General features: G+C 47.2%; 3 protein-coding genes and 3 pseudogenes across 3 annotated transcripts; 5 read left to right on the top strand and 1 right to left on the bottom strand.

Moving 5' to 3' along the window:
- Window positions 1-2,918: 2,918 nt before the first annotated feature.
- Window positions 2,919-7,822, bottom strand: LOC109785473 (cell division control protein 48 homolog C). The gene is made up of 10 exons (XM_020344072.4): window positions 6,860-7,822; window positions 5,321-5,934; window positions 4,993-5,145; window positions 4,623-4,739; window positions 4,432-4,536; window positions 4,149-4,214; window positions 3,973-4,037; window positions 3,689-3,890; window positions 3,331-3,480; window positions 2,919-3,223 (listed from the first exon to the last, which is right to left on the bottom strand). Exons 1-10 carry the CDS (start codon window positions 7,695-7,697, stop codon window positions 3,176-3,178), a joined length of 2,358 nt encoding a protein of 785 aa, XP_020199661.1. The 5' UTR covers window positions 7,698-7,822; the 3' UTR covers window positions 2,919-3,175.
- Window positions 7,823-15,213: 7,391 nt separating this feature from the next.
- Window positions 15,214-16,565, top strand: LOC109785487 (F-box/kelch-repeat protein At3g17530-like; annotated as a pseudogene).
- Window positions 16,566-39,105: 22,540 nt separating this feature from the next.
- Window positions 39,106-66,706, top strand: LOC141026632 (uncharacterized; annotated as a pseudogene).
- Window positions 66,707-74,712: 8,006 nt separating this feature from the next.
- LOC109785462 (wall-associated receptor kinase 1) lies at window positions 74,713-81,742 on the top strand. Its single transcript, XM_020344066.4, has 4 exons — window positions 74,713-74,986; window positions 75,978-77,054; window positions 77,146-77,331; window positions 80,368-81,742. Exons 1-4 carry the CDS (start codon window positions 74,941-74,943, stop codon window positions 81,414-81,416), a joined length of 2,358 nt encoding a protein of 785 aa, XP_020199655.1. The 5' UTR covers window positions 74,713-74,940; the 3' UTR covers window positions 81,417-81,742.
- A 1,776-nt stretch (window positions 81,743-83,518) lies between these two features.
- LOC109785463 (4-hydroxyphenylacetaldehyde oxime monooxygenase-like) lies at window positions 83,519-85,660 on the top strand (annotated as a pseudogene).
- Window positions 85,661-87,731: 2,071 nt separating this feature from the next.
- On the top strand, window positions 87,732-100,596 carry LOC109785488 (putative F-box/kelch-repeat protein At4g22430). Its single transcript, XM_020344089.1, has 4 exons — window positions 87,732-87,759; window positions 88,061-88,766; window positions 91,271-92,108; window positions 100,261-100,596. Exons 1-4 carry the CDS (start codon window positions 87,732-87,734, stop codon window positions 100,594-100,596), a joined length of 1,908 nt encoding a protein of 635 aa, XP_020199678.1.
- The last annotated feature ends 43,583 nt before the right edge of the window (window positions 100,597-144,179 follow it).

The following is a 144,179-nucleotide window of genomic DNA, read 5'->3' as shown; positions in this document are numbered from 1 at the left end:
CATCTTCTCGTGGTCTCGAGAAGCTTCAAGGGTCTCTTATCACCAGAAAACAATCTCCAAAGAGTTTCGTAGCATTTTTTTCTTCGTTTGATATTAATATTCTGCAAAAAAAGCAAAAAATAGCAACTGACACTGGACACTAAGTTTATGGGTTAGTTCCAAAAAATATATAAAGTTGCTTGTAAATGTATATAAAACATCCAAGATTGATAATATAACAACATGAAATAATTAAAATTCAATGACATGGGACTTAGATGTGCTTTGATTATTATACATCCGGATGTGCTTTAGCAAAACCGTCTCTTTTGAGATGCTCTAATTTTGTTGGAGATCATCTCAACTGAGTGAACGTCATTGTCGGGCGTAGTTGTAGCTGAGCGAACAGAGCCTTGCTCTTCCTCGCCAACACCGCCTTCTTGCTCGGCCATTATCTCAGCTGAGCGAACTTCATCATCGTCGGCAGCTGAGCGAACTTGGTGGTCGCGAGGCGAGTCGCCTCGCGGGGTAGTAATACACGCAGCAAGTATTTTAATTTCAAGTGACTTAGGAAAATACTCGGTGTTCGTACATCAATGGCAGTGAGTGCGAACTACTGAAATCAAACTGGAATCGGACGGCTAGCGACCCTTACCTAATTTACGAGGAGCAGGAATTCACGCACAGAGGCTTGATCTTTGATGCCACCTTTTCAACCCAAAATCTAAAAAGTGGCCGCGCGTTATTTGGTGTTTCCAAGCGCCGCTCTACCACACACATGCATGTGTATTTATTTTTGTCTCGTAGTGCATGTGGGTGCTGGCATTAAATGTGTTCACATTAGTCTCATCAATTAGAGAAAACAGATCTACGTACTTTTATTTCGGGATTTTAAATTCTTTTAAAGCCATATCTTTTAAACCACACGTCGGAATTCAGTTCCGTTTTCACCGTTGGATTCATCGCGACGGGATCTTTAAAACTAGATCCTGCATGGATATGTTTCGATAAAAAAAATTTGATGCCAATTTTGGTGCTATATGGTGCAACTAAAATACTCCATTGTGCAACTTTAGTACTACATGGTGCAACTTTTTTTAAGATCAATTGGCTTGTAATTTAGTCTAGTTATACACACATTGATGTTTAGTTGGCTTATAATGTAGTCTAGTTTGCACACACATTGATGTTTAGCTGCCAGAAGGACTAGTTGCACACGCATATGCTTAGTTGGCTTGTAATTTAGTCTAGTTGCACACATATTAATGTTTAGTTGGCAGGACACTAGTTGCACACACATATGTGCAATTGGCGCGACAATGTAGTCTAGTTGCACACACATTGATATTTAGTTGACAGGACTAGTTACACACATATACACTCAGTTGGCGCGGCAATGTAGTCTAGTTGCACACACATTAACGTTTAGTTGGCAGGACTATTGGCACACATATGCTCAGTTGGCGCGGGAATGTGGTCTAGTTGCACACACATTGATGTTTAGTTGGCAGAAGGATTATTGGCACACACATATGCTCAGTTGGCACAGCATGTAGTCTAGTTGCACACATATTGATGTTGAGTTGGCAGGAAAACTAGTTCGTCGAAACATCCCCATGCGGGATCTACTTTTGAAGAGCACGTCGCGAGGGTTTCAACGGTGAAAACGGATCTGAATTTTGACACGCGGTTTAAAAGATATGTCTTTTATAATTTTGAAAACCAAAAATTAATGCACAAAAGACGAATGTGGGAAACATTAATGTATCGGTATGCAAGTGCTAGACAACGGTGGGATGGATGGCCGTTTTCTTCGTTTCCTTTTTCTAAACGTGAAAGGGACAGGTACTTACCTTATTTGACCGACCGCTGGATCGCCCTACTAGGCAGCCGGCCACCCAGTAGACGCGCCCCCTTTTCAATGCATCGATTACATCAAACTACACCAAAGAAAGACCTAGCAATATGATACGTCCATTGCCAACCAACATGTGATTGTATAATTAGGCCACTTCCCATGCATAGATGCTTAGATAAGATGCTAAGTGTATTAAAAAGTTTGGCAACTAATGTTCATAATGCATAGGTGCTTTATTTGTTGGTGTTAAGCTTCCCTCATTTAATGCTTTAGCAATTAAACTATTTCATTCATTGATGGATTTCTTTCGTTTAATTGTTTTTGCCTAGGTTCAAGTGTTTGGCAGGTTCTTTTTTGGGTCATAAACTCATATCTCTCATTTTTATTACCTTGCCACGTCAGATTTTTTATCTACATTGCAGCCTTAGCACATGTACAAAATGGAGCATTGTGAAGGGCCTTAAAGCATGGTTAATAATATAGCCAGCTGCTGACTACATAAACATGCCATGTCATCAAGAGTTAACAATATTAATTACTCATACAATAGAGTTGGCTATAAGCCCATAACTTTTTTTCACTTTCTATCTATCTCTTTCTTCTAGAGCGTGTAGAGAGTCTGGCTCTTGCATGAGAGCCCACTCCTTTATTTTTATTTTGTCTCTCTTCTTCACATAGACAAAAATGTCATGTAAGCAAGCTTATAGCCCACTATTATACTTGCTCTTAGGAGGATATCTGTATCCTTAGCCCACGAAGGTTCGTATTTATTCTAAATTTATTTCAAGATTTCCGGCGATGCACGTTCAGTTAGAGAAGACGTTTTCATAGACTACAAGACGCCTACAATGATTTTGTAAAATCTCAAGATTATATGTTGGCTCAGTCTCTCAAAGAGCTCATAAAGATAAGGTGTGTGCGTGTTCATAAGGTTGGATGTATACACGTATATATGAGCACTTGCGCCTATATTAAAAAAATGATACGCCCATTCTTCACTGCGCCATCCAAAAAATGCCCCCAGCCTTGCATCCATCTCCAATGGACGGAAGAATCGTGCATTGGTCGAAAATGTTCGCAGTTCACAGAAAGCTCCTCAATTATTCTTCGATTTGCATTTTGCAACATTACAAAGGGGGTCGCTACCAGTCGAAGCCCGTACAACAAAGCATAACGAGTTCATATTTTCCAGACACCGAAAACAAGTTCCTCACTACCAAAATTGTATAGCTTTAGTGTAGAGTCGCCCACGCAATCTCTACACTAAGCTATCATATGAGCGAAAACAAAAAAGCAAAACTGCAGTATGGTCCTCGTAAGCACAATGACGATGGCGGATCAGTTGGCCGAATATTTCTTTGACAGCGCGTCGAAGTGTTTCCTTTGCTGCAACCAAGAACAGCAGGAGATGTAAAGCCGGTGATATGACAGTATTATATATACCAGTGAAGTACTATCGTAAGATCGACCTGTTGTCGGCATTTTTACCGTACCTGTTCAGATACCGAGGGCTTTACTTTAGAGAGAGCATGCTCAAAGTGCCGCAGTTTAATCTTATTAGTCAAGTCAGTACTCATTGACGAGTCCCCTTTCGCCAGGAATTCGCACCTCTCCTCCAATGCTGCCATGGCTGCTTCGTTCACCTGAACCAAGGAAGGCATGCTCAAGCAGGTTAGTTCAACTTTGCACTGCACCTTCCTAAATCAGATGCTTGGTATGCAAAGATGCAAACAGATGGACACTTCTATTGATCCAGATATTCAGATGCTTGATAAGCAGGCAAGCAAACAGTAATGCAGCTTTCACAAACTCAAACAGCAGGGGAACTCAAGGAAAAATCAGAAAGCTCACCAGTGATGCCAGGTCGGCACCAGTGAGATTATTGCACTCCTCTCGACGTGCAATTGCGTTCAAATCAACATCTACCGAAAGAGTTTTCTTTTCAGTATGTGCTTTCAATATCGCAACCCGCTCATCAGCACCAGGTAAAGGTACAAAGTGTTTCTTCCCAAATCTGCCAGGCCGTAGGACAGCCTCATCTATAACATCAATTCTGCACCAGAAATAAAGCAGTGGTATCAACCTCCCACTCAGGTATAAGCATGTAGAAAGAAGCAATCAGTAGCTGACAGTACCTGTTCGTAGCTCCAATGACATAAACACCATGACGCTGATCAGCACCATCGAGTTCAACAAGTAACTGCAAGCAGAGCATTTTAGTTTTTGATTAACGCAGAACAAAAATAAAAGGAAAGTAAGTGTTAGAGAATATCTGTATTGCAAACACAGCTGACCAAGACAGTGTTCAAACCTGGTTTAGGAGACGTTCAACAACCCATCCTCCCTCTTTCCCTCTTTTTGTTGTCAGAGCATCTATCTGCCAAATCAAATGGAACAAACACTTCACTTGAGCACGGTATAATTGGAAAAGCATTTTACACCCAACAGGTACAAGTTGCTTGACTACTTGCTGCAAGTTGCTTGACTACTTGCTGCAAGTTGCTACCAAGTATTCATAATTGTTCTAAGCAACTACCCAGTATTCCTCAAAAGAATAAATACACAATAGGCAAACAGCTAAACAAAAAAAATACCTCGTCAAAAAATAGGATGCATGGGGAGTTAATCCTTGCACGGGTGAATATCTTCCTTACTTCTGATTCACTCTCCCCAACATACTTGTTCAGTAGCTCAGGCCCCTAAAGTTCCAGAAAAAGGGAACATCTTAGCAGTCTATACACAATAGAAATTAGTGAAGTAGAAATACGGAAATGTAATCAATTACCTTAATGTGAATAAAATTTGCCCCTGCATCATGTGCAACTGCTTTTGCTATTAGTGTTTTCCCACAGCCTGGAGGTCCAAACAGCAAAAACCCAGCTTGCATGTTCACTCCGAAATCCTTGAAAGGCAGACAACAGGAGAACATGAAGACCAAATTAAGTATTTCTAGGAAACAAAAATTAAGCATTTAAAGCACTCATGAAGTGCTACAACTTATAAAATCCAAATAAGAACCACAGATGTCTATGAACTACCTTCAGTACGAATTCTGAAGTGCCTTAAACTTTCTGCCAATTACTATGATAACCAATTGACCAGAAAACACGTAACAGACAGAAGAAAGTAGTGTAGAACGCAGCCCATGTGATTACCTTATAAACTTCAGGGTGCTTGATACAACGAACAATGCACCGGTCAAATTCTTTCTTTAACGAATCAAGACCTCCAACATCCTCCCATGTGACGTCAGGCACAGAAGAAAATCCTTCCCTTCTCAATGATGGTTGAACCATTGTGGCCGCTTCCTTCAGGGATTGAAGTGAGAAAGTGTCAAAGATGGAACACACTACTAAAAGCTAATAGCAGAGGAGGACAAAAGGACAGGAACATGGCAGACAACAGACAATGAAAACGATATAGTGTATGATCAGACAGCAGGTGGTTAATAGAAGAAAGATAAAATGACCCCATAGGGCTTACCTCAAAGTCATCCATAGTGATACATAGGCTGTCCATCTCACCTTCACTCCAGGGATGTCGCCACCAGTCCTGCTTGTTGTTTACATCACCCCCACCACTCTGTTTTTTTCTTTCAACAATTATTCTCTTCATTGCCAGATTCCCTGCTTTATCCACCAACGCCTTCAAGTCTGCGCCAACAAATCCTGGGGTAGCCCTTGCTATCTTGAACAGGTCAAATTGGTCTTTCTCCAGTGTTAGGTTCTGAGTAAGCATCTTCAAAATCTGTTTCCGTCCAATCTCATCTGGAACACCAAGAGATATTTCTCGATCAAACCTCCCTGGTCTCCGAAGCGCTTGGTCAACAGCATGAGGCCTATTGGTAGCTCCAATGACAATGACATAGCCAGGCTTCTTTTCAGATGATTGTGAGTCCAACTCACCACCATCCGATCCAACATTCTGGTGGAATTCATCCATGCATGTCATTAACTGTGTAACTATCCGTCGCTCCATTTCACGTTGCAAATTCTCCCTCTTGGATGCAATTGCGTCTATCTCATCTATAAATACAATTGAGGGAGCAGTTCTGTACGCCTTCTTAAACAAGACTCTGATATTTTCCTCAGATGCTCCTGCACAAGTACAAGGACTATGAGGCGAACTTCTAAATTGGTCTGACAGATAAAATCTATCTAGTAGCAGAACTGAATATATAACTATTGAAGACAAATGAGAAACAACTTAGAACAGTGGATGTATGAACTCCTTAAGTGTAAATTTCACACTCAGATCATGAAGCAGTATTGTTATTACTTCACTAGTACTTGGGTAGTGGATGGTTGCAAATTATACCCTATTGATATGCACACACACAAGAAAATCCTCACTTCTCAGGAGAGCATCAAAGCACCTCTGAAGAATTATCTTTACTTAATCCTGACGGGTGGGAAGATGGATCATCACCATGTATCTAAACCTTGCAGTCTTGCACTACCTCTTTAAGTACAATGCTTTGATGAACACTATATATTTCTTGAGAAATATCTGTCCAACTATTGGCAAATGGCAATGCATAAAGCAAAGCTTGGTCAGGTGCTTCACCTCCACAACTTTTTTCCTTCTGAGGGAGCTTCACTACCACAACTAAGTTCAATCATTCAAAGCAGCAAAAACCAATTTCACAATAGAACAAAAGATATCTAACTGAATTAAGGATCAATCGCACACAATACTAACTCGGTCGCTAGCTATTCATGAGTCAGCAGTTTCAATTTCTAGGTGGAATACACTGAGGAGCTTGCATTACACAATACTGACATCTATAGAGTTCATCAGTTCGCACGCACATTGCCCAAGGATGGGGCTTTGGTGGTATTCTGCAAGTTGAACCCCATGAGAAACATTTCCAAAATCATCACTCCTTAAAAATACTGTTGCATTTCACTTGTTTCAAGCATGATACATGATGGGTAAATATCAAATTAATTTTCATATGCATACACAAAGGTTCAGAACTTCTGCAAATTATAGTGCAAGGAATCAAATCAGATAGCATACCAGAGACACCAGATACGACTTCCGGCGCCGATATCTTGTAGAATGGCACGCCAGTCTCGTTGGCAATTGCGTGGGCGAGCGTGGTCTTCCCGCAGCCCGGCGGCCCGTGCAGCAGAATCCCTGCCACAGGCCGAACCCCGAGCCGCAGCGGCAGCTCCGGGTGGCACAGGGGAACCACAACCTCCATCATCAGCTCGTCAATCACGGACTCCATCCCCCCGAGGTCAGAAAACCTGGGCCCCTTGGCCCCTCCGCCGCCGCCTCCTTCGCTGGCCCCTGCCTCCTGCTTGGGGTCGCCAGCGCCGCCACCATCGGTCGTGACGCGCCGGCGGGGCTTCTCCGAGTTGAGCTCGATCTCGAGCTGCTGGCTGGCGGCCGCGGCGGCGACCGCGGCGGGCTCCTTCCTGGGCGTGAGGGAGGCGTAGCGCGTGCGGAGCATGGCCTTGGTGACGTCGAAGGCGGGGGGAGGCGAGGGGGCGCGGGCGTCGTCGTCGTGCTCGGAGTAGGAGGTGGAGGAGGAGGCGGTGGCGTGGGCGTCGTGGCGCCGGCGGCGGGAGGAGGGGGAGGACGCGCGGGAGTCCATCTCGGAGCCGGATTCGTCACCGTCGGCGCCGGGGGCGGGGGCGAGGGGGACGGTGAGGAGGGCGCGGCGGACGGCGGCCACGAGGGGCGCGTGCTGCTTGCGGCGCAGGTCCGGGTGGCGGGAGCGGAGCGCGGCGGCGACGTCGTCGGCGCAGCAGCCCGGCACGGCGAGCCCGGCCTCGGATATGACCCGCCGGAGGTAGGACTCGAAGGAGTTGGACCGCACCGCCCGGAAGTTGCGCGGGCGCTTCGCCATCGGCGGCGGCGGCGGCTAGGGTTTGGGATGGGGAGGCTCGGGTGGTCTGGCTGGCGCGGCGAAGGGGGAGGAGGAGACGGAGCTGTGATGTCCAAGGGAGAATATCATCAAAAGCCCCATCCCTTTTCGCAAAATACCACTGTGGACCTTTTTGTACTTGATTGAGAACTTCTTTGTGGCACAGGGACTCGGAAGCAAGAATGGCGCAACTTTTTATTTTAATTTTTTTTATGTGGTGACATGTTAACTAGGGCTCCTTTGATTCAAGCAAATTGTGCAGGATTTTTGGACGATTGAAATCTTTAGGAATTTTGCCTACGTTGGTCCTTGATTCATATGATTATATTCCATAGGGATTTTTCCTATGGGATCTTTTGTGCTGCAATTTGTAGGAAATCTAACATCCACTCCAGCCTCCTTTCACCATTCCTTTGTTTTTCATGTGGCATCAAACACTCCTTGATAATCCTATAGAATTTAAGTGGATATGCCATTCCAATGCTTTCTCGAATTCATCGAGCCAATGTGCTCCTAAAAAATAGCACAAAAAAAGTAGGAGTGTCACTCCAGTGATTACTACAGCACAAGACGTCGAGTGAGTTATTTGCAGTTTGAACCTCCCCCTCTTCTACTCCTTCGTTTCAAATTAATTAGAGTTATATGTTCGTCATAAGTCAATTATGTTTAAGTTTGACCAAGTATATGAAAAATGTGCTACGATTTATATAACACCAAATACATACAGTACAAAAATATATTTTATAAAATACTCCCTCTGTCCCAAAATAAGTGACTCAACTTTGTACTAGCTTTAGTACGGACGCGGATTTGGTGAACATGGTGCGCGCGCACCCTTTACGAATAGTAAATTCAAAAAAATGCTAGAAAAATCAAAAAAATCTGAATTTATTTTTTAAATATAAATAGTCAACCGGTATACTCGCATATGAAGTTTCACGAAGAAATCACATCTGTGGTAATCTGAGCAAAAATGACAAAATTGAAGCTAATCGAAGCTATATTAAAAAAACACTGTTTAATGAATAGTATAACCGCATTTGTATTTTCTTCACTAAGAATACCATGGGTGTTAATACATCATGAAACTTCACACGTGAGTAGAATGATCGACTAAGATTCATACCGCGAAATTTCAGATTTTTTTATATTTTTTCTAGTATTTTTTTATGAATTTACTATTCACATGGGTGCGCGCGCACCCATGTTCATCTTTGTATTTTCGCTTTAGTACAAGTTAGTATAAAGTTGAGTCACTTATTTTGGGGCGGAGGAGGGAGTATCACACAAGATGATTTTGGTATCTTAGATGTTATTTTCTATAGACTTGCTTGTATTTTAAAAAGTTTTGGCTTTCTGTGAAGTGCGCCTAAGGCCCAGTTTTTTTTGCCAGAATCCGACACCTACCCAATTTCTCCCAGAATCTTTGAGCCCCATTTGTTTTACAATCCTATCTAATTAGACCCTAACTAGATAGGATTGTAAAACAAATAGGACTCAAAGATTCTGGGAGAAGCTGGGTAGGGGTCGGATTCTGGGAGAATCCTCAGATTCTGGCAAAAGAACCGGGCTTTAATTTCTTTGGAATGGAGACAGTACCTTCTAAAATCTCATTTACAACATGGAACGCTCGTACTCAACCGACTGATTACTCATGCGCGTCGGCCGTTTTTGCGGCCATCCAATCCGGATTTAATTGTAGAGTGTGCATTGCAGCATGGGACATGTAGCAAACACATGAAGCCCAAGATGGTGCTTGTTGCGGTATGACTAGGTGCCCTGTGGTGCCCGCACACCATCTGGCATTCCCAATATTATCTCCAGCAAGGAAACACTCGTCCTCACATTTCATCCCGGGAGCAAACCCATAATCTCGATTTATCCATCTCGCTTGCGCGCGAAGAGAGAAATGCTTCCACACTCGTCAATCTAGCTCCTCCAAAAGGTTGGCGGCTATTACTTTCTGACATGGCGCAGTGTTGTGAGTGGGTGGCGCCACAATGGCGACCGGTGACGCTGCAGGAAATCCATCCGGTGATGTAACAATAGTTTTAGCGGCTTTTTCTAAGAGACGAGAATGTAAATAGAAAACATCCTCTGGGAAAGCCTCATGGGGCCTGGTGGGTGGCAGCGCTTCTTCAAGGGCACCAGAGTAGCTGTGATGGAGAACAACAGTGGTGCATGCCCAAAGTCTACGTGCTCGGCCCTTTCCCTTTGTTGTTGCACGAGGAGTCACCCACGTCACGCTCGACCATCATCCTAAGTCTGTGGAAGGAGCAGGAGGAGTGTCCAGACTCGACACCCACCCGATGCTGCCAAAGGGCGACGGTGTGTTGGAACGGCAGGTCTTTGAGATCAACTATTCCCTGCTTTAACTTCGCCTTTTAATTTGACTGAATATCTACTTACACTCTTCAAGATTGTTCCCGTGAATTTCTTTAAAACCTATTTGCGCACCCAGTTAGATCATACAGTTGTTAATGTATGGAGTTTTTTTAGAGCCAGCGTTTACTCCGGGGAATACTCTGTATATTGTTCAATCTCGGTGTAGGTCCAATTTCTCGGAAACAGTTTCAGTCAATGCTGGGCCCAAACACCTTAAACTTAGTAAGTAGCGTTCTTCCTTTGTGAAATCTCATACCATTGACGATGTATTGCGCTGCGTGTTGGTTAAGATGAAGAGGCTGGTTTTTTGACTCCCACACCATTCGTGTCAGCTCACTTCTCTCGAGATCTGAACAACTGACTGCCACATAGGAGTATGTGATTTGTACTAACTAGCAAACATGAACAGTAATCGAGCGACCGCATAGAGCACTGTTCGCTTGAGATTCCTCTGACACTGGCCGCGTTCTAGGGCTTCTAGCCATCTGCACCCGTGACGCCAGTGAATAGACAGGAAAGCTAACCATCATCACGTGGGCGCAGTGATGAGAATAAAGCTTTACCATAGTCTTTTTTTCTGAAAGGAACACAGACTACGCAGTCAAACTCGAATAGAAAAACCTAAACGTGAAAGAACAGTGACAGAAAAGTACTTGTCTCTCTCCACTTTCTCTCTCTTAATACTGCTCTCTCTCTCTCTACTCACTACGCTCTATCCTTGTTCCTCTCTCACTCAGATTCGTTCCCTCTCTCTTCTCCCCTTTCTCTCTCTACCTTCACATGTGACCAGTACAGTTACCTGTGTGTCAGCCTGTCACTCATGTCGGGATAGGTTCACAGTCCTGTACCTAATGCATGCCTAGTACTGCTGGATAACCATACTGCCGCTGCAAATTGCCTGCGATACGATAGACCTGGCGCAAATCTCATCAACGCTCAAGGGACAGATAACCGGGGGTCGGGACCCCGGGTGCTACCACGCCTTTCCTTAAGATGAAGCAAGGAGAAAACCATTGACAATGTGTTGTGTTTCATGTTTCGGTCAATTTGTTGGATAACTGTACACGTATGTGTTTTCTCAAGCCCACTGATTTCAGCCTCTTTGTTTTCTTCAAGCCTGGTGAGTAATTAATTGGTTGACTGAACATACTATCTGAGAAGGGATAAGGGAAGAAACCTCAACTATTCCCCTTAGTTCATGTTATCTCTACAATTTACTATTGTATATGTAGTGCTACCTTAATTAAATTCTGGCAACTAAGCTCATGTTGTGCTTAAGAATAAATGCGATAATAATGGAAATGCAGGTGAAAAGTTCAGGGATATTCTTTAAAGTGCATATTATGTGGCTTCGGAGGTGCCGAAGGAGAGATATGGAGCCGATGATGCATATGGAGTGCTGGAGTTATAATCTACATTCTGCTCTCTCATGTTCCTCCTTTCTGGGCAGCAGGGCAGGTGCGTTTTCTGGCTGGTTATGTCGATCAATTTTGGGGCTGTGCTGGATGCAGAGCCTGGCAGATGAATATAATTATCCTACATGAACCCTCCGTGTCTCCTTTTCTCCCTTGGTTTTAATTATCTGAGAGTGAGGAAGTTATATTTGATTTGTTTTTCAAGGTTCTATCCGTTTCTCATTTGATCCCTGGCGATCAATTTCTAACGGGGATAAAGAATTACAACAAGCGGGAGAATTAGACATATCTCTGTTACATGAGTAGAGAATGCGAACGCATATGCTGATTGGGGAAGGTCAACATGGTTCAGTTAGCATAATAAGCTCTGATGGACACAAGTTTTCATGAACTGAATTGATTGAATGCCCTTAGCAAATTCTCATTAGAATTACCTCTTCTTACAAGGATAAGAAACTTAAGTGTTCTTCATTTGTTTTGTGCATATCCTCCTGTCAAGCATAAATTTCATTGTATCCAAGGAGATATCTTCTCGCAAAAAAGGAGATATCTAATGCTGAAAACATGGGACTCAAAATGTATAGAGTCGGAGACACTGCTAAACTGTCATTTACGGGTGTCTACCAAATTCACTATCAGCCACTATAGTAGGACCAGCGGTATGTTGAAATTTATTTTGGTTTTATTAGTCCATCTAGAGATGCTATGCTCAGCTCTAGATTTGACACTTGCGATATCCAATTACACTCCCATCGCTTGTATGTTGCTGGAAGATGCTCACAATTCTGGTTGGGAACATTAACCTTTCTCTTAGAGACCATATTTGAAACGGTACTCTGTCTACTAGTATATGCTAAGCTGTGTACAGATGTATAGATATCTGATTTTCTTCATTCTGCATTAGGTTGGGAGGATGTAGACTAAGAGCTATATGATGATTGAACAGAAGATAATGTGGAAGACATGAGAACTTTTAGCGTGCTACAGTATAAAAATAATCGAATGTGCTCCCTTTTTTTGGTTTTAGGATGCTATATAAAAATGGTCGAATAAGCTTGCAAAAAGGCAGCATGCTATTTCTCAGTATGATTCTAAAGATAAATATGGCTATCTGATTGTAAAGAGCAAGAGAACAAAATAATACATTTGTCGATGGGTCTAATTGAACTATAAATTATTGCCTATATATTGGGACCAAGCTGAGCAGGCCATCAACAACCTATTCTTGCTTATCTTTGTTTTCTTTGTATTTGTATTATTAATCTTGGTTTCAACTGCGTGTTGAGTGCAATCTTTATACGATCAGCTTTTTATTGAAGGTTGCATTTGATGGTTTATTGGTTCTTCTGTGTTTCTAATTAACTTTATTAATTTTTAGGGTGGAAGAGCTTTTGAATTTAGATGGTAGTTGGAGGAGTGGGCCAGGTACTTAGCAAAAGCTTTAGCTGCTTCTTTTAGAACAGAGATGGAGCATGGGTGACCGACAAGATCCAACACAGAACATGAAGTAGTGTGATTAAGTCCAACCAGGAATAAAATGCTAGAGAGGGGGACCAGCCAAAGGGTGAATATCTTGTGCACAGGGTCCTTTTGTTGGCATCCTTATGTTTTGTGAGGAAACATCTGGAGCAATAAATATGGTTACATTCTTAATTTTTTTGAAAAGAATCTAAAAATATACGACTTAGATGAGATGGGCCATATTTGCAAGATGGAACACCAGTGTCACAAATTTGAAGTTAAATTCATAACATAGTTCAAGAAAAATATTACACAACATTAGTTGGGTTTAAATTTGGCCCATTACCACTGTCGATACTATTTTTCTTTTTCGAGTTGGGTCTCAAAAGGTACTTAATTTTTGTGACAATAGGTTCATTTTATGCCTGTCTGTGGACCTTCTCTCATTTTGTTTGAGATGTTTTTAGGTACAAACCGATGTCGCGTGCACTAAAAACCTGTTGCACTATATATTTACCAATGGTCACAGTTTGCTGTCCAAAATAAACAAATTACCAATGGCCGCAGTTAACAATTTTTTTTGAGAAAAACGTCAGCACTTTATTAATCAAGCAACATAATTACAAAGAGTCTCTCGGATACATTCCGGAGTAGAAGTGAAAACACAAAGACCATTACAGCTCAAAGATGACTTAGCTAAATTATGAGCTAAAACATTAGACTGCTGACGAATAAACTTGACCCGAGAAAAAGAATATTCGACATGCCATCTTTGATCTCCGAGACCACAACACCAACGAGTGAACGATCGCGAACATGGGAATTGATTCTCTTCACCAAAGAGAGGCAATCGGAGGCGAATATCACCGAATCACATCCCATCTCACATGCAAGGTAAACTGCTCGCTGAAGGGCACATGCCTCAGGTAATTCAGGTTCAGGGCTTCCATAGTTGGTCTGTACATGCAATAACAAATTGTCCATCAGAGTTGAGAGCAACCACACCTGCACCAAACTTACTTAGCTCAGAGAAGATCGCAGCATCACACACGAATAATACAGAACCCGGTGGCGGCAGAGACCAAGAAGTACTTGAGGCAATGCTCTCACGCCTATGCACAAGATCCGGTTTGTATAGATGCCGAAAGATCAAATCAACACATGCTTTTATCTTAAAAACTGTACGGACATGATGTGGCCTCATCTTCATTGTTTCGAACAGAGTTCCGCTCTTCCCAAATATGCCATATAGTAACAGCCATGACCGTAGCCTGCTGATCCGAGGAACGAGAAAGGAAATCAAACATCCACTGCTTTGGCGAAGAAAAGTTGGACTGCCATAGCTTAATATCAAAGGATTGATTCACTTGCGGCTAGATCTCATAAGCAAAAGGGCAAAACAACAACGAGTGCTCGATTCCTTCCGTCCTCCCACAGAAACAACATAGGTTAGAAGTTGGCACATGACGACGTTGGAGTTGAATACCTGATGGAAGACAATCGTGAGCAAGCCTCCAAAGGACCACCTTCATCTTATTTGGAGCCTTGATAGACCAAATAGATTTCCAACTTTTCATAATAGTCATGCCATCCGATGCCATTCCACGTCCAGGCACACTATGCCGCAGTTAACAATTTGGGCCTAATACTTGACATGAACTTAAACAATTTGCAGTGTTTTTTGGGCTGATTGTTGCTACGAAGAATGGAATGATCATGCTATTGATAAAGAACACTCTCGGAAGTTGGATCTCTCATTTTGTGTTATTATGATTGCTGAAATTAATAGGCACATTACAAGGAATTGACGGGGTTTTTGTACCTTGTAATAGTGACACGCATGGACGTGTGAAGTTGAGTGATATTGATACTATTTAATAATGGACGCTATAAGTTCTTTGGTGGCGAGCGATTTTCAGAAAAAAGGCGAAGAGAGTTCGAATTTGTCGCTGTTTGATGAAACGTGCTTAACACGTATTTCTGAATTAAAATAACAATTTGATAAACCTGTATATTTCTATTATTTCATAGCAATGCACGGTCATCCGGCTTTTGCCCGTAGCAATGCACGGCCAAGCGCCGCCGGCGGCGTCCCCATCAACCGTCGCCGACGTCGCCCTAAACCCAGGTACCCATCACCGATCACCACCCGGGTCGATTTTTCCCAGCCAGATCGATAATTTCCTCTCTCCATCTGCAGTCGTCGTGATCCCGGTGTCGCCTGCCTACGCCCTCCCATGGAGGAGGAGAAGGAGGGGACCTTCGAGAAGAAGACCAAGCCGAGGCTGAGCAACCATCCCGGGCGATGGCAGCCAGCCTGCTCACCGACGACCTCATCCTGGAGATCCTCTCCCGCCTCCCCGCCAGATCCCTCCACCAATTCAAGTGCGTCTCCGTGCCCTGGCGCCACCTCATCACCGACCCCACCAACCGCAGGAAGCTGCCCCAGGCCCTCGCCGGCTTCCTCTACATGGCCGTCAGCAACAATCGTCGGATCCACCACCACTTCGCCAGCGTCTATGGTGCCGTGGCACCGTTCGACCCTTCCATCCCTTACCTGCACCCTAACAAGGACGAGAGTATCACCCAGGTGGACGCCTGCAATGGCCTCCTTCTCTACCGTCGCTACAAGAAGAACAAGGTGAGCCCTTTGAAAGAGGATGATTTCCGCTTTGTCGTGTGCAATCCGGTCACGGGGAGGTGGCTGGAGCTGCCCCCACAGCCGCTGTCGACGGCGAACAGAAATGCCGCAGGCCTGGCTTTTGATCCGGCGGTCTCGTCCCGCTTCCATGTTCTTCATTTCGAGAAGACCATCCCAGAAGCTTACATCACAGGAGTGAGCATCTACTCGTCGCGGACGGGGGCCTGGAGTCAGAGGGACTGTGGGATGGTTGAGAAAGTTAAGCTGTTCTTTGACAGGACTTGTGTCTTTGTGGGCGGTACGATGTATCTGAGTGGCAGCCTGTACTTCAACAACAATTATGTGCTGGTGGCGGTGGACATGGAGGGGAAAGTGTGGAAAACCATCCGCTTGCCATACAGCCTAAGATTTGGTATGATTGGATCGTCGCAGGGGTGCTTACACTATGCTGTAGCTTCTGCCAATGATAGCAATAAAATCTTGGTTTCTGATGGCGCTCTGGTGCCTCAAGGATCGCGATAGTAAAGGATTGGTCCTGAAGCACATTGCCAGAATTGATAGGCTCATGAGCATGACTGGGCTGGAGTTCAGAGTGGTTCAGATTCATCCTGACTGCGACACCATTTTCCTGCTTTCATCCGGGGGTGATACTTTGGCATCGTATGATATGCGACATCATAAAGTTGGCTGTATCCTCGATCTTGAGAAGAAAAATACACAACGATTTCTGCCCTATGCTCCCCTGTTCTCAGAGTCATTAGCAGATGCAGATGGGCAGTAGTGTTACCTTCAGACCACGCTTGTGCTTCCTCCAAGAATTGGCTCTTCTGTTGGCTGAACTACTATTTGTCTGCATACTTCGGAATGTACTTGAATAATGGTGCTCAATTTGCTGGTGCTTACACTCCTGTTAGCTGGATTTTCAGGTCAGAGCAATGCCTGGTAAACCTACAGATTATGCATGTAAATAACAGTGGACAAGCACAAAGATAACATGTTGGCGGTAGCAAGAAATCAATAGCTGATGGGTTAGGTTGATTCAATTTGCTGCAGTGCATTAATCATGAGTCTTCCTGAATGTGATACTCCTGTTCATTGTGTGTCAGATGGTTTCCTTTTAGCTAGGTGTCATTCAGTTGTGTATGCCAATATGTTCACATCGTGCATTATATATATTATTCGATATCACTGATTGGAGCAGTATCCATCACCCATACATACCATCTCTCCCTGCCAGAGTCATATATACCAGAGGCGTCCTAGACCAAATTCAATTGTTTTTGCATGTGGAATGCGTGAGGTGTAGGATTAATGAAACATCCCCGATCCCATGGTTTGCTCTGTTGTTTTGGTCGCATTCCATGATGCTTACGAGAGAAAACAATCAGTGATGCTTGGTTTGTCAGAATTTTTTCCCGGCCTACAAGATGCTCAATTCAAATTCAGAAGTGGTTATTGGAGTACTTATACAGGCAACCACCATAGCCATGATTTTCCATTGGCTGATCACTCTGGCAGCTCTTTTGTTTAGATGATGTGTGCGGCTTTGGTACCCTTCTGGTAGATAACCATATCTTTTCCAATGCAGTATATGTGTGCTCTTGTTTGTAGACTAAACTTAGAAGTTGTTCCACCCTGCTGATGCTCTCTGCAAAAATAATCTGCTCCATGCAACCTGACTGATATTGCTAGCTAATTCAACCGATGGCACTGCAGAAATCGACGAGTGTCAACTCCGGGAACGGTATTCTGAACTGTGAAGTCAGTATCCTTGCTCGAGTGGCGGGATCTGCAATGTTGAATATATGTGTATGTGTATATTGTGTCTTGAGCCCATCTCCTAGTTTATCTGTATAGCTGAGGTTGTGGCCCTCCTCTGTACTCATATATACGTGCCTGCTGCAGAGGGATAACCTTATATATATATATATATATATATATATATATATATATATATATATATATATATATATATATATAGGTGCCCAGGCTCCTTGCCTTTCCACCGTTCGATTGCATTTAGATGTGTGCTATTGCAACGGGTATGTGTATTAATGCATTAATCGCTAATTGGATACCATAAATAAGGCTCATGCACACCATGCATGGGAACAATTGAAAAAGGAAAGAGAATAACATGCATGGCGACGTTGCATATTTGGAGTCATTAATAGAAATAGGAGAGAGAAATCAGAAATAAATGCCTCATGATTTGTGTACATTCATGTTCTTAGGTATATGGAATTTTTTTTCGTGCGTGTATTAATAGGAGGTATATGGTACCGTTATGTGGGACGTATTTTTTCAATACTATCTAATTTAAACAAAATGGTAGTGATGTGTTTAAGGAGAATAATTCATAGTTCACATATTAGACCAAATATCTCATGCATATCCATAAATTTCACATACCCACGGTTGTCTCGTGGCTGAAACATTTCCGCTTTTATTATCAGATACCTATTAGAAAACCATCGTATAAAAATGCAATGCGTTTTTTGTCACTTTAGAAAAGCATTCCAAGGAATCGAATACCCACAAATATTTTAAAATATTGTGGGTATGTCATATCCAATGCATTTTACATTATAAAAGTAAATAAGTGTGACATATTTAAAATATATAAAGAACAGTTGCCATATTTAAAATATATAAAAAATGATATAACAAGAAAACTAGCAAAACTATCGACATGCCTAGAAATTATTAAACAACACAATAAATAAAAAATGATATGACCATCAGTTCTTTATACACAGTAGAGAGTATGTGATACATACGATGAATATATCATACAAAAATGGCTATCTAGTAATTAGGATATAACGTCCATTTTTTGCGGGAATAGAATATAACGTCCATACAAAAACTTGCGACTCAATGTAAATATTTTAAGAATTGAAGGTATCATATACCCACAGATGTTTAAGACATTTAAGAAAATTACAGGTATTATATACCCACAGTATGAGACCAGACGTATGTAGGTATTTTTTTTCATCGAGCCCAACATCATGTATATCTCCATCAGTTCTTCATAGATAGTGGAGAGTATGTCACACCTACGTATATCCTTTGAGCCCAATGTACCATGTATCTCCATCAGTTCTCCATACGTATGCCCTTTGATTTTGTATATTTCTTTGGTATATCATTTCCATCTACCGTACCTTGGTTATATCAAGCATGTCGTCTCTATTAAGGTATATATTTTTATTTTGGACAGAATCAAAGGACGATCATGCATGCAAGGGAAGTTATGGATGGATGTATTGTTTGGAAACAAATGCATGCGTGCTAGTATCACATATGGAAAATCTTGCATGCAAAATTTAATGAGTTTGAATCCGCGAGGCATTAATGAAAAACCAGCTAGGTGCCATATTTAAACTCATTAAATTTTGCATCAATACTATCTAATTTAATGAGTTTGAATCCACGAGGCATTAATGAAAAACCTTTGACGAGTGTCACCCTCGGCGAAAGCCACCCGGTGTACACCTTTTCGGCAAACAGGATTTTGCCGAGAGCCAGAACACGGGCACTTGGCAAAGACTTTGCCGAGAGCCAAACAGTACCACTCGGCAAAGTAAAGTAGCTAATGGATAGCAGACGGTGCCGGCGGTTCCTAACATGTGGGACCAGGCGAACATGCCGAGGGCCATCTTTGCCGAGAGCCACTCTCGGCAAAGCCACCCAGTAGGTTCCTGACACGTGTCAGCTCCTGACATGTGGGACCAGGCGAACATGCCGAGGGCCATCTTTGCCGAGAGCCACTCTCGGCAAAGCCACCCAGTAGGTTCCTGACACGTGTCAGCTCCTGACATGTGGGACCAGGCGAACATGCCGAGGGCCATCTTTGCCGAGAGCCACTCTCGGCAAAGACACCCAGTAGCTGGCTGACACGTGTCAGCTCCTGACATGTGGGACCAGGCGAACATGCCGAGAGCCATCTTTGCCGAGAGCCGCTCTCGGCAAAGCCACCCACTAGGAGGCTGACACGTGTCAGCTCCTGACATGTGGGACCAGGCGAACATGCCGAGGGCCAACTTTGCCGAGAGCCACTCTCGGCAAAGCCACCCAGTAGGAAGCTGACACATGTCACCTCCTGACATGTGGGACCACGAGAGCAGGTCGAGGGCCAACTTTGCCGAGAGCCACTCTCGGCAAAACCACCCAGTAGGTGGCTGACACGTGTCAGCTCCTGACATGTGGGACCAGGCGAACAGGCCGAGGGCCTTCTTTGCCGAGAGCCACTCTCGGTAAAGTTGTCAGGGGCACCACAGGTTATTACCTTTACCGAGAGGCCTCTCGGTAAAGGTGTCAGGTTCTACTGGTTGGTACATGTTTACCGAGAGGCCTCTCGGTAAAGGGTGCATTATGGTCCAGTTTCACAGTTATTACTGAGAGCCACCCTCGGTAATGGTGTGCCCAGGAGCCTTTTTTCCTGTTTCTGTTTCTTTCCTGCAGCGAAACATATACAGCAGCATCATATAGTTCATCACACATAGAACATGTCACATATAGGCATCATTGAACAAAAGAAGCAATGATTCAGAAAAGCATTCCACATAAAAGCAATAGTGCATAAAAGGTGAAATAGTAGTGAAGACACTCGACTACCACAAGTTTACAAGTCTCAAGATGCAAGAGTTCTCAACATACAAGGAACAATTTCAAACATAACATAACATGAAGTTCACGCGATTTTGGAGATCGGAGTGATAACATCAACATTAGAAGGCATCATTCCGTTTGCTGCCCCAACTCCATCAACCGGAGTGATAACATCAATATTAGAAGGCATCATTCCCTTTGGTGCCCCAACTCCACCAACTTGAGGTGGAACTACCGGAACATTGTTCGACCCTTGTGATGGGTTGAGCTGTGATGGATTGACCCAATAGTGAGATGAATGCATATGGTAATGCCGAAAATGGTGATAGAAATAGTTTGAACGGAACTCACAATGTTCCACTCTGGCGTCGGTGGCATCTCTGGCACTGGTTGGCCTTGCATGGAATAAAGATTGGCCACCATATGTTGTAAAGACTTCACTAGATCATCTTGTGCCTTCAGCTTGGCCCGGTTTTCATCTCGTTCTTTCTCGGTGTCAATCAGTCGTGTCTACAATATGGCAATGCAAATGTCATTCATGTTGAAATGCAAATATGCAGGACCATGAAGGATCAATGAAGAAGCACTGACCTGAATATCCTCAATAATGCTCACGGAATGTGGTACGTGACGCTCTACGGTAGGAGTAGAGCCAGTACTCATAGCACGGAGCGTGTTGATTCTCGGAAGGGAGGAGGTTATGACAGAATCGAGGTGAACCGCCATCCGGCCATTCGGTCTACCGCCTGCCGCGGCAATGGCCACAAGAGGGTCAAACAGTAGCACGTGAGGATCAGCGTCAGGCCCGTGCGTCTCCTTCAATTTTTTGGTGTAGTTCTCTCCATCTGACCGGGCTTTAGAGCTGATCCAGTCCCTCTCCGGGTGGAGAGGGTCCTTGTCCTTGTCGTCTTTGGTACGTTTGATGGTCCATGCCTCAAAGTAAGTGATATCCTTGCCAGTGTCTTCTTTCTGCAAAAGAAAGCGATCCAAACAATCAAGGGAATGCTCACAAATGAAAGAGAACATGATGAAAAGGATGTGGTTGCCTACATGTTTTGAGACGACACATGGGATGGTGAGGTTGCCTTGACGGTGTCCTCGACCCCCCATCAACTTACGCCGTTCAGATATTACTTTGTGTTCATCCTGCCACCCTGGATCTGTCCACCGTTCGACGATCTTCTCCCAGCACGGACGTTTGTCAGCGCACCACCGAGGAATCACCTGTAAATTAAACAAATACATCTTAGTAAGGATTCTAATTTTGCGGTAATGTAGGGAATAGCAAGCATCCATCGTCACTTGCCTTGAAGTAATTGTCCCGTGAAAGATGCGTCCCTCGAGCCTCCTGTTTGGAAATCCTATGGTTGAGATAGTCCGCGTGATACTTGACCACTAACCGGACGCGCTCCTCATAGTGCATGTCGTGGACTAGTTTCTTGGCAATATTCTCGACCACCACATTTGCACGATCCTTCTGACCCTCAACGCATGTATAGAAATCCAACAAACATGCATACATGTGAGAAGGGTTAAATCATGACTATGGCAAATTTAAACCTTTTGGTATTGACATTTAGGTGTTTGAAAGGACTTACCCAGAAATCGTTGACCACTCGCATGGCTCTGTTATCATAAACCCTCTGACGCATATCCAGGAAATCCGGTGCAAGTTTGTAGTGATCCCATGACCAAGCTGGCTCAATGATACCATTCGGCAAAGTGACCAGTCCAGGATAATTTAACCTACAAAGACCCCCAATGATGCCACTCGGCGACCGTGGCAGACGCCTCTCACCACCTTTTACTAAGCTTCTGCATTTCGAAGAGTGAAGTCATATTATATGTGAGGAAATGACAAAAGGTACAATTTATATGGAATGAGTCGAGATAACCACTTACTTCTCTCCCATTGGTTTAATCAACACGTCTCTATGCACATATGGACATCTTGGAAGCTTTGAAGGACCACGCAGCCACACTTTCCCTCCGGAAGTAGTGCTGATAGTCGAACCGCTCTGTTGCGAACCGCTCACCTCGTGGTGCTCTGTCACCCGTGAGGGTCCATCCACACCCTCAGAAACCTGACGAACAACCAGCCTCCTCTCGGCGGCGTCGTCCTCCACCACCTCCTCCTCCTCATCCTCCACCACCTCCTCCTCCTCATCCTCCACCACCTCCTCCGCAAAATCCTCCTCGTCCTCCTCCTCACACGCCTCATCCCCATCCTCTGTTTCCTCCTCCTGAGCACGGTGAAGCACTGCATCAGAGGGTCGAGGACAAGAAAGAGGTGCTCTACTCTGGGCTGCTTTACGTACTCCTCCTCCTGCCTCACATACTCCCCCTCCTCGTCCGCGTCCTCGTCTGCCTCCTCCTCCTGCCTCACCTACTCCCCCTCCTCGTCCACCTCCTCGTCCGCCTCCTCCTCCTGCCTCACCTACCCCCCTCCTCGTCCGCCTCCTCCTCCTGCCTCACCTACTCCCCCCTCGTTCGCCTCCTCCTCCTGCCTCACCTACTCCCCCTCCTCATCCGCCTCCTCCTCCTGCCTCACCTACTCCCCCTCCTCGTCCGCCTCCTCCTGCCTCACCTACTCCCCCTCCTCGTCCGCCTCCTCCTCCCGCCTCACCTACTCCCCCTCCTCGTCCGCCTCCTCGTTCGCCTCCTCCTCCTGCCTCACCTACTCCCCCTCCTTGTCCGCCTCCTACTCCTCCCCCGCGTGGTACTCGACCTTGTTTCGCACGTTTTGCCGGACGGGTGTCTAGACCCGCCAATCCTTTGGCCTTCTTGGCGGTTTTGGCAACCGATGAAGGAGCGGCCACCGCTTTCACCAGTCGAGCAGGTTGATCATTATACAGATCATTCACTTTTTTCAAACTTTCCTTTGGAATCTTCTTGCTACCTGTCATGTTTCAATCACCTGATACGAAGAAGAACAAACCAGTTAGTACAGATGATACAACTTGATGTAAATACAATAAATATATCACATATGAAGAATAAATGGAATTGTCACAATAATACATATAGTTGTTACACACACAAATACATAGAGTTGTTGCACACACGAATACATAGAGTTGTTGCACACACGAATACATAGAGTTGTCACACACACGAATACATAGAATTGTGACACACATACATAGAGTTCTCACACGATTACATGGAGTTGTTAGAAATAAGGGTCAATATTAGGTGCAACATTTGGACCAGGGCTTTCATCATCGCTATCACGCCCGTTCATACATTCATCCTCGAAGTCTTCAGGGGGGCCCTCATCCTCATCTAGCCCCATGTGCCATCGCATAAGTAATGCCAAATCTCGAGGGTCAGAAACATCCTCGTATTCGTCCTCTGCATTATCTACTTCCATGTCATCCATGGCCTCATGTTCCATAGCATCATGTTCGTGATGCATGCCATCATCTTCCTTTGCATCATCTTCGTCTTCGTCAGTGTCTGCTTCTTGAAAGAACTCTCCCTCATATGTGTTAGGGTTTATATGGTAATCGTCCTTGTTTGGGGTAGGTACCTTGATACGCGGGGGTACCTTGTACACGACATCCCACTTCAAGAGATCGATATATTCCGTAGATGTGCACGCGTATGGGAGAAAAAACACTTGTGTAGCTTGTTGAGCCATAATATAGACATCATTTCCTGCATATTTCGATGCTCGTTCAACTTCGACAAAGCCAATACTAGGGGTTCATCTCACTTTCTCAAGATTGAGCCAGCTGCATCTGAATACGATGGGTTTCACTCCTTGTAAACCACAATACTGCAACTCATAAATTTCTTCGATGGTTCCATAGTAGTGACATCCATCTGTCCCTAGACAATAGACTGCACTATTTATTGACCTTCCGTTGGGCCTCTCACGCGTGTGTTTATCAGTGTGGAAGCGATACCCATTGATGTCGTAAGCCTTAAATGACTTGGCCTCATATTCAAAACCTTTGGCTACTTCTCTCACTTTGGCGTCCATATCAACCTCCTGATATGCCTACAAGATTAATAGGAGATTGTCTGGTTCATTAGTGGAAGCATTACAGGCAAGTAAGATCAACTTGAAGTAACATAAAGTTAGAAAAGTTACTTTTCCTGAGAACCAAGAAATGAAACCGCCATCAGCATTGGTATCTTCAAGAAGGTCTGCTGATTCTTCGTCGCTAGGAGGCCGTGGTAGCTTCCAGAATTCGTTCTGGAATTCCCTAGCAGGAAGAATTCGAGTTAGAACTCAAGACTAGTGAGTAGTTGTCAATAAAGGTGTTCTACACTTACTTTATGTACGGTTGCACTTCTTCCATGTTGGTCAAGACATAGATCATAATAGTCGACCACTCAGTAGGTGAAAAGTTCTTGGGCTTCGGTCCACTTGCTTTGCCACCTTGGCCTTCAAAGAGGCTAAGGTCGGAAACATTACTGGTGGGTTCTTCATTGTAACGAGGAGCTGGATTTAACCTAGTCTGAATACTGTCATGATAGTACTTTGTTGTGGTCGTGGCCACCTCCTCGTTCAGGTATGCCTCGGCTATGGAGGCTTCAATGCGGGCTTTATTCTTACATTTCCCACGAAGATGCTTGAACTCCCGTTCAGGTGCATACTGCCATCGGAACTGCACAAGTCCTCCCATTCTAGCCTCATACGCGAGATGTAAGATCATATGTTGCATCGGATTAAAGAAACCTGGCGGAAATATCATCTCTAACTTGCATAGCAACTCAGGTGCTTGTTCCTCCAACTTTGCAACCACTTCATAATCTAGTTCTTTGGCACAAAGCTGACGAAAGAAGTAGCTCAACTCCGCCAGCACTCGCCAAATATCCTCTCTGACATACCCTCGAATCATCACAGGCATTATCCGCTCAAGCCATACATGGTAGTCATGACTCTTGAGGGCTCCTATTCGCTTTGTAGCCACATTCACTCCCCTCATGATATTAGCTGCATATCCATCAGGGAAGTACAAGTTGTTCACAATCCATTGGAGAATTTCCTTCCTTTGGGGCATTGAAGGGGTGAAAGGGGCTGGTGGCTTCTTCCAAGAATTACCTTTGCACGAGGCACCAAATTTAATTTTGACCTGTTGCATAGTTTGGCTTGATCGATCCTAGCCTGAATGTTATCCTTTGACTTCTCGGTGTCGAGGAGCGTGCCGAGTAAGGCCTCCGCAATATTCTTTTCAGTGTGCATTACATCAATGTTGTGTGGAAGTAGAAGATCTTTAAAGTAAGGGAGCCTCCATAAGCTTGGAATGTGAGTCCACTGGTGTGTCTCTCCATATCCCACAAAACCTTTCCCATCGAGCTTTTCCTCGAGAGCATCTAACTCATCCTTAAGCTGGGCACCGGTCATAATAGGTGGTGGCGGGTCATCAACAATAACACCTTTTTGGAAGTGCATAGCGTCTTGCCTGTATGGGTGATCAAGACGAAGGAACTGCCGATGTTGGTCAAAGCATACATACTTGTGACCCTTAGCCAGCCAAATGAAAGTCACACGCTGTCGACACACTGGGCAAGGCCACTTCCCCTTTACACACCAACCACAAAATATCGCACGTGCTGGTAGGTCATGTAGCGATGTGTGGTACCAGATATGCATATTGAAGTGCTTCTTTGAAACGGCATCGTATGTCCGGACCCCGTTGTTCCAAGCAACAAGTAAGTCGTCCACCAATGGCTCCATATACACACTCATATGCTTCCCAGGATAGTTAGGACCTGGAATTATCAACGTCAGGAACATTTGATGTCGTTGCATGCAAAAGCCAGGGGGCAGATTCAGGGGGATAACATATACTGGCCAACAACTGTATATGGCAGCCATCAAACCATATGGATTGAACCCATCGGTTGTTATCCCAACAGCTACACTCTTCCAGTCATCTATTTTCTTATGAATTTCAACAAATTTCTTCCATGCTTCACCATCCCATGGATGTTGCATCTTTTTTGTATTGTACATCTTCCCTTCGGCGGCCCATCTCATATATTGGGCAGTTTCCTCGGTCATATAAAGCCTCTGGATCCTTTCTGTGAATGAAAGATATCGAAGGATATTGACGGCAATTGTGAGCTGCCTCTTGCTACCATCATCATCTATTACCTCAATATACCTAGAGGATTCGCACTTGACACAATAATTCGTATCTCTATGTTCATTTCTAAATAACATGCATCCGTTTGGACAAGCATGTATTTGCTCATACGGCATCTTAAGTGAACCGAGGATTTTGTTCGACTCGTACATGTTCTTTGGCAATATATTTTCTTTAGGCAATAGGCTAGCAATAACTGACAATAACTCATTGAAGCAAATTATGCTCATGTTATGGTTTGCCTTCAGGGCCATTAGGCGTGCAATGCCATCTAGTTGAGTAACCTCTGTATGGGCGTGAAGGGGTTTTTGTGCCGCAAACAAAGCTGCATGATACTCTTCAGGGCTTTCCGGCAGCTCCTCGGAGTTCGGGTCCTCCTGCGGATCCGCACGGCGGATGTCATCTAACAGGTTTTCAATCCGAGTATCATATTCGCCGGTGCGTTGTCGCACCACCTCCGCCCTGGACTGTTCTATCTCACCGTGAAAGATCCACCGGTAATAGCCTGGCGAAAACCCATATTTGCCTAAGTGTTTACTCATAGTAATCTTATCTCTTTCAGTCTGGTTATCACACTCCGTGCATGGGCACCAAATTCCACGAACTGGCGTTTCTCCAGCAAATACTAATTCCAGGAAATCATTGGTCTTCGACCTCCACTCAGGGGTCATACCCTCCATGCTGGGATGTCCGGTGTACATCCACTCACGTTCTTCCATCCTCTGATATAAAGTGAAACACACACATAATTTTTTGATGTAACAAGTGGTTCCATCAAGTTTTACGACATGCACTGAGCTATGTAATAGGTAAAGATAGGTCCTAATCCCACCCGAGAATGTGTAGGCTGGGTCCGCTTTCATGACGTACTCCGACCCGAGGCAAAATTTCGGTAGGACCTCCCCGCTGTTCTCCAAATACACGTCTCGGCAATAAGCCAGGAGGATGTGTATCTAGAGAACAACAAGGAGACACTGTCGAAATTCTGTCTCGGATCTAAGTACATCATGAAAACGACCCGCCTACACATCCTCGGGTTGTCCATGGAAAACACGGACAATTCGAAAGAGTTGAGGTTATAAATATGCAAAGACTTGCATATTTATAGATACAACCCTTCCGAACGGGAGACACCTAGGTTACGCGACTATTTAGGTGATCTACAAATAATGAAAACCTACACATGAACGGGAAGAGATTACCCTTGAAGCGTGCAACGGAATTCACTCTCTCTATTGTCAAAATAGATGCATGTCCTGCATGAAAGAATGAAGTTGTGTCAATCATATGTCAAACACACAAACATCAATAACACTCACTCACACACCCCCCACACACAAACACACACATCACACACTTACTCGCACATGCACACACACACATCAATAGCACCCACACACACACTCACATACACCATTCATTATATATGCACATATATACACACCTAAATATAAAAAACCCATTCATTATATATGCACACATACACGAACATCACTCACTGACACACACACATACAAAGCACACACTCACACACATTATTCACTATGCATATATATACACCTTTTGTTGTAATGGAGAGGGGGAAACCCCTTTTATTTCAAAAAAAAACGAGATTGAGTAGGGGCTCACCAACAGGGCAGGGGGGCGGCGGGGGAGGTGGATGCCGGACGAGGTAGAGCTCAGTGGAGGGGATGCTGCGCCGGTGGTGCTCGGTGAAGCTTGGCCGAGATGGTGGCGGTGGACGAGCTCGGTGGAGGTGGCGGTGGGGGGGGGGCTCGGTGGATGTGGAGGGGTCGGGGGAGGCACTCCCGGTGGCAGCGGCGGCAGAGCTCGCCGGATGGGGAGGCGGCACTAAGGGGCGGCGGCGGACAGAGGGGGCGGGGGCGAGAGAAACAGAGAGAGAAGAGAGGAGTGAGAGCGCGCGAGGGGGGAAATTTTGCATAAGTCCCCGCGGGAAACATTTCCAAGAGCCAACTTTTAACGACACTCGGTAAAAGTCTTAACCTAGATCTCGGGGGCTTTTCCGAGAGCCGCACCGACAGAATTTACCGAGGGTCGTCCAGCAGCACTCGGCAATGGCCGCATTTTCCGAGAGGAACTCTCGGTAAAGCATCCTTCTTGTGCATTCTCCATAATATGTATTATACTTTTTTTTGTTTTCTTCCATGCTTGGCAAACAACCTTAGCACATCATAATTACCATCTTGTGTTTTCTTTTTCAAATGATGGGCCTCGCCCGGTTCTAGAGACCGGCGCCCCTCCGGTGGCCCCGACAGTCTTGGGCGTTGATCGGCACCGAGAGGGTGTAGTCCATGGTGAATAACTGCTTCTCTGTGTTAGTGCATGTCATCGCAAGATGACAGACCAAGTCTAGGCCAATGCCACAGCAAGATCCCATCCGTGTAGACCAAGGCTACTACTGTGTCATCGCCGTCCGTGAGGGGGGCCACACCCCGGAGACGCGTGCTGCCTCTTCGAACATGCCACCACACCGTATGGCATGTATGAGGGCCCGGTGCGATGCTCCAGTGGCATTGCTACCCCCCAGGGCCCCCGTCCCGCCTAACCCTGTAGCGCTTGACCATAGGATCTAGCCTTTTGACTTTGCACGGACGGGCTTTGACCAGTGGAACTCTCCACCCGGTTGTGTTAGGTCAGCCCATCGGAACACTTTGGAGCAACATCCGGGCCAAAGCCACAGCAAGACCCCATCCGTGTAGACCCGACGCGTCCGTTTCCCCCCTCCAGGTGCCGGCGGCGGCGCCGTCCATGAGGGGTGGCACACCCCGGAGACGCGGGCCGGACGTTTGCAACCGCCACAACACTTCCAGACATGTGACAGACCGCCTACGCAAGATTTGGCGGCATGTGCTAGCCCCCGGAGGCCGCCGGCCACAGTCGTAGACACGCGAAGAGCAATCCGCGGAGAGGGAAGTTTATCAGATACTTCCCCATCACCAAAAATTATGAAAAATTACCATCAGTCCTATAGCACATGTGCCCACGTCGTGTAAAAACCTCATGATTTTATCGCGCTCGGAGTATTTAATAATATTCACACCGCATCGCTACCGCAGAACGTCTACTACTGTGTCATCGCCGTCCGTGAGGGGGGCCACACCCCGGAGATGCATGCCGCCTCTTCGGACATGCCACCACACTGTACGACATGTATGAGGGCCCGGTGCGATGCTCCGGTGGTATTGCTACCCCCCCAGGGCCCCCGTCCCGCCTAACCCTGTAGCGTTTGACCACGGGATCTAGCCCTTTGACTTTGCACGGACGGGCTTTGACCAGTGGAACTCTCCACCCGGTTGTGTTAGGTCAGCCCATCGGAACACTTTGGAGCAACATCCGGGCCAAAGCCACAGCAAGACCCCATCCGTGTAGACCCGACGCGTCCGTTTCCCCCCTCCAGGTGCCGGCGGTGGCGCCGTCCGTGAGGGGGGGCACACCCCGGAGACGCGGGCCGGGCGTTTGCAACGGCCACAACACTTCCAGACTTGTGAGAGACCGCCTACGCAAGATTTGGCGGCATGTGCTAGCCCCCGGAGGCCGCCGGCCACAGTTGTAGACACGCGAAGAGCAATCCGCGGAGAGGGAAGTTTATCAGATACTTCCCCATCACCAAAAATTATGAAAAATTACCATCAGTCCTATAGCACATGTGCCCACGTCGTGTAAAAAACTCATGATTTTATCGCGCTCCGAGTATTTAATAATATTCACGCCGCATCGTTACCGCAGAACGTCTACTACTGTGTCATCGCCGTCCGTGAGGGGGGCCACACCCCGGAGACGCATGCCGCCTCTTCGGACATGCCACCACACCGTACGACATGTATGAGGGCCTGGTGCGATGCTCCGGTGGCATTGCTACCCCCCCAGGGCCCCCGTCCCGCCTAACCCTGTAGCATTTGACCACGGGATCTAGCCCTTTGACTTTGCACGGACGGGCTTTGACCAGTGGAACTCTCCACCCGGTTGTGTTAGGTCAGCCCATCGGAACACTTTGGAGCAACATCCGGGCCAAAGCCATAGCAAGACCCCATCCGTGTAGACCCGACGCGTCCGTTTCCCCCCTCCAGGTGCCGGCGGCGGCGCCGTCCATGAGGGGTGGCACACCCCGGACACGCGGGCCGGGCGTTTGCAACCGCCACAACACTTTCGGACTTGTGACAGACCGCCTACGCAAGATTTGGCGGCATGTGCTAGCCCCCGGAGGCCGCCGGCCACAGTCCTAGACACGCGAAGAGCAATCAGCGGAGAGGGAAGTTTATCAGATACTTCTCCATCACCAAAAATTATGAAAAATTACCATCAGTCCAATAGCACATGTCCCCACGTCGTGTAAAAAACTCATGATTTTATCGCGCTCTGAGTATTTAATAATATTCACGCCGCATCGTTACCGCAGAACGTCTACTACTGTGTCATCGCTGTCCGTGAGGGAGGCCACACCCCGGAGACGTGTGCCGCCTCTTTGGACATGCCACCACACCGTACGGCATGTATGAGGGCCCGGTGCGATGCTCCAGTGGCATTGCTACGCCCCAGGGCCCCCGTCCCGCCTAACCCTGTAGCGTTTGACCACGGGATCTAGCCCTTTGACTTTGCACGGACGGGCTTTGACCAGTGGAACTCTCCACCCGGTTGTGTTAGGTCAGCCCATCGGAACACTTTGGAGCAACATCCGGGCCAAATCCACAGCAAGACCCCATCCGTGTAGACCCGACGCGTCCGTTTCCCCCCTCCAGGTGCCGGCGGTGGCGCCGTCCGTGAGGGGGGGCACACCCCGGAGACGCGGGCCGGGCGTTTGCAACGGCCACAACACTTCCAGACTTGTGAGAGGCCGCCTACGCAAGATTTGGCGGCATGTGCTAGCGCCTGGAGGCCGCCGGCCACAGTCGTAGACACGCGAAGAGCAATCCGCAGAGAGGGAAGTTTATCAGATACTTCTCCATCAGCAAAAATTATGAAAAATTACCATCGGTCCTATAGCACATGTGCCCACGTCGTGTAAAAAACAGATGATTTTATCGCGCTCCGAGTATTTAATAATATTCACGCCGCATCGTTACCGCAGAACGTCTACTACTGTGTCATCGCCATCCGTGAGGGGGGCCACACCCCGGAGACGCGTGCCACCTCTTCGGACATGCCACCACACCGTACGACATGTATGAGGGCCCGGTGCGATGCTCCGGTGGCATTGCTACCCTCCCAGGGCCCCCGTCCCGCCTAACCCTGTAGCGTTTGACCAGTGGAACTCTCCACCCGGTTGTGTTAGGTCAGCCATCGGAACACTTTGGAGCAACATCTGGGCCAAAGCCACGGCAAGACCCCATCCGTGTAGACCCGACGCGTCCATTTCCCCCCTCCAGGTGCCGGCGGCGGCGCCGCCCGTGAGGGGGGACACCCCGAAGACGCGGGCCGGGCGTTTGCAACCGCCACAACACTTCCAGACTTGTGAGAGACCGCCTACGCAAGATTTGGCGGCATGTGCTAGCCCCCGGAGGCCGCCGGCCACAGTCGTAGACACGCGAAGAGCAATCCGCGGAGAGGGAAGTTTATCAGATACTTCTCCATCACCAAAAATAATGAAAAATTACCATCAGTCCTATAGCACATGTGCCCACGTCGTGTAAAAAACACGTGATTTTATCGCGCTCCGAGTATTTATTAATATTCACGCCGCATCGTTACCGCAGAACGTCTACTACTGTGTCATCGCCGTCCGTGAGGGGGGCCACACCCCGGAGACGCATGCCGCCTCTTCGGACATGCCACCACACCGTACGGCATGTATGAGGGCCCGGTGCGATGCTCTGGTGGCATTGCTACCCCCCTAGGGCCCCCGTCCCGCCTAACCCTGTAGCGTTTGACCACGGGATCTAGCCCTTTGACTTTGCACGGACGGGCTTTGACCAGTGGAACTCTCCACCCGGTTGTGTTAGGTCAGCCCATCGGAACACATTGGAGCAACATCCGGGCCAAAGCCACAGCAAGACCCCATCCGTGTAGACCCGACGCGTCCGTTTCCCCCCTCCAGGTGCCGGCGGCGGCGCCGTCTGTGAGGGTGGGCACACCCCGGAGACACTGGCCGGGCGTTTGCAACCGCCACAACACTTCCAGACATGTGAGAGACCGCCTACGCAAGATTTGGCGGCATGTGCTAGCCCCCGGAGGCCGCCGGCCACAGTCGTAGACATGCGAAGAGCAATCCGCGGAGAGGGAAGTTTATCAGATACTTCTTCATCACCAAAAATTATGAAAATTACCATCAGTCCTATAGCACATGTGCCCACGTCGTGTAAAAAACTCATGATTTTATCGCGCTCCGAGTATTTAATAATATTCACGCCGCATCGTTACCGCAGAACGTCTACTTCTGTGTCATCGCCATCCGAGGGGGGGGGGCACACCCTGGAGACGCGTGCCGCCTCTTCGGACATGCCACCACACCGTACGACATGTATGAGGGCCCGGTGTGATGCTCCAGTGGCATTGCTACCCCCACGGTCAACAACTGCTTCTTCTCATGTTTTTAACTTTACACTCTTTAAAGTTGAGTTTTGAAAAAAATCATCAAAAGTCATGGAATTTATAAACTTTGGTCGTAAAATCATATGAAATATGAGATACAGAAAAGAGAGTGCAAAACAAAGACAAAAAGAGAAGGGAAAAATATTAGAGCAGTACTTACCGAGGGTCGACTATCGGCCCTCGGGAATGTCTACGTTTTCCGAGCGTGACTCTCGGTAAAGCATCTAACCTAGATCTAGGGGGACGTATTTTCCGAGAGCTTCTCTCGGTAAATCATCTAACCTAGATCTAGAGTTGATTTCTTTTCCGAGGGCCGCACCGACGAGCACTCGGCAAATGTGACGTCGACTACTTAAGCATATTTCCCCCTGTTGTTTCTTCTCTCAGCTCCCCACCGACCGGCGCCCCTCCTCCTCTGCTCCCCACCGACCGGCGCCCCTCCACCGACCGGTGCCCCCTCCACCGCCGCCCCCACACCACACCGAGCTCCTCCCTCCGATGAGCCCCCCCTCCTCCTCTCCATGTGTGTATAGATGGATGGATTGATAGATGGATGCATAGATAGATGGATGGATTGATAGATGGATGCATAGATAGATGGATGGATTGATAGATGGATGCATAGATAGATGGATGGATTGATAGATGGATGCATAGATAGATGGATGGATTGATAGATGGGTGCATAGATAGATGGATGGATTGATAGATGGATGGATGCCATGTAGATACATTTTTTTTTCAAAAGAAAAATGTAGATAATTGTTGATAATGTTGTATGCATGGATGCTATGTGCGGATGTGACCGATGAGATACGTGAGATAGTGTCGATGAGAGTTGTTCTTGGAGGAAGAAAAAACAACTTTTGAGCGATGACGGTTGATTTGTGTGAGCTCCTCATGTTATATCTTGATAACGCGCGAGGGGCTCACCCAGCTCAACCATCATCAAAAGTTGAAATACCCGTGAGAGAGTGTCCACCATATATACCACCACCAGCGAGAGTGTCCATCGTATATACGTGAGAGAGTGTTGATGAGAGTTGTTCTTGGAGGAAGAAAAATCAACTTTTGAGCGATGACGGTTGATCTGTGTGAGCTCCTCATGTTATATCTTGATAACGCACGAGGGGCTCACCCAGCTCAACCTCACCGAAAGTTGAAATACCCGTGAGAGAGTGTCCACCATATATACCACCACCAGCGAGAGTGTCCACCGTATATACGCGAGAGAGTGTCATTGAGAGTTTTTCTTGGAGGAAGAAAATCGACTTTTGATGATGGCGGTCGATCTACGTGAGCTCTTCATGTTATATCTTTCATGTTTGATTCTTATGTTATTTTCCATTGTGTGATGAAAGGTGTTAGCATCAATCGATTTTTTGGCTATGGCCTCCTCCAACGACGAAGCTTCCATTAGGGTCGACTCCACGGACACGAAGAAGAGCTCGGAGGACTGCTTGGAGGAACTCCTTGAGAAGAACCCACAGCTGATCCTAATGAAGTTTTTTGTGGATCTGGACAAGAAGAATCCCCCAGCTAAGGAGGGCAAGGATCCACCACGCAAGGATCCGTTGAGTCCACCGACCATCATTCCAGACGATGCTTGGTCCTCCACTATGGGGGATGCCCCCACGTGCTCTGACTCGACGATCACTGGTTTCACCGACTACACCTCGGAGTAGTCACCCAGATAGTTTGACGTTGATTTAGTGGTATAGTTATGTACCTGCTGATATGGACTTGGATGGCCACTTGCGATGCTTTTGATTGTATGAGTGATGAATGCTTATGTTGATTATGTATGATGTGCCTTATTTCTTTTTCTTTTGTAGATGAAGTGGTATGTGGTGTACAGAGGACGATGTCCAGGAGTCTACAATTCATGGTCGGAATGCAATGAACAAATACTTCATTATGAAGGCAACTCCTTCGCCTCATTCAACAACAGAGAGATGGCAGAGTATCATTACAATCAGTATTTGCTTAAGCAAAAGAGAAAAATAGAATTACGCAATGGTGCAAGCCAGACACGGCTTAGCTGGTTCAGTGGGTTGAAGAACTTCATAATTCTCTTTCAGTTTGTCATAATTGTGGTGTTGCTTTTTATCATATGGTGCATGCATGCAGACCACTTTGTTGTTTAATTAGTAAGTAGGCACTTGTACTAAAGAGCTACTTTGTGATTTGAAATGAAGCTTGTGTGAACTATTTATGGATTAATGCTTATGTGAGTTTGTTGTTAACCTGTGTGACTTGAAATGCAAGTTTGAGTATTGTATAAACGTTTTTGCTGCACCAACTCGAGCAAAAAACAGTATGAACAGAACTGGGAACAAAATTTTACCGAGGGCGACACTCAGCAAAGAGGCATGCGCTGGGAGCTGAAGGCACTTGGCTGTTGCAGTTATGCCGAGAGGACTCTCGGTAGAGCAGTGGTTACTGAGGGTCGACTCTAGGCTCTCGGTAAATTAGCAGGTGCCGAGAGTAGCTCTCGGTAATGATAAGGGCACCATCAAAGTTTAGTCCCACCTCGCCTGGAGACAAACAACAAAATCTATTTAAATAGTGGGATAGTCCACATGCAGTAAGCTTCGGTATCCATGACACTCTTGTTAAGGAGATGGACTATCACTTTAAATGTTCACCTGTCTCGAGCAGAGAACATTCAAAGTGATAGGCCTTCTTCTTAATGGTGGATGCCGGTGTTTTTTTATTAATGGTGTCGGAACGTGTCCGTTTTGTGCAGGAAGTGCTGGTCATGTTGCTCCGGTGGCCCCGGCGGTCTAGGGCGTTGTTCGGCACCTAGAGGGGGTAGGCCACGGGGAATAACTGCTTCTTCGTGTTAGTGCATGTCATCGCGAGATGACAGGCCAAGTCTAGGCCCGTTGTGGTTTGTGAGGCATCTGCCACGTCAAGGACGTGCGTTGCTTATTCAAATAGCACACCACCCCTGCATGCATATGCATGGGCCACGCGCATGTAGGGGTGCCCTCCCCCCCCTCGGGCGGTCTCCATATCGAGCACCCATCCGGTGGCCCCGGCGGTCTAGGGCGTTGTTCGGCACCTAGAGTGGGTAGGCCACGGGGAATAACTGCTTCTTCGTGTTAGTGCATGTCATCGCGAGATGACAGACCAAGTCTAGGCCCGTTCTGTCACGGGATCGCCCACCGAAGACTCTGTCTCGGGGACGAACGCAGCCGGTCCTCGACGTTCCCGCCCGTGTGTGTGGTTTGTGAGGCACGTGCCACGTCAAGGACGTGCGTTGCTTATTCAAATAGCACACCACCCCTGCATGCATATGCATGATCCACGCGCATGTAGGGGTGCCCTCCCCCCTCGGGCGGTCTCCATATCGAGCACCCATCCGGTGGCCCCGGCGGTCTAGAGCGTTATTCGGCACCGAGAGGGTGTAGTCCACGGCGAATAACTGCTTCTCCGTGTTAGTGCATGTCATCGCGAGTTGATAGACCGAGTCTAGGCTCGTTCTATCACGGGATCTCCCACCGAAGATTCTGTCTCGGGGACGGACGCAGCCGGTCCTCGACGTTCCCGCCCGTGTGTGTGGTTTGTGAGGCACGTGTCACGTCAAGGACGTGCGTTGCTTATTCAAATAGCACACCACCCCTGCAGGCATATGCATGGGCCACACACATGTAGGGGTGCCCTCCCCCCCGGGCGGTCTCTATATCGAGCACCCATCTGGTGGCCCCGGTGGTCTAGGGCATTATTCGACACCGAGAGGGTGTATCCAAGTGGAAGCTTCTACCTCACGACAAGGAGAACGAAGAGTTGATACGGAAGCATCCACGAGTGGGACACATCAAGATGAAGAAAACGAGGAAGTACACCAAGATGAACCTCATCAACCTCCTTCTCCACCACGACAAGAGAACGACGACGTCAACAATGAAGAAGTCCATGGTCAACAACTGCTTCTTCTCATGTTTTTTTACTTTACACTCTTTAAAGTTGAGTTTTGAACAAATCTAACCCAAAAAGCATATATATATCTATGAGTGCATCAAAAGTCTTTTATCGAAAAAATTCATCAAAAGTCATGGCATTTTCAAATTTTGGTCGTAAAAACATATGAAATATCAGATACAAAAAAGATACTGCCAAACAAAAACATAAAGAGAAGGAAAACAAAAAATTAGAGCAGTTGTTACCGAGGGTCGATTATCGGCTCTCGGTAATGGCCACTTTTTCCGAGAGTCACTCTCGGTAAAGCATCTAACCTAGATCTTAATCGTTCCCCTTTCTTTCTATCTTCATTCTTCTCCTCTCTGTTCCCTGCGCCACCGCCGCCGCCGCCGCCGAAATCGCCACCGCCGCCCTCAACCACCACCAACTGCCACCGCCACCCCTCCTCCACCGCCCCCAACTGCAGCCACCGCCGCCCCTCCTCCCCCACCACCAACTGCGGCCACCGCCCCCTCTCTGTTCCCCGCGCCACCACCGCCGCCGCCGCCAAAATCAGCGCCGCCACCCCTCCTCCACCGCCCCAACTACAGCCACCGCCACCCCTCCTCCACCACCACCAACTGCGGCCACCGCCCCCAAATGTCGTCGCCACCATGCTTCATGGCCGGCGGCCGGCGCGGCGGTTCTTCGATGCGGCCCGAGGACGGCCGTCACAGCGGAGCTCCTCGGGTAGCGCGGCAGCTGGAGATGCCCTCAGGTTAGTACAAAACCGGCCCCTCCTCCCTCTCTCGTCTTTGTATCTTGTCCTCCTCCGCCTTTGAGAGTCGTGGTGGCAGGGGCATCCTCTTTCTCAGGCCATTAGTGAATGTTACATGCAGGTATAGGGCGATTCTAGTAGTGAATGTTAGATGCTTGCTTGTGTAACCATTAAGGAATCATACATTATTTGGTTTCAAAGTCGAACCATGGATAAATTGCTTGCTTGTGTAACGAAGTTTGGAATAGACCACAACGATTAAGCATTGTAGCTTTCAGCCATATATCCAAATCATGGGGTCCTTCTAAGAGTACTTGAAAGTCCATGGTGCCATAATCCACATATGTTGAGTGAACTTTAATCTCCGCCTATCATCAAGAATAATGAAATACATGTTGTTATTGTGTCGGGATTTAGATGAGCATGTTGCGAACTCTATATCCAAGTCAGATTTGATAAGATCTAAAGAGTGGGAATCATATATGAATTATGCTTGTTGGCATATATTACATCCAGTTAAAATGAAGCTTGAATAAACCATGGAGTATGCTTCAATACTTTTTATTTACCATTTTGGTTGTGCTTATACTCTTCTTTCACATAACTTACGATTTTTTTAGTTTGGACATATAGGCCGGCTCCACTTTTATATTGAAATATTGAAATGAAACCAAGCATCGAACTAGTCATCGTCCCTAACATAGATATGTAAACTAATCAACAAAGTGAATACATGTTGGCTTGGTTTTCTTTAATGAAAATCGGAAGGGGAAAATCCTTCTTTGATCAAAAAAAAGTTTGATGCCTATTGAAGTAGTGTGGTTAATATTCACCATATTTATTTTGTTTTTCAGATTCTGATGGGGGCACTAGTAAGTACCGGAGAGTCCCGATTGGTAGGACCGAGTCGTCTACCTCCCACCAGTCCACTCCCGACGACGAGTCATCATCGGATGGCAATGTCGGAGTGGACTTAGATGGACCAGATCCGCTCGCTACCGAGTCGGGCGACATGGAGGCCTCGGACGGCTCGGGGTCTACCTCGAGCAACATTTCCAAGAGGAAGAAATCCGGGCGTGGTCCGGGGAAGGTCCCGGAACCAACTGCTGCCAGCAACCGTCCTGTCATTTGCCCGACAGGAGAGGGGTAAGCAAGCATTTCATTTCCATCATATTTTGGATGCCACAGCTTTGACACTCACATATGCTTGTCTTTTATATCATGCAGTCAGTGGGAATTTATCCCGACACAACCTAAGGGGGCACGCCCGCCGAACCACGTCATCGGCTCCCTCTTGAGGAAGCACTTCCCTGGATTGTCCAAGCCGGGTGATGATGATCCGCCGTCGCCAGGTTTAACCTAGGAGCATTATCTACACAACAAGGATGAGCACGATGTCACCATGGCCACTCGGGTCATCAATGCTTTTTTTGTAAGTATCTTCACTCCGACCACTGAATTTTTCCATATCCAAATCCTTGCTTGCGTGGATGGTGAGAAGATGCCATATGCTTTCTTGTAGAAAACATTTTCTTGCATGGATGGTGAGAAGCAGAAGGCGATCAAAGGCATCGTGAAATCTACCCGAAAGATGCTCTCTGACACCAAGCACACGCTGCGGTACAAAGCCGTGATGCAGTGTCGGCCGCTCGATGAGAAGGGAGAGAAGATGACAAGGAAGACTGCTTGCCAGACCAACTTGTCGCAAGAAGAATACCTGTCAGTGGTAAGTGACTACATCGGTTGCTAGTACTTTGATTCATCCCTCTTGTTCCTCAATTATTCGATTTTGTCTGACTAGGTGAAGGAACCCTGGATGAAGGAGGATTGTTGGGAGGCCCTGCTTGACATGTGGTGTGACCCAGCATGGCAGGCGCAGCATGTGGAGAAGGGAAATGAACGAGCCAAAATGCCAGGCCCGGCTCATGTCCAGGGGAGCCGGAACCTAACCGCTCTCAAGCAACACATGGTATGTGGATTAAGATGTTAACTTTTTCGCATGGTGCATCTTGGTTCATTCAACTTGATGGTTAATTTTGCAAGAGGCGAAGGCTGGTCGCTCGGTCCACATCCTGGAAGCCTGGAGAGAAGGCCACAAGGGGAAGGATGGCGCCGAGTTCTGCAGTGAGTCGGCGGAGGAGAAGTGGGGGACCTTCAAAGAGGTCTTCCAGGAGGTGCACGGGCAGGAAGCCGAACCTACGTCCAAGCCCCTTGATCCCGAGCTTCTCATCATTCCTGGCGAGGGGAAGGGCCATGGCCGCCACCTCCTTTGCAACGGGGCGATCGCCACATCGTCGCATTGCAAGCTGCACGAGATACGCGCATCGAGCACCAGCTCAACTCCGTCCATACGGAGTCGCCCAACCGCCGCATCACATGAGATAGCGCGTCTCAAGGTTAGCATCCTAACCTTTCATTTATGTCCATGCCTCGAAATAGCACCGTTCCAACCTATATGAGCCTAATGCCATGTTACAGGATTTAATGGCGCAGCGGGCTGTTGAAGAGGAGCAAAGGCGGCAGGCTGAGCAGGAGTCCAGAGAAAAGGAACGGGAAGACACGAACAAGAGGTTGAAGCTGCTTGAGGAACAACTACAGGTAGAACATTATCTAAACTAGAGTAGAAGATTCATTACATATGGACGAACCACCCTCACGTGACTCTCATCTTATAGGTTCTTATGCAATCTCGAAGCAGTGCAAGTGATGCCCCTCCTCCTCCTCCGGAATGTTAACCCGATGGCCTCTACTCCTCAAGGTGATCTATATATGAACAAGTGTACTTCTATTGTGACGTGCACGTGTTTTGCAAGTAGTGACAATATGTATGAATTTGCGACTTGTGTGTGACGTCTACTAGGATAATACATTCGACTTGTGTGTGACAATATGTGGACTATCCCTAATTATGCCTATATATGTGTGGACTAGATCAAATTATGCCTATATATGATCAAATTATGCCTATATATGTGTGGACTAGATCAAATTATGCCTATATATGATCAAAATTGCACTGCAGTTGTTTTTATCTGCAGGGATCAGAAAAGAAATAGCTTGACAGCAGAATGGATGGGAAAGATTTCCGAGAGCAACACTTGGAAAACTACATATTACCGAGAGCCCCTCTCGAAAACATGGTCGTCTGGGAGACCTACTGTTGTGCCACACCTTTTCCGAGAGCTGCTCTCGGAAAGGAAGGCGACATTGCCGAGACCAGCTCTCGGCAAAGCGATGTAAACTGTCAGCTCCCATGTGGGCCACGCTATCCTACTGGTCAGGAGGATTGCCAAGAGCTGCTCTCGGCAAAGATATCGTCATATTTTTTCAAGAATATTTAGGAAGTTATTTAAAACTTTTACTGATAAATGTGACCAGTGGGACCACATGTCAGTTAAAAAGAACACACACAAAAAAAAGGATGTTGCATATGCTTTGCCGAGGGTGACGCTTGGCAAAGTACGCAGTAACTGACGGAGCCGTCTGTTGCGGACGAGCATGCCACGTGGCTCCTCTTTGCCGTGAGCGGCTCTCGGCGTCTGCAACTTTGCCGTGCGGTGCCTCTTTGCCGTGAGGCAGTGACGACAAAGATGTCAGTTTGCCGTGACGGTGGGTTTGCCGAGAGTGACACTCGGCAAATCTTGCTTTGTCGAGTGTCCGTATTTTAGCATTCGATGAAGAGCATTACACCCGGCGTACATGAAAATTCCAGTAGTACTGGGAATTAGACAATGGTGACTGCAGAGGAAGAACCTTGTACTGACGACTCCTAGCCATGGCAAGTATGTGAGCGGAGGCACTGGCATAACCGGGGAAAAATATCACACCAACACATACGCACGCACAGAGCGCACGGGCACAGATCTAGCGCTCCAGTGCCGGCGGCTGGCCGGCGAAGGCGCTACCTCCGCGAGCCGCTGAAGCTCTGCCCGCCGGCCACCGTCTCCATCCAACCGATCGTTATGCCAACCGCGCGCCGTTCCTCCTATCAGCGGCCGGCGGTTCCATCGATCTCATCCACCAACATCCTCTTAGTCCCTCCCACCAGCTGCCATCATGTCGTCCACTCCGATCATCACCATGGTGTGGCTGGAGCAGGAAGGGCGGGACAAAGGCTCTCCCAAAGTGGCATAAACTGATTCCCCATGCCGATCTCTCACAACTCGCCCGAGTGAGTGGCTCAGCGCCCAGTAAAGGAGGTTGTGTGGTGGCCGGGCGAAGAACCGATCAGAATTGCAGCGGCGCTATCGGCGGCGCAGAACCATGAGGGATGGCTGGATGGGGGCGCCGTTGAATCCAGGAGGGAGTGGGAGATATAAGAATCCCCGAGACTACTGATCTCCCATCGCAAGTGTGGTTGTGAGTCATAGTGTGCGGCCGCAACAATTCTCTTCCTACTTCCAATTCCATCCCTCGCCCTCTATTCTTCGCGTCTCGACCTACCGGCTCTCATCAGCGGCAAGTCGGCAACAAGAGAGAAGGTGAGTGGCGGCCGTGGCGATAGGTTGGGGAACCAGTAAGGATTACGGAGGTGAGCAAGGGCCTTGGGACTTGACCGACCATCCGGAACGATGTGAAGAGAAGATTTCCGTTACATGAAGTAGAAGAAAGAGGAGAGGAGGAAGTTGTATTGCGGATACGGAGTTGGAGTTGACCTCGACTGAGAAAAAAACATACATGCATGTGAACGAACAAAAAACGGATTGATCAGCGATGTAGGAAGGATGTGGTGTTGGAAATATGCCCTAGAGGCAATAATAAAATAGTTATTATTATATTTTCTTGTTCATATGACAATTGTCTATTGTTCATGCTATAATTGTATTAACTGGAAACTGTAATATATGTGTGAATACATAGACCACAACATGTCCCTAGTGAGCCTCTAGTTGACTAGCTCGTTGATCAATAGATGGTTATGGTTTCCTGACCATGGACATTGGATGTCATTGATAACGGGATCACATCATTAGGAGAATGATATGATGGACAAGACCCAATCCTAAGCATAGCACAAGATCGTGTAGTTCGTTTGCTAAGAGCTTTTCTAATGTCAAGTATCATTTCCTTAGACCATGAGATTGTGCAACTCCCGGATACCGTAGGAGTGCTTTGGGTGTATCAAACGTCACAACGTAACTGGGTGGCTATAAAGGTGCACTACAGGTATCTCCGAAAGTGCCTGTTGGGTTGGCACGAATCGAGACTGGGATTTGTCACTCCGTATGACGGAGAGGTATCTCTGGGCCCACTCGGTAATGCATCATCATAATGAGCTCAATGTGACTAAGTAGTTAGTCACGGGATCATGCATTACGGAACGAGTAAAGTGACTTTCCGATAACGAGATTGAACGAGGTATTGGGATACCGACGATCGAATCTCGGGCAAGTAACATACCGATTGACAAAGGGAATTGTATATTGGGTTGATTGAATCCCCGACATCGTGGTTCATCCGATGAGATCATCGTGGAGCATGTGGGAGCCAACATGGGTATCCATATCCCGCTGTTGGTTATTGGCCGGAGAGATGTCTCGATCATGTCTACATGCCTCCCGAACCCGTAGGGTCTACACACTTAAGGTTCGTTGACGCTAGGGTTATAGGAAATAGATGTACGTGGTTACCGAATGTTGTTCGGAGTCCCGGATGAGATCCCGGACATCACGAGGAGTTCCGGAATGGTCCGGAGGTGAAGATTTATATATGGGAAGTCCAGTTTCAGTCACCAGAAAGGTTTCGGGGTTTATCGGTATTGTACCGGGACCACCGAAGGGGTTCCGGGGGTCCACCTGCCCCGAAGGACCTAATGGGCTGTAGTTGGGTGGGAACCAGCCCCTTAGTGGGCTGGTGCGCCCCCCCACCCAAGGGCCCAAGGCACCAAGGGTTGGAAACCCTAGGGGGCCGCTGCCCCCCTGGGGCGGGCGCCCCCCCTAGTTGGAAACCCTAAGGGGGCCGCTGCCCTCCCGAGGGCCCCCCCCTCTAGATGGATCTAGGGGGCCGGCGCCCCCCTCCCCTTCCCTTATATATAGTGGGGGTTTTGGGGCTGCCAGAGACACGAGACTCCCTCTCTCTTGGCGCAGCCCTACCCCTCTCCCTCCTCGTCTCTCGCAGTGCTTAGCGAAGCCCTGCTGGAGTACCACGCTCCTCCATCACCACCATGTCGTTGTGCTGCTGTTGGACGGAGTCTTCCCCAACCTCTCCCTCTCTCCTTGCTGGATCAAGGCACGGGAGACGTTACCGGGCTGCATGTGTGTTGAACGCGGAGGCACCGTTGTTCGGTGTTTAGATTGGATTCTGCCGCGATCTGAATCGCTTCGTGTACGACTCCACCGACCGCGTTCTTGCAACGCTTCCGCATTGCGATCTTCAAGGGTATGAAGATGCACTCCCCTCTCTCTCGTTGCTAGTTACTCCATAGATTGATCTTGGTGATGCGTAGAAAATTTTGAATTTCTGTTACGTTCCCCAACATGTGGTGGTCACCGTGACTCTCGGTTGCCTGTTCTTTTTTCTCAACCAAGGTTTCTGTAAGGCTCGTGGGGGTAACGAATGAATAGTTTTTTCACACAAAAAGAAAATCTTTCTTCTTTTAAATCTCAGCCATCAACTTTTGTAGATAACTTAAAATCAACGGATATAAAAAGATGATTTATGGAGAACTATGAAATCTTCCGTCCGTTAATATTAGGTAAAGATAAAGATAAAGATAAAGATAAATAGATCAGAAGTTTACTCGCAAAAAAAATAAATAGTTCCTATTGTAAAATAGCGAACAATGTATTTTTTTAATCTCTGAACTTTGTCTGCGTGTCAATTACTATTTGCAGGGTTGATATGATCTGCCTGAACTGGGTGCGCCTCAGAGGGCATCCGATGATGAAAATGAGGACAATTTCGTGTAGATGGCGATTCCTGCCGCTGCTTGCACCTGCGAGTATGTGTAGTGCGTTCCCTGTCAGCGACCATGAATACACACTTTCAGGATCTTTGGCGATGGTCTGTAGCAGAGTATGGGACATGCTGAATTGGTAATAATCTCTAAATTATGAGATGGCCAGATTGAACGCTCGGATGTTGCTATAGGATCAGCCAAGGCATTTGGTCGTGCTGGCAGGGACTGTAACCTGCTCTTCAGATGCGGATGCAACCGAACAATGGTGAATTCTGATTTAGTCGGACGTTGGATTGACAAGACTGGCTGCGGCCATATATAAGTGATGAATGCTACAAGATAGATGCCTCTGGGAGTTGATGAAGATGATCTTTGAACATTGTCAAATGCTACCAGATACTAGATGTCTCTTGGAGTTTTTGTTTTGAAGGTGATCTTTGAAAAACATTTTCTTGGATATAGCGGTACTCCCTGCATTACAAATTATAGCGCGCCCGCGCTTTATGAGCACGGGAATAGAGAAAACACTATATTTTGAAACGCAGGGAGTACTAGCACTGCTCTTGCTAAGCAAAGGTCTCTGGTGCATGAAAGGCCATGTGCTGAAGTTGTACGGGCTGTTTGGTTTGTGACTAACTTTGCCAAATGTTGTCACATCTAAAGTTAGGCAAGTTTGATTAACTTAAATGAGTGTTTGGTTTAAGCCACACCTTAGGTAAGCCACACTTGGACCTCACATGGCATACACACAAAAAATATGACAAAATTTTCTTTGGCTTGCCAACTTGTAGCTTTTATTTTGATGACTAACATTAAACAAGCTTGGCAAAAATGTGTGGCAAAGTGTGACAATACTAGGCCTAGAACCAAACAGCCCGTAAACTCGGGCAAAACATGACGTCGCCAGTAAAGCAAAGTTATTTTGATTGGTTCCGCTGACAGATATTGTCGTGGATAGAAGGGATGGACCTTGATTGGAGTGAATAGAATTGGCAAGACATAAAGGTACGTACGTATCACAGGGCCGGCACATGGCGATGAGACGTGCATGCAAGTGGGCAAGTGGATGGACTGTTCGGAAAAGATTCCTTCCGAGTAGTTTTCGAGCAGAACCGTCCTTCCCGCCTACAGTTCCTTTCTTCTATCCTCTACTCGATCCCTCTGCAAACAAACACCTCTGAAAGTCGATGGTCGAACCAACGAGAAATATTACATATGGTGCATCAAGATGCTGAGGATGTGCTCATAGACGAACGCTTGCTGGAGTACTTCTTTCTGTCAGGCCAACTCCACCGCGCGACCCCAAACGGACGTCCGTTTTGTCCGGATTCTGTCCGTTTGGGTAGGGCAATGGGGTCGTGTCCGGGCAGTTTCCGGGATGCGGTGGCCGTGCGCCAGCGCGCGGACGCATCCCGGCCGCATCTTGTCCGTGTGCACATTTCTTTGCAAGTCCTTCACTTTTTTCATCATTCATTTTTGGTACATGACAATACATCATCACATTTTGACTAGTAAAGCAAGGCCAAAGAAAACAAGAACCATAAGAATACGTTTAAGAAGATACCTAACTTCCATAATTGCTCCCTTGAGTTGGGTTAGGGCCTTCTCGATGCACTCGTTGTTGATCTATGGAGGAGGCTCGACGTTGCACCCTCCTTTCTTCTTCAAGCCGGAAGTCGATGTTGCTTCCTCACACCTAGTCTCGTGCCTAGCCTCTAATCTAGCAGCAAGTGCACTTGTCTCATCTACAACCTCTATGCTAGCTAAAAGTGCACGAACATGTACTAAATTTCGCTCTATCAATATATCGATGTACTCTTCTTCCCAATACCAAAACTTGCATCCATTCTACACAATAAAATTTGAAGTTAGCACAACTAGTCTGATCCGAGAGCACAAACCGAAGCTAAAAAGAGCACATACCCCATCGTTTAAGCACTTGATGAACACCCATCCGGGATGTTTCGGCGTTGTAGACACGCGGCGCACGACCATCCTTGGGCAGTGGTCGCACTTAATGAGTGGCACGCCGACGAGCTTTTGGGCAAGCACCGAGCCCGGCCGGCCGCGATTCGTGTATCTGCCGGCGGACCACCGACGGTGCAGATCCGAGCGGCTAGAGGATGAGCCACTGCCTGCATGTGGCCTTGCGGCCCTGCCAGGGCCTTCCGGCGAGGTGCCCGGCCAGTCCATGGCGCGGCCCGGCCTCCCACAGCCGGGCGAGCTCAAGACCGACCGGATCCGCCCCAAATCCGGCCGGCGGGTGCGCAAACCAGGCGGCCGTGGTTGGGTAGCTCGGCGGCGCCGAGGGGAAGGGGCTAGGCGAGCGCGCGTCCGAGCTGCACGGCTGCAATGGCGGCGACGGCGAGGGGAAGAGTGGAGTGGGGTGCGGCCGGAGGGAGGGGGGCGGATAGAAAAAGGCCCGTCTTGTGCCACCGACGGGCGGGCCAGGGGAGGACACGCGCAGACGGACGGCACGTCCGCGTGGTGTCCGTTTTACCCCAAAAGCGGCGCAAACTTGGGCCGCGGATGGGTCAAAAGCGGACACAAAACAGACAAAAGTCCGTTTGCTCCCGCGCGCTGGGCTGCCCGATTTGTCCCTTTTACCCCAAACGGACGGGACCGGACAGGATGGGGCCGCGCGGTGGAGTTGGCCTTAGTCTCGTCTGTCGTGTTATTAATCGGTGTCGTTGTCTCTGGGATTTGATCAAGTGAAGTAAACATTGTGCATTTCATTTAGAGTTTCACTACTCCATATCGATATCTATTAGTGACCCACAACAGTTTTTATTGCGCAAAGTAGTAATAGCTTTTGCCCATTGTACATTTCATTTTGTTCTATGACTAGTAGTCAATTTTTCTCAAAAAAGGAAAAAACCTAAGCAGCTGCACTGCACCTACTCTGTTCTAGGAGGAATACCAGGAGGTCGCAATGAGCTATGGACGACGATGATGATGATGATGATGATGATACTCCCTATGTTTCTTTTTAGTCTGCATATAAGAATTAGTCAAAGTCAACTTTATAATGTTTGACCAACTTTATAGAAAAAAATATTAACATCTACAATACTAAAGCTATATGGTATGATTTTTTTTCATGATGCATCTAACAATATTGATTTCATATTGTGAATCTTGATATATTTTTCTATGAACTTACTCAAAGTTAACAAAATTTGACTTTAATCAAATTTTATATGCAAACTAAAAAAGAAACAGAAGGAGTACTTGCAGCAGCAAAGCTGCAAGCAGCGAGTGGGGAGCCCATCACAGTTGACCCACGGCGCCTCGCCGAGTGCGGGAACGTCGGCATTCCCTACCCCTTCGGAATGCGACCTGGCTGTTTCCTCCCGGGCTCCGAGGTCACCTGCAACCACACCTTCTCTCGACCTCGCCTCTTTCTCGGGGATTCCTTGGACAAAGACGTAGCGGGCCAGTCCGTCACGCCGGGAACTACTCAGCGGTCGGCGAGGACCATGAAAGCAACTTCAGCGAACAGATGGATGTTACGAGACCGATGGAGGTCATGGACATCTCGATTTCCCGGGCTCACGTGCGGCTATATGCCGCGGTGAGCTCCGACTGCGGGTGTGGGACAAGGGAACCCTACCATTGCTTCACTCGACAAACAACATTTCTCCCAGGCATCCAAGGGCCTTTTCTCATCTCAGGGAGCCAGAATGTTCTCATCGGTGTCGGCTTGAACATTGAGGCGGTGTTCTCTACGTCATCGGGTAATGCCTACGGAGGCTTGATAACTGGTGCATTTCCCAGCCCAATGGTATTGCACCCGATGACCCTTTTAGCGGGCAAGGGTGTTGTGAGGCCTCCTTCACTAAAGGGTTCAGTCAAGTGTCAGCGATAGCTGATGCCAAGAGAACCGAGTGGCTAAGCGATAGGCCCAGAAACACAACCTGCTCCTTCGCCATGTTGGTGGAGAAGGGATGGTATAACTACTCATCGGAGGATGTCTACGGGGACGAGACCTACTTCTCCAAGAAATTCCCGAGGGGCCTCCCCCAAGTCGTGGACTTCACCATCGGCAATAGTTCGTGTCCGGTGCAAGGTCAACCGCCACCCCAAGGCCCAGGCTATGCCTGTCTCAGCGGCAACAGCTCATGCGTTGATGCATCAAATAGGACCGGCTATGTCTGCAAGTGTTGGGAGCACTACGATGGCAACCCTTACATCCCTGGTGCTGGATCCCCCCTCTGAAGGTGAGTACCGTCGATAAGCCCGTAATAACTGATGCAGCTAGAGAGATGTCTAGAGAGGCTAGTGTCACTGTTGAACAACTCCTAGGCATCGAGGATCTCCCCACGATTCAAGAGGATGAACTAGCATGGAATATGTCCTCGGGAACCCTTTGGTCAGCCCTGAGGAGGTCCCGCTTCTACCAACGAAAATGCGTAGATTGCATGACTGGTACCTGCAAGAAATACATAACGGGTGAGAGCCTCATGGTGAAAGTGAAGGCAGAGCATTACTTCCATGAAAAAGATCTGTGGGTTGAGTTTCAATAAATATTTAAGTTATTCAATCAAGACTCACTCGACAAATCTTTTGTCAGTTGTTATTGTGTGTAAGTGATTTCTTTTTGTAATTTAAGTCTCTAGTTGTGCTCGTTCATTGCCTATAATTATTCTCGCTCTATGCTTTTCTGTCGTATTATGCAGAATGAAGATATATGAAATGAAAAAAGATAGAGTCTGTGGCATTGGGTTCATTGACCCAAATGCCGTTAATGAAGGTGTGTGGAAAATCAGCCCAGAAGACACAGAGAGTAGCTTGCTAGAGTTTTTGAAGCAACAAAATACCCAACCAGAAATACTACTTCCTTACAACTTCGGTGAGTATTACTGTCTTGTACTAAAAATTATATTTTGCTTACTACATGTTAATAAGTGTAGTTGATGAGTTTATGCACATGCCCGCTTATACAAACGTGTGCTCATGCAATTTTCACTGGATCCTGCAAATCACTGAAGTTCACAAGGGAAAAGTTCAAGTACTGTACTCACTACTTAAAGAACCTAAAGAATACCACAACGTGAAGTTGATGCTCGACAGGTAATTTCAATCATTATCGCACTATGTCGGCCTCTTTAGTTCATTTCCTGATATCAACTAATTAATAACTCTTTTATTCATTTTCTTTGCTAAGCAGGGTTTGGGAAAAATCCCATCAAAGAGGTTATCGGTCAATGGAACCCAAAGCTGAAATGGTGGCGACCCAGGGTAATTGAGTCGTACTAGCTACTTCAACGCATCTCTTTAATTTCTAGTTTCAATACCATTATCATGCTTGTGATTGAATTCTATTCTCGTAAAGTGCATGAGGCAGGTGTCAGGGAATAATTATGTGCATACTACATTTGCGAGAACATTCGCTTTATGACCGAAGGTAGCAGAGATGAAAGAAATCTTTGGGTACGTAAACACAATTCACAATTCTTTTTCATCATGTTCTAATATATATACACATAACTAATATATTCATATTGATCTCCTTCTTTAATAAAGTTGAAAGAGATGCGGAATCAGCTCCTATACCAACGGACCGCATACGAGCACTTCAAGACGAAATTGTGAGATTTTTTCTTGAGCAGATCATAGATCCCAAAGGAGAATACCATTTCACCCAATGCCTACATGTAATGATCCCAAAGGAAAAAATAAACCATAAACACCAAAACCCTCAAACCCTAAACGCCTAAACCTTTAGTCCCGTTGGTGAGACCAACCGGGACTAAAGGTCCCCAGCCCCCGGCGCGCTGCCGGCCACGTGGAAGGGATTTAGTCCCGAGTCGTGGCCAACCGGGACTAAAGGGGGGAGACTTTAGTCCCGATTTATTAGTCTCGGTTGGTGAACCGGGACTAAAGGCCCTTCCCAACCGGAACTAAAGGCCGATTATCCACTAGTGTTAGGTAAAACAAATCCTGGAATGGCAGACAACAGCAGGTACCATGGTGTTGTCTAGAGGCCCAGGTGAAGTGGGGCGCCCAAATATAAAACCACGTCACTGGCAAGAAACAATGGCTCAAAACATTCGACTTCGCCAAGGAAGCGGCGCGTGAGGAAGTCCTAGACTAGGGGTCCTCGGGCGTCCGGCCTATTCAATATGGGCCAGACTGATGGGCTGTAACACCAGTAGAAAAAGGCTCATTTGTCCCGGTTCATAAGGCCCATTTGTCCCAGTTCCGGAACTGGGACTAAAGGGTCGGTACTAAAGGCCCTCCCCTTTTGTCCCTGTTGTGTTACGAACCGAGACTAAAGGCCTCCACGTGGCCGCTGTCTCGAGCTCGACCTTTAGTCCCGGTTGGTGTTTTTTAATTTTTTTTAAAAAATTTGAATTTTTTCTCGATTTTCAAATTTCTGAATTATTTGTATTTAATCTCTAATCACCCCTCATCACTGCTCAATTTAATCTCTAATCACCCCTCTTCATTTCAAATCGCCTAACTTCCCGGTCGGTCACCCATCCTCTCACTACTCCAGCCTGAGCACGCTTAACTTTCGAGTTCTATTCCCCCTTGTTTCAAAGACTGCACTTGTTGTTTTCCTGACAATACTAAGCTGTCAATCCTATTAACCATTAGGAGTTCAAGTTGAGCATGAAGTCACACGTTACACTGTTCGATTTTGAAGCTATTATTCTTAAAACCAATAATTATTTAGTAACACTAATATTTCTTGAATAAGTAGTTTGACCATAGTTTGACTATAGTTTGACCATAGTTTGACCAGATTTGACCAAAATTCAAAAAAAAACTGAAATAATTATTTAGTAACACTAATATTCTTGAATAATTTTTAGTAACACTAAATTTTTTGAATAAGTAGTTTGACCACAATTTGACGAAAATTTAAAAAAACTGAAATTTGAGCATATCTTTTTTTTTCCTTTCAGAATTTGAGGATTCTAAAAATTTGCAAACAGGCCTACGGCAGTCAAAATTAGATGCGGAATTTCGTGCTGATTTTTTGATATATTATGTGTTTTTTTTGACATAGTATGCAAAAGATATGACCGTTTTACTTTTTCATAACACTTTTTTTTGCAAAACATGTCTAAATTTAAGTTTTTTAATTTTCCTAACTACTAGATGTAGTAACATAACTACATCTCGAAGGATTTTAATTTTTGAAATTTTTATCATTTTCTTTTGTTTTTTACAAAACTGAAAAGGCGATACACAAGGGGGGGGGGGGTAGAGTTTGAAACTTTAGTCCCGGTTTGAGACACGAACCGGGACAAAAGGGCATCGCACCCTTTAGTCCTGGTTCGTGTCTCAAACCGGGACTAAAGGTCCCATTTGAACTGGGACTAATGCCTTCCCAACGCCTTAGCCGCTTGAACCGGGACTAATGCTCACATTAGTCCCGGTTCGTGATGCAACCGGGACTAATGTGTACATTGAGCTGTGACCGAAGCCCTGTTTTCTACTAGTGTAAAGATGAAGGAAGAAGGACACCTCCCGTGTCCAGTTAGGACTCCTGTATGCATGAACGGCAAGATTAGGTTTTTGGATATGCTATTTCCTTTCTCTGTAAACCGACTCTGTACAACCCTAGGCCCCTCCGGTGTCTATATAAACCTGAGGGTTTAGACTGGAGGCAGGATCACAATATTCATAGGCTAGATAAGCTAGGGTTTAGCCATTACGATCTCTAAGTAGATCAACTCTTGTAACCCCTATACTAATTGAATACAATCAAGCAGGACGTAGGGTTTTACCTCCTTTAAGAGGGCCCGAACCAGGGTAAACATTGCGGCCCTTTGTCCATTGTTACCATTGATCCTCAAACACACAACTTGGGCCCTCCTACCCGAGATCTGCCTGTTTTGACACCAACATTGGTGCTTTCATTGAGAGCTCTGTTGTGTTGTCAACAGAAGGATTGATGGCGCACCTCTTCATCAATGATGATGCTGTGTCCAGGGAGACTTTTCTCCCCGGATAGGTCTTTGTGTTCGGCGGCTTCGTGCTACGTGCCGAATCGAGTGGCCACCTTGAGTAGGTCGACAGTTACACCCCCGGTCACCAGATCAGGTTTGGGAACTTGAATTACGTCGCTGATATCCGAGGAGATCTGATCTTCGAGGGGTTCGCGGCTGAGCGAGTCCTGGATTCGGGGGTCCTCGGGTGTCCGGCCTAGGAGTATGGGCCGGGTTGGATGGGCCGTACAAGATCAAGCTGAATTTTATCCCACGTGTCCGGATGGGACTTCTCCATACGTAGACGGCAAGATTAGAGTCCGGAAGTTTCCTTCCCCGATGAACCGACCTTGTACAAACTCTAGGCCCCTCTGATGTGTATATAAACTGGAGGGGTTAGTCCGTAGAGGCTATCTTCATTACCGTCATTAGAATACACATAGGCTAGACATCTAGGGTTTAGTCACTACAATCTTGAGGTAGATCAACTCTTGTAATTCTCATACTCGTCGAATATAATCAAGCAGGAGTAGGGTTTTACCTCTCTTAAGAGGGCCCGAACCTAGGTAAATATTGTGTCCCCTGGTCCCCTATTACCATTGATCCTTGGACGCACAGCTTCGGCACCCCTACCCGAGCTCTGTCGTGTTGTCTATAGAAGCGATCTATGGCTCGCCTAGTCATCAACGACAATATCACCTCTGGAGGGTGCCTACCTTCTAGGCAGACCCTACAGTTTGGCAATTTCACCATAGGAGTTCGCGCGGCCGCCGAACCCGCAACTTCCCCTACGGCCGCAAACACGGTCTTCACATCGGCTCCAAGTACACTGAAAAGTTGGATCCGACAGATGTTTTGTCTTTAAATGAACTGTTGGACCGCATCGCCGCCCTGGGGGTCTCAATGGACTATGATCGGATCGGGCTCAAACCCGACCAGAGGGAAATTAACCACCCGCCGATCACCCACCTTGTAGCGGTCGATGAGGAGCCGACCGACGACACTTCCCTCCCTATATTGAAGACCAAATATGTTCGGGTCTCCAAATCCCCTGAGCCGGATACTCCCCCTTCGGGCGGGACCTCACGCCCTCCGGACTCTGGCTCAAGGATAGGATTGCAGGAGCCCTTGTGCCCCCCCGGACCTGAACTGGTCGCCTCAGAGACTTTTCAAGCTCATAACTCAGATGTGGGACTGGATCTAAAATTTAAGCCACCCACCCACCACAATCTATATTCTCCAAGCAATTCAGGTCCTCCAGATATATACGACCTGATGTATGTGCGGCAGCAGCCTCAGGAAATGGTCCACCACTTTTGGGCCAGATTCCTGCTTGTTAAAAATAGGATCGTAGACTGCCCGGACGACGACGTAGTTTCAGTTTTTCATCGTAACTGCATCGACGAGGGAATATTGAATGCCCTCGACCGTTGCCACATACAAAGCTTCACGGAACTATCACAAGTAGTACAAAAGTACCGTGCGATGGAAAGCACATGGAGGACCCAGAAAACTCAACTGGAGCCCGCTGCCTTGAAGCAGTGTGTGGCCCGGAGTAAAGGGATACATCCCGGCGGGTCACCAGACCACCAGTCTATGGGCAGGAAAAATAAACCCTTCACGGGACATAGGTCCGTTCTTGACGAACTGCTGGACATGGCCTGCCCGATTCATGCCACTCCGCGCACAGTCCCAACAATAGCCTCCAAGCATGCTGGGTACTACGACAAGTAGCAAAAAGTGGTGAGGCCATCCTCACCACAACTCCATAGAAATACTCTCCGGAGAGGGACAACTTTAACGTCCTCACGGTCTTCGAGACCTTCTCTTCGAACAATCGGCGCAAACGGCCGCTCCGCGACCTCGCCGAAGTCCACCAAGTTACCGCACTGAGCCCATGGAACAACACGGCAATAACCTTTGCGGCCGAGGACGAACCAAAGCCCCGATCAGTCCAAGCACCCGCCGCATTAGTACTAAACCCCATCGTCGATGGTTTTCGGCTTACTAAAGTGCTCATGGACAGCCGCAGTGGGCTTAACCTCATCTATGAGGACACGCTCGATAAAATGCAGATGGACGGATCATGCATCGAGCACAGCTATACCACCTTTCGAGGTATTATCCCCAGTCGAGAAGCACGATGCTCGGGGAAAATTAAACTGGATGTGGTATTCGACACGCCCAAAAACTATTGATCCGAAGAGTTGCTCTTTCATGTGGTCCCGTTCAATAGTGGGTATCACGCCATCGTCGGTCGGGATGCTTTCTCATGCTTCCAAGCTATACCCTATTACGGGTATATGAAACTCAAAATGCCCGGACCTAATGAATTATCACAATTTCGAGCGACCCCGACAAAGCCCTTCGTGGCGAAAAAAAACTGCATCTTTGGCCCTCGAGGCGCTATCTGCAGCCCTAGCGGCGGAGGATTTAACCACCCTACGCTCCACGGTGGATAGGGACGATGTGATTCTCGATAAGAGATCCAAATCCACGTCCTTCAAACCAGCCGAGGAAATAGTTAAATTTCAAGTGCACCCGACGGACCCTAACAAAACAACATCTATCGGAGCACAGCTGGATCCGGCAGTGGACACCGCCCTACGCACATTCCTGCAAGAGAATTGGGATATCTTTGCCTGGCACCCTTCAAACATACCCGGCTTCCCCCGAAGACTGGCCGAGCATAGTCTCAATGCAATCAAGCGATTCAAACCCGTGAAGCAGACACTACGGTGATTCTCCGAACCCAAGCGTCAAGCCATGGGAGAAGAGCTAGCCAAGTTATTAGAGGCTGGGTTTATTAGGGAAATTAAATATCCGGATTGGTTAGCCAACTTGGTTATGGTACCAAAGAAAGACAAATCCTGGCGCCTATGCGTTGATTTCAAAGACCTCAACAAGGCTTGCCCTAAGGATCTCTTCCCATTACCCCACATCAACCAAATCATTGACGCAACCGCGGGACACGACTCTTTGTGTTTCCTCGACGCCTATTCCGGATACCATCAGGTTAAGATGAAGGAATCGGACCAGGCCACAATCGTGTTCATTACCCCTTATGGTCTCTTCTGCTTCAACACTACGTCCTTCGGGCTCAAAAGCGCCGGGGCTACCTACCAGCGTATGATCCAAACTTGCTTGGAAAAACAGATCGGCAAAACAGTCAAAGCATACGTAGACGACGTGGTCATTAAGACAAAACGCGTTGAAACACTGGTAGATGATCTCCGCCTCACCTTCGACTACCTACGGACATACGACATACGACTCAATCCGAAAAAGTGCGTCTTTGGAGTACCAGCCGGAAAGTTGCTAGGGTTCATTGTTTCCTATAGAGGAATTGAGGCGAACCCAGCCAAGATCCGAGATTTGTCACAATTGGCCAACCAACAGACCTAAAGCAAGTCCAGAAACTAGCGGTTTATCCCCAAATTAGGAGAAAAAGCATTACCACTCTACAAGCTACTACGACGCACTAACAACTTCAAATAGACGGACGCTGCCACAGCCGAAATGGAAGAAATCAAAGCCATTCTCGCAAGTAACCCAATCTTGGGTGCACCAGGTGTTGGAGAGCCCATGTTATTATATATTTCGGCCACTAACCAAGTGGTTAGTGTTGTGCTCATTGTCGAATGAGGGGAAGAGGGACATAAATTCCCCACCCAAAAACCAGTCTATTATGTATTGGAGGTCCTTACACCTTGCAAATCCGGATACCCCCACTATCAGAAGATAACCTACACAGTCTTCATGGCATCCAAAAACTGCGACACTACTTTCAAGAGTGTTCGATCACAGTGGCATCTGAAGTACCACTCAATGACATTATCAATAACAGGGACGCCACTGACCGCATAGCCAAAATGGGCTATCGAGCTTTTAGCATTCGAAATCGCGTACAAGCCACGCCGGGCTATTAAATCCCAGGTGTTGGCTGACTTTGTCGCTGAATGGACGGAAGCCGAACTCCATAAAGAGTATAGCTCATACTCCAATTGGATTATGTACTTCGACGGCTCCAAAATGCTGGCCGGACTGGGGGTTGGGGTCATCCTAACATCTCCTACTGGGGAAACAGTCCGCTATGTACTACAAATTATGTATACGGACTCCAACAATGCAGCCGAATACGAGGCGCTGCTACATGGTCTTCGCATGGCTGTCTCCATGGGTATACAACGCCTGGAGGTGCGCGGCGATTCAAACCTCGCAATTTCCCAGGTCAATGGAGAGTTCGACGCAAAGGACCCAAAAATGGCGGCATATCGAAACACCATATTAAAAATATCAGCTCGGTTCGAGGGACTGGAGTTTCATCAAGTCGCTCGAGAGAGTAATCAGGCAGCCGACGTCCTCGCTCGTATGGGCGCTAAGCGCGACCCTGTGCCACCTAACACCTTTGTGGAAAGGTTCTTTAAGCCATCCGTAGTATGGCAGGGTGAGAGCGGCGACGGCAATACGGACCTGATCACACATCCAGCTGTCGAACACAATGCAGATACCGTCGGGGGTTTGGATATCGAGATAACACCCTCTGCTCATGAAATCATGGCGGTTATCGCTCCCTGGACCGAACCCTTCCTAGCCTACCACTAGTAGAAAACCGGGCTTTGGTCACAGGGCAATATTCACATTAGTCCCGGTTCAGTCACGAACTGGGACTAATGTGAGCATTGGTCCCGGTTCGTGCGGCCGGGGGCCTGCCGGGCCTCGTGGGGGCATTGGTCCCGGTTCGTCCGGCCCCTTTGGTCCCGGTTGGTGGGACAAACCGGGACCAATGGGCCTCGCTCCTAGCCCACCACCATTCACTACTAGAAAACAGGTTATTAATGGCGCACCTATTTTGGCTACTAATGGCGCACATTAGGTGCGCCATTACTAGCACGCCATTAGTAAGTTTTAGTAATGGCGCACATCCGGTGCGCCATTACTATCCCAGACAGTAATGACACACCTAATAGTGCGCCATTACTAACCCTTAGGTGCCCCGCTAGTAATAAAGCCAAGTGCGCCACTAGTAACCTTAGAGGTGCGCCACTAGCTAAAAAGCTAGGTGCGCCACCAATAAAGGCTGAAATGCGCCACTAATAGTATATTTGGAAAACAAAAAAAATACAAATTTACAAAAAACAACCTACAAGGAAAAATAATTTAAAAACAAAAAATGAAATAGAACCATCATTTTTATTATAGCAAGAATATTACCATGTCTTTATAAGTATCCAATAAAAAGAAAATTGCACAGAAATAAAACAAAATCCTATAACTAATCTTCTACTCCCTCCGTCCAAGAATACCTCTCGCAAGGGGAGGAAATTTTGAACTGAAGTGCATTTTACATTACAACCCGTCATATTTCAAATCAAAATCAATCGAGTCCACGTCCGATCGGCAACAGCGCCTCGTCCTGGCTTCGAGGAGAGCCAGAACTCATCTCTTCGGTAGCTCGTCACCACCCTCCCGGCAGCCTCCGACATCACGTACCCACCCTCCCGACGTCGATCAACTGCTTTGAGGTAGCAGATTCCTCATCTGTGTCTGCTCCTGCAATTAACACTTTGAATGCAATTAACAATTTGAATGTTAACATGGGGCAAAGACAAGATGGATCAGTATATAACAATGGAGTACATGCACAATTAGATGTTCAAGCTGTTTAATGTCACTCCCATCATCACAATTTCATCTCAGGAAATGGAGTAGAATAGATTTAATTGGATGTTTGAATGATATGGTTACTTACAAGTGTCAGGGCTATTACGGTCAGTTAAGTAATTGCACCAGATTAAAGAGGAGCCAAAGAATTTACAAGTGGTCTAGTGCATATGCAAGTGCAAGTTACTCAGTTAAAATTCAGTACTCCATTGCCCAAAATAATTCAGTTAAAATTTTGTTAAAAGATCACTGAATTAACCAAGTACTCCAGGTCAGGTCCAGTTACTCAATGCATAATTTTTAAACCTATCATCAATGGAAGGTCACCAATTTTAATTGAGCAGTAGCTAATTGAGCAAACACACTGAGCTTATGCATAACACATTAGCTGCGGAAAGTACTCACCTTGCGGTGATTATTTCACAGGGATAAACCTCCAAATATAACCACTATACCAAACTATATAAATTGTGAATCAAGGAACTGCTGCAATTGACATGAGAAGATCAACAATATATGCTCACCTCCAGGAACAAAGTCAGCTCCATATATATGCTAGCTCCAGGGTAAATATGCCACAATATCACACCTTGTGAAAAGAGCATCTTATTAAACAGTCGGTCACAAACATTCTAATTTCTTAACATAATTACAGTAAGTTACTTACTTGCGGTATACACAGTGGATAATTATCATATTAATTACCTTGTTTGAGGTAAATTAATTGCTAAAGTTAACATAAAAATGTAAATTAGATGAACTGTAAACTGTTCAAGGAAACAGAAAGTGCAAACCGCATAACAAACAAAAAATAGCAAGATTAGCCTCTTGTTTACCATTAAGTTTGGACTTTGGACAAAACGTGTTTTGATTGATCATACAGTAGATTTACGGGGCATCTCGCTGAAGGACGGGTCCTTGGCGATCTGCTCCGCCATCTCCTTGATGCTCGGGTCCTGCGCCCACGCCACAACAAAATCCACGATTCAAGTTAATTGTCACAGAAATTCCCATGAAATCGAAACAAATTCACAGGAAATTCGAGCTTGTGTAAATAAATCTTCCCAAGAACTCAACTTTGACAATGGAGAGAACAGAGCAGAGTATTACTAGTTTTGCAGAAACTGTAAAATGCTTCAGTAGAGCTTGGTTACATTGAGCAAGTTCGAATATGTTAAAATGGACGCGAATATCTTTAGTGAAACCCAACCAAATTAACAACCGATTCAAACCTGTAGTATAAGTAAAATCCTCCAAGAACTCGCGTTTGAAAATGAACAGAACAAAACAGAGTATGAAACTGTAAACTCTTCATTCGGAGAATTCAGTATAAGCGCTTGGTTACATTCAGCAAGTTCATCATGGTGGAGAAGTCGAAGGGGCTGGCCGGAGCAGCCCCCCTGCGCGCGGGCTGCCGCCTCTGCTCCTCCACCGCAAGTTACAGTCATACACATTAAACTGATATTAAGTTATATTACCTCTCAATGAGTGTAACTATGAACTACTGAACCCCATTTAGATCAGTAATGCATTTTATTTCTATCGTCTACCTACCACAGTTGGATATTAACCAATCATAACAATATCTATATGACATGGCTAAACAAATTGACGATCCCAAAAAATGCTCGAGAAACTCTGAGCGTACTCATTGATAGGGAGCAAAGTATTACATCATATACCTGTATATCCTAGAGACATTAGCACAGCGCCACCCAAAGTCTTGTATAGCAGTCTCAAGTTCAGAATTGCTCATATACCCACGAATCATTTCTTCCCTAAATTTGTTGGAAAAACCATTGCGGGGCATGTTTCAACAAATATTCCCACGCAAGAAGAACATGAATAGAAAGTGAAAGCTCTGATTACGAAGCATACGTGATCTCAGGCTTATCCTGAAGAAGAGTACGCGAAAACGACCCATGTTTTTCATCGATGATACCTGGTTAACAATAGCAGATTATTACTTGGGTGAACACCATATGCTAGAAATTGCATGTGAAGTTTATGAAGAATGAATAGACGACCAAATCGATGCTGATTTTTTTCTATTCTTATTTTTTCAGGGAGCTGAATTAATCTATGGCAGGAAAGTGGCAGATCGATATGCGGCCGTGACTGATAAAGCGAGTTTGGGGAAACAGAGAAGATATTCATTTGGTAACATTAATTGCGGGAGCTGAATTAACATGTGGCCAGCAAGTGGCAAATGGATGCATAGTCTTGACTGATAGAGCAAGTTTGGTGATAGACAGAGAGAAGATATGTGCCATTTCAGGAATCTAGGTTTACGAATTAGTGTAGGAGTCACTCCAAATCATTCATCCGGAGAGCTCTTGCTCTTCATCACTGCCACTGCCAGTGCACTGACAGTCTGTCTTAACACCAGTCCCAGTCCGTGAATAACAGCGGCATAATCCATGAATTCAAGCCAACTAACGGATCCGCGTCCTATCGAGCTAGCCACATGTACGATATCGGTCGCCGGTCCAGCACGCGCGGCGTGCGTCACTAAGCGCAAGGCCCCGGGAAACGGAATCCAGAGGACGGACACGGAGGGTGTGAGAGCGGAGAGAACCTGAGGGAGACGGGTCGAGGCCGCCTCTCGCGGCGGCCGGGATGGGGAGCGAGGCGAAGGCGCGGAGGAGGAGGAGGAGGAGGAGCGGGGGCGGAGCAGGGCGAGGCCGCCGTTGCTGCGGGAGATGGCGGCTGGATCCGCGCCGATAGGGGCGGGGGAGGCCACCGTGGCTGGTGGCGGAGGGGGTGGCACCTGTGAAGCTCGTGGGGCGGATCTGGCCGGTTCCCGGCGAGTGGAGACGGCGGCGGCTCCACCACTGCCAGATCCAGCGCCGCCGCTGCCTTCCGATCTATCGCCGCCGAGCTCGGGCTCCTTGGCTGCGACTGCCGCGAGGAGGCGCGAAGGGGACCGAAGAGAGAGGAGGGCAAGGGCCGCCGCGCAGGAAGAGGAGGGAGCACTTGCCTACAAAACCACAATGGCGCATGGATCGGGGCTGGGGCGAGGCCGAGAGACGTGTGTGTGTGTGTGCGTGGGGTGAGGGAGAAGAGGATAGGGTTCCGTGCGAGAGAGAGGAGAGAGATGGTGGACGGTCGGGCTGCGGCACTTACCTACAAAACCACAATGGCGCACCTCCTAAGCAATGCGCCATTAGTATCAAAAATAGCAATGGCGCATCAGGGAAAAGTACGCCATTACTATGTCCAGAAGTGGGTCAAAGCTTGGTCAAACATAGTAATGGCACACTTTTTACTAGGTGCGTCATTACTATTTTAGATACTAATGGCGCACTATGTATAGGTGCGCCATTACTATATACTAGTAGCGCACCGCATGTATAATGCGCCATCTATATTATCTATAGCCTGTTTTCTAGTAGTGATTGGTCCCGGTTGGTGGCTTGAACCGGGACCAGAGGCTCACCCTTTCGTCCCGGTTCATACCACAAACCGGGACTAAAGGGTTGGTCCTAGTAGCGGTCAGAGTTTAGTCCCACCTCGCCAACCGAAGGGCGCTCACACCGGTTTATAAGCCCGTCCCTCTCTGCCTTGTTGAGCTCCTCTCAAAGTGAAAATAGATGCCCTTATACAGGGAATTTGACCTAAATTCAGAGTAAATTTCTTTGAATTTCATAGAAATTTATTATGAATTTAGGTTGAATTTTCTCTATAGGCGCATCTATGTTCATTTTTTATAGAAAATAAAATAAATAAACCTTAATAAAATAAATAAAAATAGCAGCAGTAAAATAAATAAAAATAAAATAAATAAAGTAAAATACATAAGTAATTAGAAACAAAATGGAGTAAAATAAATAAGTTTTTTGTTGTAAGTAGAAACAAAACAAAATAAATAAAGCAAAAGAGAAAACAAAAAACAGGGAAAAAAATTATGCGAGCTACTGGGCCACCACGGCCTGAATACGTCTTGAAACCCATCCATGGGCCAGGATTCAGGCCCGCAGAAGGCCCAGTAGGCCCCACATGCAAAGAGAATGGTTAGGCCCGAAAGCCTGCAGTTGAGAGGAGCTCGAGAGGGTGGGCGCAGCAGCGCTTATAAACCACTCTCGAGCTCTCTCAACTAGCGAGGTGGGACTAAACTTTTGACGCGGGGCAGCACAAGGCCTTTGGTCCCGGTTGGTGCCACCAACCGGGACTAAAGGGGGGCATTGGTCCCGGTTCGTGGCACCAACCGGGACCAATGCCCCCCCTTTAGTCCCGGTTGGTGCCACGAACCGGGACCAATGAGTTGCCTATATATACCCCATCGCCACAGCAGAACACTCCACAGTGCTCTATTTTTTCTGGCCGGCGAGGGGAGGGCATTTGGGTGCTCTAGCTCACCTCCTATGCACATGAGGTGTTCGATGAAATGTCTGAGCCACACTAGTTAATTTTTCTCCTCTCGAAACTCGACCTCCGAGCTCCATTTTCCCCGAGATTTGTCTAGGTTTAGCGGTCCGTCACGTCCCGTCCCCGTCTTCACCGCCGTCGATCGCCCGCGCCGATCTCGTCGCCAGCACCACCGTGGTGAGCCTCTTGTTCTTATCTTCTTTCTGAAAGAAAAAAATTCTTACTTTAGATAGATACTTGTCTAATTTTGTTACTTTTATTATTCCTTCTTATTACATAGTGCGATGGTTTTGGTATCCGCCCCCGTCGGCCCTCGTCCTGTCTATGATTCGGATGTGGTATATATTATATTTTTATAACTATTTGGTTCATTTATTGTTTATGACAAATATGCCGACCAACGTGACATAGATTTTATTTATCTAGGAGGTGGTTGAACCGGAAATTCCAACCGACCCTATTGTCGAGAGGTTAAATTTAGTTGAAGAAGAAAACAATTACTTGAAGGAAAAAATAAAAAAATTGGGGAGGAGAAGATGATATTGGAGTTGCATGTTGTGGATGTCGTTGATGATCACAAGATCAAGATGGATGCAATGCGCTTGAAGATTAGAAAGATTAGAAAATATGCCATTCATACCGAGGCTTGGTATCATTATGCCGTTGGATCAATTGTTACCTTGGTTGCGATTATGATCGCATTTGTTTTCGCATTGAAATGTTTAACATAGTTTCAATGTATGGTTTAATTAATTAGATGCTCTGGAGAGCTATATATATGTTGTTAGATGAGAACTATGTATGTACTTTGGTTTTAATGTGATGATGAACTTCTATTAATTTGGTCACTTAATTATCTATTCATGATGTTCTGTAATGGTTTTTGACACACTTAATTATATATAATGCACGCAGATGAACCGGCAATGGATGTACGGTGACAGACACACCTCCGAGTACATTAAGGGCGTGCATGATTTTATCGAAGTGGCTGAGGCAAACAAGCAGAATGGTTTTATGTGTTGTCCATGCCCTACACGTGGGAACACGAAGTCTTACTCTGACCGGAAAATCCTTCACACCCACCTTCTTTACAAGGGTTTCATGCCACACTATAATGTTTGGACGAGGCACGGAGAAATAGGGGTTATGATGGAAGACGGCGAAGAAGAAGAGGACGATGACAACTATATGCCCCCTGAATACGGTGATGCTGCAACGGGGGAAGCTGCTGAAGATCAAGAGGAACCAGACGATGTGCCCAATGATGCTGCAAGGGGGGAAGCTGCTGAAGATCAAGAGGAACCAGTGCCCGATGATGATGATCTCCGCCGGGTCATTGTCGATGCAAGGACGCAATGCGAAAGTCAAAAGGAGAAGCTGAAGTTCGATCGCATGTTAGAGGATCACAAAAAAGGGTTGTACCCCAATTGCGAAGATGGCAACACAAAGCTCGGTACCATACTGGAATTGCTGTAGTGGAAGGCAGAGAATGCTGTGCCTGACAAAGGATTTGAGAAGCTATTGAAAATATTGAAGAAGAAGCTTCCAAAGGATAACGAATTGCTCGACAGTACATACGCAGCAAAGAAGGTCGTATGCCCTCTAGGATTGGAGGTGCAGAAGATACATGCATGCCCTAATGACTGCATCCTCTACCGCGGTGCGTACAAGGATCTGAACGCATGCCCGGTATGCGGTGCATTGCGGTATAAGATCAGACGAGATGACCCTGGTGATGTTGACGGCGAGCCCCCTAGGAAGAGGGTTCCTGCGAAGGTGATGTGGTATGCTCCTATAATACCACGGTTGAAACGTCTGTTCAGAAACGAAGAGCATGCCAAGTTGATGCGATGGCACAGTGAGGACTGTAAGAAAGACGGGAAGTTGAGAGCACCCGCTGACGGGTCGCAGTGGGGAAAAATCGAGAGAAAGTACTGGGCTGAGTTTGCAGCTGACCCAAGGAACGTATGGTTTGGTTTAAGCGCGGATGGCATTAATCCTTTCAGGGAGCAGAGCAGCAATCACAACACCTGGCCCGTGACTCTATGTATGTATAACCTTCCTCCTTGGATGTGCATGAAGCGGAAGTTCATTATGATGCCAGTTCTCATCCAAGGCCCTAAGCAACCCGGCAACGACATTGATGTGTACCTAAGGCCATTAGTTGAAGAACTTTTACAGCTGTGGAATGGAAACGGTGTACGTACGTGGGATGAGCGCAAACAGGAGGAATTTAACCTGCACGCGTTCTGTTTGTAACCATCAACGATTGGCCCGCTATCAGTAACCTTTCAGGACAGACAAACAAGGGATACCATGCATGCACGCACTGTTTAGATGACACTGAAAGCATATACCTGGACAAATGCAGGAAGAATGTGTACCTGGGCCATCGTCGATTTCTTCCGACCAACCATCAATGTCGAAAGAAAGGCAAGCATTTCAAAGGCGAGGCAGATCACCGGAAGAAGCCCGCCATGCGTACCGGTGATCACGTACTTGCTATGGTCAATGATTTACATGTAATCTTTGGAAACGGTCCCGACGGACTAGCTGTTCCGAATGACGCTGAGGGACACGCACCCATGTGGAAGAAGAAATCTATATTTTGGGACCTACCCTACTGGAAAGAGCTAGAGGTCCGCTCTTCAATCGACGTCATGCACGTGACGAAGAACCTTTGCGTGAACCTGCTAGGCTTCTTGGGCGTGTATGGGAAGACAAAAGATACACCTGAGGCACGGGAGGACCCACAACGTTTGCACGAAAAAGACGGCATGCCTCTGAAGCAGTATGAAGGTCCTGCCAGCTACACTCTTACGAAAGAAGAGAAAGAAATCTTCTTTGAATGCCTGCTCAGTATGAAGGTCCCGACTGGCTTCTCGTCGAATATAAAGGGAATAATAAATATGCCAGAGAAAAAGTTCCAGAACCTAAAGTCTCATGACTGCCACGTGATTATGACGCAACTGCTTCCGGTTGCATTGAGGGGGCTTCTACCGGAAAACGTCCGATTAGCCATTGTGAAGTTATGTGCATTCCTCAATGCAATCTCTCAGAAGGTGATTGATCCAGAAATCATACCAAGGCTAAGGAGTGATGTGGCGCAATGTCTTGTTAGTTTCGAGCTGGTGTTCCCACCATCCTTCTTCAATATCATGACACGTCCTAGTTCATCTAGTTGACGAGATTGTCATTCTGGGGCCCGTATTTCTACACAATATGTTCCCCTTTGAGAGGTTCATGGGAGTCCTAAAGAAATATGTCCGTAACCGCGCTAGGCCAGAAGGAAGCATCTCCATGGGCCATCAAACAGAGGATGTCATTGGGTTTTGTGTTGACTTCATTCCTGGCCTTAAGAAGATAGGTCTCCCTAAATCGCGGTATGAGGGGAGACTGACTGGAAAAGGCACCCTTGGAGGGGACTCAATAATATGCAAGGACGGATATTCTTGGTCTCAAGCACACTACACAGTTCTACAGAACTCTACCTTGGTGACCCCGTATGTCGATGAACACAAGAACAGTCTGCGCTCCAAACACCCGGAGCAGTGTGACGACTGGATTACATGTGAACACATCAGGACTTTCAGCAGTTGGTTGGAAACACGTCTCAGAGGTGACACCACTGTTTGTGATGAGTTGTACTCGTTGTCCAGGGGACCATCTTCGACTGTATTGACTTACAAAGGATACGAGATAAATGGGAATACATTTTACACGAAGATCAAAAGAGCACCAACCAAAACAGCGGTGTCCGCTTTGATGCAACAACCGAGAGGGGAATGGACACATATTATGGTTACATAATGGACATATGGGAACTTGACTACGGACATGATTTTAAGGTCCCTTTCTTTAAGTGCAAATGGGTCAATCTGTCAGGAGGCGGGGTACAGGTAGACCCACAGTACGAAATGACAACAGTGGATCTGAACAATCTTGGGTACACTGACGAACCGTTCGTCCTAGCCAATGATGTGGCACAGGTTATCTATGTGAAGGACATGTCTAGAAGACCGAGAAAAAGAAAAGATAAGGAAGCGAATACATCATACGATGAGCCAAAGCACCACATAGTTCTTTCAGGAAAAAGGGACATTGTGGGAGTGGAGGGCAAGACAGACATGTCTGAAGATTATGAAAAGTTTCATGAAATTCCTCCCTTCAAAGTCAAGGCTGACCCAAGCATCCTGATAAACGATGAAGATTATCCATGGTTACGGCGCAATAAGCAAATGACACAAGCGAAGAAAAAGTGAAGACTTTCTCCCGCAACTATTATGATGATACCATGCCAACTTTGTAACAGACGAGTATGATACCATTGTCCGTTTTGTACACGAAGTGCATCTAGTTTTTGCCGTAACCCTCTCAACTTTCTTGCACATGCTATGTGGATCAAATGATGATACCATGCCAACTTTCAACCTTTTCAGAATTCATTTGAAATGCTTTTCAATTTTAGGGTCTTATAGCTCAAAATAATTAGTAAATGCATGAAAAATAACAAATGAAGTCAGAAAGGGTTGAAAATTGATGATGTGGCTTTGAATGGTGCATTTTGAACACACAAAAAGTCAGGAGTTCAAATAAGTTTTAAAAAATGAAATCCCTTTGTAACAGACGAGTTTCCGTATGAAATCCTGATACTTCGAAAGAGATTGTCCGTTTTGTACACGAAGTGCAACCAGTTTTTGCCGTAACCCTCTCAATTTTCTTGCACATGCTATGTGGATGAAATGATGATACCATACCAACTTTCAACCTTTTCAGAGTTCATTTGAAATGCTTTTCAATTTTAGGGTCTTATAGCTCAAAATAATCAGTAAATGCATGAAAAATGGTGCATGAAAAATAACAAATAAAATAAATAAGTAATTAGAAACAAAATAATATAAAATTTAATAAAATATATAAGTAGAAACAAAATAAAATAAACTTTAATAACATAAATAAAATTTATGAAACTAAAATTATCAAAGTATTTTCTGTTCAAACATTATAAGCAACCTCTAGTATTATTGAAACTAAAATTATATAAAATTGATGCAACTAAAATTATCGAAGTATTTTCTGTTCAAAATCATTGAAAGCAAAAATAATTTTCATAAAGAACTTTTTTTGTTAGAAACTTTAATAGCAAAAAGAATTATCATAAAGTAAAATAAATAAGTAATTAGAAACAAAATAAAATAAAATAAATAAATTTTTGTTGTAAGTAGAAACAAAACAAAATAAATAAAGCAAAAAAGAAAAAAAACAGGCAAAAAATAAAAATTATGCCACCTACTGGGCCACCACGGCCTGAATACGACTAGAAACCCATCCATGGGCCAGGATTCAGGCCCGCAGAAGGCCCACAGGCATGTACAGAGAGGTTAGGCCCGTAAGCCTGCTTTAGAGAGGAGCTCGACAGCTCAGGCGCACCGCACCTTATAGACAGGTGCGGCTCTCTATCAGCTAGCGAGGTGGGACTAAACTCCCACCACCACGCCGCTGTGCAAGGCCATTGGTCCCGGTTGGTGGCACGAACCGGGACCAATGCCACCCTTTGGTCCGGGTTCGTGGCACCAACCGGGACCAATGCCCCCCCTTTAGTCCCGGTTGGTGCCACCAACCGGGACCAAAGGCCGCCGCTTCCCGCCCTTTGGGCTGCTGAAAAGAGGCGGCCTTTGGTCCCGGTTGGTGGCACCAACCGGGACTAAAGGGGGGCATTGGTCCCGGTTGTTGCCACGAACCGGGACCAATGCTCTCAGTATATAAGAAAGCACTTAGCGTTTTTCAGATTCATCTCTGCATCAGTTCCCCCGCCCCGACGACGCCGCCAGGCTGCCCGAGCTTGCCCCGTCGACGCCGTCGCCGCCCTCTGCTGCCTCGTCGACGCGCAGCAGCCTCTTCCCCGAGCACGCCGCCGGCGGCCCGCCCCGACCACGCCGCGCGCCCCTGCCCCGACCACGTCGTCGTCGCCCCAGCTGCCCCAACCACGCCGCCGTCGCCTCTGCCTCGCCCTGCCCCGACCACGCCGCCGTCGCCTCTGCCCCGACCACGCCGCCGTCGCCTCTGCCCCTGCCCCGACGCGCCGCCGTCGCCTTGGTCAGGGTCGGCACTGCCCCCTTCCTCCCAATTTTTTTCTGCACATATATATGATGTTTTTTCCTGATTATATGTATATGTATGAGTATATGTATGTGTGTATATCTGTTTATATGTCCTTTTTTTAGATCTTTTTTTGCATTTTTATAAAAATGTATATATGTATGTATATATGTTCTCTGTGTATATATATGTTCATGTATATATGCAAAAGATAGATTTTTAGAAAAGTTAGGATTTTTTCTGTTCATAGATTTTTTTGGTGATATTAATTATTGTAGAATATGCAAATGTTTGTATATTCATATGAACAATGCATTAGGCAAAACCTTTACTTTTTTCGAAATTTTCTATTTGAACATTTTTTTATGAATGAGAGGAAAAAGGAAAATAAGAAGAAAGGAGAAGAAGAGGAGAGGAAGAAGAGGAGAAATAAATAAGAAGAGGAAAAAAGAAGAAAAAGAAGAGGAGAAGAAGAAAGGAATAGAAGAGAAGAAGAAAAAATAGAAAAAATTCTATTTTTCTTCTTCTCTCCTCTATTCCTTTCTTCTTCTCCTCTTTTTTTTCTTCTTTTTTTTCTTCGATCTTCTCCTCTATTCCTTTCTTCTTCTCCTCTTTTTATTTCTTCTTCGTTTTCTTATGTTTTATCGGGTCTGTCGTCGTCGATATACCCCTCTCCCGATAAGTTCAACACGAGGGGGGTCGATATACCCCCTCCCCGATAATATTATTTTCCCATGTACGTATGTCGTCGTTGTCGATATAACCCCCTCCTGATAACTTCAACACGTGGGGGGGGGTCGATATACCCCCTCCCTGATAACATTATTTTCTCATGTATGTATGTCGTCGTTGTCGATATATATAACTCCCTCCCAGATAACTTCGACATGATGGACGGTCGATATCTATACCCCCTCTCGACCGTGATAACTTATACCATGGGAGCACCCCCGGCCCTCTCGCTCGACCAAAACTCTCGAGGACACCCAAACCCTAGAAAAAAACGATGTCGGTCTCCTACCCCCTCCCGCCGCGCCCCTACCCTTGAAGCGTTGCCGAGGCCACCCCAAACCCGGAATAAGCTAGGTCTACGTTTGCACTAATATATCCACCTGCTGTCATGTTTGTGTAATAATTGACATGTTGTAATATTTGCAGAAACAATGGAGCACGGACGAGACGAGCAAGCAGAAGAGGTGTTGGGGGACATAATCTTAGCCGGAGGTGATATCTTGTCGTATCTTAACGACAATGATGGTCTGGAAGAACAGGGTGAAGAAGCAGGCTACGGTGATCGAAGAGTGGAGGAGGAAAGACATGATTATGATGGCTCCGGTGACCCAATGCTGGTGCAAGAAGGAGCCCGTGGTGACGGCTCCGGTGACCGAACAGAGTCCGGCCAGGTAAATATATAGTTAAGCCTGTGCTGACTAGCTAATTGATGCATTCATTGTTTTGGTATGTACACATATTAATTAACACTCGTCTTTCTTCTTTTTTCCAGCCCTCCGGATCGAGCACAACTTCGGTAAAGAGACGAGGCCCGAAGAGAAAGTTGCGCTCGGATGAAAGGTTTGAGATCACAGCAATCGCGCGCGACGGCCAATCGATTGAACCCATCCGGACAAAGGATGCATTTGCTGCTCAGTGCGGGGTTCTAGTTAGGGACAAGATCCCGATCAGCATCCACCAATGGTATAAGCCTAAGAAGGAAGACCCTGAGGTGTCTTATGTCAATGATATGCAGAAAGATGATCTTTGGACTGAGCTGAAGGCAAATTTCACCCTACCGCTAGAGGAGGATCCGGAGAAGCCAGTTAAAGAGCAATTAATCAAGTCTCATGCTCTTAAGAAGATGGCAGACCTATTCAGGAGGTGGAAGAATGAGCTGAAAACGTTTGTCGACAAAGAAGAGACACCAGAATTCATCGGCCGGTATGAGAAGATCAGAGATCACTGGCCCGCATTTGTGGCCCACAAGACATCGGAGAAGAGTAAGAAGATGTCAGCGACAAACAAGAAGAATGCTGCGAAGAAGAAGCTTCACCATCGCACGGGGTCAGGTGGCTACCTCAAAGCCCGGCCTAAGTGGGCCAAGGCTGAGAATGATCTGCTTGAAAAAGGGATCGAACCACAGACAATGAATTGGACAGACCGTTGACGGACTTGGTTCTTCGGGGCTGGCGAAACCTTGGACCCTGTATCAGGGAGGTGCGTTTGGACGAACGAGCTTTTGAGAATACCAGTCAAGTAGATTCAACAATATATCGATGCAGCGCAGGAAGGGACGTTCGTTCCAGACAGAGAGAACGACGAGCTCACAATGGCCCTCGGGAATCCTGAGCACCCTGGACGGACACGAGGCACGCCAGGCTCCGTTCCGTGGAAGGCTGGTTTTCCGGACGCAGGCGGTTACAAAAGCCAGGAGAGGAGGAAAAAAAGGAGCAGACCCAAATTCAGAAGCTGCACGAAAGGGTTCAAGCACTAGAGGAACGAGACGGCAATCGACATGCCGAAACTACCCCCGAAGTTACCCCGCCATCTCAGCGGAGAAGCAGCATGGCTTCCACCGAGCTGCTTCAGCCGGAGCATGTCTTGACGGCTCCTGCTAGCTACCCCGTGGATGCTATCACGGAGTCTCAACATTGCCACCTTATGGCGCAATGGCAGAACTTCAAAGTCAAGGCGGCTGTTGGCTCTGTTTTACCTCCTGAACCTGGCGCAACCTACCACTGCCGGCCGATTCCAGAAGGATATGCTAGGGTGATGGTGGATGAAATAACGGAGGGGTTTGAGGACCTCCAGCTTGACCACCCTACCGGTGAAGGGGAGACTCGGCTGGGTTTAGCTCTGAAGACTCCGTGCCTATGGCGGAAGGAGCTCATTAACCTTCCGAACTGGACGCCTCCGACGAGTAAGGGCACTCCGCCGCCGCCTCCTCCTCCGGCGAGTGATCAGGGCACACAGCCTCCTTCTCCGGCGCGTGGCGGCACTCCGCCTCCTCCTCCGCCTCCTCCTCCGGCGAGTGATCAGGGCACTCAGCCTCCTTCTCCGGTGCGTGGCGGCACTCCGCCTCCTTCTCCGCTTGCGCCGGCGTGCCAGAGCAGCCAGCCTCCTCCTTCTCCGCCTCGTCAGCAAGGGCGGAAGAGACCCGCCGCCGCTCCGGCTGCTCCGGCGCGTCGTAGTCCTTCTCCTCCGCCTCGTAAGCAAGGAAAGAAGACAGCCGCAGCCGCTCCGTCTGCTCTGCCGGCGTCTAGCAGTACAGCTGCTAGAGGCGGGAGGCAATACAGATTCGGTCCTTCTCTGAATACTCCAGAGAAGTTACCATCCGAGAGGACCGAGGAGGAGAACGCGAAGATCGTGCGAGCCAAAGTGAAGAACTTCTTTGAAGGGGTGAAAGCAAAGAAACATCCACCTCCGGAGGAGAAGGTAGATCCGGTGAAAGCGAAGCGCACTCTGGATGCCCTGACAAAACCACCAAAGTCTCCGCCGAAAGGCAACTATGAGCGCATTATTGCAAAGACATTTGTCGAAGCGGAGCGGTCGGAAAGTACTGTCAGTGATCAAAGGTTAAAAGAACGACGAGCTGGGAAAAAAATTGCCCAGCTCGGCAAACAAGCGAACCAATCGTGCCCCCCGCTCAAGGTGTCTAAAGACATCGTCGCTAATGATCCGAGGATGGTGGCCGGTTATAGCAATCTTGGAGATTACCTGCCCGACGATGTACATTATGAAATCATGGAGGTGGACGAACACAAATACCATTACGGGAAGCCACTCGTCAAAGATGAAAGATCTCTAACAATGATGATGCGAAGATTACATGATTGGTACATGAAAACCTGCAGAGAGTCTGATGGGATGAATACTTTGACGCTGAGAGTTAAACTGGAGCATGACCTCGTTGGAATTGAACTGCTGAATGTTCCATTTGAGGAGGTCTTCCAGTTTTTCAATCAAAAGGCCCTTGATAAATCAACGATCACTTGCTACTGTGTGTAAGTAGTACTACTTCTGTCATTAAGTCTCTCTATATAGGTCAGCTCTTTCATTGCATGTATTTATAATTATCCTCACTATATTATGCAGATTGAAGATCGCCGAATTGAAGAAAAGACAAATCGGTGATATTGGGTTCATTAACACAAATCTCATAGATGCATATACGGTTGAAAAACATGCCAAAGAAGCCGAGGCCAACTTGCTACGATCGTTGGTATTAAATCAAAACAAAGATATAATACTCTTTCCTTACAACTTCAAGTGAGTGTTACTGTCTTGTGCATATTCGGTTTCCCTTATTAGTCCAGGTTATGGTAATGTAATTGATGACTTATGCATGCATGCGCAGCTTCCACTATATTCTCCTAGAGATTAAGCTTGAGCAGGGAGTAGTAACCGTCTTACACTCGAGACGAAAAGATCCCCAGGACTATGCGGACATGACTCAAATGCTCGAGAAGTAAGTTAAATCGATCATTATCCACCATATCAGCAACTTTGTTCATTTCCTGATATCAAGTAATTGTTTTCTTTGTCTGGCAGGGTTTGGAGAAAATTCACCACAAAAGCTCCGGGACTGCCGAAGAAGCTGCAATTTAGACACCCGAAAGTAAGTACTATAGTAGCATGTTCCGCACATCTCCTAGTGATTCAAGCGCTAGTTTCATCAATACCATTTAGCATGCTTGCTTATCAGTTAGATTGACCTCTATTTCTTGTAAAGTGGTTGTGGCAGGAACAAGGGAATGATTTATGTGGATACTACGTTTGCGAGTCTATCCGCCACACGACCTGTGAGCGGGGCTACTCTGACGAACAATATGAAGTGCGTAAGCAATAATATTCACAATTTTATTTTATTACCATCATTTGTGTCGAGTTTCATTTATTCATATATATATATGTATTGACCCCCTTCTTCAAATTAGATGTTTCGGATGCGGGATGAACTCCTAGCAGAAGATCGTATGCGAGCAATTCAAGAGGAATTGGCGGCATTCTTCCTTGACCACGTGATCGCTGAAAACGGAGAATACTATGTGGACCCTGTGTTCTTACAATTTAATTAGGAGATTATATTGTAAGAGATAATTATTGTATATATGTAGCCGGTAGTGTCAGATAGATATACGAGAACTTGTTGTTCGACCAATCTCTCGGAGAAGGAGAGGTGGTCGATATCACTTCTCTCTGTATGCATATGTTCATGACGATCTTCTGTTTCCTTCATTTGCTTACTAGCTAGCGTGTGTAGTCCTCTGCATACGTATATAGTACGTAGCGTCGACCAAGCACGGAGATAAGAGAGGACACTTCTCTCTATTAATTAGCTAGCTAACACAATATATGAAACACCTAAATTAACCCCCCAAACCCCCCCCCCCCTTCAAAAAAACAAAAACCCCAGCCCCTGAAATGCTGATGCGTGGATGCCTATTGGTCCCGGTTGATGACACCAACCGGGACAAAAGGCCTTGCCTATTGGTCCCGGTTGGTGGCACCAACCGGGACCAAAGGCCCCCCTGCCTGGGCTGGCAGCAGCGGCCACGTGGAGGACCTTCTGTTCCGGTTCGTGTAAGAACCGGGACTAAAGGGTTAGGGCTTTAGTAACGACCCTTTAGTCCCGGTTCGAAAACCGGGACAAAAGACCCTTACCAACCGGGGTAAAAGCCCCTTTTTCTACTAGTGTACCTTAATAGGCAGGAGCTTCCTGGCGATCAAAATGAAGGTCGGTGCATAGTTCGGCGCTCTAAAGCCTTTAAAGTGCATGAGGGTGAACTATACAAAAGAAGTACAAAAGAAGCTCATAAAGCCCCCCACTTTGTCACCAGTTTACGGGAAAAGAACATGCCCGGACTAGTCGGCGGATTGATATAGGACGGGGTCGGATGACAAAACAAGTTCGAACCGGTTCGAGGGTCTGGCGTTGGAGATGCCCTTATGTATCATTCGGGAGTGTTTTCTTTGTCTCGGGGAAATGAAAAGCATTGATTAGACTCTACAGGCAAGACATAAAGCTAGCACAATTGGACTGAATATGCAAGACATAAAGCTAGTACAGGGGCACATGGCACAGGGCAACGGGACGTAAAGCAAGTTATGGACACTCTGCTTTTCCTATTTTTCGCGGGAGGATGGCATGTGCTAGTACATTTATCCCTGTGGACTCTTACACCCACGAGCGTGCGCACCACATACACTGCTCATCCTGTTTACTACTGTATTTGGATGCACACAGAATGGATCCAGCCCACGGTTTCTATTGCTAGTAGGCTCATCACATGTGACAGTTTCTTCTTCCCGGCCGTTTGCCAGACCAACATCCGTGGATTAAAAGAGGTTGACGATTGCTGGTTCGCCAAGACACTTGGTCTGCTGGTTTCCTCATAAACGCATGGAGATGGCAAGAGCTTTCCATCCGATCATCCCAGCATTAACAGGTATGGAGTACGAGTATGAGCATGCGTTACGTTTGCTTCGTCTACTACTTTGTCTGATTAGTATCGATCGTATTAATGGGTGTCCTCGTGTCTGCAATCCGAGTCGGATTTTTTCTGCATTAGATAGAGTTTCACGCCATTGCAGCTAGCTAGGTAGCAACATGAGCAGTGAAGTGAACTGCAGCTTGAGGATGGATGCCCAACCTCGCCGGCCAGCAGGTCCAGGTAGCACGGCAGCACGCGCAGTGGCGTAGGAAGTATAGGAAGTTGCAGGCACCCTAGCTGGTTGAGGGTGGAATTAAGCATTTGGCAGTCCATTTTACACTTTGACATCCGCTCTCAAGCAACCCGGTTCAGCCCACCCGCAGCCACAAACACACCGTTATTTCTCTCCCCACACCATTGGAAGACATATCACCGCCACCACCAGTAGTTGCATTCCATTGCAAGCTCAACCTATGTCCTTGCTCCTTACCGCGGAGGAACCGCTACCGTGCGCGTCTTTAATCTTTGCTTAAAATTTTACAGTTCTGACGGCTATATTAAAGTTACAAATTTCACATGTGCATACTTGTATCCGTCCTCTAAATGCATGATTTCTTTTAGTTTTTTTCTTTCGAAACTTATGCCCCGTATTTTTCCTCCCTATAAGGCTATAGGGTTCCAATGTACCTAAGACTAGATGTGCCTTTTTTTTTCTTCTTTCTCCGTATTCAGTCTGATGAGCATTTGCTATCCTCCTTGGACCATGTCACGCGATTGGATTCAAAACTGGAGCAGGGCATGCTAGTGCACACATCGGTGGTGGCATGGCGATCGAGTTGACTTGCATGATATGGGTGTGGAAATCATCCCCCGTGCAAGTCATGCCATGCCGGATGATATGTCACAAATAATATAGCTGTTTCCCAATATACATTTCATTTTCCTCTAGTCTAGTAGCAAGTAGCAACACTCTGCTTCGAATAACAGAGTTGCGTCTTTTTTGCAGGAGGAATACGAGGAGGCGTGCCACCCAACATGTCTCCGATGGCAACGATCCAGAGGATATGGATGATGATGACCATGACGATGATGATGTTACTGCTACTTGCAGCAGCAAGCTCGCAGTTAGCAGGTGGCGAGCAAGCGCCGCCCATGACGATCAGCCCACGCTGCCTCGCTGAGTGCGGGAACCTTAAAATCCCCTACCCCTTCGGAACAGGACCTGGCTGTTTCCTCGGAGGATTCGAGGTCATCTGCAACCACACGTTCTTTCCTCCTCGCCTCTTTCTGGTGCATTCCTTGGATGACCACACTTATGCACAAGAGGTTTTCACTAGCGGGACCTACTCAACGGACGACATCGAGCATACAAGCAACATGAGCGAGTGGGATACTATGCGGATGGAGATCATGGACATCTCGGTCTCCCGAGCTGAGTTGCGGCTGTACGCCGCAGTGAGCTCCGACTGCGGAATAAGACCACCTTACCATTCCTTCACCCATGTAACAACACGTCTCCACCCTGAAGGGCCTTTTCTCATCTCGGCGATCCGAAATGTTCTCATCGGTGTCGGCTTGAACGTCGAGGTTCAGTTGTCTACGTCAATGCGTGGTTCCTACGGAGGCTTAATAACTGGGTGCATTTCCCAACCCAATAGTACTATTGCAGCCAAAGAAGGCCCTTGCAGTGGGCTAGGCTGCTGTGAGGCCGCCTTCCCCGAAGGATTATGGCAAGCGACGGTGGTGGCCGATAGAAAGAGAACTGACTGGTATACGTCGGAGAACGTAATCTGCTCCTTCGGCATGCTGGTGGAGAAGGGATGGTACAACTACTCCTCTGAGGATGTCTACGGGGATGAATACTGCCTCTCCAAGAAATACCCCAAGGGCGTCCCTCAAGTCCTGTCCTTCGCCGTCGGCAATCTTTCGTGCCCACGGCAAGGTCAGCGGCCACCCCAAGGCTATGCCTGTCTCAGCGGCAACAGCTCATGTGTCGATGCATCAAATAGGACCGGCTATGTCTGCAAGTGTTTGAAGCACTACGATGGCAACCCTTACATCCGTGGTGCTGGTGGATGCCAAGGTTTGTCAAACGTGACAATATATAGCATGCTTCTTATAATTCATAAGCATCTGCTTGCTGCTGTTAGCTAATTTGACTGATGGCACTGCAGACATCGACGAGTGTCAACTCCGAGAACATTATTCTAAACTGCGAAAAAAGTATCCCTGCTCCATTGGCGGGATCTGCAAGAACAAGATAGGAGGTTACGACTGTCCATGTAAGCCCGGGATGAAAGGCGACGGCAGGACAGGAACCTGCACTGAGAAATTCCCGGTGCCAGCTAAGATGGCTGTAGGTAAGCTGGCATACATCGGAGTTAAATTGATCTCTGCTCTCATGTTTGCATTCCATATGGAAGGCAAATTTGTGCATATTTATACTCCTATTTCTTTATTTATTTTTGATTCCTCTCAACTTTGGCACAAGTTGTAGTATCTGAACTCATGCCAGGTATGGTCAACATACTTGGTACCAAGGGGTGTTTATTTACTCTATAAAGGGAACTACAAATAATATATAGCAATGCTAGGTGTATACATGTAGAACACAAGCAGCTGGCACAAAAAAAGGTTAAAATAATTTTTATAACACTTCTGCTTTGATAGACCCCCCCAAACACAAGGATGGCTCAGAGTAGTCCATACCTCTTCATAATAAAGGACATGATGGTCATATTTTGTTGTGTATGTTTTTTTTTTAGAATATCAATTCGATGTATACATGTTCAAAAAAATTCAATTCGATGTATACGTATAGGCCGTACACTTGTGCGCTGGGCCGTCCCATCCATCTCATCAAATCACAAAAAATTATGAGTGTGCCTAGATTCGAGACAGGAACTTCTGGTTCAAAAAACGACACCATAACCAACTTGCCACCATCAACTCACGTGATTACAGGTGTCTTTCTTATTTTTTTCTTCTAGCCGCTTTTCTTTTTCCAATTTTCTTCTTTCCTTCTTTCTTTTTTCTTGCTCTTTTTTTCTCGTTTTTAAAGGTTTTGTCCCAGATTTATTTTCCTTCTTTATTTCTTATTTTTCGTTTTCCTTTCTTTCTTTGTTCATTTTTTATTTTCCCTTTTCTCTTGCAATGTGCAAACTTTTTCCAATTTCGTTTTTTCTGAAAGAATGGACTTTTATCAAAATTTGCGAACATCTTTTTATTAAATTCATAAAAAATATTGATGAACGTTTTTTCAAAATGGATGATTGTTTTTCAAAATTGATGATCCATTTTCTCAAAATTGATGATTTTTTTTCAAAATGAATACATATTTTCAAAGTAGACATTTTTTTTTGCAAAATTGATGAACCTTTTTCAAAATTGATGAACTTTCTCAAATCCTTAAAAAAATCTACAAACGTGAAATTTTTCTCAATTCATGTTGCAAAAAATGCAAAATTTGTTGAAACCCAAACCACTTGATATGGTGTCTTAAATTGATCGTACAAGGACATGAAAAAAATGAGACCATTTAAGAGATGTTGAGAAACGGGCTACTCCCAAACGGACTCCGTCGAACATGGTATTTTTGGAAAATCTCAAGACTGACCCAATCTTTCGTAAGCAGGTAGGCGTGCCCATGGTAGTCATTTACGGCAGGTTTTGAATGATTTCCTACACCATATGCAAGTTGCGACACGTCCGGCCATTTATCGACCATTTTCTACAGAGAAAACTCCAGAAAATACAAAATTTGTCGAAAAGCAAAGCAACTTGGCATGCTGCCTGAACTTGGTCATACAAGCAACTCAAAAAAAAGGGTCATATCAAGGATGTCGAAAAACAACATGCTATGAGATGAAGCCTTGTATTTCAATGTTTGTACAATTTTTTAGAATGCGAATGTTATAATTTATGAACAAACTTTGAAAAGGCAAACTTTTTTTGAATTTTGGAAAAATGAAAAATGGAAAAGAAACAAAAACTATCAGTAAAAAAGAGAAAGAAATAGTGGAAAAAGTCTGTTTTGCTACAGTAAGCTGGTTGGTAAAGGATAGTTCTAGTAGCTTGCGTTTTTGTGGTTAGACATTTGAGCTTATCAGTTTGTGTACCTAGCGACGAGCGGTCGGCAGTGAGAGTTACAGGGTTTGATCCCTCGGATTGCCATTTCATTTTTAATGTATTATCCCTGCTTTCGCGTGCGATAATGGACGGGGCCAGTCGAGGCAGCGTACTGTGTGTGGCACCTTCTATATGACTCTACTTCCCGAACGGCGAACCCTATTTGCCGCCCGAGGGTGTCAAACCGTCACGGCTTTGTTGAAGCGAAGTGATCGACACGATACGGGTCGGCCCACTTTGAACGAGCAACCGGTTTTGGGAACCTTTTAGAAGGTTCCCTGAGCTCACTGTATTGAAGAGAAGTATTCACCGTATATTGGGAAAATATTCATTGTGTATAAAAAGTGTTCATCGTGTCTACAAAATTTATTCAGCGTGCATTTCAAAAATATTCAGCATATATTTTAAAGAAAGTTCAGTTCATATTTGAAAAAAACACACCGTATACTAAGAAAATGTTATGTGCGTATTTTAAATTCACTTTTTAGAAAATCGTTCGTATTTAAGAAAAGAATATTTGAATTTTTAATGATTTTGAAACATTGTTGGCATTTTCAAGAAATTTTGTTCGCACTATTTTGCAAAAGTATTGAAAAGGGAAAAAATCGGAGCTGCAGCTCTAAATAGTACTTAAAAGTTTAGCGCTGCTTTTAAGACGTAGTCAGTTCCTAGGCCGTCTGGGTATCATCGGTTCCTTGCTTGGCCAGGTTGTGAGTTCGATTTTCGTTGCAAGTGCTTTTATTTTTCGCAAAATTCCTGCCTGCATTCGCTCAGCTCTTGCGAATTGGGCTATCTTTAGCGAAAACTAGACTATTACATGCATTTATTAATACATATACGACAGACTACCGTATAATTTGTGAAATGTCTATACTGCCCTTTATACACTTTGTGAGGGGGGTCTACCGAAGCATTGCTCTTTTTATAAATATGGACGTGTAATTTGGGATTGAATAGACCACTTCTTTGTTTATGGCTTCACATGTGACTTGGGTAATACATCTTTTTTTATCAAATAATTTGGGTAATACATGAATTTGTCATGGCAGGATTGGTGTTTATTAAGTTAAAAACAATTTGTAAGCTACTAGTTTATTCAGGATATCTGGGATGAAATTATAAACAGTATACTGTTACTACTTTTATCAATAACTTGTTGATATCATATAAAATTAGACATTCCATTTATTGATGACTTGTCGGCAAGAAAGTTTATGCCTTTTCTATTCGGTAGGGTGGATCATGGAAAATTATCATTTCACATGCAGGCGTTGTAGGTGGTATTTCCATCATTGTTGTGCTTGTGCTATTTGCGTTTTACGTGAGTGAGAAGAAAAGGATGAGAGAATTCTTCATAAGAAATGGTGGTCCTATGCTGGAGAAAACAAACAACATAAAGATCTACAAGGAGGAGGAGTTGAGGCGAATTACAAAGAATTACAGCCATATTCTTGGAAGTGGTGCCTTTGGTGTGGTATACATGGGGTTTCTTGATGATAAACAGCGTATTGCGGTGAAGAAGTCCAAAAATACTGATAAAACACAGATAGACCAATTCACAAATGAGGTCATTATCCAATCAAGAGTCATCCACAAGAACATTGTGAGGCTCATGGGTTGCTGTCTGGAGGTTGATGTCCCTATTTTGGTTTATGAGTTTGTCGCCAATGGTAGCCTCGAAGACCTTCTCCATGATAAACACAGGGTTCCTCTCACAATTGATCAACGTTTGGCCATTGCTGCAGAATCTGCAGAAGGGCTCGCTTATATGCACGCTAAGACCTCTACCAATATCCAACATGGTGATGTTAAGCCTGCAAATATACTTTTGGATGATAATTTTATGCCAAAGATATCAGATTTTGGAATATCAAGGCTAATCGCCCGAGGTAATGATGAGCACAGTGAAGAGGTCATTGGTGACAACAATTATATGGACCCAGTCTATCGAGAAACTGGCCTGTTGACCAACAAAAGTGATGTTTATAGTTTTGGTCTTGTGCTCTACGAGCTCATTACTGGAACCAAGGCAATTGGTGGTGATAACTGCGGCTATACTATATATCATCTTGGGACTTACACAAAAGAGAACAGAGCAAATGTGACGTCTGGCATACATCTTGGAGAGGATGAGAACTTTGAGCTTCTCCAAAGTCAACTCAGAGAAGGTAAGGACATCGAGGTTCTCCAAAGTCTTGCTGAGATTGCCAGAGAGTGCTTGCACCGTAATGTGGATCAAAGGCCAGAGATGACGGATATAGCAGAACGTCTCCAGAATATCAGAAAGTGTTATGCCCGCAAGTCGCCATCTCCCTAGTTGGTAGGCGTATCAGCAGTCAGCACAATTCCTATTTGCGTCTGATCGCTTCTCCGTCCACATGAAGCTCATGCCCAGCAAATTTATATTTTAATTATATTTTCCGTCCTGTCAGTTGTTTCTAGGTTGTCTTCTGCATGATGCTCATGATGAACTATGCCTTTCTCATTTTCTTTGTAAGCTGTAACTCTGGCTTTTCTTTCCCTATTGTGTAACTATTGAGTAGGCGTATCAGCACTCCCCATTGTGCTGCCATACAGACCCCAACACACAGAAGACGTACCTCCTGCTCCAACCTATTGCAATCTTCTTCCACGTTTTCCCAATATTTTTCACCTTTTTTATATAACGGGTAAGAGCTTCAAATATCATAGGCGGCGTGCTGCTGGGTCCGCGTGCGATGTTCTATGCTGGCAGATTTTGTACCTAACTGAATGTGATGTTCCCAGGGCCGGTCATGACATTTCCGATGCCTGGGAAAAAATAATTGTTCGTCAACACATGCGAGCTTCTGATTTTAGGGAGCCAGCTACACTTTCGTGCCCACTCAATAGCACCGGAAATGTGCTATCTTAATGGCAAGGGTATTATCATCGGATCTGGATGCTGCTGTCTGCATCCGAAGAAATCAAGAACATTCGTCGTTGCCCGGTGTTTCCGTGTTTCTTTTTTGTTTGTGTTAGATGACCAAGCAGAGTGTGTTAGATAACCAGCAGGGTCACCAGTGGAATGTGGTCCAATTTTTTTAGTCGGAACTAGTAGAAAGCACAAACCAATAAGTACTAGTTAATCACCGACTGTTTGTACAGTCTAAACGGTAAACAGAGTGTGCCAAGAACATAGTATAGTTAACTAATGATTTCGGATTAACAAAATCACTTGATTACTATAATTTTATTTGGTAAGTCAATAAAGCATGCGGTAGTTGAGGCAGTTTTCAGGAAAAATGTGAAAGGAACAGAAATGGGAGAGGTGGGCCGAAATGGGGATGCGGAAGGCAGACGTAGGGTGTTTGAACAAAGGCAGACGTAGGAAAGCCAACATGCACGAGAGTAGAACTCATCTCTGCTCTCCTTTTTGTTTTCCATATGGAAGTTCAATGTGTACATATCTATACTCCTATTTGTTTATTTATTTATTTTGATTCCTCTCAACTTGGGTACAAGCTGTAGTTAGTATATCTGAACTCATGCAACTACATGGTCGATATACTTGGTACCAAGGGTTGTCTGCTCTCTATATAAGGAAATCTAGAGATCATAAACATGTTAAGTATATTATATCTCCTCTTCCTATCAGATCGGTCTTTTAGGATAGTTGGTTGATAGGAATATCTTAACAAAACAATGAGCAATGCTAGGAGGATATATTTAGAACACAAGCTGGCACGCAAGTTAAAATAATTTCTATAAACACTGAGGTGTATTTTGGGATTGAATGTAGACCTACACGCGAGTTTTTTTTTGGCGAGTGACCTACACGCGAGGTTAGGATGTACTACCTCCGTCCTGTTTTATTAGACCCCTTTGTGATTTGTGTCAAATTTTCACCAAAGATTTAACTAATAAAATGTTAATGCATGTCAACAAAAAATTATATCGTTGGATTCGTAGTTGGACATAGTTTTCAATTATATAATTTTTTATGACATGTAATTTTTGTTGACATGCAATAATATTTTGTTAGTTAAATCCACGGTCGAACTCTGGCACAAAATACAATGAGGACCAATAAACCAGCACTGAGGTAGTAGATAGGGTAGGAGTGACTCCCGTTGCGCCAGCAGCGGACCGGTGTGTGCTGATATCTTTAGCGTCTTCGGCATGGCAGGGTAACATGGATAAACAATGTCAGTCAAAATGATTATTTGATCATTTCGATGTGGACATCTAAACAATCAGTGCCCCACTAGTCTGTTTTGTTTTCTGTCGGAAAGAGCAGAATTATTTTGAGAGACGCATGGTGATAGATACTGTTTGAGATAAACATTTCCTGTTGGGAATGGATGGATACTGCCAATTATAGTAGTGTATCACACAAGCGTCCAAATATTGTCATTGTTTGCTACTTGAATCAGCCTGGTCCATAGAAATTTGCACCATAATAATTTGCTACTTTTTCCGTTCATGCACGTTTTTGCACTACTGTAGAGGTGAATGATCGTTCAGTAAAGAATTGCACAATCCCAGTACAACCCACTCACACTGGCTGAGCCTATATATAGTATGATAGCTAACGCGTCAGGCAAGCAAGCAAGCTACTTTTGTGCGTGTGCAAGTGAGATACACTACACACGATAAAAAGGAAATCATCTGTCAGATCGAGAAAGGAACACCAAAAGAGATGGTGCTAGAAGAGCACATGCCTCATCAATGGCAATGGCAGCTCCCAACAACCACCCTCTTTCCTGTGCTCCCTCTCCTGATCTCCATCTTCTTACTTGTAGGAGCAGCAAGGCGAAGGCGCAGGGGTACCACCTCCTTCCCATCCTCGGCAACCTGCACCAGATGGGCGATCTGCCGCACCGGAGCCTCCGGGAGCTAGCTCGACGGCACGGGCCGGTGATGATGCTGCGGCTGGGGACGGTGCCCACCTTGGTGGTGTCGTCGGCGGACGCGGCGCGGGACGTGCTCAAGACGCACGATGCCGACTGCTGCAGCCGGCCGGACACGCCGGGGCCCAGGCGGCTGTCGTACCAGCACAAGGACGTGGCCTTCAGCCCGTACAGTGAGTTCTGGCGAGAGCGACGCAAGCTCATGGTCATTGAGTTCCTTAGCAAGCGCCGCATCCGGGCCACTTGGCACGCCAGGGAGGCCGAGGTGGGCAAGCTGGTGAGCGGACTAGCTAGCACTAGCCAGCGTCGGGCGGAAGCCTGTGCGCCTGGAGGATCACGTCTTCGGGTACATGGACGGCATCGTCGGCACGGTGGCGTTCGGCAACATCTACGGCACGGAGCACTTGGCGCCGTACAGGGAGCACTTCCACCACGTGATCGACGAGGCCATGGCGGTGAGGTCCAGCTTCTCTGCCGAGGACTACTTCCCCAACGCCCTTGGCCGCCTCGTGGACCGCCTCACCGGCGTAGCCTCCCTCCGCGAGAGGGTCTTCAAGGAGTACGATGACTTCTTTGAGATGATGATCGAGCAGCACATGGACAAGCCCGACAATGGCTGTGCCTCTGGCCTCATTGACGTACTCATCGGCTTCATGAAGGAGGAGCACCACCAAGGCCCTTTCAGGTTCGATAGAGACGTCGTCAAGGCGCTACTAACGGTAGGCTGGCCGTAAACCTAAATTACATTATATCTTGCGGTCCTGTCTAAAAATCATGTAGGACATCCACTAAAAAAACTTATTGTAGAACAGAACACATTTATCGGTGCCGTCGACACCGGTGCAGTGACCATTATTTGGGCAATGGCGGAGTTGGTCCGGAACCCACACGTGCTGAACAAGGTGCAAGAGGAGATCAGGACCGTGGTAGGCAGCAACAGAGAGAGGGTACAGCGAGACCATGTGGGGAAGCTCAAGTACCTCAAGATGGTGGTCATGGAGACGCTATGTCTACACCCGGCGCTGCCCCTCCTTTTGCCGAGGGAGACCGGGCGACACATCACGGTCTCTGGCACGGTCTCTGGCTACGACGTGCCAGAAAAGACGAGGATCTTGGTGAACGCATGGGCCATCGGGAGGGAACCCGTCAACTGGGACAACCCTGAGGAGTTCATCCCGGAGAGATTCGAGGGCAAGGATGTGAACTTCAACCGGGCACAATTCGAATACCTGCCCTTCGGCGCCGGGCGTAGAATGTGCCCCGGGATCGATATGGGGGTGGCTATCACAGAGTTCACGCGGGCCAACTTGCTCTACTACTTTGATTTGGAGCTCCCGGAGGGGCTGAAGAGCGAGGATATGTGCATGGAAGAGGCTGGAGGACTCACCATCCATAAGAAGACGCCGCTCTTGGTTGTGCGGACCAGATATCATACAAGTGGTAGCATGCGCTAGCTGGCCATGATTGATTACTTCATATCATCTAAGCCAATCTTGTCCGGTTCTTCGCTTTCTTAGTTTCTTTAAGGGGGTGCATGCAACTAGGCTCTTGGGTTTCTCATGCACCTGGCCTACGATGCCAAAACATATGTGTCACATTATGCATACTATCAGGTCTTTTTTTCCGTAAAGGAGGGTATCCCCTGGCCTCTGCATCAACAAATATTAACTCTTTAACTTTTGAGTGGTCATATTACTATTCACATTTTTACGGCCCTTTCAAAAGTTTGTAGCAGGTTATCTTATAGTGGGAGTATCTTCGGCCTGCATTTATATTCAGTTAGTTAAAACTTCATCTTTCAGAATGATCATATACCACCGAAAGTCAGCTGGGTACGGCACCAATAGTGGGCAAGAATAATCAGGACGTCGAGAATCAGAGAAGAGCCTGACCACATTTGGCAGGAATTTTCGTGATGGAGATTCAGTAGAACACGATCTCGCCATTGATTCATTCACCATATTGACAAAAATACATATTTACAGTTGGTGATGGTTTGCACTTCCCTTCACTTGCTGGTGATAAAATGGTATAAATTCACTGCTTCGGTTTCAGTTTTATTTGGCGGATCGTTGACTCCAAGTCTTTCAAGTTGATTTTTTCAAAAAGGGGGGCTTTATTACTTAAAAGGTTTAAGCATTACGCCCGGCTTCTGCATAACTAAGATGCACACGGCCAAACAAAGTCCTCTCGCACAAACGAAAAACTAAAAAGGCGAAATATAAAGAAACATGTAGAGTCCGTATAATGTCTAAAGCGGAGGTGGGCCAATCCTAAGATCATGCAGCCACCCATGTTAGGTAAAAGTGTCCTTTGGCATATCCTCCAATCGTGCACACACCTTCGTAAACAGGTCTCGATTTTCCTCATGTTGTAGAGAGGATCATAAACGAAGAGTCCTGGTACATATGTGGATAACCTGCATTAGAGAAGTACTTTTATCGTTAAAAACCTTATCATTGCGACCTAATAACGGCAAGCACTCCCACCCTAAGAAGTGTTCAAAACCATAAACTTAAACCACTGTAAATAGTTACTTGTACTCCGATCATCACGAATAAGAATACATGTATGCTTCTCCTAAATCATTTTTTTAACTTCGAAAATAGTTTGATGGAAATAGTTACTATTGTAAAATAGCGAACAATGTGTTTTTTTAATCTCTGAACTAAGTCTGCAGGTCAATTACAGTACTATTTGCAGGGTTGATATGATCTGCCTGAACTGAGTGCGCCTCAAAGGGCATCCGGTGATGAAAATGAGGACAAACAATCTCTTGTGGGTGGCGATTCCTGCCGCTGCTTGCACCTGCGAGTATGCGGGGTGCGTCTCCTCACCAGTGACCATGAATACACACTTTCAGGATCTGCGGTGATGGTCTGTAACAAAGTATGGTGCCATGCTGAATTAGTAATAATCTCCAAATTATGAGATGGTCAGATTGAAGGCTCGAATGTTACTATAGGATAAAGGCATTTGCTCCTGCTGGCAGTGACTGTAACCGGCTCTCCAGATACGGATGCAACCGAACAATGGTAAATTCTGATATCGTCGGACTATGGCACGTGGGAAGACATTCGATCGACAAGACCGGCTGCGGCCATATATATGTCATGGACGCAGCTTGAGTGACGTAAAGGCGCCTGCCTTTGGGTCACTGACTGTGGGCCAGCCACCTGTTGGGCCCACATGTCATAGGCACAAAGGCAACTGCCTTAAGGCACCAAAGCGCAGTCCATATGTCATGAATGCGACCAGATAGATGCCACTGGGAGTTGATGAAGATTATCTTTAAACATTGTCAAATGCTACCAGATGTCTCTTGGAGTTTTTGAAGGTCGTCTTTGAACATTGTCTTGGATAGGCTAATGTGGTAGCACTGCTCTTGCTAAAGAAACATGTCTTTGAACATATGATGGAACAAAGCGTTCCTGTAAAGGAAATGCCAAAATAATTTCATTATTTCGTCTGAGTGAAGCGGATATTATTAGTTTATTACTACATGAGCTATTCTGTGTACAAGAGAAATTATGAGTAGCAGATACTGTTTGGTCATCTCCATGCAAACACCTATTTCCAACTTTAGGCCTCCAACGCTATCCCTCAATTGTACACCAGCAGACGTCTCAAATCCCTAATTTCGGAACAGCCCGAACAATAGGAGTCTATGGACATGTCCTAGACCACACCCATCAAAATTCAGGACAAGCCCACACCAGTCTCTGTCTCTCTCCATGGACAAATATGGAAAAAAGTAAGGGATGGCATTAGATTCACTACAGGAATCAGGTAATTTGCCGTCTGTGGATCACAGACGGCAAAGACCTAAATACAGATGGCAAAGATTTTGCCGTCAGGAAGCAGACGGCAAAGATAAGTCGGCAAAGAATACTTTGCCGTCAGCATTTCGTCGGGCAGATGGCAAAGATTTTGCCGTCAGCCAACTAAAGATTTGCCGTTTGTCGCAAAAATAATAGACGACGAAATCCTATTCTTTGCCGTCTGTCAAAACTTGTTCTTTGCTGTCATCTAGAATAAACTACAGACGGCAAAGATTGTTTTTCATTTTAAAAAAAGTGCGTGAGAGCAGAGCCTCTCGCCGGACACAGCAGGTTCAGCTCAAGTAGATTTGGATTCGACACGGCGTGCTGCATTTCATTTATCGAGGTTGAGTTACAGAGAAGAAACAAAGTTGTCCTGAAAATTTACAAAAGGACCCTGCAAAGTAAAAATAAAAGCAATCAAGTCCTCCACTACAGCAACTTGGACTTCACCGCCGGCCGTCCTTCTTTTGGCCGGAGACAGAACCACGGGGGTTCCCCTGCCCGCAGCGGTCTCACGCGTCGGCCGTGCCCTGCTCGCGCCGCACGCTCGCCGCCCGCCCGCGCGTCGCTCGCAGCGGCCTCCTGCGCCGACCGCTCTGCCCGTACCGGCCATGTCCTGCTCGCGCCGCCGCCTCGCTGGAGAAGCTGCAGAGGCCTCCCGCGCCGGCCACTCTGCCCGCACCGGCCAAGCCTGGCTCGCGCCGCCCGCCCCGCTGGAGGAGCCGAAGCGGCCTCCCGCGCCGGCCGCTCTGCCCGCACCGGCCGCTCTGCCCGCACCGGCCAAGCCTGGCTCGCGCTGCCCGCCCCGCTGGAGGAGCCGAAGCGGCCTCCCGCGCCGGCCGCCCTGCCCATACGAAGTGGAAGGAGGGAGCCAGAGGAGGCGGAGCAGAGGAAGGGGAGGACGATTGGACGAAGGTTTGCTGGCGGTGGCGGAGGGTTCGCCGGCCGGAGGAGCCGCGGCTGGTGGCGCAGGCAAGTGGATTGGGATGCGGGCGAGGTGGTGGGGGTGGGCTGCGTGCGTGCAGAGAGACATGTACGAGAGAGAGAGATCGTACGGGATAAGGGGGAGAGAGCGTGGTGGGGTCGGGCGTGGGAGAGTGTTGGGGTGGGGGGCTGCGATCGTGGGCTGTGTGGGTTGAGATGCCGCCACGTCATCGATCCGCGTAGTGTGCTTTCTCTTTGCCGTCTGCATTTTTTAATTACAGACGGCAAAGAGCACACTTTGCTGTCTGCAAAGAAAATACAGATAGCAAAGATCTTTGCCGTCTGCGTTTTATATTACACACGGCAAAGTGAGCTCTTTGCCGTCTGTATTTTTTTTCAGACGGCAAAGTGAGCTCTTTGCCGTTTGTAATTTTTTTTTCAGACGGCAAAGTCTATTTTACCGTTACTTTTTCTTAGCCGTCTGCTGATGACGGCAAACCCTTTCTTTGCCGTCTGTCCCGATGAAATGCTGACGGCAAAGAAATTACTAACGGCAAATCTCCTGTTTCCCGTAGTGATTGGCCTGAAGAAATAGGTGTGCACATACCTGTTGGTGGACATTTGATCATGTCCGTTTGAGGAATAGCAGTGCCGTGAGCGAGCTTTACCATGCATCGTAACCAGCAGTGCCACCTATCCAAGATCTAAATGTTCGGCCCTCTCCTACAGTTGGCGCATGAGGGAGCCGCTCATGCCGCGCTCGGCCATCAATCTCAGCCCATGGAAGGAGCAAGAGTGCCTGGACTCGACACCCATCCAATGCTGCCAAGGGTGACGATGTGTTGCAACGACTTGTTTCTGCAACGAGGATGACACAATGTCAAGTAGGCTACACATGCGGTAAGGAGGGGTTATACGCCAGTGTGGCAATGGTGATCCTGGATGCTCATCGACATTGCAAGGGTGTGTTGTCAGGCTCCGTCGGTGCTTGTTCACAACACCATGTTTGCAGAGTGGTCGTTCGCAAATCACAATATCCCCGACAGTACAGAGTGGCCGCGGAGTGGTTGCTTGTTCGCAACTCATGTTGCAAACGACGTGCAAACACAGCATGGTCCATGTTACAACGGGTTATGGCATCGTTCCTGCTGCATTTGGTCACCGCAATGTCATCCATGTTGTGACGGTGATCGGACGGCGGCTATGGTCGACCTTTGCAGAAGATCGGCTGGATGGTGTGTAGCGCTCGCCTTAAAATATTCTTAATGATAATAAATTTGATATTTTTAAATCCATTTTTTCTTTTGGGAAATGAAACTGCAACCTTATGGAAAAAGGTTCTAATCATCCGGCTGATAACTCGCACCGCCCGCCGCCTCCCCTGCAAACGACGTGTCCAAGTGGAGGTCCACCGCTGTGTATGCACGCGCCATGAAGCCAATCGGTCCTCGGTGATGCGTACTACGTTGCATGCCAGTGGAAAGTTTCCCCTTTTTTCTGTGAAGACACACTCCCCATTTGTTGCTCTTGGAAAAACATTCAAATGTTGCGTGTGAGAGGCTGTGAGTGAGTTGCGTTGCGGGTCGTCCAACTAAACTTAGATTCGACGACTGAAGCACCCATTTATCAGTCGGTTGTTTGCACGTATTTCCCTATTTTCTTTTTTGCTGGAAACCATCTCCGTGACGTTGCAAGGTCATCCGCCATTTGCTGCAAGTGAGACACATGATGTTTCAACCGGCATGCCCCTCTGTTACAAACCAGACACACATCGCTACAAGGCCAACCGCCCGTTGTTTTCGGCGACGCACACGCTACGAGGTTAGCCGCCACTGATATGAGCGGCCACGCGACATTGCAAACCAGCGAAAAGACACTGCAAGGTCGGGTACTGCATCTGCAAAGCTGGAACGCTGTGCTTCAAGGCCCAATCATCTGTGGAAGCGAACCAGGCCAGCGACCGCATCTTACGGTTTTTTTCTTGCGTTTTAAAGCATATATTTTCATATTTTTTTTGCGAGATAGCATATATTTTCATTGTTGCAATTATTTACGTACCGGACCATTATTGGCCGAGTCTCATGACAAGATGTTACAAGGAATAGCAAATGGATTTAATTTTGTGCTTTTCTTTGCCCATTCATCCATGTGTGCCTTTGTTCTTTGCTTACATGCTAATAGGAGCAAACACTGCCCCGCAAAAAAGAAAAAGAGGAGCAAGCAAAGTACTGCTAGTCAACGTGACCATGCTCAGGGAACGTCAGATCAAACGGTGGTTTAAGTTTGGCTTTCATCAGCCGATTGATCGGTAGCAGCCGCCCAACCTTATATAATAGTAAACCCTAAAATAAATTCCCAAGGTTCTCGGCGTAATCTAGACTTGTGAAATTCTGAGGTTTCATCCTCCGAGAAGCGAGGCGCCGCCGCCGGCGTTCCCATCAACCGTCGCTGTTGGCGTCCTTCCCCAGGTACCCAGCAGCCACCACGGAGGCACGGACTACCTGGCTCGATTTTCCTCACCCACATCCACGAGTTCTTCTCCCAATTTGCAGATTCAGCTCCATGGAGGAGGAGAAGGAGAGGAACACCAAGCCGGGGCGGACGGCCGCGGAGGCGGCCAGCCTGTTGACCGACGACCTCGTCCTGGAGATCCTCTCCCGCCTCCCCGCCAGATCCGTCCACCGCTTCAAGTGCGTCTCCATGCCCTGGCGCGACCTCATCGCCGACCCCGCCAACCGCAACAAGCTGCCCCACGCCCTCGCCGGCTTCCTCTACACGACCTACGACTACATCACAGGCAGGCACCGCCCCCGACACTTCGCCAACGTCTCCGGTGACAGTGCCGCCCCGTTCGACCCTTCCCCGCCGCCTAGCAAGTACAGGGCCATGTGCCATGTGGACGCCTGCAATGGCCTCCTTCTCTACCGCCGCTACGACCACAAGTATTTTCCCCATTTTGCCGTGTGCAATCCCGCCACCGGGAGGTGGGTGGAGCTGCCCCCACTGCCCCCAAATCCGCAGGCTCCGGAGGTCAGACTTTGCCATACCGCAGGCCTAGCTTTCGATCCGGCCGTCTCGTTGCATTTCCATGTTCTTTATTTCAAGCAGGTCAGTAGCTATATAGGAATTCGCACTACAGGAGTGGACATCTACTCGTCCAGGACAGGAGCCTGGAGTCATAGGAACAGCGGGACGGTTGAGAATGTTATGCTGTATGCGACTAAATGTGTTTTTGTTGGCGGCATGATGTACCTATGGGGCAACCTGTACATCAGCAACGATTATGTGCTGGTGGAGGTGGACATGGAGGGGACATTGTGGACAACCATCAGTGTGCCGAACCCTCGAAGATTTGCTGCAATTGAATCGTCACAGGGGTGCCTACACTATGCTATTTTTTTTTTCGGAAAGGGGATCTCCCCGGCCTCTGCATCAGAGTGATGCATACGGCCATCTTATTAATGAAATAAAAGGTTCCAACAAGGTTCCAAAGTCTCCGACTGAAAAGAAATAAAAAGACAGCCCACCCAGAGCTACAGAGGCTGGACACACAGACTAGCCAAGGTAAGACGTCACAACCGGCTGGCTAAAGATAGATAGGTAAACTAATTGCCTATCCTATTACATGACCGCCATCCAAACCGGTTGAAGATATCCCGAGTTACCATCTCCCAGCGGATAGATCCAGTAACCAAATGCTCCCTGGCCTCCATCGGAGTGAGTAGCGACTATGAACGGATCACGGCCGTGGCTCGGAAAATAACCTGCAAAAAGTGAATACGTGATGTTCTGTTAAAAACCAAATCATTTCTGCAAGTCCAGATAGTCCACAACAAAGGGCAAACTCCAACACGAATATGTCTCGCTAATTCAGGCTCAATCCCAGTGAGCCATGTCCCAAATAATGTAGTGACAGAATTCGGTGGAGTAATATTAAAAGCAATGTGAACCGTCCGCCAAAGTACTCTGGCAAACGGGCAATCAAAAAAGAGATGCTTGATCGTCTCGTCCCGATCACAGAAGCTACACCTCGTAGGTCCTGTCCAATTACGCTTAATCAAGTTATCCTTGGTTAAAATAACCTGTTTATGGACAAACCACATAAACACTTTTATCTTCAAGGGAACTTTGACAGCCCAAACATGTTTGGAGGTAGGAATGGAGCTCGAATTAATTACATCAATATACATTGATTTAACCGTGAATACTCCAGACCTAGTCAGTTTCCAGCGTAATTCATCGGGTTGTTGAGAAAGATGGACATCCATTAGTCTCCGAACTAGACGGAGCCAATCTTCCCAACGATTGCCCACTAACGACCGTCTGAACTGAATATTAAGGGGGATGGATTGAAACACCGTAGCAACGAAAACCTCACGTCGTTGAACAATGCGATATAAAGACGGATATTGAATGGCCAAGGGTGTCTCGCCGAGCCAAGTATCCTCCCAGAAGCGTGTACTAGCGCCGTTGCCAATGACAACCTTTGTCCTATTAAACAAAGATTGTTTGACTTTCATCAGGCCTTTTCAGAAAGGCGAGTCAGTTGGCCTGACTGTGACCTGGGACAAGGACTTTGCCTGTAGGTACTTGCTGCGGAGGATTTGTGCCCACATGGCATCAGTCTCAAAAGAAAGCTTCCACAGTCACTTGCTAAGAAGACATCTGTTCTTAACTTCAAGATTCTCAATACCAAGACCCCCTTGGTCTTTCGGTCTACAGATGATATCCCATTTTGCAAGTCTGTATTTTCTTTTTAGATCATCACCCTGCCAGAAAAAACGCGATCGATAAAAGTCCAGTCTTTTCCTAACACCTACTGGGACTTGAAAGAACGATAAGAGAAACATAGGCATACTCGTGAGCACCGAATTAATCAGAATTAATCGGCCTCCATATGACATGAGCTTGCCCTTCCAGCAACTCAGTTTCTTCTCAAACCGGTCTTCGATGCACTTCCATTCTCTACTGGTCAGCTTTCTATGGTGGATTGGAATACCTAGGTAAGAGAAAGGTAATTCCCCCAAGTCGCACCCAAACAATTGCCTATAAGCCTCCTGTTCGTCTTTGACTCTACCAAAGCAGAACAGCTCGCTCTTATGAAAGTTAATTTTTAACCCGGTCAATTGTTCGAAGAGGCATAACACCAGCTTCATATTTCTCGCCTTGGCCAGGTCATGCTCCATAAAGATGATTGTATCATCAGCGTACTGAAGGATGGATACACCTCCATCAACCAGATGAGGTACCAAGCCACCCACTTGACCATTCTCCTTAGCCCTTCCTATCAAGATGGCTAACATATCAACCACAATGTTAAACAAGATAGGGGACATCGGATCTCCTTGTCTAAGGCCTTTATGTGTCTGGAAGTAATGACCAATATCGTCATTCACTTTAATTCCCACACTCCCTTTTTGCGTAAATGATTCAACCTGGCGTCGCCAGGCTTCATCAAAACCTTTCATACGCAATGCCTGCTGGAGAAATGGCCATTTAACCTTATCATACGCTTTCTCGAAATCCACCTTAAAAATGACACCATCTAACTTCTTGGAGTGGATTTCATGGAGCGTTTCATGAAGGACAACCACCCCTTCAAGGATGTTCCTGTCCGGCATGAAGGCAGTTTGGGAGTGCTGCACCACAGAATGCGCAATCTGTGTGATCCTATTAGTCCCGACCTTGGTGAATATTTTAAAACTAACATTGAGTAGGCAGATCGGCCTGAACTGCTCAATTCTAACAGCATCCGTCTTCTTAGGAAGCAGTGTGATAGTTCCAAAATTCAAGTGAAATAATTGAAGCTGTCCAGAGAACATATCCTGAAACATAGGTAGCAAATCCCCCTTAATAATATGCCAGCACTTCTTGTAGAACTCTATCGGAAATCCATCCGGTCCGGGAGCCTTATTATTTTTCAACTGTGCTATAGCATCAAATACCTCCTTCTCCGAAAACGGGGCAACCAGAATATCATTTTCAGCAGCCGAAAGTTGAGGCACATCCTCAGTTCTGGACTCATCGAGAGATACACAACTATCCTCCGGAGGTCCAAATAACTGCCTATAATATTCGGTTATATATGTTTTTAGGTTATCCTGTCCTAAAATAGTGCCCTCATCTTGTTCAAGCTGGAATATTCTCTTCTTTCTGTGCTTACCATTAGCAATCAGATGAAAGAATTGAGTATTTGCGTCCCCTTGGACCACTTTGCGAACCTTAGCCCGCAAAGCCCACTTCAATTCTTCTTCACGGAGAAGTTCTTTCAACCTCTTCTCTGCTTCAGTTTTAACCTGGAGCTCAGCAGGCATCAAAATCGTGGATTCGGCCTTGACGTCCAGATTCTGTATAAGAGAGAGAAGCCTATCCTTCTCAATCTTATATACCCCACTAAGGTGCTTAGCCCAACCCCGTAAGAAGCTTCTCAAACTCCTAATCTTATTTTGCCAACGCTCGACCGCGGTCCTACCGCCTACACCCTTCGCCCATTCCCGAGCGATCAAGTCTAGGAACCCTTCGCGTTCGAACCAGGCCATCTCAAAAGAAAAGGCGTTTTTATTTCCCACGTGGTTCGGCTCCCCTGAGTCAACGAACAGGGGTGTGTGATCGGAAAAACCCCGGGAAAGAGCTTGAACCGTCACAAGCGGGAACTTCTGTTCCCACTCCACACTCGCAAGAACACGATCAAGCTTTTCGTACGTCGGGTTGGGCAAAGAGTTAGCCCAGGTGAACTTTCTACCAGAAAGCTGTATCTCCCTCGGCTTTCAATAATAGTATTGAACATGAACGACCATCTGCCGTCAAAGTTATCATTATTCTTCTCCTCTCTCCTCCTAATGATGTTGAAATCTCCCCCAACTAAGATTGGAAGCTGCTCGGACCCACAAATCCGAACAAGATCCGCTAAAAAATCCGGTTTAAGCTCGGGCTGTGCGGCACCATAAACCGCCACCAACGCCAGTTGAAACCATCAACCGTAGACCTGACTCGAAACTTAAACGCGAAGTCGCCCATGACTACACTCCGGACTTCAAGCGAATCGCATCTCACACCCAGCAAGATACCACCCGATCTTCCTCGCGGAGGGAGGCAATGCCAATCAAAATCAACACCACCCGCAAGAGAGGAAAGGAACTGGGGCGCAAAGTTATCTCTACCAGTTTCCGATAGAGCAATAAAATCTAAACGATGCTCCAGAGATGCCTCAGCAAGAAACCTTCTTTTAGCCAAGTCTTTCAAACCTCTGCTATTCCAAAAGATTCCTTTCATCACTCATCATGAAATTTTTTAGTAGTCCGAATCCTAGCACTCCTACGAACTGCAGAATCGGGGTAAATTTTCCGTTTCCACTTACGCTTGGGTTTGCTAGGTCCTGACTCCCGATCCTCATAACCGGGCTCAGCGGAACAAACAACTGCATTCTCTATGGGCATATCATCGTCCTCTGACTCATGATTGGATGGTGCTAAATCCACACACATATTGTTGAGCACGCTAACCCCTAATGCATCAATTTCATTGTCATTCATGGGTTTAACCGCTGCAAGATTACGAATAGTTTCTAAGGCACGCTCCGCCTCCAAATCTAACAAATCATTCACCGAACTGGAAATCTCACTATCTGTAGCCCCGAGAGAAAATCCCAATTGGTTTGCATTATTAATAATCTCCTCATTAGAGAAATGCAATAAAGAGTTAGATATGTTGACGGACATACCAGTAGAGATTGCAGCATCCTGAAGCTTAGCCACCCTCATGGCACATCGCTGCTGAATGTCGTCCACTTCCGGCTGTGTCTGGAGACGGGCACTCACCCGTCGTCCCTCAGACATCGGATCCGGTATCCCACCGAACGCAATCACCTCCTCCCGAGGAATCATGGTCGGAGTAAGGCCTCCTGCCCCACCCCAACCGCCAGGCCGGTCCGTATGGACGGACTGGCTCTCCCCACGGGACTGCACCGGTGGCGAACAGGGGGACGGGAGTGCCAGGGCCGCCTGCCCTAACCCCCCCAGGACCGCAGAAGCCACCAGCATGGGCGCCTTAGGAGAAGGAGGCCCCGAGGCCACCTGCCCCGAGCCCCCCCCAAAGGCACCGACGCCACCAGCATAGAGGAGCAGGCGACGGGAGAGGAGGTATCCATGGCCACCTGCCTCAGATCCCCTCCCAACGCAGAGAGGGACACGGGAGCCACCTGCCCCGAGTCCCCTACCTCAGCCGGAGAAGAGCGACCGGAGGCCGCCTGCCCCGGGGTCCCTCCCGACAACCCATCCACGACCACTGGCGTCACGCCCTGAGAATGGACACCGTGCTAAGCAGGAGAGAGAGTGGCCACCTGCCGACTCACCTCTACCCCTCCGCTGCCCGAGATCGATGACACCTCAGTAACCACAGGCATAGAACAGACAGTATCCTCAAACCCCAAAGCAGGCAACGCAAGCTCAAAAGCCTCGTCGGACTCGACCCGATCACTCCAGAGCCTCGGGGGTGCAGAAGCGGGCTCAAAAGACCCAAATCTCAGTGATGTCACAGGCAGCGAGGAGGGTGGCTCCGCTCCCTTCTCGGTCATCGCAGTGTCGGGCCCCGGTCCCTTGGACATCTGTCTTCCAGAATCCTCGACCGGCGGCTCCCTCGCTCCTGCGCTGCCGTCACCCTCGTGCATATCCACATCGGACCCGTGAGTCGCCGCAACCAAAAGGCTCTCATCCTCAAACTCAATAACCAAATCATAGATCCTGCCTTGGTAAGCCCACTTAACCACTTCCGGCACATACTCAACATTCAGAATACTAACCAAAACCCGAGCAATCCCATGAGCTCTGGTGAACGCCATATCCACTCGCTCAGGCTTCCCAATCAAAATACCCAACCTGGCCACAACGCGAGCATCCTGCAAAGGCTTGGATGGGCCCCCGGAAAAACGCAACCACGCCTGAGTAAGCGGCGCACCCTGAGGCTCCACCAGCTTCCATTCGTGGAACTCAAGGATGCCATCAGTTCCCGGTACATTACACATCCCAAAACTCAGCAACCTCTGCAGGTCCTCAACCGAAGGAAACTCAACTCTGAACATCTTATCATCGACACTGACGAGGTCCCACTGGAAGTCCCCAGGGACAAGCTCCCGAAGCCTCTGCACGATCTGTGTCTCAGAGACCTCCCCTCTGGCGACCTTAACAATCCCCGTAGTCATGTTCGGGGTCTCATCAGTAACCTCTCGCTCATACGGAGACTCAAAAAACGTGAGCTCAGCACAGTAAACACCATACATCATAAGTGACGGTGCCTGCTCTCGCAGAATCGGGCAGTCCCCGGAATCATGTGCCGGTTTGCCGCAGGTGTCGCATAGCCGAGCCACACACTCCGCAATGAAGTGGCCCTTGTGGCCACAACGATAGCACAACATCTTTTCCTTCTTACGCGCCCATTTGGACGCCCTATCTGACTCAGCTCTTTCCGTCGTTTCCGCAGACACATCAGTCATAACCTCATTCTCAGGGACCTGGACAGTAGCAAGAGCCGTTACCACCTCCATAGCGTGCCCGGTCAGAACTGGTTCCTTGGCAGCCCCGCTAACTGTTTCCTGCTCGACAACAACAGGAGGGGGTGGTTGACGAGGACGGTACCGGCCCCCTCGGCCTCCCCGAACCCCCCGATGGCCACGGTAACCACCACGCAGCCGATTATCCGGACCAGACTGCCCCTCAACAAAGCCACCGGACGGACCCAAGAACGGCCTCTCAGCTGTACCATCGCTTTGCCAAGCGTAACCTCGACCTCCACCCGTTGACGAAGAACCGTGGTGTTGTCCAGTCCCGTAGACATCGTAGCCGTCATCCCCCCATTGACCCTGGGGCACAGCCACAGAGCCACCCCCGTTCTGCGGCGACGGAGATGGGCGAGCAACGACGTGGGGAGGAGGGGCCGGCCTGGGCAGCGGAGCCGACGACACCGGCGCCTTCGGGAGAGGAGCCCCCCGGCCCGCAGCGGGCATCATAGCCCCGTTGGCGGCCATGGGGTGGGGACCGGACGCCGGCCCGCCTCGCCCGCCCGCCGACAAGATGGGAGCCGGCGACTTCCCGGCGGGCGCCACACCAACGCCCCCTGCCCCGCGACCCGCCACAACCTTGGGGGACACCGCTCCGCCCCGTCCAGCCCCAGTCGCCGGCGCCGGTGACACACCCCGTCCACCTCCTTGGCCCAGCGGCGGCGGCACAACAGCCCGTGCTGACCCGCTCGGTGCCGGCGGCCTCTTGCCCGGAGGAGGTGCACCGCCAGGAGCAGGCGGCCTCTTGCCCGGAGGCGGCGCACCGCCAGGAGCGGCCATCGCGCAAAGAGGAAGGATGCGGCGAGCTCGGCCCGGCCCCACCAAACGGCGATGCGGCGCCCTTCGCAACAAAACCCTAGGACTGCGCAACGAAAGGGTGGGAGACGACGGACGTAGCGTGCATGTGCCCCCCTCGTTCGTAGTAGTTGGACTCGGCTCTGGCTGGGCCTCATACCCACCGGAGCTCGGCCCACTCATACCACACGGCCCAGCAACTTGTGGCTCGTCTTGGCCTAGCAAAAATTTCAAACGCACCTTTCGAGCGTCTCTGATCTGGATCGCCGTGACCGGCTGCGACGCAGCCGCGGTCACCTCCGGCGCCGATCGAGCGCTCGTCCAGTGAGCAGCCTTCCGTCCCAGCTGCTGCTTAGAAGCCACCACACCATGCTTCTTTTTCTTCCGCGAAACTCTCGTCCAACCATCCGAAGAAAAATAATCCGACAAAGTATGAGGCGGCAAAAATACCTTGGGAATAGGTCCTTTCCACGGCTTGATCTTCGTCGACGGGGATTTACCGTGTCCCTCCGGTTTCTGAACGAGAGCCTTCTTGACCTGTAGATCCTTAGACGGATCCCGTACCATGCCCGAAAAGATCGCGTTGGGCTCGGTCTCGTCGGACAAAATGCATCCGCCCTCACCTTCTTCGTCCGCATCAGTATCATCCGCAAGCACCCAAAATCGTCCTCCGATGTTTGGCTTAGGTGCTGCATTCTCGGAGTCCGACGCGAGATCGACTAATTCAATCGACTCCTCCACAAGCGAACTCACCTGCACACACTCGCGAACGACAATTTGAAAATCATCAATAGCAAAACACGCACCTGCTTGGATCTGTTCATCCACATCCAGATAGCGTCCCGCGAGAATGTCATGATCTCGATCTCGAATTGTCGTCCATCTAGATGCCGCATGGTAGTAGAGGAACCCATCTCTACCCGATCCATTCTTGTGGCTGTCGCTGAATTGGATCCTCCATCTGATAGAATCAGCCTGAATCGCCACATCATCCTCCGATCCGGCCGGCCCCCTCCGAACTGCCCGCGCCGGCGGCGGCGGAACCACGTTCTCCAGGACCGGCGACGAAGGAACCGGCCCCCCCTGAGTTACCAGCGCCGCCGGCGGCAGAGCCACGGTCACCAGTGCCGGCGGCGGTGGATCTGGAGGCCGCTCACTAGCCATCCGTGGCGTATCTCCAGATCTCAACGTACCTAGAGTACAGCTTCTGTCAATGATAGTAACAATATCCTGGTTTCTGAGGTATCACTCTGGTGCCTCAAGGATCGCGATAGTAAAGAATTTGTCCTGAAGCATACTGCCAGCTTCAATAAGCTTATGAGCATGACTGGGCAGAAGTATAAGGTGCTTGGGATTCATCCAGATTGCGATACGATTTTCCTGCTTTCATATGGACATGATACCTTGGTATCATTCGATATGCAGCATCAAAAAGTTGGTCGTATCCTTAATCTTGACAAAGACCATGCACAACACTTTCTACCCTATGTTCCTCTCTTCTCGGAGCCATTAGCAGATGCAGATGGGCAGTAGCTTTACCTTCAAACCACACCCCTGTTCTTTCTTCGAAGAACTAGCTCTTCTTTCGGCTGAACAATTTTTTTGTGTACTTCGGAATCTGCTTCAACATTTTCAGGTCAGAGCAATGCCCGATAAACCTACAGATTAAGCATAATGTCATCTCCAAAGAACATTGTTACCTAGCAGTGGATGTTGTTCTGGAAATGTATTAGTTCCATGGTGATAAATTATATTTTAATTGGCCTCCTTGTCCATAACAATCAGTTATTATGATTATCCTATATCTTAGTGCAAATTGTGAACATGCTATAGCACTAAAAGGTTCAATCAGACTGGTTACTGGTGTGATCTGTATTTAACATTTTGCATTCAGTATTTTGGCAAATCACTACCTTTGAGCAAATTCTTTGTTTATGTTTGCTGTAGCTAATGATTCAGTAGAACTTTGGTTCTGTTAACCACAGAGAAATGGGATTAGTGTCAGGTGTATGTGTGTTTGGCCTGTTTTTGTTATTTCAGGTACTGTATCACATAAGCTTGTGCTTCATGTATGAAGATAGGATTTTTCCGTTTCGAAAAAAAAGATAGGATTTTGGCAGGTTCCAGGACAGGGATTTTGCTATGCTAGAAATGTAGTGACCAAAACATATCGGCTTAGATGCTTAGTGCAGTGCGCTCTTAACAGCCATATACTGAAGGAGAGAATTCCTTATTTAACACTGTGCTTAAATTTTATGCCTTATTTGACATCGACAAATAATTTCTTCCCTATATAACAACGAGTCTAAATTTTATGCCTTTTATGACATTTCTGTCCATTTTGAGCCTAAATGACACTTGAAAATACCATTTTGCCCCTCATGTGGTATGTTTGTGACTGCGTGCTGTTTGATGAATTTTTTATCATCTTTATTAATAATTATTATATTATTATTTATTGGATTTTCATATGGAGCTCACATAATCTATTTTGAATGTCTAAGGTTTTTTAGTGCACGATCTCCACGGGAGAATATATGTACGTGTAGATACATGATATAGTAGATGCATACACTAGATGGTCTATCATTAGCTTTATACTTGGTGCATGGCAAAATTGCCCACGTACAATTGCACGCATGCATCGAAGGCCATGCACACGGCAGTAGCATGTACATGGCTTATGGCTCTAGCCGGTGTACGCATACACTTTTGAATACCCACACGTCTGTGCTGCACGTACACAATACACATAGCGATGTATGTATATTTGTTCGGGTATTTGTGTACCGGCTGCTGCGCGGACATATACATATTTAAATACCCACGTACCCAGGCTAGCTAGCTCTATGTGCTCTTACAATGGGATCAATGAAATACTTGTTCGGGTATTCGTGTACCGGCTGCCGCGCGTACGTGCGTGTTTGTGCTCTTACAATGGGATCAATGAAATACTTGTTCGGGTATTCGTGTACCGGCTGCTGCGTGGGTGTGTGCTGCTGTGCGTGTGTGATGCTGCGTGCGTGTGTGCTACAGTGTGTGTGTGCGCGCGTGCGTATGTGCTGCTGCGTGTTTGCTACTGCCAATGCGTGTGCGCGCTATTGCCCCACTGATGTTGTGCGTATGCTACTGCCTCACAGACATATATCATATGAGGGGCAAAGGAGTCTTTTCAAGTACCATTTAGGTTTAAAATGGACGAAAGTGTTATAAAGGACATAAAATTTTAGACTCGTTGTTAGATAGGGAAAAAAAGTTTTTCAGTGTTAAATAAGAAAACGAAATTTAAGATAGTGTTAAATAAGGAATTGTTTCATACTGAAGCCTGTGTAATGCAGCGCTTGATGTGCCTTGCGGCTGTACATGTCGAAACTGAACCCTGTTACGCAAGCAAGAAAAATCACCGTGTACTGGGGTGCAGTAGCAGTGTAGTAGAAGAAGCAGATCGGACTATTTCAGAGATTTCAATCGAAGTTTTTATTTCTGAAGCTGCTCCTCTCTTGTCAAGGTACATGTGTGCTAGTAGTATTTGCTAGCGTCCTTTGTTCTTGTTCTCTAATTATCTGCATGTAATTAAGTAGAACTAATGGTTAACAGTAGTGAAGCACAAAGATAACATGCTGATGGGTTAGATCGATTGAATTTACTGCTGTGCGTTCATCACGAGTCATTCTAGATGTGTAGTACTCCTGTTTATTGTATGTCGAATTGTTTTCTTTTAGCTAGGAGTCATTCATTTGAGCAATGGTTGTGTATGCCAATATTTTCGGATCATGCATGTATATATTATTTGATATCACTGATTGGAGTAATATCCATCACCCATAAATGCCAGAGGGTCCTAGACCAAATTCAATTGTTTTTGCATGTGGAATGCGTGAGGTGTAGGATTAATGTCACATTCCCGATCCCATGGTTTGCTCTGTTGTTTTAGTTCGACAATGCTTACATACAAAAAAAAAAAAACAATCACTGATGCATGGTTTGTCAGATTTTTTTTTCTGGCCTACAAGATGGTGAATTAAAATTCAGAAGTGATTACTGGAGTACTTCTACGGCATCAATCTCTTCTGCTTAGAACTTTAGATGCTGCATGCGGCTTTGATACGCTTCTGGTTGATAGCCATGTCTTTTCCAGTGCACTACATGGGTGCTCTTGTTTGTAGACTAAACTCTGAAGTTTTTCCACCCTGCTAATGCTCTCTGCAAAAATAATCTGCTCCTATTGATTTATTTATTTATTTTGATTCCACTCAACTTTGGCACAAGCTGTAGTTAGTATCTAAACTCATGCAACTACGTGGTCACTATACTTGGTACCAAGGGTCGTTTGCTTAGCAGTGCTAGGAGGATATATGTAGCACACAAGCTGGCATCTTTGCCTGCCGTGGTCAGATTCAGCCAGGCAAAACACAAGGTCATGGGCATCCATTATTGATTACTTCATATCATCTTGGCCAATCCCGTCCAGTTCTTCGCTTTTTCTAAGGGGTTACATACGATTGCCAAAATATCCATGTGTCACATTATGCATACTATCCATAGTTTTAAATAGCGCGTTAAGCCTCTTAGCGGTGGACCTCTTCTAAGCGCTATAGTGTGCTATAGCGTGCTATTTAAAATGTTTGTTCATGTGTTTGAATCAAAGTCTCTTAGCGGAAGACCTCTTGTAAATGCTATAGCGAAGTTATAGCAGACATGATACTATCAAGTCTTTTTTTCGTAAAGGAGGGTTTTCCCTGGCCTTTGCGTCAAACAAATAAGAACTCTGTGACTTTTGAGCGGTCATAATATTATTCATATTTTTATGTCCCTTTCAAAAGTTTGTAGCAGGCTATGTTATAGTGGGAGTATCTTCGGCCTGCATTTATATTCAGTTAGTTAAAACTTGATCCTTCAGAATGATCATATACCACCAAAGGTCAGCTGGGTATGGCACCAATAGTGGGCAAAAATAGTCAGGACGTCGAGAATCAAAGCCTGACCACATTTGGCTGGAATTTTTGTGATGGAGATTCAGTAGAACAATATCTGGCCATAGATTCATTTGCCATATATCGATAAAAAAACACATTTACAGTTTTTGATGATCTGCACTTCCCTCCACTCGTGGGTTATAAAAATGTATAACTTCATTGCTTTGGTTTAAGGTTTATTTGGCCGATCGCTGAGTCCAAGTTTTTCGAATTGATCAGTGCATAGCAAAAGGTTCAAAACCATAATGGCATCTGGTGATGGAAATGAGGACAAACAATCTTTTGTAAGTGGATTTTCCCGTCGCTGTTTGCACCTGCGAGTATGTGCAGTGCGTTGCTTCGCCAGTGACCATGTATACACACTTCCAGGATCTCCGGCTATGGTCTTTAACAGAGTATAGTAACATGATGAATTAGTAATAATCTCTGAATTTTGAGATGATTGAAGGCTTTGAATGCTGCCGTAGTCCATTTTAGTGAAGCGTATTAATTGTTGATGTAGGATTAGCCAAGGCCTATCTCTGTGGTAAGCTTTCCGACACCTCTAGCTTCAAATTCCGAAGACCTAAAGGATCGATGCCTCCTGCTGGCAGTGACTGTAACCGGCTCTTCAGTTAAGGTTGCAACCAAAGAATGTATGATGGTGATGGTGATGATGATAATGAATGCTACCAAATGTCTCGGGAGTTTATGAAGATGATCTTTGAACATTGTCTTGGATAGGCTAATGTAGTAGAACGTGCTCTTGCTAAAGGTCTCTGGTGTTTGTCTTGGTAACAACTTATGGTGGAACAAAACGTTCCCGTAGAAGAAATGCCAAAAGTATTTTAAGTACTTCATAGAGTGAAGCAGATATTATTGTTACACGAGCTATTCTGCATACAGGAGAAAGAATTACACACCTGGTACACACATAAAAATTAGTCTAGTCGAATGCAATCCATTGTATCTGTGAACGGTGTACAAAAAGATGTTAACAAGAACAAATGGGAAGTAGAAAATGAGAAAGATTCAGATAACTTGCTACAGTATTTTTGCCCCCTAGCCTTTATATTGACAAAGAGACATGCAAGAATCCAATAACAACCAGGACAACAGGAAATGAGCCCACAATCAAGGGAGAAACAGGGGAGTCCGTGGACATGTCTGGGCCCACAAGAAAGTCGAGACAAGCCCATGCTGCAGCATGGGCGTCTATACACTACTGGAATTTTCACGTACGCCGGGTGTAATGCTCTTCGCCGAGTGCTAAAACACGGGCACTCGGCAAACCCAGCTTCACGGCAAACTGCCATCTTTGCCTTTACTGCCTCACGGCAAAGAGTCACCGCACGGCAAACCGTGCAGACGCCGAGAGCCGCTCACGGCAAAGGGGAGCCACGCGGCATGCCCGTCCGCAACAGACGGCTCCGTCAGTTACTGCGTACTTTACCGAGAGCCGCAGGCCGACACTCTCGGCAAAGCATATGCAACATCCTATTTTCTCTTTTTTGTGTGTGTTCTTTCTAACTGACATGTGGTCCCATTGGTCACATTTATCAGTAAAAGTTTTAAATAACTTCCTAAATATTCTTGAAAAAATATGATGATATCTTTGCCGAGAGCAGCTCTTGGCAATCCTCCTGACCAGTAGGATAGCGTGGCCCACATGGGAGCTGACAGTTTACATCGCTTTGCCGAGAGCTGGTCTCGGCAATGTCGCCTTCCTTTCCGAGAGCAGCTCTCGGAAAAGGTGTGGCACAACAGTAGGTCTCCCAGACGACCATGTTTTCGAGAGGGGCTCTCGGTAATATGTAGTTTTCCAAGTGTTGCTCTCGGAAATCTTTCCCATCCATTCTCCTGTTTAAGCTCTTTCTTTTCTGATCCCTGCAGATAAAAACAACTACTTGGCAGAAGGATCATATATATAGGCATAATTTGATCTAGTCCACACATATATAGGCATAATTTGATCTAGTCCACACATATATAGGCATAATTAGGGATAGTCCACATATTGTCACACACAAGTCGAATGTATTATCCTAGTAGACGTCACACACAAGTCGCAAATTCATACGTATTGTCACTACTTGCAAAACACGTGCACGTCACAATAGAAGTACACTTGTTCATATATAGATCATCTTGAGGAGGAGAGGCCATCGGGTTAACATTCGGGAGGAGGAGGAGGGGCATCACTTGCGCTGCTTCGAGATTGCATAAGAACCTATAAGAGTAGAGTCACGTGAGGGTGGTTCGTCCCTATGTAATGAATCTTCTACTCTAGTTTATATAATGTTCTACCTGTAGTTGATCCTCAAGCAGCTTCAACCTCTTGTTCGTGTCTTCCCGTTCCTTTTCTCTGGACTCCTGCTCAGCCTGCCGCCTTGGCTCCTCTTCAACAGCCCGAAGCGCCATTAAATCATGTAACATGGCATTAGGCTCATATAGGTTGGAACGGTGCTATTTCGAGGCATGGACATAAATGAAAGGTTAGGATGCTAACCTTGAGACGCGCTATCTCACGTGATGCGGCGGTTGGGCGACTCCGTATGGACGGAGTTGAGCTGGTGCTCGACGCGCGTATCTCGTGCAACTTGCGATGCGAGGAGGTGGCGATCGCCCCATTGCAAAGGAGGTGGCGGCCATGGCCCTTCCCCTCGCCAGTAATGATGAGAAGCTCAGGATCAAGGGGCTTGGACGTAGGTTCGGCTTCCTGCCCGTGCACCTCCTGGAAGACCTCTTTGAAGGTCCCCCACTTCTCCTCCGCCAACTCGCTGCAGAACTCGGTGCCATCCTTCCCCTTGTGACCTTCTTTCCAGGCATCCAGGATGTGGACCGGGCGACCAACCTTCGCCTCCTGCAAAATTAACCATCAAGTTTAATGAACCAAGATGCACCGTGCGAAAAAGATAACATCTTAATCCACATACCATGTGTTGCTTGAGAGCGGTTAGGTTCCGGCTCCCCTGGACATGAGCCGGGCCTGGCATTTTGGCTCGATCGTTTGCCCTCTCCACATGCTGCGCCTGCCATGCTGGGTCACACCACATGTCAACCAGGGCCTCCCAAAAATCGTCCTTCATCCAGGGTTCCTTCACCTAGTCAGACAAAATCAAATAATTGAGGAAGAAGAGGGATGAATCAAAGTACTAGCAACCGATGTAGTTACTTACCACTGACATGTATTCTTCTCGCGACAAGTTGGTCTGGCAAGCAGTCTTCCTTGTCATCTTCTCTCCCTTGTCATCGAGCGGCCGACACTGCATCACGGCTTCGTACCACAACGTGTGCTTGGTGTCAGAGAGTATCTTTCGGGCAGATTTCACGATGCCTTTGATCGCCTTCTGCTGCTCACCATCCACGCAAGCAAATGTTTGCTACAAGAAAGCATATGGCATCTTCTCACCATCCACGCAAGCAAGGATTTGGATATGGAAAAATGCAGTGGTCGGAGCGAAGATACTTACAAAAAAAGCATTGATGACCCGAGTGGCCATGGTGATATCGTGCTCATCCTTGTTGTGTAGGTAATGCTCCCAGGTTAAACCTGGCGACGGCAGATCGTCATCACCCGGCTTGGACAATCCAGGGAAGTGCTTCCTCAAGAGGGAGCCGATGACGTGGTTTGGCGGGCGTGTCCCCTTAGGTTGTGTCGGGATAAATTCCCACTGACTGCATGATATAAAAGACAAGCATATGTGAGTGTCAAAGCTGTGGCATCCAAAATATGATGCAAATGAAATGCTTGCTTACCCCTCTCCTGTCGGGCAAATGACAGGACGGTTGCTGGCAGCAGTTGGTTCCGGGACCTTCCCTGGACCACGCCCGGATTTCTTCCTCTTGGAAGTGTTGCTCGAGGTAGACCCCGAGCCGTCCGAGGCCTCCATGTCGCCCGACTCGGTAGCGAGCGGATCTGGTGCATCTAAGTCCACTCCGACATCGCCATCCGATGATGACGATGCCTTGGTTGTGGCCTGATGGGAGGCGGACGACTCGGTCCTACCAGTCGGGACTCTCCGGTACTTACTACCAGTGCTCCCATCAGAATCTGAAAAACAAAATATATATGGTGAATATTAACCATACCACTTGTCCAAAATACATGAAAAATTGACTGAAAAGAGTACATAGGCAACAGGAGCATATTATCATGCACTGGACAATATGAAATGTTCAAATATATGAAAAAATAGGCGGAAAACTATACATTACAATAGCTGAAAAATATACATAAGCAACATGAGCATATTATCATGCACTGGACAATATCAACTCCTCAAAAACATGAAAAATAGGCTGAAAACTGTACATTACAGTAGTATACAGCAGCATATTATGATGAACTTGACCCACAATTTCAGGTTTGGTTGTTTTGTAGCCAGTTTTGCCATGGTATTAAATTCCTCAGCAAGATGGTGCCTACTTGCAATTACTAGCCCCTAGTGGCAGTGGCGGAGCGTGACAAGCATCCAAGAGGGGGTCATTTTCAAAATGAAAGCAAAAAAAATGTGCAACTCACAACATGTTGTGCAACTCAAACATCCTAGTGGAGCACCTAAAAATACCTAGAACTAGATCAGCATGGACCTAGTGGAGCACCTAAAAATACCCTATGAACTGAATTATTAGCCCCTAGTGGAGCACCTATGAACTGAATTTTCCCAATTCTCATCTTCTTCAACAAAATTTGCATATGTTCAGTGGGATGGGTGTACACACCTGAGGGCATCTCCAGCTGCCGCGCTACCGCAGGAGCTCCGCTGCGGCGGCCGTCGTTGGGTCGCATCGAAGAGGCGCCGCGCCGGCCGCCTGCCATGAAGCACCGTGGCGGCGACAGTTGGGGCGGTGGACGCAGTTGGGGGCGGTGGAGGAGGGGCGGCGGCGGCAGTTGGTGGCGGTTGCGGGCTGGCGGCGGTGGCGATTTCGGCGTCGGCGTCGGCGGTGGCGCAGGCAACAGAGAGGAGGGGAATGAAGATACATAAGAAAGGGGAAAAGTTAAGATCTAGGTTAGATGCTTTACCGAGAGGCCTCTCGAAAAAGGTGGAAATTACCGAGAGCCGAGAATCGACCCTCGGTAACAACTGCTCTAACTTTTTCCCCTTCTCTTTTTGTTTTTGTTTTGCACTATCTTTTTTGTATCTCATATTTCCTATGCTTTTACGACCAAAGTTTGGAAATTCCATGACTTTTGATGCACTCATATATATATATATATATATATATATATATATATATATATATATATATATATATATATATATATATATATATATATATATATATATATATATGCTTTTCGGGTTAGATTTGTTCAAAACTCAACTTTAAAGAGTGTAAAGTAAAAAAATGAGAAGAAGCAGTTGTTGACCGTGGCCTACCCCCTCTCTCGGTGGCGGTCAACTTTCTAGACCGGCACCGAGAGAGAACTTTAAAGAGTGTAAAGTAAAAAACATGAGAAGAGGCAGTTGTTGACCGTGGCCTACCCCCTCTCTCGGTGCCGCCCAACTTCCTAGAACGGCACCGAGAGAGAACTTTAAAGAGTGTAAAGTAAAAAACATGAGAAGAAGCAGTTGTTGACCGTGGCCTACCCCCTCTCTCGGTGCCGGTCAACTTTCTAGACCGGCACCAAGAGAGAACTTTAAAGAGTGTAAAATAAAAACATGAGAAGAAGCAGTTGTTGACCGTGGCCTACCCCCTCTCTCGGTGCCGGTCAACTTCCTAGCCGCCTGGTCCATCGGATAGCCCATGCATATACATGCGATGGCCTCCTTTGAGAGCACAAGAAGTTTCGAGGCCAACAGAGCAACAGGACCCGCACTTCCTGCACAAACCGGACACGTTCCCTCTCGATACCCATAGACTATCTCGAAGAATGGGCCTAGACTTCGTCTGTCATCTTGCGATGACATGCACTAATACGGAGAAGCAGTTATTCACCGTGGACTACACCCTCTCGGTGCCGAACAATGCCCTAGACCGCCGGGGCCACCGGATTGGTGCTCGATATAGAGACCGCCCGAGGGGGGAGGGAACCCCTACATGCGTGTGGCGCATGCATATGCATGCAGGGGTGGTGTGCTATTTGAATAAGCAACGCACATCGTTGACGTGACACGTGCCTCACAAACCACACACACGGGCGGGAACTTTGAGGACTGGCTGCGTCCGTCCCCGAGACAGAATCTTCGGTGGACGATCTCGTGATAGAACGAGCATAGACTTGGTCTTTCATCTCGCGATGACATGCACTAACACGGAGAAGCAGTTATTCACCGTGGACTACACATCTCGGTGCCGAACAATGCCCTAGACCGCCGGGGCCATCGGATGGGTGTTCGATATAGAGACCGCCCGAGGGGGGGGGGGAGGGCACCCCTACATGCATGTGGCCCATGCATATGCATGCAGGGGTGGTGTGCTATTTGAATAAGCAACGCACGTCCTTGACGTGGCACGTGCCTCACAAACCACACACACGGGTGGGAACGTCGACGACCGGCTGTGTCCGTCCCCGAGACAGAATCTTCGGTGGGTGATCGCCGTGACAGAACAAGCCTAGACTTGGTCTGTCATCTCGCGATGACATGCAGTCACACGGAGAAGCAGTTATTCACCGTGGACTACACCCTCTCGGTTGCGAATAACGCCCTAGACCGCCGGGGCCACCGGATGGGTGCTCGATATGGAGACCGCCCGAGGGGGGGTGGGGAGGGCACCCCTACATGCGCGTGGCCCATGCATATGCATGCAGGGGTGGTGTGCTATTTGAATAAGCAACGCACGTCCTTGACGTGGCACGTGCCTCATGATGAGGACATGTACCTAGGGTAGGGTCACAGGCCTGACCTAAATACCTTCCACAAGGAGATCACTCTAAAGCCAGAAGCATTCGTGGGGTACCATCACCCACTCGACCAGAAACATTTCCACTCGGAGGAATCAAGATCACTCGACCGTAACAAGAAACACTCGACGAACAGAAGACCTAAAGTCACTCTACACAGCAACGATCGAGCATTAACTCCTAGACTTAATAGCCATTTATAACAGTTTATTACGGACGTTACCAGTAACGCCCCCCTCTTGATGTACCTTAAATCCCTTGTAACGTGGGCTGGCCGGGGTGCTGGCGCACTCTATATGAGCCACCCCCCTCCACATGCACAAGGGTTCGCACCCCCTATAACACACACGCATATAATCCAGTCGACCGCCTCCGGGCTCCGAGACGTAGGGTTGTTACTGCCTCCGAGAAGGGCCTGAACTCGTAAAACTCGCGCGTACAACTTCTCCATAGCTAGGATTTGCCTCTACATCCCTACCCCCATTCTACTGTCAGACTTAGAACCACGACAGTTGGCGGCGACCGTGGGGAAGGTGTCTTAGCGACTTGTTGGAGAAGTTGCAATTTTTCCGATCCCCATCAGCATGGTTTCAGGAGGAGGATTAGCCGAGGGCCGCGAGATCCGTCTCGGCGCGCTCGTGTTCGTCGCCGACGACTCCGCTTGGCTCCAAGAAGCTCCACTCGAGGTCGAGGCGCTCCCCGTCCGCGGGGCAACGCACTTTCGCGCGTGCGTCCGCGGCGTCCTCCTGCGGCAGCTGTCGACCCAGTATCGGTCGGCTCCGGTGGCGTCTTCACTCCACGCTGCCCGCCGGTACAAGCGTTCCGGTCGGTCGAGGCTCCAGCGGTGGGTGAGGCACGCGGTGGTTCGCCAGTCGGCCACCCCCCAAGTCGCGGCAATCGAGCCTGACGAAACTCTCTAATGCCTGTTCGACTGGCTCCGTTGAGACCGCATCCGAGTGCGACAACAGTGACCCCGCGGCGGAAGTCCTGATGGTCAACGGACCGCGCAGTCCTCCTGGCTTCCCCCGCGACGACGGTGGTGATGGCGGAGGCGATCCGTCGCGTGTCCACGAGGAGTACCGCCCCGAGCCCCTCTCTTCACAACAGAGGGAAGAGCTTCGCCGCCGTAACATGGATGCACTTCACACTCCTATCGTTGGAGAAACCCCCGAAGCCCGGGCCTTGGAGGAGGTGCGCCTGGCCAACTTGGCTAAGCGCACTCGACTGGAGAATCTCCAGCACGCACTGGACGAGCGCGCTCGGCAGCGAGTTCCTGAATCCAGTCGACGACAAATTTTTCCGCCTCCAACCCAGGTATATCAAACTCCGATCCAGAATCCCATAGCTGCTGCCCGAATAGCAGAGTCAATTCAGCCTTCCCAGTCGGAGGCTGGTAAGGGTTTGATGCAGATCCAAGCTTTGCTCCGGGTGGCGGGGGAGCAGAACACAGCAGTGTCACAGTCTCGGAATAGGATTCATAGTAGAACTGTAATGGCAGACACAGTTCAGTCGGCTCACAGCCCAAGATCACCTCCAAGGCGTGAGGGACGTGGAGATCGACAGGATCAGTACAGAAACCGTGAGCAGTATGATCGTCGTCGAGTACCCACGCCTCCCCCAAGGAGTGGGTCATACGTGCCTCGGCAACACGATGACAGGCGCCCTCATAGTGGTGGGCGAAGGATTCCAGTCGACCCCTGGGAGCCGGGCTTTGAAGCGAGATCCATTCTCGTTCAAGGTCTGGTTGATAGGAACAGAGCACACAGAGATGGCCACGATAGAGATTACCCGACCGGCAGCAGGGTGCATGTTTCAGGTCCCGAGTGTTTCAGCAGAGCCATCAGAGCAGCAGTGATTCCTCCCAACTTCAGGTTGGCGACTGGAGTCAGCAAGTTCACTGGTGAGTCCAAGCCTGACACTTGGCTTGAGGACTACCGAGTGGCTGTGCAGATTGGTGGTGGCAATGATGAAGTGGCCATGAAGCACCTTCCTCTGATGTCAGAGGGCTCGGCCAGAGCATGGTTGAATCAGTTAGCACCTGGCAGTATTTATAGCTGGGAAGAGCTTGCCCAAGTGTTTGTCAGAACATTTGAAGGTACATGCAAACGGCCAGCAGGGCTAACAGAGCTACAATCTTGTGTGCAGAAGTCGAATGAAACTTTGAGAGATTATATCCAGAGATGGATCACGTTGCACCACACGGTGGAGAATGTGTTTGATCACCAAGCAGTTTGTGCCTTCAAGGAAGGCGTCAAGTATTGAGAATTGAATCTGAAGTTCGGTTGGACCGGAGATATGTCTCTGAGTCGAATGATGGAAATTGCCACCAAGTATGCTAATGGTGAAGAGGAGGATCGGCACCGGAGTGGCAAGCACAAAACAGTCGCCCACGAAACCGGGGGAGGGAACTCCAGTCGGAAGCAGAAGCGTAAAGCCGAGCCAGCTGCTCCCGGAGAAGCCTTAGCCGTGACTCAAGGAAAGTTCAAGGGGAATCCCAAAGGGCCATGGAACCCCAAGAAAGTAAAAGATCAAGATGGAAATGATGTGTTGGATTTACCATGCCACATTCACACCAAAAAGGATGAGGAGGGTAATCTCATTTATCCGAAACATACCACTCGACAATGTCGGCTCCTAATCCAGCAGTTCTGAGAGAAACAGCCCAAAGAAAAGGAGAAAGAATCGGACAAAGTTGAGGATAAGGAAGAGGACGATGATGGCTACCCCCACGTCAATTCCACTCTGATGATTTTTGCTGATATTGAGAGCAAGAGTCGACTGAAAGTCATCAACAGAGATGTGAACATGGTCGCTCCGGCGACGCCCAGTTATTTGAAGTGGTCCCAGACTGCCATTACATTCGACCAGTCTGATCACCCGACACACATAGCCACCCCTGGGAGGCAAGCGTTGGTGGTGGACCCATTCGTCGAAGGCACTCGGTTGACTAAGGTTCTGATGGGTGGTGGCAGTGGCCTGAATATACTGTATGCGGAGACCTTGAAAGGAATGGGCATTCAGATGTCCAGACTCAGTGAAAGCAATATGAGTTTCCATGGGGTTATTCCTGGCAAGAAGGCTGAGTCACTCGGCCAGATCGCCCTCGATGTGGTTTTCGGTGATTCCAAGAATTACCGCAAAGAAAAGTTGACGTTTGAAGTCGTCGATTTCCAGAGTGCTTATCATGCTATTCTGGGCAGGCCGGCTTATGCATGTTTCATGGCTCGACCATGTTACGTTTACCTCAAATTGAAGATGCCTGGTCCTAAAGGAGTGATCACTATCACTGGCAATCGGAAGAAGGCAGAAGAGTGCTTCCAGAAGGGCTCAAAGATCGCCGATGCGCAAATGGCAGTAGTGGAATTGCAGGAGTATCAAAAAAATGCAGATCCGAGTGATTTGTTGCGAGCCAAGAAGCCTGCCACGGATTTAGCATTTCTGTCGTCTGGTGAAACAAAGCCGATTCATATTCACCCGACCGATCCCAATGCTGCTCCGACTCACATTTCGACAACACTCGACTCCGAATAGGAAGAAGCGCTCATCCAGTTCCTCAGTGAGAACTGGGACATCTTTGCATGGAAACCTTCTGACATGCCGGGTGTTCCCAGGGGCTGGCTGAGCACCATTTGCGAGTCGACCCAAAAGTGAAACCAGTCAAAGAACATCTTCGACGGTCCGCCGTACAGAAGAGAAAAGCAATCGGTGAAGAAGTGGCTCGGCTCCTAGCAGCTGAGTTTATCCGAGAGATTTACCACTCCGAGTGGCTAGCCAATGTTGTCATGGTCTCCAAGAAGGACGACTCACTTCGCGTGTGCATTGACTTCAAGCATATCAATCGGGCCTGCCCGAAAGATCACTTTCCTCTCCCCCGCATCGATCAAATAGTCGACTCGACTGCAGGGTGTGAGCACTTGTCCTTTTTGGACGCTTATTCCGGGTATCATCAGATCCGACTGTATGGACCCGATGAGATAAAAACAGCTTTCATCACTCCATTTGGGTGCTTCTGTTATGTCACCATGCCATTCGGCCTGAAGAATGCTGGAGCCACATTCATGAGGATGATTCAGAAGTGTTTACTCACTCAAATCAGTCGGAATGTGGAAGCATACATGGATGACATTGTGGTCAAGTCACGTAAAGGTTCTGACCTGTTGGCTGACCTTGCTGAAACTTTTGCCGACCTCAGAAGGTATGATATCAAGCTTAATCCATCAAAGTGCGCATTCGGAGTTCCGGGCGGAAAATTACTCGGCTTCCTCATTTCCGAACGGGGGATCGACGCTAACCCAGAGAAAGTTGGTGCCATTCTCCGAATGAAACGGCCTGTGCGTGTGCACGATGTCCAGAAGCTTACAGGTTGTTTGGCCGCCTTAAGTCGATTCATTTCTCGCCTCGGTGAAAAGGCATTGCCTCTTTACCGACTGATGAAGAAGTCTGATAAGTTCGAGTGGACTCCTGAAGCTGATGCAGCATTTGCAGAGCTCAAAGCCCTGCTTTCCACCCAGCCGGTGCTTGCTGCCCCAATCAGCAAAGAGCCTTTACTGCTTTACATTGCAACCACTGGACAAGTCGTCAGTACAGTACTTACGGTCGAGCGGGAAGAAGAAGGAAAAGCCTGTAAAGTTCAGCGCCCAGTATACTATGTTTCTGAAGTTTTGACTCCATCAGAGCAAAGATATCCACATTATCAGAAGCATGTTTATGGGATTTATATGACCACGAAGAAGGTTGCACATTATTTCTCTGACCACTCCATTACAGTCGTCAGCGACGCTCCATTATCAGAGATTCTGAACAATAGAGATGCAACCAGACGAGTGGCAAAGTGGGCGATTGAACTCCTTCCCTTGGATATTAAGTTTGAGGAAAAGAAAGCTATCAAGTCCCAAGCAATAGCAGATTTCCTCGCCGAGTGGATCGAACAGCAACTGCCGACTCAAGTCCACTCGGAACACTGGACCATGTTCTTTGATGGTTCCAAGATGCTGAATGGTTCCGGTGCTGGGGTGGTACTGGTATCCCCCTGAGGAGACAAGCTCAGATATGTTCTCCAGATTCACTTTGATTCCTCCAATAACGAAGCGGAATATGAAGCACTCTTATATGGGTTATGTCGTGGAATTATCACGGCAGATGTCCTAGTGTGAGGACTTAGTTGTGAGGCCAATGCATCTATGTGGTATCTTGAGAGGGGTTGATCGGGACGAGAGACGCAACACACAAGACAAGAATTTAGACAGCTTCGGGCCCCGGGAAACATCATCCGGTAAAAGCCCTACATGCTGTTTGTGGCTAGGTCTCATTATGCTCATGAGGGAGACGCCGCATCAGCCGGCTCCCCTTTGTTGTGTCTAGCCTTAACGATTGTTTCTTGCTTGTCCCTCTTGGGGTGCCCTGCCCCTCCTTATATATGTTGAAGGGGTGGGTTACATGTGGTGTCCTATTAGGATTAGGACTAGTCTATTACAAGTGTAATCCTAGTCTGCCTCCTTAAGGGAAAACTCCTTATGTCTTTCCTCTTAAACCGGCCCACCAGAGTATAAGCTGGCCTGCTGGGCCTTGGGCCTTGTCGTCCGTCTGATCCGCCCATCGGGTCTCTAGTGAGTCATAATGTCCAGGCGGGTTACATGTAAACTGCCATGTCCGGGCGGATCGCCAGTGAGTCGCCAAGCTCCAGTCGGGTCTCTGGTGAGTCGCCAAGTCCGGCCGGGTCATAATTCCGGCCGGGTCATACCGCGGGGTATATCCCCGACAGGTTACGTATGGCCATCTCGTTCGGCGTCCGTCGCCTCATGGTCTACGGTGACTCAGATTTGGTAGTCAATCAAGTGATGAAGGAGTGGGATGTCAGAAGCCCAGCTATGACTGGTTACTGCAATGCGGTGAGTAAGTTGGAAAAGAAGTTTGAGGGGTTAGAGCTCCATCATATACCCCGACTGAAAAATCAAGCAGCCGATGATTTGGCAAAGATAGGCTCCAAGAGGGAAGCCATTCTCAGCAACGTGTTTTTGGAACACATTCATACACCTTCAGTTCAAGAAGATCCTTTCACTGAAGAGCCCCCGCAGCCTAAGAGTGCCACAGATCCGACTGAAGTCGAAGTCCCAGCCGTGGTCGACCTGATCACGGAGGTTTTGGTCATCACTCCTGACTGGACAGTGCCATACATTGCGTATATCCTGAGAAAGGAACTCCCGGAGGATGAAGAAGAGGCTCGATAGATCGTTCGTCGATCCAAAGCCTTTACTGTGATAAGAGGACAACTGTTCAGGGAAAGCGTAACCGGAGTCAGCCAGAAATGCATAACACCAGAAGAAGGTCGAGTGATCCTCAACGACATCCCCTCGGGGACCTGTGGTCACCATGCGTCCTCTCGGACCATTGTGGCCAAAGCATACCGAGCTGGATTTTATTGGCCACGAGCAAATGAAAATGGCGAAAGATATAGTCGACAAATGTGAAGGCTGCCAGTTTTACTCCAATATGTCCCACAAGCCTGCGTCACCCCTGAAGACTATTCCACTCGTCTGGCCCTTTGCTGTTTGGGGATTGGATATGGTTGGACCCCTGAGGACTGGTAGGAGCGGCTTCACTCATGTTCTTGTAGCAGTCGACAAGTTTACCAAATGGATTGAAGCCAAGCCTATCAAGAATCTTGAAGCCAGTACCGCCGTCAGCTTCATCAGAGAATTGACATTCAGATATGGAGTTCCGCACAACATTATCACTGACAACGGGTCGAACTTCGATTCTGATGAGTTCAAAGCCTTCTGTGCTTCCCAGGGCACACGAGTCGACTATGCTTCAGTCGCCCACCCCCAGTCGAATGGACAAGCAGAAAGAGCAAATGGCTTGATTCTCAAAGGACTGAAACCCCGACTGATGCGTGATCTCAAGCACGCAGCAGGCGCCTGGGTCGATGAACTTCCATCAGTTCTTTGGGGATTGAGGACAACTCCCAATCGGTCGACTGGCCGAACTCCATTCTTCTTGGTTTATGGAGCTGAAGTTGTTCTACCGAGTGACTTGCTTCATAATGCACCCCGAGTCGAGCTCTTCTCTGAAGATGAAGCAGAACAGGCCTGGCAGGACGCAGTCGATCTCCTAGAGGAGGAAAGAGAGATGGCCTTAATCCAGTCGACCATTTATCAGCAAGACTTGCGTCGATTCCACGCCAGAAACGTGAGGGGCCGAGCCTTTCAAGAGGGAGACTTGGTTCTTCGAGTGGATCAGCAGAAACCACACAAGCTCGCCCCTGCTTGGGAAGGTCCCTTCATTGTCACCAGATTTCTCCACAATGGAGCATACCATCTTTACAATGTCGAGCATCAGAAAGACGAGCCACGGGCTTGGAACGCGGAGCTGCTCCGCCCCTTTTATACTTAAGTACTCATTCGGATGAGATGTAATAAGAAATACCTTTGTAGTTTGTTTATCAAAGACAAGAGCTTTACAGTCTTCCTAAATGGTTGTTGTTGCTTTTGTTTGCGTCTGAAATCCCCCAGTGGGTGACTTTGCCGCGAATCCCTTTCGCCTAAAGTTTGAAAAATCCTACCGAGTGATGAGCAAGCCTCTCACTCGGGGGCTTAGCCGGGAATCCGTTTCGCCTAAGTTTGAAAAATCCTACCGAGTGATGAGCAAGCCTCTCACTCGGGGGCTTATCCGCGAATCCGTTTCGCCTAAGTTTGTAAAATCCTACCGAGTGGTGAGCAACCCTCCCACTCGGGGGCTTAGCCGCAGTCCAGTACTCACCTAAGTTTGTAAAATCCTACCGAGTGGGGAGCAACCCTCCCACTCGGGGGCTTACCTGCAGTCCAGTACTCGCCTAAGTTTGTAAAATCCTACCGAGTGGTGAGCAACCCTCCCACTCGGGGGCTTAGCTGCAGTCCAGTACTCGCCTAAGTTTGTAAAATCCTACCGAGTGGTGAGCAACCCTCCCACTCGGGGGCTTAGCTGCAGTCCAGTACTCACCTAAGTTTGTAAAATCCTACCGAGTGGTGAGCAACCCTCCCACTCGGGGGCTTAGCTGCAGTGCAGTGCTCGCCTAAGTTTGAAAAATCCTACCGAGTGGTGAGCAACCCTCCCACTCGGGGGCTTAGCTGCAGTCGAGTTCTCGCCTAAGTTTGTAAAATCCTACCGAGTGGTGAGCAACCCTCCCACTCGGGGCTTAGCTACAGTCCAGTACTCGCCTAAGTTTGTAAAATCCTACCGAGTGGTGAGCAACCCTCCCACTCGGTGGCTTAGCTGCAGTCCAGTGCTCGCCTAAGTTTGAAAAATCCTACCGAGTGGTGAGCAACCCTCCCACTCGGGGGCTTAGCTGCAGTCCAGTGCTCGCCTAAGTTTGAAAAATCCTACCGAGTGGCGAGCAACCCTCCCACTCGGGGGCTTAGCTGCAGTCTAGTACTCGCCTAAGTTTGAAAAATCCTACCGAGCGGTGAGCAACCCTCCCACTCGGGGGCTTAGCTGCAGTCCAGTACTCGCCTAAGTTTGAAAAATCCTACCGAGTGGTGAGCAACCGTCCCACTTGGGGGCTTAGCTGCAGTCTAGTACTCGCCTAAGTTTGAAGTCCATCCCCATCCGCAATGACGACGAGGTGCAGGTCGACTGCAACTTTCTCCTTCGGTGCTGCGCCACAAGTACAACGTGCGCTCCACCCTTATCCGCAAGGACGACGAGGTGCGGGTCGACTGGAGCATCAACGTCAGAGCCGCATCTCAAGCACAAAGATTATTCCGTGTGAAGAACAAATTCCACTCAAAGACAAATACAAGCATATTCAGAGATAAATCAAGTTCAGATAAATCCTAAAGTTCAAGACCACGGATCAAAGTACTCGGGCATTCAGCCCAAAGGAGTTTAACGGTTACAAAATCACTCGGCATTCCGAGGCAAATTTAAGGCAGAGCATAAAAGTTTGTTCACTCCGCAGGAGTAGGGCTGGCAGGCTCGACGAATTCGTCCAGGTCGATCCCGTCAGCAATCCGAGTGGCGGCAGCAATGAAAGTCTCCATGAAGGACTGGAAATCGTGCCTCTTGGTGTTAGCAACTTTAATTGCCGCCAGCTTCCCTTCCCGAGCTTCTCGACAGTGGACGCGAACCAGAGATAGAGCCACATCAGCGCCGCACCGGGCAGAAGACTTCTTCAATTCTTGAATTCGACGGGGAGCTTCATTGAGCCGAGCCATCATAGACTCGAGGTCATTCTGAAGTGTTGCCATGGGCCAGAGAGCTGTGTCAATCCGCGACATCGCGACTTTCAGTCGGGCGAGATAATGGACAACACCAGTGATGCGGGATTCCAGTCGGAGCACATTCATGGCAGCTTCATCCTTCACTGCAGAGTAGATGGGGTCCAAGCTTGGTTCAATTCGCCCGGTCTGTTCCTCGAAGTCCCGGCAAAACTCTGCATACACAATTCAAGGGTAAGCCAATGATCATATGTCGAGTCGACAAGAACAAACCAGTCGGATCAAAGGAAACACCTTCAAGCATGACGAACAACTTCTTAGCAAGGCTTCCCAGATAATTCTCCAGATCGTTCCTCCTGCGGGCAATACCTTCCATCTTCTCGTTCAGATTTGCCTTGTCCTTCTTCAGGCGAGTCGCTTCCTTATTGGCTTCGTCAAGGGCAGTTTTCAGCCTGGAGTTTTCTTCCTCCAATTTGCCGACTGAAGCCAACTTCTGTTCAGCGAGCGCAGTTTTCTCATCAGCTTTTTTCTGCGCGGCCGCTAGATCTTGATCCTTTTTCGCCAGAGCTTGGTTCAGTTTCTCTGAAAGAATTATTGTTGGATTCAGAAAAAGCAGAATGAAATCCGGTTCAGGGAAAACTCAGTCGACAGGTCTTCTTTACCAGCGGCGTCATCCTTGGCCTTCTGCAGTTCTGTCTTGGCCAGCTCTAGATCGAGGTTGAGCTGAATCTGCTGCTTCTCCAGGTCAGCAAAACGAGCTCCAAGATCACAGGATTTCTGCAACCAAAGAACAGGTCAGTCGACTGGTGAAAAGATTGGTTATTTCAGAGAGGTAAAAGGATAAAGCCAACAAATTCTAAGACTACTGCCGAATCAAACATCCAATAGTAGTCTCGGGGACTACACCCAGTGGGTGCACTTAGCGTGCCCCCACTGGTTCAGTTTACACTCGACAAGGCCTGTCTAGCACGAGTGCAAAAAAAAACAGAGTCTTCAAACCATAGTCGACTGCCAGCAGTCGACCACGGTCTCGAGGACTACACCCAGTGGGTGCACTTAGGGTGCCCCCACTGGTTCAAAGTTCCACTCGACATGGCCCGACCGGACCGAGTGAAGAAATTCAAATTCTGATGCTCAGACCATAGTCGACTGCCCGCAGTCAATTATGGTCTCGGGGACTACACCCAGTGGGTGCACTCAGCGTGCCCCCACTGGTCAAAAGATTCAATCGACAACAACATTATCAGCTCAAAGTGCGAATCTGTTCAGTGACAAATCAAAACACCCACTGGGTGTACAGATGCAAGGCGTAGACAGATGCAAAGATTCTTGGAAAGAAAGTGTTCAGGTACCATATCCTAACAGAACAAGCCAGAAGAGTCAGTCGACGATCTACTAACCTGGACGTTGCTCTGGAGAGCAGAGCTGGCATCATAAGCAGCTTGGCTGGCTTCCCGCACCATCTTCATCTTCTCCATCATAATTCCCGCCTGGCGTATAGCCTCTTTTGCAGCACCCACTTGGTCCTCTGGGATGTGATGTGTAGCAAAAAGTGAAGGTGGATCGGTGGGAGTCTGTGCGGCTGACGAGGAAGGCCGAGCACTCGAGAGCGATATGGCGAAGGAGACGGAAGTCCGATTGGCATCGCCGGCGTCCTGAATTACCGGTTCCGCCACCGGTGTCGATTGAAGCGTCTTGCCAGCGGGCGTTTTCTTGTTTCTTCTCCCCAAGGGCCTCTGTGGCTCGTCCTCGTCGTTGTCGGGGAGGTCAATGACGTTGAGGGCTGTAAAAAGGTCAGTCGCCAAAGTTTCATCACCCGATTGGATATATCGCAGTTCAATCGACAAATCGAAGACAAAATCACGAGGATTGTACCCAGATTGGAGGTGACCGCATCTTCCATTTCCTCATCCTCGTTCTTATAAGCAGAGGTCCCAGAGGTAGCGGCACTGCCTGTTTCAAGATTCATTCGGTCAAACCAAGGGAAAAATAAACAGCACAGAACGTCGAGTAAAAGCGAAAGAAGAACACTCACGCAGAAGCAACAGGAACGTCAATTTTGATTCTCGGTAGCGCCTTCCGAGTCTTCTGCACTACAACCTTGGACTGCTTTGGAGTTTTTTCAGTTGGTGCCGGAGAGGATGTTCGAGGACGCTTTGACGACTGCCCGATCTGAACGGTCGCCTTGTCACGGGCGCTCGCCGGGTCGTGAGTAAGTTTGGATCGCCTTTCCCTGCGGGGAGGAGAGTCGACCTCTTCTTCGTCACTCGGGTCGTCGCTCTCCTCGTCCCCCTCTCCGTCGGAATGCCACTCGCCGCTTTCACCTCCGCTTGCCTCCCCCTCCGGGTCCTGCTCCTGCTCTCTGTTGGGCATCGAATACATTTCAGTAAGGTCCTAGAAGAAAACAAGCAAGACAAAGTCAGTCGGTGAAGCATAAACAGTTGCATGTTAAATCAAGATGACACTCGGTAATTCAGAATCGGACCTTGTCTGGTTCGTAGGATTGGTCAAGTGGAGGGATTCTCCTGGCTCCTCTGGGGTTGTCCTTGTTGCCAGTGATACTCCTCAACCACTTCTCCACCGTATCCTCGTTGACTTCTTCTGGGTGCACCCGAGTGGAATCTTCAATGCCCGAATACATCCACATTAGATGGTCGCAGGCTTGAAGTGGCTGAATGCGTCGTCTGAGGAAGACTTCCAGCAGATCCATTCCAGTTACACCCTCACGGATGAGATAGACCACTCGCTCAACCAGCACTTTCACCTCCGCTTTCTCCCCTGAGGCCACTTTCAAGGCGGAGGGCTTCTCTACGCGAGCCATAGCAAAAGGAGGAAGTCCAGTCGACTGACCTAGAGTCGGCTGGTCTTTGCAGTAAAACCAGGTCGACTGCCACCCTCATACTGACTCAGCAAGAATTATGGCGGGAAAGAGCTCTTACCCCTCAGCTGAATCCCAAGACCCCCACACATCCGGATTACTTGAGTCCTCTCGTTACTCGGGTTGGCCTTTTTGACCGACTGGGAGCGACACGTGAAAATGTGCTTGAAGAGACCCCAGTGTGGTCGACAACCCAAATTTTTTTCGCACAGAGACACGAAAGCAGCAAGATATATGATGGTGTTGGGGGAAAAGTGATGAAGTTGTGCCCCAAAGAAATTCAAGAAAGCCCGGAAAAAAGGATGCGGAGGCAGAGAAAATCCACGGTCGACGTGAGTGGCGAGGAGGACGCACTCACCCTCCCGCGGTCGAGGTTCGGTCTCATCCTCCGGGAGCTGTGCCGATCCATGAGGAATCAGCCCCTCCTCCGCCAGATCGTCGAGGTCATCCTGACTGATCGTCGACCGGATCCAGTCGCCCTGGATCCAGCCGCGCGGCAAACCGGACCGCGACGAGGATCCGCCCCGGCTGGACTTTTTCCCCTTCGCCTTCGCCGTCGCCTTCTTCGCGCGCTCCAGAGCCACCGTCTTTTCTTTCCCCATCTCCGCGGACGGAGCTCGAGCAGAGCGGCGCCGCTGGAGGAGGAGCAGGCGCAGTGGGGAAAACTGAGAAGAGAGAAGAAGAATGAGGACGCACTGTTCAAAAACCCCGGTCCGGTGCCTTATATGGGGTTGCTTCCGAGTGACTGACTTGTAGGCCCGGGCAATCTTATCAAATCCCGCAACAGTCGCGCGCGTGATACGTGGCAAAAAAGGCGGCGCGGGAATCGAGGCAGCTTTGCCTTATCCAGCCCGATTACTGCGGCCTCCTCCGCCCCGCGCGCTTCCCGAAATTCGAATCCCGCGAGATCCGCGGGCAGCAGAACAACTTGTCAGACGGAAGATCTCCACCACATTAGCTCTCGGACCTCTTCCAGCAAAATTTCACTCGACAAAACCAGGAATGGATCAAGGCGACTGAAAAAGAAGTTGGTGTCACCACCTCGGTTCGTTGATCCAAAACAAGACACACCCGAAGCGCGAAAAATGAGTCGGAAGTATTTTCAACTCCTTCTCCACTCAAACCCTGATCCATCGGGGGCTAATGATGAGGACATGTACCTAGGGTAGGGTCACAGGCCTGGCCTAAATACCTTCCCCAAGGAGATCACTCTAAAGCTAGAAGCATTCGAGGGGTACCATCACCCACTCGACCAGAAACATTTCCACTCGGAGGAATCAAGATCACTCGACCGTAACAAGAAACACTCGACGGACAGAAGACCTAAAGTCACTCTACACAGCAACGGTCGAGCATTAACTCCTAGACTTAATAGCCATTAATAACACTTTATTACGGACGTTACCAGTAACGCCCCCCTCTTGATGTACCTTAAATCCCTTGTAACGTGGGTTGGCCGGGGTGCTGGCGCACCCTATATAAGCCACCCCCTCCATATGCACAAGGGTTCGCACCCCCTGTAACACACACGCATATAATCCAGTCGACCGCCTCCAGGCTCCGAGACGTAGGGCTGTTACTTCCTCCGAGAAGGGCCTGAACTCGTAAAACTCGCGCGTACAGCTTCTCCATAGCTAGGATTTGCCTCTACATCCCTACCCCCCATTCTAATGTCAGACTTAGAACCACGACACCTCACAAACCACACACACGGGCGGGAACGTCGAGGACCGGCTGCGTTCGTCCCCGAGACAGAGTCTTCGGTGGGTGATCCCATGACAGAACGGGCCTAGACTTGGTATGTCATCTCGCGATGACATGCACTAACACGAAGAAGTAGTTATTCCCCGTGGCGTACCCCCTCTAGGTGCCGAAAAACGCCCTAGACCGCCGGGGCCATCGGAGGGGTGCCGGTCTCTAGAACCGGACGAGGCCCATCCGAATAAGAAAACACAAGACGGTAATTATGATGTGCTAATGTTGTTTGCCAAGCATGGAAGAAAACAACAAAAAAAGTATAATTCATATTATCGAGAATGCACAAGAAGGAAAGAAATCTAGGTTAGATGCTTTACCGAGAGCGCCTCTCGGAAAAGGTGGCCATTGCCAAGAGCCGATAATCGACCCTCGGTAACCACAGCCCTAATTTTTTTCCCTTCTCTTTTTGTTTTTGTTTTGCACTATCTTTTTTTATCTCGTTTTTCGTATGCTTTTACGACCAAAGTTTGGAAATTCCATGAGTTTTGATGAATTTTTTCGATGTTGATGCACTCACATATATATATATATATCTATATATATATATATATATATATATATATAGTGTTACTATTCATCACCCAGGGTGCAGAATAAGTTATTCTTCACCCGAGGTAATCTTACGATCATTTCATAAATATAAATTACATTTGAAATACAAATAGTTACATTCATATTGATTTACTGCATAAAATTTGGCATAACAAAAAAATATAGGTCAAAAATTGTATTTTATGTACATTTTACACTATGTTTTTACATTTTTAATTTTACGTAACATAATATATTTTTACGACGAGTATAGGTTTTCTTACGTTCTCTTTTTATGTCTAAAATAAGACAAAACTTACAAAACGTAAAATTACAGTGCATAGATGTTAAAATAGAGGTGGGTGAAGAATAACTATTCCTCACCCAGGGTGACGAATAGTCAATCCCTGGTGCTTTTTGGGTGAGATTTGTTCAAAACTCAACTTTAAAGAGTGTAAAGTAAAAAACATGAGAAGAAACAGTTGTTGATCGTGGCCTACCCCCTCTCTCGGTGCCGGTCAACTTTCTAGACCGGCACCGAGAGAGAACTTTAAAGAGTGTAAAGTAATAAACATGAGAAGAAGCAGTTGTTGACCGTGGCCTACCCCCTCTCTCGGTGCCGGTCAACTTCCTAGACCGCCGGGGCCACCGGATAGCCCATGCATATACATGCGATGGCCTCCTTTGAGAGCACAAGAAGTTTTGAGGCCAACGGAGCAACAGGACCGGCACTTCCTGCACAAACCGGACACATTCCCTCTCGATACCCATAGACTATCTCGAAGAACGGGCCTAGACTTGGTCTTTCATCTCGCGATGACATGCACTAACACGGAGAAGCAGTTATTCACCGTGGACTACACCCTCTCGGTGCCGAACAATGCCCTAGACCGCCGGGGCCACCGGATGGGTGCTCGATATAGAGACCTCCCGAGCGGGGGGGGGAGGGCACCCCTACATGCGTGTGGCCCATGCATATGCATGCAGGGGTGGTGTGCTATTTGAATAAGCAACGCACGTCCTTGACGTGGCACGTGCCTCACAAACCACATACACGGGCGGGAACGTCGAGGACCGGCTCATACGATGGTTCAAACATTTTTTGAAGTCATTTATTATCATGGCTTCCTCGCTTATAGAAATCTGGTATGGACAGGAGTGATGTGGCCGTAAGCTCATAACATTAACGCGACCTCTCGGCAACATCAGATGAGGCACACAATCCATCAGGATTTTCTGTTCAAAAACATAGTAATAACTTTGTAGTTATCAATGTAGTTTAGTTTTAGAAGAATTTATGCAAAAGATGCACGGATGTCGTAATAGTAGAAAATCTTACCATGATATCTCCATTGATGTTATCGTAGTTCAACACGTGCACTAGTGGCACGTATTGACCATAATGTGGAGGAGTTTGATAATAGCTATTGTAATTCTCAAGATTAGTAAAAAATGCGACAAGACCATCTTGCACCTTATAAGTTAATTGTGCTTCATCATTGTAGTAGTGGATTTTGTCTACCATTTTCCGTACATTTTTTGAAGAATGAAAATAAGCTGTCAAATATTTTGAAATTAATAATATAAATGACTTAGTATATATGTTTAAGAAACTCAAACAGCGGTAGAACTGGAAGCGTGTCAACAACGACCCAAATGGTCATATCATTTTCGTCGATGTCAGGATCACCAAGATCGAAGGTGAAAAGCATACCCTCATGAAAATCATACGCTTTGCAAAGGGCTTCCCTATTCAGGCAACCAAAATTGGATGAGTTCACAGAATTGTATAGATTTACAGCAAAATCATAACCATGATGGGTCCTTAGTTGAATTATCTTTGTCTCCATTCTTTCATGATCTTCAAAACCCATCTTCTCCAAGACATAGCGTCTTGCATGGCATGGGATAAGCTAGTTGAATTGTAAAAGACAGAAATTACACATTGAAGAAGCAGAGAAGTCGTGCAAAAAATAACAAAAAACACTTGTCGTCGTTGCGTACCGTTTCAACATCGAAGGTCTCTTGGAGCTTGATGCTGAAGCGCCGACCTTCTACCAGGTGAGGCCTGTCGCACAGACCACGCTCATCTTCGCAGTACTCGCACATAAGGAATTCCCTTTCGTCGTCAACATTTCCTAATAGGTAATTAATAATCCATCATCGAATACATGTATAGTAGTTTGTAGCAAAGATCATCATATAACAACTAAAACACCTAAAATTTGTAGTTTGTAGTAGTTTGTAGCAAAGATCATCATCGAACCTAGTTTGTAGCAAAGATCATCATATAATCCATCATGAATACATATATAGTAGTTTTTAGCACAAACCGCGCTCATCTTTTGCATTCAATAAGCAAATAACTAATAGGTAATTAATAATCCATCATCGAATACATATATAGTAGTTTGTAGCAAAGATCATCATATAATATCACTAATACATCTCGAATAATAGCTCCTCTAGGTTCAGTGGGCCGCGGTGGACACCCAAAGAGAAGGAACCATCACTGGATCATAGCTCCGGTGAGATCCCCAAAGAATCTGCCAGGTATTGGAGAGCCGGCCGTTCGCCAACGCAACCAAGTAGCGCTGGACGTGCGCGTTCTCCTCCGTGACATGGTGCTGTACCACCTGTGCGGGGGACTCAAGCCTCTCCACCGATGCAGGCCCACGTGACCGCCACCAAAGAAGCTCCAGGTCGACGACGGGCTAGCTCCTCACTAAGCTGCGCTCACCAGAATGTAGCACAACCCAGTACCAGCCCGGCGGAGCCTAGTACCGGACATGGCCCCTAGGCTCAACCAGGAGTCCTCCGCCGAGTCGACGACGAGGATGCGGGATAGGCATCGTCGACGTCGAGAACAAAATGCTTAATTATGAAAACAAAGTTAATAAACACTTAGCAAAATTTGGCATGACCTTTGCTAAAAACAGGACATATCGAGCGCCTGAAATTTGCCAAAACGTAAACGAATCGACATTTCTGGCAAAACATAGGCCACTCGAAAAAATTATGACATGTCCAAAATGTGACATGTACAAAATATGACATGTCCACTGCAAATTTGCATATAACAGGAAAAATTGCTGTAAGTAAAAAAAATAACAACAATTGCTTTAACTAAAAAAATACCTAGAATTCTGTTAACTACCCCTAAAACAACTAAAACACCTAAAACTCTTTTAAATACACTTAAAACACCTAAATCCTATTAACTACACCTAATTAAAAACCTAGCTATATTTCTGTCCTAACTTTAAAACCTAGCTAAATTTAAAAACCTAGGGTTCATACGAATTAACTAGGGTTCATACCTAATCTGTCCTAGCTAGGGTTCGATCATAACCTACATTATTGTAATAACCTACATTTTTTCAACTACATAGGATTCAAAATAACTACTCTAATAACTATAACTAGGGAGGGAGGGAGGAGGAGGAAGGAGGGAGGAGTACCTCTCGGTGGAGGAGGGCCGGCGCGGGGGCCGGGGCGGCCAGCGGGGGAGGAGGCCGACGCGGGGGAGGGCGACCGGCGGGGAGGAGGGCAGGCGTGGGCGAGGGCGGCCGACGCAGGGAGGAGGGCCGGCGCGGGGACGGCAGCGTGCGGGGGTCGACGGCGGCGCTCGGGGGATCGAGGGAGGAGTGTGGAGTGTGAGTGAGAGTGATGAGGCCGGGGGCGCGCGGGGGAGGTAGTGGGCTTAACAGCAGCGCGGGCAATGGGCCAGCGCTACTGCTAAGGCCACTAGCTGTAGCGCGGGCGCAAATCACACGCTACAGCTAAGTGGCCTGCCCTTTGGCCCCGGCGGCCCGCTAAACAGCAGCGCGGCCGGCGCCAACCAGCGCTGCTGCTACGCAGTAGCAGTAGCGCCCGTTTTGGCCGGCGCTACTGCTAAAATTCTATGTATAAGAATTTTCCTAGTAGTGGTTCGCTTTACCTAGAACAAGTATGAAACTAGAAGTACTTTGTAGGTGTTTTCGGATAGGTTTGCAAGAAAATAAACAGCGCGTAAATAAAAAGTAGGGGCTGTTTAGATAAAGACACAATAAAGTAAATATAGAGAGTGTGGAAAAGTGGTGGTAGGAGTTGCGAAATTGTCCCTAAGCAATTGACTACTTTACTAGACCCATAGCAAGTTTTATGTGGGAGAGGCCACTGCTAGCATGTCATCCCTGACTTGGAATTCTATGCACTTATGATTGGAACTATTAGCAAGCATCCGCAACTACTAATATTCATTAAGGTAAAACCCAACCATAGCATTAAGATATATTAGTCCCCCTTCAATCCCGTATGCATCAATTTCTATGCAAAGTTGAAGCTTCTGTCACTCTTGCCCTCCAATACGTAGTCTTATCAACATACAACTAACCCTATGGTGTTATCCACACACGCGCTCATATGATGGGCACCAAAGGATAGCAACATAACCACAAGAAAATTAAATCAATCATAGAAATTCATCAACCACCGATAGGACAACGAAAATCTACTCAGACATCATAGGATGACAACACAGCATTGGATAATAATATGAAGCATAAAGCACCATGTTCAAGTAGAGGGTACAACGGGTTGCGGGAGAGTGGACCGCTGTAGATACGGGGGGGGGGGGGGAAGGTGATGGAGATATTGGTGAAGATGGTGGTGATGATGATGATGGCCACGGCAGCATTCCGGCACCACCGGAAGAGAGTGGGAGAGGGGCCCCCTTCTTCTTCTTCTTCCTTGACCTCCTCCCTAGATGGGAGAAGGGTTTCCCCTCTGGTCCTTGGCATGCATGGCATGCGAGGGGCGAGAGCCCCTCCGAGATTGGATCTATCTCTCTGTCTCTCTCTGTTTCTGCGTTCTGGTCTTCTGCCCTTTCACCGTTTCGTATATATATGGAGATCCGTAACTCCGATTGGATTGAAAACTTCGCCCAGATTTTTCTCCGAAAATTAGCTTTCTTGCGGCCAAAGAAGAGCAGCAACCACCTTACAGGGGGGCCACGAGGGTCAGAGGTGCGCCCAGGGGGGTGGGGCGCGCCCCCTTCCTCGTGCCCCCCTCGGACACCGTCTCGCGTTGATTCTTCTTCCCAGATTTTCCAAATATTCCAAAGATATTCTCCATCCATTTTTATTCCGTTTGGATTCCGTTTGATATGGGGTTTCTGCGAAACATAAAACATGCAACAAACAGGAACTGTCACTGGGCACTGGATCAATATGTTAGTCCCAAAAATAGTATAAAAAGTTGCCAAAAGTATATGAAAGTTGTAGAATATTGGCATGGAACAATCAAAAATTATAGATACGACGGAGACATATCGGGGGGGGGGGGGGGAGGGCACCCCTACATGCATGTGGCCCATGCATATGCATGCAAGGGTGGTGTGCTATTTGTATAAACAACGCACGTCCTTGACGTGGCACGTGCCTCACAAACCACACACACGGGCGGGAACGTCGAGGACCGGCTGCGTCTGTCCCCGAGACAGAGTCTTCGGTGGGTGGTCCCGTGACAGAACGGGCCTAAACTTGGTCTGTCATCTCGCGTTGACATGCACTAACACGGAGAAGCAGTTATTCACCCTGGAGTACACCCTCTCGGTTCCGAACAACGCCCTAGACCGCCGGGGCCACCAGATGGGTGCTCGATATAGAGACCGCCCGAGGGGGGCGAGGGCACCGCTACATGCGTGTGGCCCATGCATATGCATGCAGGGGTGGTGTGCTATTTGAATAAGCAACGCATGTCCTTGACGTGGCACGTGCCTCACAAACCACACACACGGGGAAACGGACGCATCGGGTCTACAAGGATGGGATCTTGCTGTGGCTTTGGTCCGGATGTTGCTCCAAAGTGTTCCTATGGGCTGACCTAACACAACCGGGTGGAGAGTTCCACTGGTCAAAGCCCTTCCGTGCAAAGTCAAAGGGCTAGATCCTGTGGTCAAACGCTACAGGGTTAGGCGGGACGGGAGCCCTGGGGGGGGGGGGGGTAGCAATGCCACCGGAGCATCGCACCGGGCCCTCATAAATGCCGTACGGTGTGGTGGCATGTCCGAAGAGGCGGCACGTGTCTCCGGGGTGTGGCCCCCCTCACGGACGGCGATGACACAGTAGTAGACGTTCTGCGGTAACGATGCAGCGTGATTATTATTAAATACTCGGAGCGTGATAAAATCATGAGTTTTTTGCACGACGTGGGCACATGTGCTATAGGACTGATGTTAATTTTTCATAATTTTTGGTGATGGAGAAGTATCTGAACACTTCCCTCTCCGCGGATTGCTCTTCGCGTGTCTACGACTGTTGCCGGCGGCCTCCGCGGGCTAGCACATGCTGCCAAATCTTGCGTAGGCGGCCTCTCACAAGTCTGGAACTATTGTGGCGGTTGCAAACGACCGGCACGCGTGTCCGGGGTGTGCCCCCCCCCTCATGAACGGTGCCGGCGCCGGCACCTGGAGGGAGGAAACGGACGCGTCGGGTCTACACGGATGGGATCTTGCTGTGGCTTTGGCCCGGATGTTGCTCCAAAGTGTTCCTATGAGCTGACCTAACACAACCGGGTGGAGAGTTCCACTGGTCAAAGCCCGTCCGTGCAAAGTCAAAGGGCTAGATCCCGTGGTCAAACGCTACGGGTTAGGCTGGACGGGGGCCCTGGGGGTAGCAATGCCACCGGAGCATCGCACCGGGCCCTCATACATGCCGTACGGTGTGGTGGCATGTCCGAAGAGGCGGCACGTGTCTCCGGGGTGTGGCCCCCCTCACGGACGGCGATGACACAGTAGTAGATGTTCTGCGGTAACGATGCGGCGTGAATATTATTAAATACTCGGAGCGCGATAAAATCATGAGTTTTTTACACGACATGGGCACATGTGCTATAGGACTGATGGTAATTTTTCATCATTTTTTGTGATGGAGAAGTATCTGAACACTTCCCTCTTCGCGGATTCCTCTTCGCGTGTCTACGAGTGTGGCCGGCGGCCTCCGGGGGCTAGCACATGCCGCCAAATCTTGTGTAGGCGGCCTCTCACAAGTCTGGCAGTGTTGTGGCGGTTGCAAACGCCCGGCACGCGTCTCCGGGGTGTGCCGCCCCTCACGGTCGCCGCCGTCGCCGGCACCTAGAGGGGGGAAACGGACGCGTCGGGTCTACACGGATGGGATCTTGCTGTGGCTTTGGCCTAGCCTTGGCCTGTCATCTCGCGATGACATGCACTAACAGGGAGAAGCAGTTATTCACCATGGAGTACACCCTCTCGGTGCCGAACAACGCCCTAGACCGCCGGGGCCACCAGATGGGTGCTCGATATAGAGACCGCCCGAGGGGGGGAGGGCACCCCTACATGCGTGTGGCCCATGCATATGCATGCAGGGGTGGTGTGCTATTTGAATAAGCAAGGCACGTCCTTGACGTGGCACGTGCCTCACAAACCACACACACGGGCGGGAATGTCGAGGACCGGCTTCCCCGAGACAGAATCTTCGGTGGGTGATCCCCGTGACAGAACAAGCCTAGACTTGGTCTGTCATCTCGCGATGACATGCAGTCACACGGAGAAGCAGTTATTCACCATGGACTACACCCTCTCGGTTGCGAATAACGCCCTAGACCGCCGGGGCCACCGGATGGGTGCTCGATATGGAGACCGCCCGAGGGGGGTGGGGAGGGCACCCCTACATGCGTGTGGCCCATGCATATGCATGCAGGGGTGGTGTGCTATTTGAATAAGCAACGCACGTCCTTGATGTGGCACGTGCCTCACAAACCACACACACAGGCGGGAACGTTGAGGACCGGCTGCGTTCGTCCCCGAGACAGAGTCTTCGGTGGGTGATCCCGTGATAGAACGGGCCTAGACTTGGTCTGTCATCTCGCGATGACATGCACTAACACGAAGAAGCAGTTATTCCCCGTGGCCTACCCCCTCTAGGTGCCGAAAAACGCCCTAGACCGCCGGGGCCACCGGAGGGGTGCCGGTCTCTAGAACCGGACGAGGCCCATCCGAAGAAGAAAACACAAGACGGTAATTATGATGTGCTAATGTTGTTTGCCAAGCATCGAAGAAAACAACAAAAAAATTATAATACATATTATCGAGAATGCACAAGAAGGAAAGAAATCTAGGTTAGATGCTTTACCGAGAGCGCCTCTCGGAAAAGGTGGCCATTGCCGAGAGCCGATAATCGACCCTCGGTAACTACTGCCCTAATTTTTTTCCATTCTCTTTTTGTTATTGTTTTGCACTATCTTTTTTATCTCGTTTTTCATATGCTTTTACGACCAAAGTTTGGAAATTCCATGACTTTTCATGAATTTTTTCGATGTTGATGCACTAATATATATATATATATATATATATGCTTTTTGGGTTAGATTTGTTCAAAACTCAACTTTAAAGAGTGTAAAGTAAAAAACATGAGAAGAAGCAGTTGTTGATCGTGGCCTACCCCCCCTCTCGGTGCCGGTCAACTTTCTAGACCGGCATCGAGAGAGAACTTTAAAGAGTGTAAAGTAATTAACATGAGAAGAAGCAGTTGTTGACCATGGCCTACCCCCTCTCTCGGTGCCGGTCAACTTCCTAGACCGCCGGGGCCACCGGATAGCCCATGCATATACATGCGATGGCCTCCTTTGAGAGCACAAGAAGTTTCGACGCCAACGGAGCAACAGGACCCGCACTTCCAGCACAAACCGGACACATTCCGTCTCGATACCCATAGACTATCTCGAAGAACGGGCCTAGACTTGGTCTTTCATCTCGCGATGACACCACGGAGAAGCAGTTATTCACCGTGGACTACACCCTCTCGGTGCCGAACAATGCCCTAGACCGCCGGGGCCACCGGATGGGTGCTCGATATAGAGACCTCCCGAGGGGGGGAGGGCACCCCTACATGCGTGCGGCCCATGCATATGCATGCAGGGGTGTGTGCTATTTGAATAAGCAACACACGTCCTTGACGTGGCACGTGCCTCACAAACCACACACATGGGCGGGAACGTCGACGACCGGCTACGTCCGTCCCCGAGACAGAATCTTCGGTGGGTGATCCCCGTGACAGAACGAGCCTAGACTTGGTCTGTCATCTCGCGATGACATGCAGTAACACGGAGAAGCAGTTATTCACCGTGGACTACACCCTCTCGGTGCCGAATAACGCCCTAGACCGCCGGGGCCACCGGATGGGTGCTCGATATGGAGACCGCCCGAGGGGGGGAGGGTACCCCTACATGCGCGTGGCCCATGCATATGCATGCAGGGGTGGTGTGCTATTTGAATAAGCAACGCACGTCCTTGACGTGGCACGTGCCTCACAAACCACACACAGGGGCGGGAACGTCGAGGACCGGCTGCGTTCGTCCCTGAGAGAGAGAGTCTTCGGTGGGTGATCCCGTGACAGAACGGGCCAACACTTGGTCTGTCATCTCGCGGTGACATGCACTAACACGAAGAAGCAGTTATTCCCCGTGGCCTACCCCCTCTAGGTGCCGAACAACGCCCTAGACCGCCGGGGCCACCGAAGGGGTGCCGGTCTCTAGAACCGGACAAGGCCGATTCCAAGAAGAAAACACAAGACGGGCCAAGAACCGAGCGAGGCCCATCATTTGAAAAAGAAAACACAAGATGGTAATTATGATGTGCTAAGCATGGAAGAAAACAACAAAAAAGTATAATACATATTATCGAGAATGCACATGAAGGAAAGAGATCTAGGTTAGGTTCTTTACCGAGAGCCCCTCTCGGAAAAGGTGGCCATTACCGAGAGCCGATAATCGACCCTCGGTAACCACGGCTCTACCGAGAGTCCGCTCGGCATAACTGCAACAGCCAAGTGCCTTCAGCTCCCAGCACATGCCTCTTTGCCGAGTACCGCCCTCGGTAAAATTTTGTTCCCAGTTCTGTTCATATTGTTTTTTGCTCGAGTTGGTGCAGCAAAAACATTTATACAATACTCAAACTTGCATTTCAAGTCACACAGGTTAACAACAAACTCACGTAAGCATTAATCCATAAATAGTTCACACAAGCTTCGTTTCAAATCACAAAGTAGCTCTTTAGTACAAGTGCCTACTTACTAATTAAGCAACAAAGTGGTCTACATGCATGCACCATATGATAAAAAGCAACACCACAATTATGACAAACTGAAAGAAAATTATGAAGTTCTCCAATCCACTGAACCAGCTAAGCCTTGTCTGGCTTGCACCATTGCGTTCATCTGTTTTTCTCTTTTGCTTAACCAAATACTGATTGTAATGATTCCCTGCCATCTCTCTGTTGTCGAATGATTCGTGGGAGTTGCCTTCATAAGGAAGTATTTGTTCATTGCATTCTGACCATGAATTGTAGACTCCTGGACACCGTCCTCTGTCCACCACATACCACTTCATCTACAAAAGAACAAGAAATAATGCACATCATACATAATCAACATAAGCATTCATCACTCATACAATCAAAAGCATCGCAAGTGGCCATCCAAGTCCATATCAGCAGGTACTTAAGGATACAGCTAAATCAACGTCAAACTATCTAGGTGACTACTCCGAGGTGTAGTTGGTGAAACCAGTGATCGTCGAGTCAGAGCACGTGGGGGCATCCCCCACAGTGGAGGACCAAGCGTCGTCGGGAATGATGGTCGGTGGACTCAATGGCTCCTTACGTGGTGGAGCCTTGCCCTCCTTAGCTGGGGGATTCTTCTTGGCCAGATCCACAAAAAACTTCATTAGGATCAGTTGTGGGTTCTTCTCAAGCAGTTCCTCCAAGCAGTCCTCGGCGCTCTTCTCCGCGTCTGTGGAGTCGACCTTAATGGAAGCTTCGCCGTTGGAGGAAGCCATAGCCAAAAAAATTGATCGTTGCTAACACCTTCCATCACACAATGGAAAGTAACATAAGAATCAAACATGAAAGATATAACATGAAGAGCTCACGTAGATCGACCGCCATCATCAAAAGTCGATTTTCTTCCTACAAGAACAACTCTCAACGACACTCTCTCACGTATATACGGTGGACACTCTCGCTGGTGATGGTATATATGGTGGACACTCTCTCACGGGTATTTCAACTTTCGGTGATGGTTGAGTTGGGTGAGCCCCTCGTGCGTTATCAAGATATAACATGAGGAGGAGCTCACACAGATCACCGTCATCGTTCAAAAGTTGATTTTTCTTCCTCCAAAGAACAACTCTCATCAACACTCTCTCACGTATCTCATCGGTCACATCCACACATGGCATCCATGCATACAACATTATCAACATTTTTTCTTTTGATATAGAAAAAATTTATCTACACGGCATCCATCCATCTATCAATCCATCCATCCATCTATCAATTCATCCATCTATCTATGCATCCATCTATCAATCCATCCATCTATTTATGCATCCATCTATCAATCCATCTATCTATGCACACATGGAGAGGAGGAGGGGGGCTCACCGGAGGGAGGAGCTCGGTGTGGTGTGGGGGCGGCGGTGGAGGGTGCGGCGGCCGGTGGTGGGGCGCCGGTCGGTGGGGAGCAGAGGAGAGGAGTGGAGGGGCACCGGTCGGTGGGGAGCAGAGAGAAGAAGCAACAGGGGGGAATATGCTTAAGTAGTCGACGTCACCTTTACCGAGTGCTTGTCGGTGCATCACTTTTACCGAGAGTAACTCACGGAAAATATGTCCCCCTAGATCTAGTTTACACTTTTACAGAGAGTAACTCTCGGAAAGGTGAACATTGCCGAGAGCCGATAGCCGACCCTTGGTAACCACTTCTCTAATTTTCCCCCTTCTCTTTTTGTTTTTGTTTGGCACTATCTTTTTTGTATCTCATATTTCATATGTTTTTACGACCAAAGTTTGGAAATTCCATGACTTTTGATGAATTTTTTCGATAAAAGACTTTTGATGCACTCATACATATATATATATATATATATATATGCTTTTTGGGTTAGATTTGTTCAAAACTCAACTTTAAAGAGTGTAAAGTAAAAAACATGAGAAGAAGGAGTTGTTGACCGTGGCCTACCCCCTCTCTCGGTGCCGGTCAACTTCCTAGACCGCGGGGGCCACCGGATGGGTGCTCGATATAGAGACCGCCCGAGGGGGGGGTGATAACCCACAAGTATAGGGGATCGCAACAGTTTTTGATAAGTAAGAGTGTCGAACCCAATGAGGAGCTAAAGGTAGAATAAATATTCCCTCAAGTTCTATCGACCACCGATACAACTCTACGCACGCTTGATGTTCGCTTTACCTAAAACAAGTATGAAACTAGAAGTACTTTGTAGGTGTTTTTGGATAGGTTTGCAAGAAAATAAAGAGCGCGTAAATAAAAAGTAGGGGCTGTTTAGATAAAGACACAATAAAGTAAATATAGCGAGTGTGAAAAGTGGTGGTAGGAGTTGCAAAATTGTCCCTAAGCAATTGACTACTTTACTAGACCGATAGCAAGTTTTATGTGGGAGAGGCCACTGCTAGCATGTCATCCCTGACTTGGAATTCTATGCACTTATGATTGGAACTATTAGCAAGCATCCGCAACTACTAACGTTCATTAAGGTAAAACCCAACCATAGCATTAAGATATATTGGTCGCCCTTCAATCCCGTACGCATCAATTTCTACGCTAGGTTGAAGCTTCTGTCACTCTTGCCCTCCAGTATGTAGTCCTATCAACATACAACTAACCCTATGGTGTTATCCACGTGCGCGCTCATATGATGGGCAACAAAGGACAGCAACATAACCACAAGCAAATTAAATCAATCATAGCAATTCATCAACCACCGATAGGACAACGAAAATCTACTCAGACATCATAGGATGGCAACACATCATTGGATAATAATATGAAGCATAAAGCACCATGTTCAAGTAGAGGGTACAGCGGGTTGCAGGAGAGTGGACCGCTGTAGATAGAGGGGGGAAGGTGATGGAGATGTTGGTGAAGATGGTGGTGATGATGATGGCCACGGCAGCGTTCCGGCGCCACCGGAAGAGTGGGGGAGAGGGGCCCCCTTCTTCTTCTTCTTCTTCCTTGACCTCCTCCCTAGATGGGAGAAGGGTTTCCCCGCTGGTCCTTGGCCTCCATGGCATGGGAGGGGCGAGAGTCCCTCCGAGATTGGATGTATCTCTCTGTCTCTCTCTGTTTATGCGTTCCGGTCTTCTGCCCTTTCACCGTTTCGTATATATATGGAGATCCGTAACTCCGATTGGATTGAAACCTTCGCTCAGATTTTTCTCCGAAAATTAGCTTTCTTGCAGCCAAAGAAGAGCAGAAACCGCCTTACGGGGGGCCCAAGAGGGTCAGAGGCATGCCCAAGGGGGTGGGGCACGCCCCCCTGCCTCGTGCCCCCCTCGGGCACCGTCTCGCGTTGATTGTTCTTTCCAGATTTTCCAAATATTCCAAAAATATTCTCCGTCCGTTTTTATTCCGTTTGATATGGGGTTTCTGTGAAACATAAAACATGCAACAAACAGGAACTGGCACTGGGCACTGGATCATTATGTTAGTCCCAAAAATAGTATAAAAAGTTGGCAAAAGTATATGAAACTTGTAGAATATTGGCATGCAACAATCAAAAATTATAGATACGACGGAGACGTATCAACATCCCCAAGCTTAATTCCTGCTCGTCCTCGAGTAGGTAAATGATAAAAAAAATTGATGTGGAATGCTACCTAGCATAATCTTGATCATGTAATCTAATCATGGCATGAATATTAAGACACGAGTGATTCAAAGCAATAGTCTATCGTTTGACATTAAGACAATAATACTTCAAGCGTACTAATAAAGCAATCTTGTCTTTTCAAAATAACATGGCCAAAGAAAGTTATCCGTACAAAATCATATGGTCTGGCTATGCTCCATCTTCACCACACAAAGTATTTAAATCATGCACAACCCCGGTTTTAGCCAAGCAATTGTTTCACACTTTAGTACTCTCAAACCTTTTCAACTTTCACGCAATACATGAGCGTGAGCCATGGATATAGCACTATAGGTGGAATAGAATATGATGGTGGAGGTTGTGTGGAGAAGACAAAAAGGAGGAAGATAGTCTCACATCAACTAGGCATATTAACGGGCTATGGAGATGCCCATCAATAGATATCAATGTGAGTGAGTAGGGATTACCATGCAACGGATGCACTAGAGCTATAAGTATATGAAAGCTCAACAAAAGAAACTAAGTGGGTGTGCATCCAACTTGCTTGCTCATGAAGACCTCGGGCGTTTGAGGAAGCCCATCATCGGAATATACAAGCCAAGTTCTATAATGAAAATTCCCACTAGTACATGAAAGTGATAACTCAAGAGACTCTCTATATGAAGAACATGGTGCTACTCTGAAGCACAAGTGTGGTAAAAGGATAGTAGCATTGCCCCTCCTCTCTTTTTCTCTCATTTTTTTATTTTCTCTCTCTTTTTTGGTGGGCTTCTATGGCCTCTTTTTTCTATTTGGGCTTCTTTGGCCTCTTTTATTTTTCATAAAGTCTGGAGACTCATCCCAACTTGTGAGGGAATCATAGCTTCCATCATCCTTTCCTCACATGGGACAATGCTCTAATAATGATGATCGTCACACTTTATTTACTTACAACTCAATATTACAAATCGATATCTAGAACAAAGATATGACTCTATATGAATGCCTCTGGCAGTGTACCAGGATGTGCAATGATCTAGCATAGCAAAGATATCAAAAAAACGGACAAGCCATGAAAATATCATGCTAGTTATCTTACGATCATGCAAAGCAATATGGCAATGAATGCTCAAGTCATGTATATGATAATGATGGAAGTTGCATGGCAATATATCTCGGAACAGATATGGAAATGCCATGATAGGTAGGTATGGTGGCTGTTTTGAGGAAGATATATGGTGGCTGTTTTGAGGAAGGTAGTGGGTGTATGGTACCGGCGAAAGTTGCGCGGTACAAGAGAGGCTAGCAATGGTGGAAGGGTGAGAGTGCGTATATTCCATGGACTCAACATTAGTCATAAAGAACTCACATACTTATTGCAAAAATTTAGAAGCTATCGAAACCAAGCATTAGACGCAAGCTCCTAGGGGAAGGGTTGGTAGGAGTTAACCATCGCGCGATCCCGACCTCCACTCAAAGGATGACAATCAAAAAATAAATCATGCTCCGACTTCATCACATAACGGTTCAACTTACATGCATGCTTCGGGAATCACAAACCTCAACACAAGTATCTCTACTGATCCACAACTACCCACTAGCACGACTCTAATATCACCATCTTTATATCGAAAAACTATTGCAAGGAATCAAACATATCATATTCAGTGATCTACAAGTTTTATGTAGGATTTTATGACTAACCATGTGAATGACCCATTCCTGTCATCTCTCTAAATAGATATAAGTGAAGCAAGAAAGTTTAATTCTTTCTACAAAAGATATGCCCAGGCTCTAACAAATATAAGTGAAGCAAAAGAGCATTCTACAAATGGCGGTTTTCTATGTGAAGAGAAACAGGCAATCCAAACTTCAAATGATATAAGTGAAGCACATGAAGCATTCTATAAAGCCATACTCAAAAGATATAAGTGAAGTGCAATGAGCATTCTATAAATCAACCAAGGATAATCTCATACCATCATGGTGCATAAAATAAAAGTGAAAACAAAATGCAAAAGACGCTCCAATATTTGCACATATTACATGAACGAAACGAATCCGAAAACATACCGATACTTGTTGAAGAAAGAGGGGATGCCTTCTGGGGAATCCCCAAGCTTAGAAGCTTGAGTCTCCTTGAATATTTACTTGGGGTGCCTTGGGCATCCCCAAGCTTGAGCTCTTGCCTCTCCTCCTTCTCCTCATATCGAGACCTTCTCGATCATCGAACACTTCATCCACACAAAACTCCAACAGAAAACTCGGTAAGATCCGTTAGTATAATAAAGCAAATCACTACTCTAAGTAGTGTTGCAAACCAATTCATATTTTGTTTTTGCATTGTAGCTACTGTAATATAACTTTTCCATGGCTTAATCGACTGATATAAATTGATAGTTTCATCAAAACAAGCAAACTATGCATCAAAAACAGAATCTGTCTAAAACAGAACAGTCTGTAGCAATCTGAATATTAACCATACTTCTGGTACTTGAAAAATTCTGCCAAAATTAGGAAAAATAAACAATTTGTATAGAAAGACAGTGCAAAAAGATTCAGAACCGTTTGACGTCCAGTAAAACATTAAAAATCGCGCACTACAGCCAAAGTTTCTGTCCTGCACCGCACAAACCAACAAGCATTGTAAACATCCTAAAGGCAAACCTTGGCACATTATTTTTATAATACAATGGAATTTTACAAGGGGATAATTATTTTTGTTGAAAAGTTTCTGTAATTAAGATTCACAAAGTTTCTGTGAGCATGAACAAAGTTCAAGGAGCTCTCCCACTTCAACAATGCTTGTCTTTCTCACTTTCACTTTCCTTTTTGAAAAAGTTTTAGGTTCCCCTCTTTATTTTTTTGTTTTTAAACTTTATAAAAGCACTCATCAGAAATAAATGACTCTCTAAAACTTCCGGGTTGTCTCCCTGGCAGCGCTTTCTTTAAAGCCATTAAGCTAGGCATATAGTGCTCAATTAATGGATCCACCCGGATCCCAAGGTATATCAAAGCCAATTTTAATTAACAATGATTTGTAATTTAGTAGTGAGGACAAAGTAACATATATCATGTAGTGACGAAGTCTAACTCTCTTCCTATGCATCGGCATGTCATAAAAGAACAATTCATGCACACATAGTAAAGGCCAATGCATAGTATAAACAGTTTCTTGCAATTTTATCGTGTTGGAAACATAGGGAGGTGGAGATATAGTTCCTCTCTCATAATAATTGCAAGTAGGAGCAGCAAGCACATGCATATTATATTCATCAAAATCATCATGTGCCACGGTAAAAGGCAACCCATCAATATAATCCTTAATAAGCACAAACTTATCCGATATAATGTAGTTTGGAGAATTCAAAAAGATAATAGGACTATCATGCGTGGGTGTAATAGAAACAATTTCATTCTTAACATAAGGAACTATAGCAAGTTCATCTCCATAAGCATAATTCATATTGGCATCTTGGCCACAAGCAGAGCAAGCATCATCAAAAGGGGATATTTCAAAAGAATCAACGGGATCATAACAATCATCATAGCATTCATCCTTCGGTAAGCACGAAGGGAAATTAAACAATGTATGAGTTGAAGAGTTACTCTCATTAGAAGGTGGGCACGGGTAGCTAATCTGCTCTTCCTCCTTTTGTTCTTCGCTCTCCTCATCATCTTTTTCATCCAATGAGCTCATAGTTTCATCAATTTCTTCTTCCATAGACTCCTGCAAAATATTAGTCTCTTCTTGGATAGCGGAGACTTTCTCAATAAATGCATCAATATCGGCATTGAATTCATAATTCTCATAGCAATATTTGAGGATAGCTAAATTTTTAGGTCTATAAACAGCATCATAAAGATTTTCAAACTCTTTGAACATAGATTCAATTTCATAAGCACCCATAAAAGCAACAAATTCTTCTATTTGTTCCACATCATAGTAATCATATATACCTCTAGCATAAGAAGCCAAGGTTTCATTATCATTAAATTTGCATGAAAAGGGAAGGTGTGGAGCCTTCATCCTAGAGCAACAAGTATAATCATATCTCAAGCATAGTTGCCTAGCATACCACTTAAACATATAAATTTGATCCCATAATAGTTTCCGTTTTTGAGTCAAGCGATAATCCCTAAAGTATTCACGTTCGTCCAACGTGTCTCCCATTACATAATTGAATGAGGTTTTCTCGGGATTATCAAAGTTGTACACAATATTCTTCACATAATGATCATCGAGGGGTTTAGGAGCTTCCCCATCTCCATGACTAGCAAGTACACCTAGTTTTTTTTGTATTTCGTGTTCCATATCCATAACTAAAGATAAAGAACAACTAAGAACAGCAAATAAAAACTACTTAGTGATAAAGCAAACAAGCACACACGGGAATATTCACCCCACGCTATTGCTCCCCGGCAACGGCGCCAGAGAAAGGTCTTGATAACCCACAAGTATAGGGGATCGCAACATTTTTCAATAAGTAAGAGTGTCGAACCCAACGAGGAGCTAATATTCCCTCAAGTTCTATCGACCACCGATACAACTCTGCGCACGATTGACGTTCACTACTAGAGAAAAGCTTACCAGTAGCGCTGGTTTTTCTGCTACCAGTAGCGTGGGCACCAGCGCTACTACTACAGCGCTACAGCTATTTTGTAGCAGTAGCGCGTTTTTAGGCCAGCGCTACTGGTAAGTTCAAGTACATAGTAGTGCGTTTTTAGGCCCGCGCCACTTCTAACATTTATGTTTTTTAGCATTTTAGCGTTGTACAGTTTTAAACAGATATATCTTTTATACAATAACAACTCATCATGAACTAGTCTGTTTAAATAGCATATTCATTACCACTTGTCATCACCACTAAAGAATGTTCGTCAACGAGACATCATATAACAAGTTGGTCACTAGTCATAATCATAACTCCTCCTCATCATCATCAACTCTAACACATTGTAGCACATAATAACACATTCTAGCTACGACCTACTCCTCTCATAGGACCAACTCCTCTCATAGGACCTACTCTACCCTCTCTTAGGTAAAATATCATAAAACAAGATAGGCATTGACTCTCCATTAAGGAAAATTGACTCTCCATAATAAAGAACGGAGATCATCCTGTCTCCAAGTCTTGGCCTACGCACAATGTTGCTTCCAAGTAGCTCTCTACGCTGGTTCAAACAATTTTTAAATCATTTATTATCATGGCTTCCTTGCTTATAGAAATCCGGTATGGACAGGAGTGATGTGGATACTGCGGCTGACCTGGCCATGGTGGCCGTAAGCTCATAACATTAACGCG

This window comes from Aegilops tauschii, chromosome 7, assembly GCF_002575655.3.
Source record: "Aegilops tauschii subsp. strangulata cultivar AL8/78 chromosome 7, Aet v6.0, whole genome shotgun sequence".
Taxonomy (NCBI): domain Eukaryota; kingdom Viridiplantae; phylum Streptophyta; class Magnoliopsida; order Poales; family Poaceae; genus Aegilops; species Aegilops tauschii.
This window is presented reverse-complemented; position numbering and strand designations above follow the sequence as displayed.

Coding starts and splice junctions, on each gene's coding strand:
- LOC109785473 (XM_020344072.4), bottom strand. CDS start 7,697: ATGGCGAAGCGCCCGCGCAACTTCCGGGCGGTGCGGTCCAACTCCTTC. Junction 5,935..6,859: donor AGTCGTATCTGGTGTCTCTG/GTATGCTATCTG, acceptor GTACTTGTGCAG/GAGCATCTGAGGAAAATATC. Junction 3,891..3,972: donor GTCATTGGAGCTACGAACAG/GTACTGTCAGCT, acceptor TTTCTGGTGCAG/AATTGATGTTATAGATGAGG.
- LOC109785462 (XM_020344066.4), top strand. CDS start 74,941: ATGGAGATGGCAAGAGCTTTCCATCCGATCATCCCAGCATTAACAG. Junction 74,987..75,977: donor GATCATCCCAGCATTAACAG/GTATGGAGTACG, acceptor TCTTTTTTGCAG/GAGGAATACGAGGAGGCGTG. Junction 77,055..77,145: donor TGGTGCTGGTGGATGCCAAG/GTTTGTCAAACG, acceptor ATGGCACTGCAG/ACATCGACGAGTGTCAACTC.
- LOC109785488 (XM_020344089.1), top strand. CDS start 87,732: ATGGCATTAGATTCACTACAGGAATCAG. Junction 88,767..91,270: donor AGCCGCGGCTGGTGGCGCAG/GCAAGTGGATTG, acceptor CCCAATTTGCAG/ATTCAGCTCCATGGAGGAGG. Junction 92,109..100,260: donor CACAGGGGTGCCTACACTAT/GCTATTTTTTTT, acceptor CAACGTACCTAG/AGTACAGCTTCTGTCAATGA.